This window comes from Eschscholzia californica, unplaced genomic scaffold (assembly GCF_041429995.1).
Source record: "Eschscholzia californica isolate CP2 unplaced genomic scaffold, dmEscCali1.0.p SCAF_1, whole genome shotgun sequence".
Classification (NCBI taxonomy): Eukaryota; Viridiplantae; Streptophyta; class Magnoliopsida; order Ranunculales; family Papaveraceae; genus Eschscholzia; species Eschscholzia californica.
This window is the reverse complement of record NW_028238198.1, coordinates 28,926,365-29,070,174: the sequence shown is the minus strand read 5'-3', so window position 1 is coordinate 29,070,174 and position 143,810 is coordinate 28,926,365. Positions and strand designations below refer to the sequence as shown.

Sequence of the window (143,810 nt, the reverse complement as noted above, 5' to 3'; positions counted from 1 at the left end):
TATATTTTTTTCGACTTTCGTAGACATCTGTGAACATTTGTGGACATTTGGTAGACATTTATTATTTTAATATTATTATTATTGTTTAATCACATGAAATAATATATTTATACTAACATTTCAAATATATATTTTTCGACTTTCGTAAACATCTGTGAATATTGGTGGACATTTGGTAGACATTTATTATTTTAATATTATTATTGTTGTTTGATCACATGATGGACTTCAAATGTCTCTTGTTTTTTGAAAGACATTTGGCTTCCAAATTTGTCCCAAATCCTTCACAAAATTCATCAAACTATGAAGTCCACCAAAGTTTGGGACATTTTGGAAGACAATCGAATGCCTCGGACTTTCATAGACTCTCAAATGTCTGGATTTGAATGCCTAAGACTTTCGTGGACTCTCAAATGTCTGGATTTGAATGTCTCGGACTTTCGTGGATTCTCAAATGTCTGGATTTGAATGCCTCGGACTTTCGCGGACTCTCAAATGTCCGCGAAAGTCCCAATCCAACACCCCCCAGGGTTGTTTCACCATGTAATGCAACGAGAGAGAGAGAGAGAGAGTTGAATGGGGTGGGAGGGAGAGAATAACGAGGGAAAATGACTGCTTCTTCTTGACCTGCCAGGGCATTATCACGCTGCCCAATAAAAGAGGCCCATTAATCCACACAAGCCCCCTCTTTCTTTTATTTTTTTTCTTTTCTAGTGTTGGTTTTAAATTTGGCCCCAAATTTGCAACCTAACTAGAAATATAACCTTTATATTTGTACAGTTCCAAAAAGCCCCATGACCTACTTTTTGCCAGTTGAGTTAAAAAAATTATTTTACTTTCTTACCCTTATCTCCATGTCCTATATTTCTTCAACCCGGTCACTGGCGAACGACTTGATACTTGGTATGCTGACTATCATAGAATATCTTCGTCGTCTTTTTTGTTCATCTTTATTCTTCATCTCACCTTCCATCATCATTGGCTTCCACTACCATCATCACAACAACATCATTCTCTCTCTCTTCCAGACCAAGAGGTTCTTGTATCCCTTCGTTGGATGAGAGAGATAGATAGAGAGAGAGAGAGAGAGAGAGAGAGAGAGAGATGAAGGAGATTAGAAGTATGGTGGAGGTGATGGTGGAAAGAGAAGAATTAATGAGTCGACTTGGAAAGAGAAAAAATTGGGAGTAAATAAACAAAAAGTTAAGTAAAAAATGAAAGAGAAATTTGAGAAGTTGAAATTTACGAAGGAAAACGGATGTCATCTAAAAATGTTTAACAAATGTGAATGCTAATTTTTCTAGTTGGTCACTTATTTGGGCCAAACTGAAATTAATCCTTAAGTTAGAATTAATCCTTAAATTAGAATTAATCCTTCTTTTTAATCCTTATACAACTAGCACAGATTCCTAGACAAACTCACTATCAAGCTTCACTCTCTCTCTCTCTAGGATATCACAGAGTAGAGTGAGTTACAGGAAATTATAAATAAGTGCAGATTACATGGAGAAGACAACAATGCATGGACAAGGAACACAAACCACCAAAGTAAACAACAAGAACTGCCACTATGACACTATCTAGTCCTTAGATTTTGACTAATCTTAACCTATTCTTTTTATAATAAAAACCTCATTCCAATATATAAACTAACATTTTTATCATATGGTAAAAGGAATCAATGAAATAACTAACTTCAAAATTGTACTTTGCCATTAAAGAAAGTGGTTTTATAGGTGCCCCAATTTATTGTTTTTGGCCCCTCTTTACAGGAAGTAAGCTTCACAAATCATAAGCCCCTTCTGTATAAATGTGACTTCCAAAGTGATTATTTAGGGCGCCTTTGGAATTGTCCAAGTTAGTATCTTACTTAGAACATCTTCAATACAACACTCAACTTGAAAATTCAAGTTGACATTTAAGATTACTTGAGTTTGTAACAAAAAAAAATTTCAATGCAACACTCAACTTGAACCTCAATACGATCTGACAACATTAAAATTTTGATTCAAAACGATTGAAGAATCTTTGAATGTGTGATTTCAAATGAATGATCCAGTTAAGAATATATATGAATCAAGAAAGAGACGTAGAACAAAACTAAAAACGATGAAGATAATCAAATTCAAAGAACATAAGAAAGATCTAGTCGATAGTTATTAGACAAAGAGAGAAACTTTCGGCTGGTTAAGTTTTGTGGAATCGGGTTTTAAGTCTCTTTCATTCGTGTTCATCACATCTTCGTGATGTATCAATGTCTTGTAACGACTAACGTAGATCGTAGTCGATTTCTCGAAAAAAAAACTTCGAAGGGCAATCATATTTGGAGGTCAGTTTTGGTGGACCAAATGCTATCATAGAATTTTCAGCCAAAAAAAAAAAGGAAAAAAGAGACTATCATGGGCTAGTGGGCAGATGGTGGACTGCGTTAAGTATGAGGTTGGCCCATTATTTAATCAAGGTTATTTTCGTCAAATGACGAAAATGGTAGGTTGATTAGCAACGGATGATGTCACGTGATTGTGAAAGAAAAGTGGGCCCGTGCTTGTTATGGTTCGTATCTAACTTCGGATTGACTCATATTCCTGGTGACAAACAAATTTGTGGTCCCACCTTAAAACTCCGAGACTTTCGATGAAAGCCACGTGGGTGTAATCCGATGGAATGCCTCTCAATTGCCGTTGATTAATCGACCTTCCCCCATCGAGCACCGTGTAGTAACAAATGTATGCCGGTAGAAGCATAAAGAGTTATTTAGGGGTGCGGCTAAAAGCACCTTAAAGTTCTGTTAGCCCCCGGTGGATGGGATTTACTGAGGTCCATCTCTTTTGACCACAGACATCTGTTGGCATCTGCTGAAATTATTGTACACGGATCGGCTTGTTCGAAGACCTAAACAAAGTTTCGGACTGTCCTCTCTGAAACCATTCGAACTGTCCTCTCCGAAACTATTCGGACTCGTCTCGATTAGGGTTTTCAGGAGTATTTTTAATAGTGGTTTTGGATCAAGGTTTTATAACTCTCTAACGCCTCATCATAGATCAAAGTCGGTTTGAATCAAAGTTCTTTGCATAATAGTTTTACTCTCTTTCTCTCTCTCTCTCTCTCTAAAACAAAGTTCTTTATCCCTCTAACTCTTCTTTGTTGACTGATGATGATAGATTTAGAACCAAGATTTTATCCATGATAAAATGTTGATTATGATTCGAAGAAGGAAAAGAGATAAAGAAGAAAGAGAAAAAGGTGAAGAACAAGAAGAAAAAGTGAGAAACAAAAAAAAAATCTGGGCAGGTGCCTCCCTAGTAGGCACCCAATCCGTACCGAGTGCCTATAGATGTCAGGGGCTAACAACAATTTTAGCGGGTGTTATTAGCCGCTTCCTTATTTTAGGAGCGGGTAAAGGCGCCCATTAATTCCTCTCTAGGTACTCTGTTTTTTTTTTTTTGACATTTGAAACACTCTTTGAATTTTTCTCTCCTATTTTGATTTCGATTTGTTTCAAAATCATCGTCTAAACTCCTAAATTTTTTTGTGTCTTAAGTATAGTTCGTTAATTAAAGAAAGAGACTGAAGAGAGGCTACAAAATATTTCATTTTTTTATTTAATGACGATTCTGAAAATCTTATTTTTCTTCTATTTATGATTTTGTCTTTTGATCGCGTGTTTGAAAAGTTTTTAAAGTGGGTAAATCATTGAAAAATGTTTATGATCAATTTTAGGTTGATTTCAAGTGATTTTTAGAATGATTAAAAAGTAGAAATCAATTTCAAATCTGAAAATTCAAGTGATCTCGGTCTCGAACTAGTCCGACACTCTCGAACTGGTCAGTCCGAGAGCCTAAAGTAGACTTCAGACTAACCATTTCGAGACCTCTCAGACTAGTTCGGGTACAAGAATATGCTTACTTTCTCAGACTCATCAGTTCACAAAAAAAGCGTCTATAGATGTCGTAGGCCAAATGAAATTGACTAGAGACAATCCCTTTTCCGGGGTGCAAAAGAACAAATATAGCGGGCGATTTTAGTTGTTCCCTTTTTTAGGGCCTTTAGTAACTCCAAATTATTTTCTTACAATAAAGGTGTTTGTCAATTAAGAGAGGTAGTGGATTGAGATTCTGGCGGACATTTCAAAGTTTACGTATGACTAAGGCATTCCACACAAATGTTTCAAAGCTCACAAGTATTTCGGTGAATTTAGATTTTCATAGACATTTTGGTAGATTAGAACATATGAAATAACATATTTTTATTGATATTTTGAAAATAGCGTGGTACTTCAAATATATGTTCATATCAAAAAAGTACGTGATGCTCGGATTGACCAACTCGTCTTGTTTGTGGCAATTGAATTCAGTCGGCTTAAATTACGTCATTACTATAACAATAATATGTATTATTGTATAGTTATATAACAACACATTATTAAAATTATAGTAATATACTTTTGTATGATATAATATACAACAATAGTATCATGTTGGTTATTGATTTATTTTATTACATACATTACATCCATGATAGTCCATGAAGTCCCTTTTTTTTTGTTGAAATCGTCCATGAAGTCTATACAATGACAATGAACGGAGTCCACATGTCCCTCAAAGTCTATGCACAACGTCATTGAAATGTCAATAAGAATCTATGGCCTCTGTCAATAAAAATATACAAGAACATGAAATCTATGAATGCCTGTAGATGTCCCAGTTGACTAGGCGTCTAGGCTGTCGTTAAGAAGTACGTATACCATTCTCTGCATTCTTACTTATAGTTATGAAGCTCCTATGGGTTCATCCAATTTTTTTTTGTTGAACAGATAAATTTATTAAGCAAGAAAAGTACTATTACAATACATAGGAATTAAAAAACAAGGTACATTTAGCCATTCCTTAGATCTATTTTTCTTTCTCGCCCATTTTGCCAGTTTGTCTGCTTGCACATTGAGCGTTCTTTTGACGTGGCTGAATTTAACACTCTCTAGTCTCTTCCTTGTTTCTCTGATTTTTTGTATGTGAATCTTCGATTGCGGTTGGATTTTATGTTTTGGGTTGTTCAGATGCTAGTTCATCCAGTTTTCTTACATGTCAAAGCTATCTATTACCATCTCAAGACTGAACCAAGCTTATCTAGCCACATTTAGCTGTAACTACGTGTGCAATTTGACCTAGAATCCTTCTGAAAATTTTGTTCAGAGGGTTGATTCATTTGGGGTGCTACTCTCTAAAAATGTCTTTATTAATGTAGATTTCTGAATAAAGCTGAAAACAATTAAATTACCCATATCTTATTACTGTGCACATAAGATCTAATTTGATATTAACACCACCTGGTTTTCACTTTCAGTTTCAGCTTCTTTTAGGTCAGATTTTCAGGGACACGTTTGTAATTTACAGAAAATATAGGGATTAATCACGAGGATATTTCAAGTATCTATGTTGTATAAATAGGACACCATATAAGGGTAAGAAAAGAGCCAATAAGAGGTTCAACCCTTGGAGCATCTCCGATACAACACTCAAGAAAATTTACGAAGATCTTAGGTATTAAGTGTGAAAAATTGATATCTAAATCGTCTCTTTCTTGTTTAGCCATTTACAAACACTTCATTAAAAACATTCTCTAATGCAACATTATAAACTCTAAAACTTTTAGTATTTTGACCATATAACTAATCAATTTGCTTAATGACATTCCGAGTGTTAAAATCTGAGCGTCTCATATGAGATGCTCTAAATTCAGAGTGTCATTTTAAGGTGTGTAAAATAACTACAGCCACCTCAGTTTAGAGATATAAATTATATTTTGCATTTGAGATAATTCTCAGACAAAAACTTCAAAATATCTCATGTGATACTCTAAATTTACATTTCCAATGTTGCATTGGAGATGCTTTTAATTTTTACTTACAAATAAAACCCCCATGAATCACATACAAATACAAGAAATCCATAGAAAAGTCCAACCCAACCAAAATATAAAGTTCAAATCCTTTATAATCATACTGAGTTATTAGTTTCCTCAATAGATAAAATTTTTGTTTTATGAGTTATTGTGTTAGACTGATAATATTATATTCATTATAAAAAAGAATGTCTTATAAGAAACTTTAATCAAATTTCTCTTCTCTCTAAATATGGATGTCATGTGATGAATTTTTTTTTTTTTTTGATAAAATCGACTACGATCTACATTAGTCATTACAAGGCATTGATACATCATTAAGATGTGATAAGCACGGTAACCGTCTAAGTTAAACCAAAATCCGCCAACAAAGAGCCTAAAACCCGACAACAAAGAGCCTAAAACCTGATAAACATCTATTTTATTTAATGTTTAAATACATGAGATACATCTTGGTGATAAATTACTTCACCGAGACTCGATCTCAAGACTTCATGGACTTAAGAGGGATGTCCTATCACTACACCAATGACCAGAGACGTCATGTGATGAATCTTGTAGTCATAAGAAGAAAAATAAATATGGATGAGTTTTTTATTTTTGCAACCCCCACTCATTCATGTTTGCAAGCATTATATTACCATTATTACAATTTTAAGACGAAACAGAAAAAACACAACACACCAACGACAAAAACACATCATTTCTCTCACACACACTCTCTCTCTCTCTCTAACTTGTTAAGTAGGATACTTGTCTCTTTCTTTCTCTTCCCCTCCTCCTTTGGTCAGAGCCTTTTTACAATATTTGACTCCTCTTTTCTTTCGCTGGTCTCTCACTCACTCTCTCATTGAACTCACCAATCTTCTTCCCCTCTCTCTCTCTTTTCCTCCCTCTCTCTCTTTCTAATCTATATGACATTGGTTGAAGAAAAGAAAAATGGGTTGTAGATGAAGAAGATCTCCATGGACAACAACAACAACAACAACTTCATCTGTTACTGAGTTCACCACTTTTTTTTGTTTGACAACTTTGACTCCTGCTACATCTCGTGTTTCTCTCCCATCCACCCCACCCACCCCTGTTTCTCCTTTTGGGGAAGCAACCAACACAAGAAGAAGAGATTATTACAACCCCATTCCCCTTCCACCAACTCTCTCTCTAAACCTTGGAAAAGAAATGGAATCAACCCTTTTCTTCTTGTGGAAGAAGATGAGATAATAAACCCCCTGAAAACAATGTCTCTGTTTCTACTTCCAAACCTCTAAATGAAACAAATGCTATCTATCTCTGTTTTGGCAGAACTCTTGCATTCACTTAACCAGGAGATGAGAATCTGAGATGGGTAGTAGTATCCATGAAACTACTACTTCCCCACTTTCTCTCTCTCTCTAAAACCCTCTGTCAAAAATAGCAAAACCTCCATTCTAGAAAAAACCCATCTTGCTTTTATCAATAAAAGACATGGCTTTCTCTGTTAACTCCTTGTGGCATTTTCCATTTTTACTCCAAAATCTCTAAAACCCATTTTGCAGATAATAATAGAGAGAGAGAGAGAGAGAGAGAGATGGGTGGTTGTGTTGCTTCTAAGTTTGAAGAAGATGGAGAAGTTGTTTCTCTCTGTAAAGAAAGGAAACGCCTCTTAAAATCAGCTGTTCAGAAAAGATATCTTCTTGCTGATGCTCACATCAAATATTTTCACTCTCTCTATGCTGTTGCTGCTGCTTTAAGATTATTTGTTGCTAGACATTCTTCTCCTTCTCCTCCATTTCTTATCACTTTCCCATCTCACTATTCTGATTCTCTTCTTCCCACAGAAAATATAATCTCAAATCCCATGTTTCTTCAACAAAAACCTTCTGAAATTACTCAAGAAACTATTGAATGTCAACCCTCAGATTCTTCTCTTTCTTCAGATTCTTCTGAACAAGGAGATGATGATCATGGTGTTTGTAGAGAAGAAGTTGGAGCAGAACAAGTATGTGGGTATTTTTATACAGGAATGAATCAACCCATGCACTCACCAAATAGAGATTTTGGGTGGGATTTTTTTAATCCTTTTGAAACAGTTGTTAGACCAGAAGTTATTAGTGGGTTTGGTAGAAACACTGATGAAGATTTAAGGGCAGTGAGAGAAGAAGAAGGGATTCCAGAGTTGGAAGAAGAAGAAAGAGTAGAGAGAAAGGGTTTAATGGCTGTAGAAGAAGAAGATGATGATGATAATGATGAAGATGAAGAAGATGAAGAAAATGGGGTTGAAGTTGTCAAAATAGTAGATGATACTAATATGAACAGAGGAGGAGGAGGAGAACAGAAAGGATTAACAGTAATAGATACACCTGTAAGAGGAAGAGAGCTGTTAGAAGCATTGAAAGATGTTGAAGATCATTTTATTAGGGCTTATGATTCTGGTAAAGATGTTTCCAAAATGCTAGAAGTTAACAGAGTTCATCTACAATCTGGTTTAGAGGAAATAAAAGGTTACTCCTTTTTTCTTCTTCTTTTCTCTTTCAAACTGATTACTTTATCTTTTTCTTTCTTTCAAAGTGTAGTCTTTTATCTGTTCTCTTTTACTTCAGTTTCTAATTCATTACTTGTAATTGTTTTAATGGTAGTTCTAAGTAGAACCTTTTTAAATCCTTTAGGGTTTCTAAAGTTTAGAGGGTTGATTCATCAAAGATAAGGTTTTTCTTTTCTTTTCTTCTCTCTACTTTTGTCTGCTTCATTCTTTATTCTTGTCTTGTTAACATACAAAATAAACATCTTAAATCTTGGATAAAATTGGCCTTTATTAGGTTTTCATCTACTTTACTTATCTATGTGGGTTCAATTAGTTCATATGCATAAGGTTTTCATCTACTTTACTTATCTACCTGTCTACCCTTGATTTGGGTTTTCTTGTTTTTCTCTCTCATCACTCACTTAAGTTTGAATTGCAGAAAACTCATCAAAACTCATTCAAGCTATTACATGGCATAAATCTACTTCATCTCAGTCTTCATCCACTAAGAGTTTCCTTGCATCCAGCTCCAAAAGTTCGTCGACATGGACGGAGTTCAAGAATGAACTCTTTGATGACTATGGAGGGATGGACGCGGGTAGCCATTCGCAGACATTAGGAAGGTTATATGCATGGGAAAAGAAGCTCTATGAAGAAGTCAAGGTAAATATGGATTCTATTCTAAACACTTTAGTTGAGTTGAGTTATATGGATTTAGTTGTGAAATTCTATGATGGTAAGTAATATTTCTTCATACCTGGGGGCAAGTACGTTGAAACAAAAATTAGGTTCCAAGTCCTTGAAACATAATTCCAAACTTCATCAGTACGATTTTTTGTGTCGAATACTTGTATCTGCAAAAACAGCTCAACCAGAAAAACATGGAAGAAATACATTCACGATTATCGTTTCCTTAATATTCTTCTCTTCTACTTAGGGCGGAGATGCCACACGGAAGCTCTACGAGAGGAAATGCTCTCAACTAAGTAACAAAGATGTCAGAGGTGTTGACATACGCTCCACGGACAAAACCAGGTCTCAAGTTAGAGATTTATATACTAGGATCTTGGTTGCTATACGAAGTGCTGAATCAATCTCACAAAGAATCGACAAACTGAGAGACGAAGAATTGCAACCGCAACTCAGTGAGCTTTTACAAGGGTAAGCAACTAAATAAGCAAATAGTATTGAAAGGATTGGGTGCTTCAACTATTTTATCTCACTTCGACTTTTTCTTGCTTTTGCAGCCTAATGGCAACCTGGAAAGTTATGTCAGAATCTCATGAAACCCAGAATAAGATTATGTTTGAGGTGAAGTCTTTTACCTGCACAAGTTTTGGAAAGTTCTGTAATGACTCTCATCGACTAGCTGTGCTTCAATTAGAGGCTGAACTCCAAAACTGGCGAGCATGCTTTACCGGGTATGTTGCTGCTCAGAGAGCTTATATTCAAGCTCTTAATGGATGGTTATCCAAATTTGTTGTACCCGAAGTTGAATTCTACTCCAAAGGCAGATCATCTATGCCACCATATCGAATCGATGGGCCTCCATCACTTGTGATTTCTCGTGATTGGTTAAGCTTCCTCGAGAAATTACCTGATAAGTCAGTTACATATGCAATGAAGAGCTTTGGTAAGGATATCAGGGCTTTGTGGGTCCAACAAGGAGAAGAGCAGCAACAGAAGAGAAAGGTGGATGGACTTGCTAAAGAACTTGATAAGAGGATAACTACGTTTCAAAGAACAGAGCACAGAATTCTAGAGTCTAAGCTATCAGAACAAAAACTTGAGCTAGATGTGGAAAATCGAGTTGATTATTTGACGGAAAGGAAAGATCTTTTGGATATGTTCAGAACAAGGTTGGATTCGGAGAAGGAAAAGCATCACAATCTAATGCAAGAGACACAAAGGGTCACTCTAAATGGGTTTCAGACAGGGTTAACTTCAATATTTCAGTCACTTACAGAATTCTCAAAAGCTTCTCTGAAAATGTATGATGAACTAGTTCAATACTCGGAGAAGTCAAAGGTAGGGGATGAGAAAGGTGGTGATCCATCTTATATAGAGAATGCTCATGTTGAAGTAAATGGTGGATGAACAGGTATACTGAAAATGGGTTATGGATCTCGTCGGTCGTGAGGATTGAAGGTGAATTTGTAAATTAACTAGTGTCGAAGCAGCTCGCTGAGACACAGTTTATCGTAGCAGGCTCTTCAAGCCTTCTTCGATTGATTTGTTTCTTTTTAATGTCTTATAGGGTTTGTGGTTGCCCACAATTTTGCTGATAGGAGGACCTATTAACAATCCTGATTTCTAGTATCATTCTAGTCAAAATCTTTATTGTCTAGAATGATTTTTGAGTGGGCAATCCTTGTTGTAAGTATTGGTTTAGTGTTGAACAGAAACTGATGTATTAGGGTAGTCTCAGGCCTTTTACTGTGGCTCCCAACTACTTGACCCTTGAATTAAATCTAGCTTTTCTCATTGAGCTTCCCCAAACAAACTCAAGAAGGATTTGACCTTACTGTGTACCACCAAAAGCAGTAAAGAAGCTCACATCTTGAAAATACAGGTAAGGTTTGAATTTATGGAGTATTAAGACTGCAGCTGATTTGTGTGTCCTTTCTATTCTTTAACTCATGTGAGGAATGGCTGGTTTCATGGGTGTGGCACTTAGGGTTTTTTCGATGAAAAAGCAAACCGAAATCTGCTAGGAATCTGGCATGAACGGCCGGATTTTACCCAAACCATCAAGAGAGAAAACTTAGGTGAAATTCAAGTCGGATTTCGGTCAACTTTTTAGGGTAGAGAAACATTTTCTTTTGTTGATCTTAAAACCTTGATTTGTAGGACACTTTCATAATTCATCTGTACGGAGTTTAACTGAAAATGTAACCACCTTCCCCATGTTCTACGGGTTTGGTTGAGAACAATTATTACATGATGGACAACAAGTATATAGTTGTTACCATGATGATAAAAAATTGTTGAACTACCAAAAAAGGCCAAACCGATTCTATTGTTATAATGACTGTACCGAATGAATTACTTGCAAGGAAAAATTGGGCATGACTAGTTTGATGGGGGAAAACTACTCATGTTTGTCTTCCTCTCCAATTGAACTATGCACACTCAAGAATGTTAAGCAACTCAAGGAAAAAACAGGAAAAACATTGGTAACTACAATCTCCATACTGCAGTAAGTGCTCTCTCATAAGAGAACATGTTCGCTATAAGTATTAAACTTAACAATGTTATAGAAGTTGTGTTTGAAGCAAAATGTTTAGATTATCAACATTTCTTACATTTGATGATTATAATGCCACGGAAAAAGCACCATGGCGGGTGATACAAAAGAATATACCGACGGCAATAATTACAGATTCAGAATGACGATATTGGTTTTATCGTTTTCATAATTCTAACTTAAATAAAGAGAAACTATAAACTGGGAGAAGACTATGACTTCACTTACAACTACAGCGGGAGAGCGTATGCCTATAAATGGTATTATGTCTACCTGCAACCAGTTTTCAATTGTTGATCCAACTACTGCGCCCACGACAAGGCCACCAATGGTTATCAGAGTTGCCTTTCCTGCACAAAAAATAGCCAATGACTACCAAGGTAATTTTTTCTGATCCGAGATTAAAAATATATAAACAAGAATCTAACTCAGGATCAAATCAAAAGATGTGTATTCTGTAGAGAATACTAATGTTAAGATGGTATATAGGATGAACCTCTTTATTGCTCAGGATTAGTCAGGAAAGGAGATTTGTTTTCTTAATTGAGTAAAAATTAACATAAAGGAGTTAGAAAAGAAGAGAGTAATAATATGGTTTCTACCAATCAGTCACGATAAAAAAAAGAGAGAAAGAAGTAATGAAATAATTAATTCAGATAAGCAGCTGCCAAGGTTCGCAAGTATTTAACAGGATAAAAACGACTTCTAAGAAAGAAACTCAAAAGACTTATTCCTCCTCGTCGATCGAGACAAAAAGTTAATCAACCATGTTATAATTTGACAGGGTAGTGCCGTTCCCTTCTTTTCACAAAAGAGAAGCTATTGATACAACGTAGTAGTCAAGGTCCCTCCTTCATATTTCCAACATTAGTTGCAACATGCCATTGTTACAAGTGTACTGATGTTATGAGATCCTACTGTTATCATATAGCAACCAACCTAGCATACTTCATAGAAGCAGATTAGAGACTCAAATAGCTTCAAGACAGAATTATGTATATAACCAACGAATGACTAACTGATTTATAAAACACCTATTTTCTCATATCCTTCTATTAACATGCATGGATAAACAAACATTGAAGAATAACTAACTTACCAAGTTTAGTGTTTTTCTTCGTCAAGAAATATAATGACGCCCCAAAGCTACCAGCCAAAATTAGTCCAGGGACGTCAGCTGCAGACGTCCCAGCTGAAGATGTTGAGAGTCCATTGACATATAATAAGGCCATCAAGGCTCCATATGTCCCTGCTTGAGCACCCAAATTGCTTATAGACGGTGTTCCGACCGAAACAGGTGAGTTCTTCATCCTAATCTGCAACCACTGAGGCATTGAACCCATCCCTAACATAGCTTTTACGGGTTTTGTATCAGCATAACGAATGCTGCTATTTACAACTTTGCCTGCTCGGCGCTGTGTTAAGCTCTGCATAAGCAACAAATCGTATGCAGCATCAACCTGAAATTCAACCAACGTTAAATTCACGGGGTCGAATGGAAATTAAGTAGCTAAACTACTGAATGATGACCTACTAAAAGGACACAGCACTAGGCACTAGTCGAAACACACTAATGGACCCTTCACTAACCTACTATATTGCAAAGATGAGAGGTCCCGCACTAAAACGGTAAAACCAGAGAACAAGAATGAATCCAACCCAAACCCATAAAACAAATCCAAAAACTGGATATTTAGTAATTTTAGTTGTATAGTGAATTGGAACTTAAATTGATAGGAGTAGTATATATATAGGAACTAACCAACAAAGATGACAATTTTCAAACCTTTCAAGATATAATATACAAACCACAAATACCCTTTGTCAAGGAAAGCAGCTAACAGAAGAATCAAAAAAGCAAACCTAGTTTTAGAGTTACATCTACAACTAACAAATACCCATATTACAAGAACCAGAATCAAGCAAACCCATTAAACACATACTAAACACTTCATATCAAACCATATACTTCCTAAGAAATCCACAAAGAAACCCTAATTAAAGAGTTATGCAGATACCCACACTAACAAACAGAGATATCAGTAGAGAATTCATCAGAATCAACCAATTTAAGCACAAACCAGTAACCAATTACAGTATGAATTCATTCCAATCCAGACAAATTAAGTGAAATAGAAGGGTTTATCAACCTGGGCAATAGTTTCTTGATCATCTTTACAAGTAGCAAGGATTGAATTCTTAGCACGAAGGATTTCATCAAATGAAGCTCCTTCTGAAACACCCAAAAGTTTCAAAGCGTTCTCAATAGACATCTCAATCGGCGCTGGTTCATCTGCTCTCGACCCAGAAAAAACCAGTGTATGGGTTCTCGCCAACGTGACTCGGTGATGGAAATTTAAACCCAACCATCGATTTTTCTTCTTCGTCGCCTTCTCTTGAAGGGATATTGTAGTCCGGCGAGGTAATGGTTGGGAACAGATGGGTTTGGTAGGTTTCCGGTAGATGGTAGTGGCGCGGTTTGCTCCGGCTCCGACGGATAGAGTGGTGGTACTTGTAGTAGCCATTTGGTTTGTTTATGCTCTCTCTACCAATAAAACAAGTCCAAATGATCTTGGGGTTAACTTATTGAAAGTTTATAAACGGGACCTAGTGATGCTTGAACTCAAACATACCTATGAATTTGATGATGCAGAAAAGTGGGGAGGTCCGTTTGATATCCAAAAACTGCTCAGCAACAGTCGGACAAGTGGGTTATGTTGGGGTAAACCAGAAAAGTTTGGATAGAGCCGGATCTAAGTGTTGGCTAGGTAAGCATCCTGTAGTAAGAGGAGTCGTTATGAACCCTGTAGACCACCCCCATGGGGGTGGTGAAGGGAGGGCCCCAATTGGTGAAAAAACCCACAACCCCTTAGGAGTATCCTGCGCTTGGAAGAAGTAGAAAAAGGAATAAATATAGTGATAGTTTGATTCTTCGTTGCCGTAATAAACAGGAGAGAAAATCGAGAATATGTTTCTTCGTCTTTACAAAAGAAAAAAAGATAGGAGTAATTCGCTATGACACGTTCACTAAAAAAATCCTTTAGTTAGATGTCGGTATCTCTTAAAAAAATTTGATGAAATTCAGATAGGATAGAGTTTAGACGATAATATCGCCTAAAAAATTTTGATGAAATTCACGTTGGACAGAACCTGCACAAACACAGAAGACACACTGTCGCTCAAGTCAATGAGGTGTTTTTGTAGTTTTAAAAAAGAATTCAAGTTTTGAGTTTAGAATGTGACCGTCGATCCCTCGTTAAGAAAACGTGATAGGTTATATAAGTTTGGATGAGTTGCAACAATGTACCACTGAGATGGTGCGACGATAAAACACTAATCTTGATAATCATGTGTTGATGGTCGTATGGAGGATAATATCTGATGAGTTCGTATCTTCTGACACTAACAAATCCTCTGACACCCAACGATTCGTGTATGAAAAGTGGATCGTTGGCTCTATATGTATGTCCTTCCACGTCATGGGTTAATCTTGCCTCGGGTCCACATCCCACTAGTGTCGATGTCGTATGGGGCTTAAGGTTCCGAACTGATTTTTGTAGACCTCCCTTCAGTATTGAGGCCCAAAACAAAACTTTCACGGAATCGCTTGGTTTATTTCTCTTTGCTCGAGTCTAAACCAGCGCATGGTTCAAGGTGCCCCAGAGCCAGCCTCCCATGTCAGGATTCAAGTGACGTAGTCCCGCTGAATCCACATCCCTATGGTTTTAACCGGAGTTGTCTCTCCGATATTCTAGTCAATCTGTTGACTTCTTAACTTGATCAAAGCTTACTAGTATTTGGCTCAACATCTAACAAACATTTAGACCATTTTGTTTTGAATTTTTTGATGAAAGGCCCAATTTTTGGGCCCAAATACAAAAAAAACCCAACAGGGATTATTAACCCACCCAAAACTCAAAAATCAACTAATATCTCAAATCAAACCCAAATACACATCCCTAGGCTCAATCCGGACCAAAGTCGTATCTCTAAGACCTAATATTTTCTTCTAATCCCTCTTTTGCCCTCCTATATATATCCAACAACTCTCTCCCTCTATAAGAAATCATATCTTTCTCTCTCCATAATTTATTTTCACTTTCTCTCTCTACCTAAACCGAAACACAAGTCTAAACCCTCTTTTCTCTCTCGAACCTCACCGACCATATTCAAACTTTCCACCTTCATCTCTCTACAGTCATCATCTTCTTCAATCATCATCTTCAATCATCATCTTTGTTTATCGCCATATTCAATCTTTTTCACCTTTCTCTCTCTAAATAAATCGAGACACAAACCCTTTTCACGTTTGAGCGACCTTCATCATCTTCTTCGTTTGAGCAACCTTCATCATCTTTTATCTTCAATCATCTTCTTCTTTAATGGAGGTTAAAAAAAACTTCAAATCTAGTTTTAGGGTGTTTTCATGGTGTTTTTATGGTGTTTTCATAGTTTTGTAGAGAGTTAAATATATAGATTTGTAGATCTACTTATTTGAAGCTTCATTGGTGAGCTTGTTCTTGGTTTTAGGGTATTTTCATGGTGTTTCATTGTTGTTCGGTACAGATTTGTTAATATTAGCAACCACTTCTCGTTTTGTAAGCAACACTTTACAGTTTGTCTAAACATTTTACGGGATGTGTTAACACTATTCCGTACAGTTATGTTAACAGTAGCAACTGGTTCTCGTTTTGTTAAAAACACTTTACAATTTGTGTTAACATTTTAAAGGATGTGTGAACATTTTGAAAAATGTTCACCACAATTTTGTATTAAAGATGTTCAGATCAGTCTAACGTTTTCTAAGCATTTTAAGCAGTGCCCAAACATTTGTTAAATTGCAAAGCAGAATTCAATTTAAAATACCTACACTTCTCCGCTGATGAGAGAACTTTCGATTTTGAAACGGACATACTCCGTCGTTGTGTAACATTCCAAATTTGCCTTAACATTTGTTAAATTGTCTGGCCACTACCCAAACAAACTAAACATTCCGTATAATGTTGTGACGTTCATCTAGATGTTGTAACAACACTCTTGGATGCCATTCGACAGAAGATTATGAACAAGATGACAAAGCACAGAGACGCCGCTATTGGATGGAATACATTTATGTGCCCCTCCATTAATGATGTTCAGGATGGGAAATTCAAAGTTGCCGAGACGTGAGTTACGTCGAGGCAGGCCCACTTATTTTTGAAGTTTATTCCAGTCCACGTCATTCCGTCAATCTTGGTACTCTTACATGCTATTGCTGGCGTTTGCAAGTAGACATTCTGAAAAATGTTGAATGAATGGATTGTGCCTTCAAATATTTTCTTAAACAAAAATGATATTTATTTCTCTTAATCATATAATGTTATCAACATTCCTCAAAATGTCTATATATCTTTGGTTGTGTCTTCACATTTTATCTATTTCTTTACACATTCCGAAAAATGTTGAAAGAATGGATACTTATGTGGTTAACTATTCTTTTGTAGATTTCTTTTTCATCCAAAACAAAGGCAAAATTGTAGATTACATTCATAATAATGTTAGAACATTATCGATTGTGGCTTCATATATTTTCTTAGACAAAAATGATATTTATACAGAGTTTGAATCATATTTGGTTAGCAACATGGCCAGCATTTTGTCGACATTCTCTAAAATGTCTATACATCTTTGATTGTGTCTTCACATTTTGTTTACTTCCTCAGACAAACTATTTATTGTCTATGCATCTCATATATTTCGAAGAACAAAAATAATATATTAAACAAATGTACTCCATATTCTTTCAACATCAAGATCCCACAACAAACAAAAACAGTACAATACCACACAAAATAATTTATAATCATTTTTTGTTTGTCCTCTAAGCAAAATTGAAGTCGCTGCGGGTTTACGAATGTGAACATAACACAATTTTTCAAAAACAACTTCACTATTGCTTAGAACTTCTTTCTCAAAGCACAAAGTATCAACCACACTTTCAATTGAGATTTAATCTCCACAATCTTGTGTTTTCCTTCAATATTGATGACACTGCCCGATGCTTCAAAAACACAGTAATACATATGTTAGTATTTCTATATATTACTTGCAAACACTGTAAGACTTATGCAAACAATCTGTAAAATGCCATACCACCACCACCACTAATGTACAAATATATTCTGAAATGGATGAAGATTAGGTAACTTGCATGCTACATTATTCATAATGCTTGAGGAACAATTTCTGCAATTCTTAAACATTCTTAAAAATGTTTCAACATTATTAATAACGCTTTAACATTATTTGAATTGTTTGAGAAACAATTGTTGTCATTACCTTGCGCCCCTAAACATTATTTACAATGCTAGAACACTGTCAAAATGCGAGATCATTTTGCAAATTGTGTACCAAAAAAAAACTTATGTCACTGGTTTCCATAACTATACACAGAACCCTAGGAATAATGTATACAACATTTCCCAAAATGTCGGGACAATACCAACAATGCGAAAACATTATACTTAATGCTAGACCACAATCAATAATGAGAGGATATTTCAAAAATTTGATGCCACTGTTTTCCCCAAATTTTAACTTTTTTCACAGAAACTTATGTCATTTCGTATGCATTCCTAAACATTATGCAAAATGTTTAGGAATGCATCTTACCTTGGTCTGTGATTCAATCACCTTTAATATTTTTTTGTCTTTTTTACTAGGCCCTGCAATTGTTGTCTTTTCACTGGCCCTCTTTCTAGAGCTAGCTCTTTGTACAACCTATTGTCTTGCTGCTGCTGCTTCTCCTTTTTAATGTTTTGCACAAAATGATATGTTTGTAAGAGACCCCAAAATGTTGATAACAAAACCAAAATGTTTCTACACAACCCAAAATGTCAAAAACATATCAATTTTTACTCATTAATAACCACAAAATCCATCAACACCCCATTAACTGTTAAAACATAAACCAAATTGTCTGCCACATTGACCAATAACATCACTGTAATAATCAAGTAAAACTCCCAAAAATCATAAACAAAGTACTAAATGTCTCAACATAACCCCAATTTCTGGAACACAACCCAAAATGTTAAAACAAACCATTCATTTCATCAACATTTCAGAGAACAAAAACTGGACTACAAATGCTTCCAAATTGTCCCTTACTACCTTGTGAACTGCTTTCAAATTACATTTGTAATTTAAAGAATTTTTCTTCTTTTGCTCCCTTGGCTCTGTACGTTGAGCCTCCACCATCTGCTCTTTCGATTTGGATGTCGCAGATCAATGCTTCAAACACACAGTAATAGATATGTTAGATCATTCAGCAAAATGTTCCAACACGACTACAAATGCTACAACACTGTAAGCTGATGCCAATGGTTTTCAGAACTTTTCACAAAACCCTAGGAATAAGGGTAGGAATAAGTGAAGCAACATTTTACAGAATGACAACACACTAGCAATTATGCCAAAACATTATACGAAATGCGAGCCCACAAACAATACTGAGAGGACAAACATATCATTTTCTTGCCTTTTTTTCTAGGCCCAGCGGTTGTTGGCTCTTCACTATCTTTTATATATTTTCTGCACAACCCAAAATGTTACATCATATCAAGTTTCAGGGGTAAAAACCACCAAATGCATCAACTCCCAACCAAATTTTTTATAAAAAAACAAAATGTCTCCAATATTTACCAAGAACAGAACCCAAAATGTCTCAACATAACCCTAATTTCTTTAACAAAACCCAAAATTCTAAAACAAACCATTCATTTCATCAACAAAGACAAATAACCAAAAATCGAAAACAAAGTACTAAATGTCACCACAGAAACTTAATTTTCTGATCACAACCCAAAATGTAACAACAAACCCATAATTTCATCAACAAACCTAACCTAAAAACTTGAGGAAGAACCATAAACCCCAAAATTACCTTCTGTGAAGATGCATGATTCCGAAATCAAAAACAAAATTCATAAATGTTTTATCACAAACCAAAATGTTTTCAACAATCACGAAGAACAACAACTTAAGAGCAAGTTAAACCCCCAAAAATCAGAATCAAAGTAGTAAAGGTGTGAAACGAAACCCAAATTTTTTGAAAACAACCCAAAATGTCAAAACAAACTCATAATTTCACCACCAAAAACCCTAAACTTGACCAAGATCAGAGATAGGAAGAAGATTTTGAGGAAGAACATAGTCGTACCTGTGTGTTAAACGCTGCTGAACAGAAATTAGGGTTTGATGATGCTCGAAGAAGAGAGAAAAAAAGCCGATTTGTTGAAAGAGAGCGAAATAGAGAGAGAGATGAAAAGATCAAGTTGCTTTTGAAGGTTTAATAGAGAGAGAATGTAGCCGGAAACGCTTCGGTTGAGAGAGTAAATGGCCGGAAATCGTTTCGTTTGAGCGAGATAGAGAGAGAGAGAGTAGCCGGAAACGCTTCGGTTGAGAGAGTAAATAGCCGGAAATCGTTTCATTTGAGCGAGAGAGAGAGAGAGAGAGAGAGAGAGAGAGTGAGTAGCCGGAAATGCTTCGGTTGAGATAGTAAATGGTCAGAAATCGTTTCGTTTGAGCGAGATAGAGAGAGAGAGAGAAAGAGTAGCCGGAAATCTTTCCGTTGAGAGAGTAAATGGCCGGAAATCTTTCCGTTTGAGCGAGAGAGAGATAGAAAGAGAAAGAAAGAGATAGAGAAAGAGAAACGTTTAGATGGAAGAGAGAAAATGAGGGTTTTAGTGTCTCATCAATTGTAGAGAGAGAGAGAGAGAGAGAGAGAGAGAGAGAGAGAGAGAGAGAGAGAGTATTTTGAGGGAGAAGAGTCTAATCAACTCAGACTAGAGAGAGAAAGAGAGAGGCATGTGTTGGCTGACACAAGTACATTTGGGTGGGAAATGGGTGAGGGACATAAGAGGTAAGTATTTCTTTTGGGAGGATAGGAAGGTAACATCACTTTTTGGGTTTTTTTTGAGATATTATTCTCTATTGGGTTAGATTTGGTATTTGGGCTCCTTTTTTGGGCCTTAGATTTATCCTTCTCTTTTGTTTTCATCTTGTGGAGGAACTATGCATGATCAGTGTCCCCGGCATAGACAATTTTTGTAAGCACTATATGCGTCATAAAATTTTGGAGAAAGAATATTAACTATTTCATAAAGTATTTTGGTCTATATAGGGTGTTGTTACTTTAAGAAGTCCTCTGACCATTTGTTCATGAATCTAAATGTAATGTAAAATAAACCTAGACGCTTTAAATAATGATAAAAGTTTATTTGGGTGAAAAGTAAGAAGGAACATTTCTTAACGAAAACTCACAATTCATTAAAACCTAGAAAAGTCACCCGTTTTCAACAACCCCCAAAAATCAACCAAATCTGTGTCCTCTCTACACAGATGAAAAAAAAGTGTTTTTCTATCAAAACTATCAACCAAAAACTTGGGCCTTAGTCTTTGCAGATGTGGTGTATCCAATGTAACTTTGTTGTACAGCAGTATAGGAGACCTAGTCTATCTCTTGTTGTATCTTGCAGGTGACCTAACAATGTTATATCGCCGCCGTTTTTCTTCTTGCATACTGGCCCATGGGGACTCCAAAGTTTGTTCTCGCTTGCTACTTTGTAGGACCCAACTCAACTCCTCATACTCTTGTGGCAAAGTTTTTTTTAGTGTCTAAGCCAAGACAGTTTTGCAGACTGATTTGTAGAAATATCAAAGACTTCAAGTCACATCCTGCAATGCAACACTTAAAACGTAAAATATCAAACTAAAAGAAAACATGAAAAGAGGGTATACATATGTATATATTTGACTATTTACCTAAATCGTCAGCCAAGCTGATATGCAGACAGTGAGCAGCAATCAGTTGCCTATTATTTTGGGTCAAGCTGAAGCCAAACCAATCAATGGCAGTTTACCTTAATCGTCAGCGAAGCTGAGCCGATCAAATAGTCAACCGACTCGTTTAGACTCGACATGATTTGGCTCGACCGAATTCGATACCCAAACTCAATCAACCAAGAAAGTTGATTATGTTTTTTACCCTTTTACTTTCAATTTTGACTTAAAAGATTAAAAAGTTATAAGTTCAAATTTAAAGTCAATTATGAAAACATTATATATATATATATATATATATATATATATATATAGATAGATATGAATCAGTTCATTCTTCTTCATGTATCGTTCAAAATCTTTAGTATCAACAATTCCTCTAAGGCCGATCTAATAGCTACATGGACTAGGGATAATCAAGGAGAGCGGTTATGGAGGTTTATTCCATTCCCCCCTCTCACATCGATACTGTAATTTACCCTTATTGGCGGCTTGTTAATGAATTCTTTTCAACAAAAAGAAAAAGCTACTTCTTTAAGGTTTACCTAAAATGCATCTGAAATGAAAAAACAAGAGGTCTTACTCAACACGCACGCTGTCCAAAGTTTCTCTTGTTTTAAGTATATCCGGGCGATAGCGTTTTGCAAGCACCTCGACTTGTTCTGGAAATGAAAGAAGTCCATTGGAGCCAATGTGATTCACCATTTGTCTCCAACGCTGCCGACAAACAGCTCCAGATCTGAGAAAAGAAAAACGTTAATGATCAGAATTAACATAAAAGAGAAGATATGGTCGAAGTAGAATGACTTTTTTTTAATGACTCGTCAAGTTAAGTAGTTTGTGCGAAGTAATAAGCTAGTGATTCGAGTTTATTTTTGCTTCCCATTTCAGCCTATCAAAACCATATTAATAAAAAAAATCAAAACTATGGATAGATCCTGGTGGAATGACTCCGGCATTGATACACAAGCTAAGTAGATCTCCACCCAACGCCAGTGAAAAGATAATGGTCAATAAGCTCAATCATAAATAGATAAACTGGCGATTAGGATACAACACAAACAGTGAAGATCCGTGCTTGGGTATCAGCCTATACAAGCAAAGCCTACAAATAAAGTGGTCCGAGCAAAAAGCCAGCATTTTCCAACAACAGATGGCTCATGGGGAGAATTCAGTTTTACAAATATGAAGGAGAATAAGAACATCAATAAAAGAAATTTAACAACAAAGAGAAAAGATTAGTATAAAAGTGATACAATAAGGCATCAGCTTCATTAAGGTACCTATTCTCGAGAAGGTAATCCCAGTCCACATCTTCCACACAGCAAGCATCCAACATATGAAGTCTGAGGTAGTATTTGATATAATTAGTGTTCAACATTTAGATGAAGGTACAGTTGAAACTCTATCCACTTGAATCGGTAAAAACAAAATGGTTCTACGTAGTACGTACACAACTATTAGGAACCGAGGATTAGAGAAAACTGGGTTCCTACATACAGGTCTCCATTATAATGGGGATTTGTGGTACTTTGAAGAATGGGGCAACTACCTAGAGAAATGGAAAGATAGAACTCACTTTCTGAGTTTATTGTGAACTTTTATACGCGAGGTGGTCCAAATTGCAGAGGTTCAGAAGTGTGAAAAATGGAGTTCGGAAGTTCGAAGTTTTTCCTCATAAACTCAAGTACATCGAGTAACTAATAACGTGGCAAAGGACGATCTGTAACATTGTTGGATGATCTACCAATTCCTTATAAGTCACAAGTTTTTGACGTGATCAAACTGAAACCTTGTAAATGTGGATTACGGCGATTTTACATGAAATTCGTGGAAGCAAGTAAATTTTTTTTTTTTCTCGTTGACATCAATTTATACTTGACGTCAGTTACCTTGTTTATTTCTTTTTTTATCTTGTCCGGTCCAGGGAGGAAAGAGAAACACAGTTATATAATGAAGAAAAATATTCACATCCAATATAAGGTGCAATCAGAAATAATAGAAATCAAGAATCCATGTATTGATACATGTTAATTAGTTTGCAAGGAAAAGATTCATACTCATTAACCAACTTATAATCATCTGTTTCACTCCATTCCCCAGTTTGTATCATTGGTGATGCTAATTGGCTATACCTGAAAATGGACATGCATCAATGGTCAGAATAAATAAAGTTCACAAATCAGAACCAGTAACTGAGGTATAACAGTATTTCCAAGTTCTAACATTTTTGACAAAGTTGAATTAATGAACACAAGGTGAAGGTCAAACGAATTATAAAATGTACCATTTGCGGCAGCATTCATGGTACGATCGAGTGCCCAACTTTTCACTAATTGCTGTCCAACTGATGTTATCTCGCAACTGCTCATGAAAATTTGGGGAAAACACTTACAAAAACAGATCTAGTCAAGTTTTAAATTGATCACTGAAAATCACGAAATCAACTTCATACAGTCTGATTTATTGGTATATTGCTTTGGTTTGAAATTGAAACAAAGGCCCTACCTTAATAAGCCTTGAATATTAGCAAAATGTGACAATCACAAAGGGCTCTTCATTCAGCCAAAATAGTTGTTCCTTACTATGGAAAAATAACTGTCACTTACAAACTTTGACTTGCAAACATTGGGATTCTGAGACCACTCTAAAAATGTCCAAAAGGAGGAAACTCTCTTCTGTTTTCTTAGAAAGGGAGCCACTTCTACTTCTAGTTACCAAATGATATCCCTAACACTAAGGATATCTAGAACTCTACACCAAGCAAAAACATGTTCAACAGAATGCACTGACCTTGCGAGCGTTGCGAGAGTTGCGAGAGTAGGATTTCTTCACCTCAAAGCCCTTCATTTGCAAATCCATGTTTACCAGATCAAATAAAGTCTGCAACTCCTCCTGGGACCAAGCCCCTATTTCACATAAGGAAAAATTAATTCAGTGGTAAATAAAATTTATAGTTAGAATTAAAAGGATGCTTATTATCTATTTCACTTAGCAAACTTAAGCGATGATGTATGTATATTTGATATCAGCCCGTGACACCTAGGAGTAGGAGCAAAGGTTACGTCTTTCTAATAATTGGATACCCTCAAGAAGAAGAAGAGGTTTTGCTCGGCGATGAGAGACTTTTGTTATTTAAAAATTGTTGCAGATCTCCATTAATGGAGTTCGCAAAGTTGTTGTCTTTGAGGAGAGGAAGAGAGAAAGCAAATAGAAAGAGAGTGGGAAGATAAATGAAGGGGATAGAAACCATTAAAAGAGGGTGATTTTGAAAACTAAAATTGTCCTCGACGTTTCTTGGATGGAACCCCAAGAAATTGGATCTAAACTTGAAGTTACGAAAAGCATTGGGCCAAAAGGTTGGTAACAGAGTAGGTGGCCAAAAAGAAATTAACCAATTATTGAAATCTGACTTCTAGTACTATTGATTAATATGAAACATACCCGTTTTGGTACACTGCATTCGATTCCATGCACACTTCACGTGATCCGAATATCTGCCCATGATATTCGCCAGCTCTGTCCACTTGGGTCCACGTTCTTTGACGAATCTTCATAAGTTAACAAAATAGCATTGGTTGGAAAAGTCATAAAAGGGAAAATCCATTTATATACTACATCTAGGACACTAATTTTCCTGTTAGCATCTAAGTGTAGACGAAAAGTCCAAAACAAACAGATGTTAATAAATAAAGCAACAGAATTGCGGTGAAAAAATATTTAACATACTTCTTGATTAGCTCTTTATCTTCGTCAGTGAACCCACGTACTTTTCCCCTTTGAAGCAATATTTTTCCTCGCCTATATACAGATGTAAATGGTCTCCATGGTAAAGCAGCCGCTGCATAAGGTAACGTCTTCAGAAACATGATTATGTAGAAGCCCACATAACAAAAATATGCACATAAATGGTGGCATAGCTCCTATGCTTTAACATGAACTCATTGGTTTAAATAAAAAGAGAAACATCTTGACTCAATTACTATGTTCCTGGCTACTGTAAAGGTTCTCATAACTGCAAGAATCATTCAGTAGCAATAAAGGTAGAAGTGAAAGAAAAAACAAAAGCACATAAAGTGAACTGGAAATGCGACGGTATAACAAGGGGGTTGCCTCCTTTGGAGGCGAACTCCCCTTGTTTTCACAGGTGGCGCCTTTGGACGCTTAGGCGAGCGCCTATAGGCGCCTAGGGCAGGCGTGGGTCGGCCCAAGGCAAATAGGGGGTGTCTAAGTAAGTTTTAAATTTTTTAGGCTTCTAGCCCAACTTCTCAAGCCCAAATCGATATCTTTTGAAATTGGTTTCTCCACCTACTACTCCACTGCCCTAATCGACTCCATCTTCCATTATTGCCCGAGCTCTCTTCTTCTCCAACTGTCATCTTCTTCTTCTTCATTGTTGACCGAGCTCTCTAGGTAACTCGTTTTTCATCTTCTCCTTCTTGTCCTTTCTATTTCTTCTTCTTCTTCTTTACTTTTTTTTGTTCTTCTTCTTTACTTTCTTTTTGTTCTTCATCTTCACTCGATTTTTCAGCAAGTACCTATCTTCTTCTTGAGTATCTTCTTCACTGATTTTCAGGTTAGAATACTTCTTCTTTAATTTCTTCTCTAGGTAACTCATTTTTACTGTTCTTTGATCTTGTTCTTCTTCTTCACTTTATCCTTCTTCTTAACTTCATTAAGTCTAAACTGCAGCTGCTGCTGTTTTGTGTGAGGCGCGCCTAATATGTACAGACTACATAAACCATTTACTACAATTCAAGCAAACACTGAATAAACCATGTCAAGGCTTATGATTGTCGAGAGCTCCTTTTGTGACTGTCAAAGAACATTGATTAGTGACATTGGTCTTTGCTTTCCTTTTCAAACACCGCCATATTTCCTGTTGTCTTGGCTAAAAGACAAGTCAGTATTTCTAAGGCTTGGGCTCCCAAGTTTTCAAAAAAAAAAGGCTTGGGCTCCCAATGCAAACTATGTGCAAACCTTACATTCAACATCCAAACTTGTGCAAACGGCAAACCTTACTATATGCAAACGTGTGCAAACTTAAAACACTTGAAAGCCTAAACTAGATCAAGGGATCCTTTTTTGACAAATGAAATTTGACCTATAGAGTTCAGGCCATTTTTCCCTAAAACCAATGCAGACGATAATCTACAATTAATTATGCGAATGACTATAAAGAAGAAAACAGGCGATATCAAGGGCTAGCAAGGTTCTACGAAGGCACATTATTTGAATAACGTGTTTATTTGATATATACAGCAGGAAAGAGAATCCAGTATCCTCTTTCTCCAATACTACAAAGGAGGGCATTGAATGGAATATTCCACTTCAGAATAAACCTCAATGACTGAAATTCCTATAGTCGCACAGCTGCTCTCATTGCTGCGTAACCTAACAATCAATGGGAATGAGTATTGCAGAGTTTGGCGGAATGGGGAGAACACTTTCACGGCAAGAACTTGTTGCAAAATTTTGAGTGGCAAAGTAGGAGATACTTATCAAACAAATCTACAAATCAACTTAAAAGAAACCTCATTCGACCAGAGTTAGCTTCACAATCTGGGCTGCCTGCTTTTTTTTTTGAAAATTTGATTGAATATAAAGAAAGAAAGAGAACACGAGAATTTACAAAGAGGGGAGCACGACTAGTACATCTTACCTAATGATGCTCCCCCAATTCGACACAAGATCAAAATAAGAGTACAATCTCGCCCAACCTAAGTGTCTACTCCAAGCAAATAACACACCTAACACATCCTCCTCTCCACTTTAAAGCTCGCTCTTGAGTCTCTAAAGATTTCATCATTTCTGGCCTTCCAAATCGACCAGCATATAGCCACAGGGACTAGGCCCCATAACTCTCTCTTCGACTTCTTAACTAGGACAGCTCCCCATTGCTCAAGAGCTTGCGAAATGGAGGTTGGGGCACACCAAGCTAAGTTAACCGTCCCAAGGAAGAAACACCATAATTTCGAAGCTTCCTCACAATGGATGAACAAACGGCTGATAGTCTCTTCGGCTAGGCAGCATCTACCGCATCTATTGGGCATAAGCATCCCTCTCTTTTGGAGATTGTCTACCGTTGGAGAGAAAGGTCAAGAACCCTACTGATTTTTTCTCCCCTTTCCTACTCTTCAATATACAACACCCACTAATAATCTCAACCTATTAGTCAACGATTCCAATCCATAACCTTTGATCTCTTTCAGCCTTAACCCTAGTTCAGATTTCAACCAAATCCATCTAATCTACCACCCAAATCCCACATCCAATAACATCTTCTCATCTAACCTACCTTCATAACTTCACATATGACTAATCAACACCTAGCATCTATCAGAAATAAGTAACCACAAGTAAACCTTAATCTTCAAATCCAAAATCACTCACAATCAACTAACAAACCAGCAAAATCACAACCTCTTTCTACTGGATCTGACTTTCAGGAAATCTATGAATAGGTCAGAGTAAGCTCGAATCAAAGTCAGTAATCCGTTCTACACAAAAGCCCCATATAAATTGCAAACGGGTGAGGAGAAAGCAGACGCACATCACTACCCTAAATTCATCATCATCACGTCAGCATATTCACGGTAGTATTCTGTTTCTTCTTTACTTTTGAAAATCTAATCTTTGGACTTGGCCTAACTTCTCATCCTTAATTAGAGTTTATTGAATGGTTTTAGGCATCTTTTTGTTGATTATTGTGATCTTTCGATCTGTCTGCACTAGAACTTCCACATGCATGTCTATCTTTCCGCATCTCTTGATTTTTAGACATGTATCTTTAGAGGTCCAGCTTAGAGCTCATCAAATGGTGGTTTTTTTCTTCCCTCTCCGGTTAACCGATGACCAAACCCTAGGTTCAAACATCTCTTCTATCTTAAATGAACATAACTTTAACCTTGGATATTCTTCTACCATCTTACATTACAACACCCAGAAAGTTTTTAACGGAGATTAAATAATGTTTATTTGGATCCATCGATTAACCTTGTGGCTCATGAGTTCATATCGAGTGTCTTATAAGAGATTTAACATTAGTATAAACCTACCTTTCGACCCCAGAGGACACAACGATTCACATAGTTATGTCCACCTTTGTAGCCTACCTTTTAGTTCTCATTCCTCGGCTCAACCTCTGTTGATTACTTTTGTGTTTGATTTTCGAATAGATTTAACTCCTTATCCAAGTTCCTTAACATTTTCACTTCCACCCATGTTCGCAATTCATTTGCGATCATTTGTCGGATTAGTTGGGTATTTATACTCGGGCTATGACGGCGATCCCATTTACCAGGTGTCTGATCATATTCTACTTTGTGGAACTCGAGCGGATATGGTCTCTGTTTATGGAGAATACTGGCAGGATAACTCGGAATCATCATTTGATTCCATCTTACATACATCCTCGTTTCATACTGGAACTTTAAGGGTTTGTTTAATCCATCTTCAATGTTACAGGAAGTTAGATACTAGTTTCATCTTTCAATCGACCGGAAGGACTCTCAAGACCAAATTTCAGATCATTCTCTTGAAGAGTTGTCAGGCTTGTAAGCTACAGAATGAAGAATGCTCCACTAATCGAAGTTATACTAAGCAATTCCTCAATTCTGTAATTTTGTTGTTTTACTTTGTTTACTGTTGTTTTTCTACTTTGGATATTGTAATAGACTCTTAAGTTTAATGTACTTTATTTCAACAAAAAGAAAAGTTTTCTCATCTCCTATTCCTATAAATATGTCATTGAATTTTATTTAATTTCATAAAAATATTTAATAAAAAATCATATTTCACTTTTCCATTAAAGTAGAAAAGTAAAGAGTACATATTTCTTTAAGCATGGCAGTTACCACTTGAATAGTAGTATATGTACAAATATATAATACATAGCAAGACAACATACATGAATTCCGAAAGCTTGGCAGTGAAAAGAGAAAAATAAATAAAGTAGCTCACCTATTTCCCTCCAACAGTTTCTGGTTTCTGGATGTTTCCTACATTCCCGAATCATCGTCATCCCATTCTCACCCAAACCACGCTCCTAGAGACACAATCAATTTCATTCGGAATTAAGAAAAAAAGTTTAGCTCACACAGCGTATAATCGTTCAAAAGAATAAGCTAACAAAATGTGCAAATGCATCAACAACAAGGCAGCCAGGCACCAGGCATGTGATTTATTTAAACCAAATAATTCAGATACTAACTTAAAATTTAAATGGCATACTCCAGGACTTATGTAGATCTATCGGGTGTACCATTATTTGCTAATGTATTAGGGAATATTCTTAAGATAAAAATATTCCAGAATGACATAAAATACACAACTCTAAATAATATTATTAACAATAACTAGGAGAGAGGTAATTAGTTACGCGCAAAAGTTTAACCTTCCTCAAACATCGGTTCTCTATGGACTCTGCTTGTAAATTTTGAAAATAAACGATATCTCCGAGAGTACATAGGGAGCTGATCTCCACAACTATTTCGATGGTAAGACTATGTACAAGGAGCTCCATATACCCATAAAATCCTAGCAGTAAACAGTGCATCCAAAGTAGTCAGAAAATCTCTATCTCGAACCAAATGTGTGCATCTCTTCCTTTTAAGTGTAATAATTATGTTTTTTCGTGTTGATATTTGCACTTCAATTTGACTTATTATGTGCCACTAAATCCCACGAAGGATTCATATTCATTAAGATCTGTAAGTCAATATGAACATCATTATGCCCAACTCGAAGTATACATTTTACAAACTTTTGAAGTACAATTATCAGTTTTCACTTCAGATATATTTAGCCCCCTCCAAGAAATACTTATAGTGACCGAGCTTTAAGAATTAGCCGCTACATTGGGATAAAACTTTTCGATTCCCGTTACGGAATCTAAACCTGCCATGCTTCTACTTGTTCAATTAACTTTGTTCACCAAAACTATTTTACAATATTTTTTTCAAGGTTACCTACTTACCTCTATATACTTCAAAACAGCATCTTTGATGATTTTATCTTCTTTCTGTGTGAACCTCTCACCAATCACCAAATTATTCTCCTCATTTTCCTCCGTCGCATCTCTGACATCATATGGAGGGAAGACCTCCACATTACCTGAAAATGTTACTCTCTTAGATGATTGCTTGGGTTCAGAATCTTTGATATGGTCAGTCATACTTTCCGTGATTCCAGTTTTGGGTTCTTCGAAACCAAAATCTTCCACCAACTTCTTCTTTTTCTTTTTGTGTCTTACTTCCATCTCCACGTCCTCTTCTTTATCCCTTTTCTTCTTACTAGAACTGAAATGACCATCATTGTCTTGAACCTCCTTAGGATCTACTGACTCCTTAATAGTACTTTTTCTACTCTCACCTTCGTTACCAATCTTCTTTTTCTTCCTTTTACTCCTCCCGCATTTCCCATAATCGATATTTTCTTCACTGTCTACATGAAAGTTACCCATTTGTGTACTGAAGTCTTGATTGACTACATCAGTACCTTTTTTTTGTTTGTCGCTTTTTCCCAACTTATTATCATCTATATCATCTCTCTCACGATGCTTTGATTTCTTAGAGACCTTATCCTCCTCCATTTCTTTATCTTTCAACTTCCGCTTTTTCTTTTCTTCTTTCTTCTTTCGCTTGTCACTTTCTTCCTGCTCCTTAGTATTAGATAAACATTCTATTTCACAATATTCTGACCCCTTGGATTTCTCATCCTTTTCCTCTTCTGCATGCTTGAACTTTCTCTCTTTCTTTTCCTTTTTTCTCTTTCGTTGTTCATGCCCGCTAACAACAGATATACCTTCTTTAAGTCCTTCATTGTTCCCATCCTCTTTCAGACTTCTCCTATTTGTATTGTCCTTTTCTATCATTTTCTTAATTTTCTTCCTACTTGTTTTTAACATTACCCCATTGTCCTCCCTTTCTGTAGTTATAGTTTTTTCACTATGAGCACTCTTCGGTCCCAAGCCATTCTCAGTTTTCTTGTTTCTTTTGTCTTTCTTCTCTCCCCTTTCTAATGCAACATCTTCTTCCTTAGCTCCAAAACCCGTCATTGTTAGCAAAACCTGTAAAGCTGCAAAAAAGATGAAAAGAAAAGAAGGCTAAGAAATGACAGCTGTTCTTAAACAAAAAAAAGACGATATAATTGAAAGTTTTGGTTTACTTCCCCTGTCCACATAAATAATTTCCATTATGTCTCCCAACTTTCTTAACGTTTAATTGAGCCTACCAGCACAAACTTAGATCAATTCCCAGCTATATGGGGCACATGACCAAATGGCATATTTCAAATCTCATACCCATTAAGATCTTCCTCCAAAAGAACTAAATCATCCTAAGCTTTGTAGATCGTTGAGAATTCATCACAAATAAGAGTAAAGGATCAAACAGTTACAAATTTTATAACGAAGCGACTTTTTGAGGATAGTCTCCAAGGAGAGAGGAATTGAAATATGTCATTATAGCGTTTTTGCCTTTTGCATGTGATATTGACATAGCTCACAAGAAGCAAAATGGCACAGAAATGAAAATGTACATTCAATTATATGTTATCTCTATAGAAGCAAATCCAAATTCTCCTAGACCCTAACAAAAACAAAACAAAATACCATATTAATAAAGTTATTTTGATTTACCAAGGTCATCCATAAGTCAACACAAATTTCATGAGAAGACATGCTTTATAGGCATAATTAGGATAGTCAGACAACTGATAAAACTGTCAAGTAAATGAAATATATCGCTTGATTTCTACCATTACATCAAGCGAAGACCGAATAACTAATGAGAAGTGTTGCTTGTTTGGAGAAGTAACTTTCATTCTTTTCATTTCTTGCTTAGATTCTAGGAGAAATCAATTCTCCCCGCATGGTTTAATTTTCTTCTATTTACCATTCATTACGGTTTGACTCCCCACTCTTGGACTACATCTTCATTTTTTTCAAATACTATTTTATTGAGCTTCACATCCTCATTTTGAACACAAATTAATTAGTTTTACATTCTAATTTTTCAATTAGGGTTTCAGTATTTCTAAGAAGAAAAACCAGCGCCAACACTTTGGCCTCTAAGTTAGTAACTCTGTTCATGTTCTTTTTTACAACTCTCAACTATATTAAATGCTCTTGACCTATTCAAACATAAATTATCTGTCTTTGGTGTAAACCAAACTAGAACAATTAGAACAACCATGAATCAACTAAAACTACCCTGAATCAACTGGAAATACAGAATTAGTTGGCAATACTCTCAAGCCTATATAATCAAAGTTCATCGTTAGCCCTAACAAAAACTGATGTAATTGCCTCAAAAACTATATTTTCAGAATCCCAACATAGAAAATACTAGTTGATTCACGCAGAGCATTTATCAAACAGTTGAAGTACAAAATTAAGATGTTATCAGTTGGAGCCCTAAATTTAAAATTCAGAAATCAAGAGAAGATTAATGTGCGACTTTCGAAGATTTTGATCTCAACATATAATGAGTAGTGACTAGTAGTACCAATCTTTCATTTGAGAAAGAGAGAGAAAGAGTTAAACAGAAAGAGCTCATAAATACCTCTGTTATCAACAATGGAGTTCTCCGTTTGAGAGAAAGCGGACAAGCTCGGATAGATGGAGAGAGACGAGAGCTCGGGTTTTTTTTTTCACGAAACTAGGGTTTTACTGGATCTCCTGGGTGGAATTGTGGTGTCCTAGACAACAAAAATGATGCTATGCCCGGTTGAATCCCGGCCCCAATCCCGGCCGGGTGAGTTGGCAGTCCAACCGGGCATAGCAACGTGACGAGGGTTGTGTTTTTGGGCATTTGAGTTGTTATTTCATTTTGGATCCCCCGAATTTAGCTTCTTTGCAAATCAGTCCTTTTAGTCAAAACAGGGTCAAATCTCTTCTTCTATCATTATCTTCCTTCTTTCAGTCTTAGGGCAAATTTCAACCGGTTAAGAGAGCGAAACTTTTTGGGAGAAAAACATCTAGGGTTCTTCATCATTCTTCCTTCTTTCATTAACAAAGGCAAGCTTCATCTTAGGTTCGATTTCAAGCTAACTCTTCGCTAACTCTCTTTACAAATTTCTAATTCTATATCTCTCTCTTGTTATACATTCTATAAGTAGTGTTCATGAGACAAGTTAGCAATTCAAAATCTTCTCATGAACACATAAGAATCTAGGGACTCATGTTTGTTACAAAATCAATATGGAAATATGAACATTAGGTAATTATTAACATGAAATAATTACATACCTTTCTCCATTGTAGAGATTAGAAATAACTTTTAACTTGAACCAATATAAGCTCCTTTCTTGTATAAGATTAACTCCTTAATTCTCTACTTACTAGAAGATGAACTTGTATACTCTTTTCTCTTCTATTCTTCAAGCACTAGTGATGGAGATACTAGCTTGAGTTAATGAGCAAGAGCATAGCTTTCCATCTTATTCTCCATCTCTATTTATACAAGTCTCTAATCCATCATAGAGTTTGTACGAGTTACTACATGGGTGTCATGTGTCCCCTTATGTGTCAAGCAACAAGTCCATTAGGTGTCATGATACAAGACAAGTGTCCCTTATGTGTCAAGCCACAAGACCATTAGGTGTCAAGACACAAGACAAGTGTCCCTTATGTGTCAAACAACTAGACCATTAAGTGTCAAGACACAAGACAAGACAACACACCTCATTAGTCTATACACCTCATGCTTATAGATGGGCCTTGTTGTCAACACATATTTAGTGTCCATAGATTCAATACATGAATGAGTTTTATGAGCCCAACAAACCTTTAGACCAACAAGTCTATACATGGTCTTATTGTATGGGACATACTAATGGGCCTTGTTCATAAAAATTGGCGAATGGGCCTTGCATGAACATAGCCCATGTTTACATTCTCCCACTTGGACCGTACAATTGAAAACAAAATTTTAGGTTTTCAAAGATCATTTAAAACTTTTAGTAAATGTATTGGTTAAGGCTGAGGCTCAAAAAACATATATGCGCGCATTTTAAAAATAACTCCATTCATATCTAGTGAACACAATCTTATTAACAGGTAGGCTACTAATGCGAGTCATAACGGTTACATGTCTTAAAGCGACATATTTCCTTCCATATACCACGACATTAGCAACTTCCTGACATTACCATTCATTGGAGATTAGATAGAAAACCAAGTACATAAGTGGTTTTGTTTCAATTCAGCTATGTCTGATTAAAACTATTCCTGTCTAATCAAGACTATTCTTGTCACTTTCACTCATTTCGATTATGCACATATGAGTAAACAAGAATTTGGAAACATAACATTCATGAGATCTCAATTAGTATTTGTAGAAACTTACATACATATCAATCCACTACGATACAAGGATTACTAAGACCCATCGTTGCAACATGTTCCTTAAAGGTCTTAGATACCAAACCCTTAGTTAGTGGATCAGCTACCATACACATGGTACTAATATGTTCTACAATTACTGTATGTTTCCGAACCTCCTCTTTTACAATAAGATATTTGAGCTCAAGGTGTTTGCTTCCTCGTGAGTTCGAATACTTATCATTTTTAGAGAAGTATACTGCGGCAGTATTATCACAATAAATTCTCAGCGGCTTGGCAATAGAGTCGACAAGTCCAAGTCCTGAGATAAAATTCCGCAGCCATAAAGCATGAATTGTGGCTTCATAACATGCCACAAACTCAGCCTCCATTGTGCAAGATGCATAAATACTTTGCTTAATGCTTCTCCATGATATCGTTCCTCCAGCTAATAGGAACACATATCCAGAAGTGGATTTTCTACTATCAGTACATCCAGCAAAGTCGGAGTCTGAGTAACCTATTACTTCCAGATTATATTTTCTTCTGAAAGTAAGCTTATAGTCTTTCGTTCCTTGTAAGTACCGCATCACCTTCTTTGCTGCTTTCCAGTGAGTCATCCCTGGGTTACTTTGGTAACGACCAAGCATTCCTACTGCGAAGCTAATGTCTGGACGGGTACAAACTTGCGCATACATAAGACTTCCTACTGCAGAAGCATAAGGAATACTTTCCATTCCTTTTCTTTCCAAGTCATTCTTAGGACATTGCATGAGACTTAACTTATCTCCTTTCTGTATTGGTGTATCAGTCGGTGCACAATCCTTCATGCCAAATTTCTCTAAAACTTTTTCGATATAGCTCTTCTGAGACAAACCAAGTAGACCTTGTTTTCGATCTCGAAAAATTTCGATCCCGATCACAAATTTTGCCTCATTCATATCTTTCATTTCAAAGTTCTTAGAGAGAAATTTCTTGGTTTCATACAGTAGACCAAGATCATTAGTGGCTAGGAGTATGTCATCCACATATAAAATCAAAAATATGAACTTACTCCCACTGACCTTCTGATATATACATTGATCAACAATGTTTTCTTTAAATCCGAAGGTCACAATGGTATCATTAAACTTAAGGAACCATTGTCTGGAGGCTTGCTTAAGTCCATATATTGACTTATTCAATTTACACACCATATGTTCCATACTCATTTCTGAGTAACCTTCTGGTTGCTCCATGTAGACCTCTTCCTCTAAACTCCCATTTAGAAAAGCTGTTTTCACATCCATTTGGTGAAGCTCTAGATCATAATGAGCCACTAAAGCCATAATGATTCTAAATGAGTCTTTTCTTGATACAGGCGAAAATGTATCATGATAATCAATGCCTTCTTTCTGAGTGAAACCTTTTGCAACAAGTCTGGCTTTATATCGTTCAACTTTGCCTTTAGAGTCGAGTTTGGTCTTGAAGACCCACTTACACCCGATTTTCTTACGCCGTTCGGGCAATTGAACCAGATCCCAGACTTTGTTCTGTTTCATAGATTCCAACCCTTCATTCATTGCATCAATCTATTTAGAAGAATTATTGCTATTTACTGCTTGTGAAAATGAAACTGGATCTTCCTTACTTGTCCCAATGTCATATTCAGATTCCTGAAGATATACTAAATAATCAGAAGAGATCGCAGACTTCTTTATTCTCTGAGATCTGCGTAACTCTACTGGATCATGAGATTGTGGGTCCATCAATTGTTGTTCACTATCAACAGTTGGATAGTTTTCATGAGGAACAACAATATTTTCAATAGGTAAGGGTATGGGAACAGTTACCCTTACTTCTTTAATAACCACATTTCGTGGTTCAGTACTCCCACTATTCTCATGATTCTCAAGGAATCTTGCATTGCCAGTTTCAAGAATTCTAGTGGTATGGTTAGGACAATAAAATCTATACCCTTTGGATTTATCAGGGTATCCAATAAAGAACCCACTGATAGTTCTTGAGTCCAATTTCTTTTCTTGTGGGTTATAGATTCTAGCTTCTGCTGCGCAACCCCAAACACGAAAGTGCCTTAAACTGGGTTTCCTACCAGTCCATAACTCAAAAGGAGTTTTAGGAACTGACTTACTAGGAACTCGGTTTAAGACATATGCAGCAGTTTTAAGAGCTTCACCCCATAACATAATGGGTAAAGTAGAGTTGCTCATCATGCTCCTAACCATATCCATTAGAGTTCTATTACGCCTTTCGGCAACACCGTTTTGCTGAGGCGTTCCTGGCATTGTATACTGTGCACAAATGCCAAGTTTTTCTAGGAGTTTAGCAAACGGACCAGGATGTTGTCCCGATTCGTCATACCTTCCATAATATTCGCCACCTCTGTGTGACCTGATGATTTTCACCTTTTTATCTAATTGTCTTTCAACCTCAGTGATAAAAATCTCAACAACCGCTACTGCCTGAGATTTATCATGTAACAAATAGATATGCCCATAACGTGAAAAATCATCTATAAATGTGATGAAATATTTCTCTCCACCAAAACATGAAATGGAGAGAGGTCCACAAATATCAGTATGGATGATCTCAAGAAGTTCTCTGCTCCTTGTGGCTCCTTTCTTGGTGTGTGTTGTTGTCTTTCCTTTTATACAATCGACACACATCCCGAAATCGGTGAAGTCTAGGTTTGACAAAATCCCATCCTTCACTAATCTCATCATTCTTTCTTTGGAGACATGCCCCAATCTTTTATGCCACAAGTTGCTAGAGTTCTCATTCATTTTATGCTCAATTCCAAAACTTACATTAGGATGCAGGCTTAAAATAGATTCAGCAAACTGATTATCAAGACTGATTTTATAAAGTTTATCATATAAAACACCAGAACCTATAACACATTTATTTTTATACAAGTCAAAACGTTGATTACCTAAAGACAGTTTATAACCCAAAAGATCTAGTTGAAACATAGAAACTAGATTACGAGATACGGTTGGAACAAAAAGAGTATTATACAAATCCAAAAAACAACTAGTATCAAGTTTTAAACGATAGGTTCCAACAGATAAAACTTCAGAGGAAATCTGGTTTGCCATAAAAATGAAACGTTCAGTCTGACTTGGGTTTCGACTTGAAACAAAGCCCTGCATCGTTTTAGAAACATAAACATTAGCGCCCGTGTCGAGCCACCAAGTATTAGAAGGAATTTCAACAAGATTTGATTCGAAACATACAAGAGCTAACTGCTCACCTTTCTTTTCGAACCAAGCCTTACGCTTTGGACAATCTGCCTGAAAGTGTCCAATCTTTCTACAAAAATGGCATCTGAATTCCTTCTTCTTAATATGAACCTGGGGAGCTAAAGCAGGTTCATGGTTCTTTGGTGCGACAACTTTCTTACCTTTCTTGGGCTTCCAATTCTTTCTTTTCACTTCTTGAGTAACAAGATTAGTAGAGAAACTTTCTTGTTGTCTTAACCTTGTCTCCTCTTGAACTAACATACTAGATAGTTCATTCACATTCCATTGTTCCTTAAGTGAATTGTAATTCATCTAGAATAGTCCATACTGAGGAGGCAAGGAATTCATAATAAAACGAACAAGAAAAGGCTCCTCAACATTCATACCAAGTCCATTAAGTCTCGCCGCAATGTTAGTCATTTCAATTAAGTGCTCTTGCATACCTCTCACGCCGTCATACTTTATGGTAGTGAGTTGAGCCATTAGCGTGCTAGCTAGAGACTTATCGGCTGCACGAAATCTCTCCTCAACTGCATTAATGAAGTCTTTAGCATTATCAGTTTGAGGAAGGGATGACTTTATATTGCTTGCAATAGTCATTCGCATAAACATCATGCTTAGTCTGTTTGATTTTTCCCAAGCGTCAAACAAATTTTTCTCATCAGTGCTACTTGATACATTTAGAGTAGCAGGTCTATCAGACATAAGGGCTCGATCCATATCAAGAACACCTAAAGTGAACTTGACATGTTCGCTCCATTCTGAAAAATTTGACCCAGTAAGCAAGGGAATAGACGCAGCTTGCGAATGTAGGGATATCGACGCAGATACTGCAAACATTTAGACAATATACTATAAGCAAGTTGACTATATCAAAATTTATCCTTTCGGTCTAAATTAAGATATATACCATACCATTCATCATTTAAATATCATACATAAATGAGTCCATTAGTGTATCGTCTAACCACAAAAGGGTTCATCACCTTTGGGCAATAGAACCAAGTTGATTAGATGGTACAAAGCATTAACAATAATATTCAATCAACTTGTAATTCTTCTTTGGAAAAATTACACGTTATCGAAGTAGTTTAATGCAAATTACTCGACATAAGTTTGAACGTTAATTAACCTTCTTAGATATGTAAGATTAGTTCAAAAGTCACTTTGGCAACCTTTTCACTAATTATACATATCATGGTTAAACTTTTATTCTTATGTCAAATTTTCATTTAAAACTTTTATAAAAGACAATTTTCATATATTTCAATTATTTGACTATAACAAAACTTTAATTAGCCAACATAATGAACTTTAATATTGTCTTCTTACAAGTTCTAAAATTAACCTTTGGCTCGTTTTATCGAAAATTCGAAAGGCGATAAAAACACATAAAGAAGGTTTTTCTTAAATCAAAACCAAAATTCATTAGTGGTTTTAATAACTTTGAACCAACACAAAAGAGGCTTTTATGAAACTAAATGAGTTCTTTAATACAAAGGATTTTAAGTTTCAAAAATCAACTCATATAGCTTCTTAAAATTTATTTCCAATATGGCAACTAAACATAGATTTAAAATCCGATAATTTGTCAAAACGATTTTGAACCAACATGAAGTCCACACCCATAGCTCTGATACCACATGTTATACATTCTATAAGTAGTGTTCATGAGACAAGTTAGCAATTCAAAATCTTCTCATGAACACACAAGAATCTAGGGACTCATGTTTGTCACAAAATCAATATGGAAATATGAACATTAGGTAATTATTAACATGAAATAATTACATACCTTTCTCCATTGTAGAGGTTAGAAATAACTTTTAACTTGAACCAATATAAGCTCCTTTCTTGTATAAGATTAACTCCTTAATTCTCTACTTACTAGAAGATGAACTTGTATACTCTTTTCTCTTCTATTCTTCAAGCACTAGTGATGGAGATACTAGCTTGAGTTAATGAGCAAGAGCATAGCTTTCCATCTTATTCTCCACCTCTATTTATACAAGTCTCTAATCCATCATAGAGTTTGTACAAGTTACTACATGGGTGTCATGTGTCCCCTTATGTGTCAAGCAACAAGTCCATTAGGTGTCATTAGGTGTCATGATACAAGACAAGTGTCCCTTATGTGTCAAGCCACAAGACCATTAGGTGTCAAGACACAAGACAAGTGTCCCTTATGTGTCAAACAACTAGACCATTAAGTGTCAAGACACAAGACAAGACAACACACCTCATTAGTCTATACACCTCATGCTTATAGATGGGCCTTTTTGTCAACACATATTTAGTGTCCATAGATTCAATACATGAATGAGTTTTATGAGCCCAACAAACCTTTAGCCCAACAAGTCTATACATGGTCATATTGTATGGGACATACTAATGGGCCTTGTTCATGAAAATTGGCGAATGGGCCTTGCATGAACATAGCCCATGTTTACATCTCTCTCTCTGCAAACCCAAGCTTCATCTTAGGTTCGATTTCAAGCTTGGTGTTGGCATCCCGCCACTTCCTAACAACATCTTGGTTTGAAGGTACTTTGTTGTTATCTTTTCAACTTTAGTTTTTGAGAACTTTTTGTGGTTTTGCCCTAAATTGATTTTATTTGTATATGAAATTTTGGAGAAATTTTTATGATTTTGCCCTAATATGATTCAAAAGCTAGGTTTCTTCGTTCCAAACATCAACGAAAAGGGTTTTTAGGGTTTTGAAGCTCGATTTTTAGGGGTTTTTAAGCTCGGTTTTTGGGAAGGTTTAGCCGGAAGTCGTCACCAACTAGGGCTTCATTGTATACAGGTGAGTAAAGTTCAAAGATTAGACATCTTTCTATCTCTTGTACCTTTTTCTCTTCGATTTGTTCTTCTTAAGTTTGCTTTGTAACTGATTTTCTTAGTTATAGATATTATTTTGGCCTAATTTTTAATGTGATAGTTGTTGATTTGATGAATGTTTTGTTATTGAATTTGCCCTAGTTTTGGGGGTTATTTGCTCTTGTTGTTCTACTCTTTACCCTTGTTTGTGATATCATATATAGATCTAAGACTTCTGTTAAGAAGCTTTGAAGTCCTAGCTAGAAGATGAGAATTATCAGTTACATTTTTCTTGGTTATTACTGCATAATCTAAGATAAGAATTTGAATCTTGTATTTCTAATTTCAGGCACAAACATAATATTGTGTGTTCTAATTTGTTGTACTAATTTGTTGTGTTGTTACTAATTTGGGTCTACTGTGTTGTTAGAGCACAACTTAGTTGGCGTCTACTATGTTGTTACTAATTTGCTGGTAAGGGGATAAAATTATGGGATTCTTATTAACTTGTTTTTTTTATGTAGCAGCAAAATCCAACCGAAGGGAGTCTTGTTGCTGCAGGATATAGAGGTTGGACTTTTCCATATCGATGTTGTAATGTAGTGATGTGAAGAAGAGACTCATGTGAAGGAGGACTATGTAGATGTTCACCATCTGTCGTGGTTTTGGCAAAAATACACTCGTTGTCGCGCACAATGTGATTCCCATAAGACCCTGCAAAACCCAAGATAGTGTTTTCGTCCCAGTTGAACGAAAGCAGGAATTGATGCCTCAAATGACGTGTCATCATTATTCCATATGGAAGTTGTAATTGTTAGGAGAGATTAATGTAGTGTTCCGGTAATGTATATTTTCAATCTCCGGCAGCTTAACTTTAGAATATCTGTTTTATATTGTATTGTATTGTTAAAATTTGTACTGTAATGATATGGATGAATTTGTAACTTTCTTGTATCATTTTTTATGTATTGTTTTGTTTAGGTAGCTATTTAAAGACAAGGAATTAACACGCATCATTGAGAGATTGGTGTTTTTGAAGTTGAATTTGTTTCCTAATGTTTTCTTATTGTAACCAACTCTCAATTTGAAAATGCCATTGGGTTCTAGCTATGCTTTAAAAAGCGGCGCCTAGCCGCCTTCATGCTATGCGGCATGGAGCCGCTCGACTAGGACTTCGAGTCCTAGTCGATTTCACCAGACGAGTTAGCCGGCGCCTGAAAGCCGACTAAGGCCGACTCGGCTAGTCGGCTAGGCGCCGACTAACTCAGTCATGGCCAGCAGATGAATTTTTTTTTTTAACCCAAGTTCTCAACAAAAAAAAGACAGTTAAAGCCCGAGGGATAAATGAAGAGTTTTCTAGGGTTATATACTTGAACTTACATGGTATCTTCTTGTTCTTCTTCAATTTTCATGGTATCTTCTTTCATTTTGATGGTATCTTCTTGTTCTTCTTCTTTACATGAGTCCTTTCAGTTCGTTTTTTGAGAAGAGAGAGAGGGTAAAATACTGCATTTTACTTTCTCTCTCTAGAACTCTCTTTTTAGTTGTAACCCTTTTTACTTTCTTTCTCTAGAACTCTCTCTTTAATTGCAGCCTAGGAAATTTATTTGGGTAGATAGGGGGTCAGCTAATTTTCTTGGAAAGATAAAGTCTTTCAAGGCTACCACTCTCTAGAACTCTCTCTTTAATTGCAGCCTAGGAAATTTGTTGGGGTAGATAGGGGGTCAGCTAATTTTCTTGGAAAGATAAAGTCTTTCTAGGCTACCATTATTATATGTAAACCTAAAATAAATAAGAATAATTTGAAAATCTGAATCCTCACATCATTATTCATATAATTGTCTAAATAAATAATTTAGACCCTTAAGAACAGTTTAAGACATTTTTCTTTTATCAACTAAAAGTGTTTTAGACCCTTAACAAGTATCTATTATATATATATATATATATATATATATATTAAGTTAACCGATTAAATCCGACTGGTCCCGTTGTAGTCCCGACTAGTAGCTAGGCCCGGGTCTGCCGACTAGTCCCGATTTCCGATTTTTCGAGCTTAGGGTTCTAGTTTGAGCAATGGTTTGTTCTTGTCAGTTGATTTGATTATGGAGGTAGTTAATGTTGTAAGATTGTTCTCTTATTGTAAACCAACTCTCAATAACATTGCATTTGGTTTCAACAGGAACTATAATATGTTTTAACATGAACTATCTCATAACAAACACGTGTTACTTGACTGTTTGATTCCATTTCCTTTTCAAATCCATACCTTCTTAGTAATGGTTTAGTTTATGACAGAGTTAGAAAACTGACCCAAACACCTTCAACCAATTATCAATTTCTTCATCAAAATCAACAAATATTACAACTTCAGCAATAGAAGTTGAGATATGATACTTCTCTTTTAGTTTGGACTGCGTAATCACAAAAGAGGTATATCACATTCCTGGTGAAACTTGACTGCGCAACTACAGAAGACACATTAATATTCTAACCCTAAGTTTTGCCATAAATTTAAAATTGTGGAAAGAGAAATCTACTTGAAGATGAACATATTTGAAAGAGGATGCAAATCGAAGAAGGAATAGTAGTGATATACATATTAACTATTAGTTAACAAACCCAAATTATATTCCTAACTAGTGATATTTAAGGTTTAAGACAAACATAAATCAATTTATGGCAAAGTCATATATGTTAGTTTAAAACATCCTGTAATAGATCCGTCGAATGAGCATAATAGCCGAATTTGAGTCTAACAGTAACACTAAACCTCAGTTGACATTTGTGAATCTGCCTTGTTTAGTAGAGAGAGAGAGACATAGAGATTTAGCAAAAAGAAATAGGTAAGAGAGATGTATTTGATAGAAGAAGAGATTTGAAACTTACCTAGTCTGGTGAAAGAGGGAAGAATGAAGAACCCTAGCTTTTTGCTCCAAAATTTGTAAAGAGAAAGACAAAATTACAAATTTGTATAGAGATTTAGCAAAGAAAAATAGGTAGGTAAGAGAGATGTATTTGAAAGAGGGAAGAAGAGATTTGGAATTTACCTAGTTTGATGAAAGAGGGAAGAATGAAACCCTAGCTTTTTGCTTGCTCCCAAATTCCTCGGTTGGACTGCAAAATCGATTTTTGCCCTAGAAAATAACCTGGTCGAGTAATAAAAGCCGGGTTGACTAAAAGGACCTATTTTGAATAGGCATGAATTGGAGGGATCAAAGACGAAACAGCAAATTCTCCCAGCTTTTTGCTTTTTCCAACTCATGATGCATGCCCGGTTGGACTGCCAAGTCACCCCGTCGGGATTGAGGCCGGGATTCAACTGGGCATAACATCATTTTTGTTTGACAAAATTGTTACTTATAAGGAAAAAAGTCAAAAAGTTAGTTTGTTAATCCAATTTACTTTTGATAATTTTATTCTTCTTTTACTCACAAAGATACTTGATTTTAATGAATTTATTTGTGATTTTCACGATTATTCTTGTATACGAAGTGGCGGTGATATTAGTGATAGTGGTGGTGGCGGTACCTTGAAGGTATGGTTATGGGGTTTGGTGGTGATTGAGGTATGATGGTGGTCGTAGAGGAATGATGATGGCAGTGGCGGTGGCGGTGAGAGAGCTATGGTGATGGTTGGTGGAGGTATGATGATGGTGGTGGAAGTACGGTGGTGGTGGGCGTATGGTGGTGGTGGTGGTTGAGATATGGTGGTGATGGTGGTGGGCGTATGGTAGTAGTGGTGGATAAGGTATGTGAGTGGTAGTGACGGGAGTATGGTGGTGGATAAGATATGTAGGTGGTAATGATGGAGATTTGGTGGTGGTGGTGGTATAGTGGTGGTGATGGTGGATAAAATATGTGGGTGGTGGTGAAGGTACAGTGGTGGTGGTGAAGGTACGAAGGTGGTTGTAGTTGAGGTGTGGTGTGGTGGAGGTGTGGTAGTGGTGTTAGTGATGGAGGTATGGTGGTGGTGGTGGTGCAGGTGGAGTTGCGAAGGTGGTGGTTAAGGTGTGGAGGTGGTTGAGGTATGGTGGCGGGGGAGGTGCAATTGTTGTTGAGGTGGTGGTGGAGGTACAATGGAATGGTAGAAGTTTAGTTGTGGTGGTGGAGTGGATGTAGACGAAGAAAAAAATTTCGTCAAGTAAAATTTATGTATGTGTTGTACATAAGTTACTTTACTTTGAAGTCAAAAGCTAAACATTTTAACTTCAAAAGAAAGTCAAATTTTAACTTCAGTGAAGTCAGAAGTTTTCATGTTACTAAACTAACTTTTTTACTTTTCTACTTAAATAAGCAAAAAAGTTACTTATTTTAGTGTTGCGAAACGACACCGAAATCATGATTTTGGATTGCCACATAAACAAACTAAGGTTACTGCTTTTTTTTTTTTTCTTTTAAGAGTCAGGTATAAAATCTGACTGAAGTCTGAGTTTTAAAATGTGTTGTTTCTCGATGGTCATGTGAAGGGGTAATTTAGTCGGCCGAATGGTCGATAGTGTTGACATAAACTCTAAACTCCTGGAGGTCTAGGTTCGATTTCCAAAAGAGGTGAAATTCATAGTTTAATAAACGGATTATTAAAGGTATAAATAAAGTAGTTTATTTGTGTTATTGTCTTTATCACATCTCATTGATGTATCCATGTCATCGTAATGACTATCAGTGTTTAAGAAGGATGATCATGTACAACCCGAGTTGACGTCCTACATGACTGCCTCACGAAAGACGAGGGTAAAGTGATAATTTTGCCCATTGTCTTATTAGCCAATAGTACATGCGATCATGTGGGCGGAACAAAAATCATTTCCTAATATTACTCACGAGCAATGCGTGTCTGAAACATGAACTACATAAAACCAAGGAATTAAATTTGATTTAAGTGGAAATTTCGCTAGTATAGGAATGAAATATTTTGGTCAATGTGAAAATCTTATAAATCTACAAAAATGACAGGAACTTAATGAAAATGTATACTACAAGATTAATAAACCTTAATGAATCATAAGAAGACGTTGCCAACCAATGTTATCAATTATATCCTCGCGTGACATCTTAAAGAGTGAAACAGAAAATATTAAGCGAGGGGAGTAATTCAGGGTGCCTCCAGAATCTCACCCGTTTCGCGAAGAAAATTGAATCAGTGCTCAAGGTCAGCATGCTTCTTTAAACGGCACACCAATTATAAAAATGTCATAAGGGTAGAAAGCAAATGCTTGGCAAAAATTAGGGCCAATTACACACTACAGGGAGTCAAATCGAACTGTCAGATACTTACGTAACCAAATCGAACTGTCTGATACTTATGAGCCAAATCAGCCTGCCACAAATGTAGGGCCAAAACGAAATTAACTTTTTCTTTGAGTGGGATCGTAGTCTAATTTCTATACAAACAAACTAAATAATTGCGCACAGTATATAGAGTTACGTGCTGTGCATTTTTGGGTTTATTTTTTCTAGTCCACCAGATCTCTCTCTCTCTCTATCTCTTCTTTTTCGCTCTCCACATCGATCTCCATCACTCCGGAACGATCAAAGTAAGTAAACCCTTTTCCTTCTACTACAAAGATCTTATCTTTTTACATCTTTTTCGTTCCTTCAACTTCGATTTTTGGTGTTTGAATTGCATTTTTGGTTGGTTTACTAGGAAGACCTAATAGATCAACTCTTTTGTTTTCTTTGTTGGATCGATTAGTTGAATTGCATTGTGTTTTTTCATTTAGGTCTTTCCTCCCGTTACTTCTGTAGGAAATCTACTAATGAAAAGATCTCTGTTGAGAGTTCTTAGAAAATTCATTTAGATACCCAAATTGATTTTTCTCTTAAAAAAATCGAAATTTGATTAATTTCTCTACCCTTTGATGCCATTGACTTTTGATTGCAAGAAAAGTTTCGTCTTTGCATTCTTCAGATTAGTGGGTTTTAGCTTAACTTCTCAAAATCATGTTCTATCTCCTCTGATTAAGCTATTATGCCTAAGTCAACGGGTTCAATTGATTAAGAAGCTTGAACTACTTGATTTCTCATGTAATTTAATTGACAAGTTAGTCTCATTGTGAATAGTTTGTAAGAGTGTTTTATCTATATTAACATTTCCCTATGCCATCAGATTGAATATGGGTGGCTTACAAAATGATTTGGAGGAGGGATCTCTGGAGATTGGAATGGGTAAGTTGTCGTTGTCCTTGTTATCGAACTATTAAGTCGTTTTATCTTGAAGATGAAGGGCAGACATTGTTTTGTTGTAGATCTAGTTGTTTACATTTGTATTTTGGTTCCTCCTTTTCGGTGTTGCATTGTTTGTTCCTTTCTAGTTTACGGACATGTGTTCATTAAGAGCAAGTCCAATCCCAGCCTGTCTTAGGCCGAAAAAACCACTTTTTCACCTAAAATTATTGGCCTCAGCTCAGCCTCTAAAATTCAGCTCCAGCCCCAGCCTCTCTTGAGGCCGAAAATTTGTTCATGTGGGAAACGCGTGTGTGCACTTTTAGTTGGTGTGCGAAAAACGTGTGTGATTTTATGTATATATAAAATACGTGTTTGAACTATTTTTCGAAAAAAAATATATTCGGGGACCGACATTTGGTGGGATGTATTTTAATTACTAATATTTATGTTTTTCTAGAATTTAAAAAAAAAAATTAAAACTAATTAGAATTACAAAAAATGTATTTTGATTTTTAAGTTATTTATAATTTTTTAATTATTTTTAATTGTTTAAAAAAAAAAAAAAAAAAACAAACAGATCTGGCCGTTGGATAAACCAACGGCCAGATCTGTCCCCCAAGTGACCGTTGGGGCCCCAACGGTCACTTGGGGCCTCCATTCAGTCGCCCCTAATGTTAGGGGCGACTGAATGAGGAGCCCCAGCCTCCGCTCCAAGCGGCTGGGCTTGGAGCGGGGGGCTGAGGCCATAAATTTGAATTTATGGCCTCAGCCCGGCTGGGGTTGGACATGCTCTAAGATTTGAACTGATTTTCTATAATGAACTGTTAATCAATCTTTTTCTATGTGAATTGCAGAGTATAGAACTGTTTCTGGAGTTGCAGGACCACTTGTTATCTTAGAGAAAGTTAAGGTGGGATTTGTTGCTTTCTCCTTCTGCTTATGTTCTTTGTTATTCTGTTCACTATAAATTATTGTTAAGTGTTTAGTGTCAGTGTTTGCACTGTCTTAATTTTACCTATATATCATTTCAGGGTCCCAAATATCAAGAGATTGTCAATATCCGATTAGGAGATGGAACAACTCGACGTGGTCAAGTTCTAGAAGTTGATGGAGAGAAAGCCGTGGTTCAGGTTGTCAATCTTTCTCAGATTCATCATTGCTAACTTATGTTTAAGGGTTTTGAAGTGTTCTATGCATCATATGTTGGAGTCCCTTTACATGGTCATGTTTCATGGTCGTGCATCTTATACCATATAGGTCTAAATAGACTTTCTTTTTATTATCCAGGTTTTCGAAGGGACATCAGGAATTGACAACAAATACACAACCGTTCAATTCACAGGAGAGGTATAGGATCTCTCTTTCTCTCTCCCTCTGCAAGAGAATCTTTAAGTAATTCTTTCGCTATGCACAGGCTTTCTCATCCTGCTCAAATTTGACTTTCAGGTTCTAAAAACTCCTGTCTCATTAGACATGCTTGGACGAATTTTCAACGGGTCAGGGAAACCGATTGACAATGGCCCTCCTATTCTGCCCGAGGCTTACTTGGATATATCTGGTGAGCTATTTGAAGTCACTGTTTTGCACTTCAGCCTGAGCTTCCTCACGAAATCTTAAAATGGGTGTATTCTGTTTATGACTTGATCTTATGTTCTTCTTTGTCTTGCTCAGGAAGTTCTATCAATCCCAGTGAGAGAACGTATCCTGAAGAAATGATTCAGACAGGGATTTCAACAATTGATGTCATGAACTCCATTGCTCGAGGACAGAAGATCCCTCTTTTCTCCGCCGCAGGTCTTCCTCATAATGAAATTGCTGCTCAAATCTGTCGTCAGGCTGGACTTGTGAAGCGATTGGAGAAGACTGAAAATCTCTTGGAGGTACACGCACTGAAACTCTTTTTAGAAACCACAGTTAGTTGTTGGTGTACTGATATGAGTGACCAAGCTAATTATTGGATGCAGGAAAACTGTAAGTCATAATAGTCTATAACTGATATAGGTTTAGGGTTTACTACAAGAATTTAATATCACCTGGTACTCAGAGTATCCTTCTTCTGTTAGTGATGTTGAAGATTAAACAAGGGCGTACACTTTTCTCTTTGCACAGTTGTTCTTTTTGCAAAGCAATACCAAGGAGTTAACTTCACAATTGATGTTGTGAAACTCAATAGTACATGCTGTTCAAAGACATCCACTAGGCTGTTATTTTTGGTACTATATGCTACTTCATATCATGTCAAATCTGAAAATATCACAAATTTGCAGGATGGAGAAGAGGACAATTTTGCCATCGTCTTTGCAGCTATGGGTGTGAACATGGAAACAGCCCAATTTTTCAAGCGTGATTTTGAGGAAAACGGATCAATGGAGAGAGTGACCCTGTTCCTTAACCTGGTAAATTTGTTTAATGAAGTAATTGCATTATCATGGTACTGCAATCTTCTGAATGTTGTTCTACTATGTAATGTGAATCCTACTCTTATTATAGTGTATCTGTTTTTCTGATAATGTTTTGCTCTTGTACAGGCCAATGATCCCACTATTGAACGCATCATCACTCCTCGAATTGCTCTCACTACTGCAGAATATCTGGCTTATGAATGTGGCAAGCATGTTTTAGTTATTCTAACAGATATGAGTTCCTATGCAGATGCACTTCGTGAGGTAATTTGTCCATCGTCATGTTACCATTCAGGATGTACCGTTCAGATACTTTCTAATCAAACTCACTGTTCCTGACTACTTTTTTCTACAATGTATCCTTCACATGAACGAAGAAACACTTGCGTAATATAATTGGATGATCATATAATTTCTGAAGACAAATGCTAATTTCTGCGACAGGTATCTGCTGCTCGAGAGGAAGTACCAGGTAGACGTGGATATCCTGGGTATATGTATACAGATCTGGCAACAATTTACGAACGTGCTGGACGTATTGAAGGACGAAAGGGCTCAATCACACAAATTCCTATCTTAACTATGCCTAATGATGGTACTTTAGCAATTATACAATCTGCAAATTTAACTTGTTTAGGATGGACACTGTTTATATCTAATCTTTCTTGCATTTAATTAGATATCACTCATCCCACTCCCGATCTTACTGGTTACATTACTGAGGGACAGATTTACATTGATAGGCAGCTTCACAATCGACAGGTAAATTTATTGCATGATTGCATCCAACATCTCCTTCATTTGCTATTGAGTTCTTAGTGATATTTAAGTGTAATTCGAAAAGGAGCTTCCCTTCGGTCTCTACCTTAGTTCTTAAGAACCAACAATGCAATTCTTGTATATTTATATAGATTCAAACTGGAAATAAGGATGAAAATTACTAGTCAGAACCATGCACTGTCATCATATGGGAAAAAAGTGTGGTTAAGTTGTTTTTCAAAAAATTTAATGGCGGGATGTTTTAGCTCGAAGTACAATTTGGCTGACATCTCAACTTTCATTTTCATGGGATATATGAACAGTCTAAATATACGATCAACATCTTTGACTCTTTTTAGATTTTAAATGTGATCTATTCCTCTGGTGAGAGTTGTGGTCGAAAATCCAAATCTCCATATCTCATCAGTGTTTACCTTTTAGGTTTCCATTTGCAACCAGTTACTACTTTACTGTGCTCTTTAGTTGTTGGTCATAGAACTGACATAGTGTCCGATTTTATTCAACAGATATACCCACCAATCAATGTCCTCCCATCACTCTCAAGGTTGATGAAGGTAAGATTGTTACATAATATAGAACACCCGCTTTGCTTGAGTTCTTGATACTTGTTTGGATCTCCTCTTCACTGATAAATAAATTACAAATGGTTTATTGAATTTCTGCTGTTGGTATTGGTCACAGAGTGCTATTGGAGAGGGAATGACTCGCCGAGACCATTCTGATGTCTCCAATCAGGTTAGCAGTTAGTGCTGATATATTGTAAGTCCATTCCGCCACTCGCTTTAGGATCAAGTTTTCACGCATCCTCTTGATCTTATTTCTTCAGCTATACGCAAATTATGCTATTGGAAAGGACGTGCAAGCAATGAAAGCAGTGGTTGGAGAAGAAGCACTTTCATCTGAAGACTTGGTATTCTTTTACTTTTACCTTACTCCATCTTACCATCTCCCAACTAAAGTTTGATTTTGACCAGCTAGCCGCTTTCTGATTAACGATGACATTAACAGTCTATGATGGCAGAGTTGCGCATTTAAGACCTAGCTTGGGCTATACCGAGCCCAATGATGCTCACGCTTAGGACTTCATAGGTTGCCTCACAATAAAAATCGGTTCCTGTCCCAAATTGAACATATTTGACACAAACGTAAACACGCTTACACACACACATCTACATAAACATTCACATCATAGCTTCTATTTCATTGTTATATCAAACACTGTCTGATGCTATATCTCTCTCGGAAAAAAAACAGCTATATCTCGAGTTCCTAGACAAATTTGAGAGGAAGTTTGTGGCACAAGGAGCTTACGATACCCGAAACATATTCCAGTCTCTTGATTTGGCGTGGACATTACTCCGAATCTTCCCCCGTGAGCTTCTTCACCGTATCCCAGCAAAGACCTTAGATGCATTCTACAGTCGGGAAGCCTCTAATTGATCAAGTGAAGAAAATCTATTCCTGTGATCTTATTGTAGCTTAAATTAAACTGCATGGTGCATCTTCTTCTGTTATTTCATGCCATATTGTTATCCTGAGTGAATAAATGGGTGGGTTCTGTCTCCTCCCCCCTACCCACACTTTATCAGAGCAATATTTAGGTGTTTAAACATCACTATTCTTTCATTAAGAAGTCTTCGGACAAAAACTTTTTGTAATGGATACCTAATTTATTTATGTAATGACCAGAGTGCATTTTCTGCTTGTCATTTACTCTCTCATGTACTCATTGAAGACAATTGCCTTTAGATTCAGTAAATACTTGTGTAAGAAAAATGGTAGGGAACAAGAAAGACCAGACGGACTCTGGGCATAAATCATATATGTATTGTTGTGATTCTAATGATTCTGACCTATAAAACTCGACAGATTTCTGTCCAAAAGTCTGCCTAGTTTTTGTTATTCCCTAGCATTACTCAGTGCAAAGAAACTTCACTTTAGAACTTGGAAGATGTACGACTCCCCACCAGACTTTAATATCCAAGAAAAAACTTCACTTTTAGTACTTCCGGCCTAACTTTTTTTTGATGAAAGAAACTTCCGGCCTAACTTGTATTTACAAATTTCAGTCTAGATATACTTATTTTAATTGCATACCTGTCACCGATGTCAAATACTTCGTTAGGGTTTTCGTATAGATTCAGAAACCTAAATATCAATCAATATGACCCACCAAAGTTTTTTGAAATTATTCATCTGCATTCTACATGTTTTAGTCTTTTCAACTACATTTCTTTGACAGGAACTCAAGACCAAACCTAGCTAGATAATTCAACATCAACTTCTCTTCCTTTCTAAGAAAGCATTTTCATCTGAAAATAGATGAGCTTCTTCCCTAGTCCTATTTTTATTTTCTTGTCATTATAACTTCAATTTAGTAAGTCCATCTTTTGTTTGTCATAAAGGATCTAGTTGTAGCCCTCCTCGAGAGTAGTTTTATCCAGATATAAATGCAGATATATCACTTAAAATGTTAATATGATAGACCCTAAGTACTATCTCGGTCGATTCCTGGTCGGGCAAGTTTCAGAAAGAAAAAGTAAATCACTTTCTCTCTCTAAATCTTGTCCGGGTACATACTCCAGCTGGGATTCCGTCTGAATAGTGGTCTAGCAAAGAGACATTTTTCTACGGGAAATGAACAAAGAAAGAAGATGAATAAAAGGAAACTCAAAATCTTTTATACATAATAAAAAAAAAAGAGATTACAACTATTACACAAGGTATAACTAAAAACTACTAAAAACATAGTGATTTGGGGTAGAAAAATGAAACACCTCAAGAAAGATAACTCTCATCTTGCAAATTACAGTATGGAAAGAACTAAAGATCCCTTCTACAAAGTGGGCAAGAACCTTGCTTCAAAAGCCATTTATCGATACAAGGAAGATGAAACAAGTGATGACATTGTGGCAAGCTTCGAACCGTCTCTCCATGCTGAAAGTCCTGAAAAAAGAACAAGAAAACAAACGAATATGAAGTATAAGTTCCTTCGTATTTAATCTCATTGATGTAGAATTTAAGTTCATTGTGGAATGAGGTTGGTATTACCTGAAGACACACAGAACAACAGATCTTCTCCCCAGAAGCGTCAACATTGTTCTTGTTTGTTATTTTGATCTTTGGGATCTTCTCAACTAAATCTTCTGACAACCCTTTCAATCCACCAATCTCGAAAATATCGAAAGCTTCTTCAAAACTTGTTTCAATGGCACCCATTTGACTCTGTACCACAGTAAGCATTGCCGGACCTACTCGCTCTCTAACAAGTCTTCCACTTAGAAGACTAGCAATGACATCAATCTGTATTGGGTAACCCACAATTGGTTTCAGATATCAAGATTGAATTCGATAAAATTATGCTAAAGTACTAAGCTACAACTTATATACCAAGTAAAGGAGACATCCTAATCCTGTGTCATCAGATTGCCAGAGTAAACGAGATGATTCAAAAACTTCAAGCGAGAAAATAGCTCCTGTAATTGATCCAATTGCAGCTCCACGAAAAAACCCACTTTCGGTTTCTTGGCCTATCAAAGCTCCTGTCATGGCTCCTAAAACAGAACCAACTGCAAACAAACCATTAACACATTAAAAATGAACAAAATGGTGCTTTCATTAACTCCATGGTCAATCCTAACTTCAAATTTCTCTAAAAAGACAGTTTTTTTCTTCTAAGTACTTCAAAATCCAAGGGAAAAAATAGATACCCATATAAGCAATTCTATTCAAGAACATGCCAAATGTACATAAAAAGATAATAGCGATCCCCAATTGCTTAATTTATGTAAGTCCCACATTAGAAAAATTTTCACCTAACTCATTGCCATTCAAAGGTATTGTGGATAGAATAGAAAATAGTTATCGAACCTAGATTTTCAGACAAGAATGGACAAAATCAATAAGAAGAAAGTGAATTTAGGAAAAGAGAAACTAACCCAATGTGAAAAATAAGGTAAATAATGCAGATATGACATTTCCAAGAATAGTTAATATGGCAGAACAACAAATTTCCTTCATTCTTTCAACCCATATCCCAAAAGAAGAAGATAATGAAGGTAAATAAGTAAAAGAAGAAGAAGAAGAAGAAGAAGATAAGTTAGAAGTAGAAGGAGGAGATGGGTAGGTGTAAAATTCCATATTGAATCCAAAAGAATGACAAATGATTTGATGAAAAGTTAGATTTTATAGATAGAAGGAAAGGATGAAGAAAGAGAGTGATACTTATTAGGATGCTTAGTAGCTAAGAGATGTCTAAGTAATTGTATTTATAGAGCACTCTCATTTTCTTTCTCTAGAATCTGCAAGCTGATGGAGCTTTATTAATTTGTAACTTCCAATTGTGGGGTTAATTTTCTTTTGGAAAGACACATGAAAACGATGGTTATCTCTTAACCTTCTTATTTTTCATGGGCCATCTTCTTCTACTTGGTAGATAAGTCATAAGTTTGAAAGGGTGGATTTATTTAGATCATCCCCTTGTAACTTGATTTTGGTTTCATGGTCTTTAAAGGACTTTTGATGTTATTTATACGCCAGTGCGAGCTTATATTTATTTTGGTGTATAAATCTCATGTTATATAACATAAATAATTGAGAAAACAGGTCGACACCTGTGGTGAAGGACCATGATGAGCCATCCATCATAGAGAGAAAAATGGACGACGTCGTCCTAATAGTATGCCTCACCATTTCAACCTACATTTTGTTTTATTTTAAGCGTGTTATATATTGATATAATGCATGTGTTGAAAAATCACTCAAATTACAATGAAACTATAAGCAGATGGAATATATACAGGGAGATGCGTTCAGTTACCGAACAGTTAGCGGTCACTTTCTAAATCGTACAAATATAACATACATAATGAAATAAGAGATGATATCAGAAAATTCTCAAACCTCAAATATTGTGTTTGATAAAGTAATATTTAGTATATTAATTTTAAAATTAATGGTCTACCTCCTAACTTAAGTAACATTAACTGAAGATTGGTGGTTCAATTACATATTAAAAAAAAAGTTATTAGATTTGGTGTAATTTTAAATAGGAAAATAGTACTATAATATTACCTAACATATGATTGAGTAGGGTTAGTAGTGTAGTCTCTGGATATCTCTATTTCGTTCTTCTTCTAATCGAGAGTAGGGTAGAAAAAAATCTCACAATATTACTATATAAATGTTTAATACATAAGCAGAGTTTGTTTAAATAATAATTTTTTAATATTTTTGCATTGAAATTGTATGTCAGGTAGGGACAATGTTTTAAGAAACAATAATAATAAGTCCAACTTTTGGGCCATCATCTTTATTTTCAATGTCAATATCGTATAATAGTTTATATCAAATTGTTTCGTGAGGGCTAAAATACCTGCCAAACTATTTATCCATCCTCTTCCATCGTGTTCTCTTACTTGATCTCATACTATAATCAATTGATCAACAATAGGAGGAAGTTAATGAGACAAAAAAACATATATTTTCTATTCAACAATTCTCCATGGGTTTCAGTTGTGGGAAGAAAGGAATTTTCTTGAGTACAAAATTTAAAAGAATATTGTAGATTTTATACAATGTTCTGGAACAACAAAACATCTTCTTCTCTCTCATCTCTGACCACCAACTCCGACAACCGTCTCCGACCATCACTACTATATTTCTTTGCAAAGAGAGACAAATGAGAGAAATGGTGGTGTTAGTGGTTGGAAGAAGAGAGAAACATGTATGAGAAAAATATCAAAGTTGTTGGACAAATACAGTTTGTTGGCGACCCTTACCTCCAACTGGAATGGATTGGGGGAAACAAAATATAATCAATTTTTTTTTCTTCCCAAAATCTTCTACAAATTTTTTTATCCTGAAAAAAATGTTGTTGCTTAGGAATTTTTGGCGCCTTTGTTATAGGCGACACTTCTCAAATTTTCACCGATGATGCCAGAAAGGGATGACTGTAGCAGAATCTAGATGCATCCAAAACCTCGTACCTTGGGTGCTTGTAGAATTTGGCTTGTCCCAACAATCACGGGTCAGGTAAACATGATCCATAAGTAGAAATGTAAATGGAGAAGGCCCAATAAAAAAGATCAAGTACACAACAATGGCAAAAAAACAAAAAAACAAATGATGCAGGCGCATCCCAAACGGCCCCACAAGGCCACACGAACATGTCCTAGTCGGCCAAAGATTAGCAGTTTAATAAGAGTCATAATTTAAGTATGATTCATAATGAATCTAGGTTTAGGAAGTTTCATTATTTTTAGTGTTTCTATTATTTAGGAAAGTCCAGTTTGTGTCTATCTAGGAAAGTCTAGCAATTTATAAAAGGGAGTTCAGTCTTTGTTTATGGAATATTGAAGAGAAAACCAAATCAAAGTTTATAGTTTATTAAGTTTATTCAGTTATTTTACCGTTCTTCGTTTACTTTATTTATCGTTTTTATATTTCCGCTGCGTCTACATCATGTGGTATTCAGAGCCACCAAAGTTTTTGGATAATGATTCTGGAAATTTTTTTCCAGACCTGTTAAATCCGTATCGATCGTATTCTATTCGTCAAGATGATTATATTCAATCAGATTATACTCATCAAGGGATAACGAATCGATGTTCATGTGCATCATGTGTGTATGAGAATAAAAATTCGTACGATTATCATTGGAATCCGGGAGAAACCGTACGAGAAAACTCATCGCAACCTCCATCCTCTTATTATCCGACAAACACCGAACCACCACCTCCGTACTCTTATACACCACCACCGTACTCTTATACTCCACCTCTGTACTTTAATCATTCACCACCATCGAATTCACCACCGTATTCATCATCACCGTCACCACCCCCACCATTGTCTTATACAACTTCACATCCATATTACTCTTATACACCACCTCCGTCCTCGTATACACCACTACCGTAGTCACCAACATATTCACCATCACCTCCATCTTCTTATACACCACCTCCGTACTCTTATTTACCATCACCTCCATCTTCTTATACACCACCACCATATTAACAACCTCTTATACCATCTTCGACACCGTTGATGGAACAACGACGACAACAACAACAACCACCTGTTTGGAACCAACACCAACCACCAACACAATCATCTTCTCTCCCCTATTCACCACCACCGCCACCACAAACGACGTCTGCCGAAACGGTTCAATCACTACTACCCGATTTAGCTAAGATTCAAGATATGTGTGACGACCTCAAAACATTAATACGTCAACCATATTCCTCGTCGATTTTATCTTTCAATCATGAAGAAGAAAAAGAAGAATACAAAGAAGTGGAAGAAGTTGATCATGAAGAAGTTGAAGAGGGAGATTGTGAAAATGATGATTCCAACTACAAAGAAATAATAGAAGAAGATGATACCAATAAAGGCGTTCACTTTGAACATAACAAAATTCTTTGGAATTTGGTGGAAGAAAAAGTTATCAGTGGCTCAGTTACTTTTCGAGATTCAAGCGACAACGTAATCAAGTCCAAAATATTACCCTTAGTCAACGTTTCTTTGCCCTTAGGAAATTCTTATGCTAAGGCATACTTGGGTAAATCCCAGAAAGATGCTCCAAAGTATTGGCTTAATTTTTTTGCCGGTTCCACCATGTATACTTCCAAGGGAAGTGAATATGACACCATAGAAGTTGGGAAAGGAAATTTGAGGCTAATTTATAACTACCATGAAGAAAAACGTACTCACTATATTCATAACAGAAGGTCGGTCACAACACCCTTGAATCAATCGTACAGTTTCTATTCTGGATCATCGTCTAAAGAAGGCATTCCTTTGCTCAGTGAAGACTATGATTTTTTTCTCGCCGAAGAAATTCTTTACTTTGTTTGGGATCCAGGAGCCTTCACAGTTTCACAAACTCGAACTTCGGCTTCTTGCGTTTCTCCTTTTGGAAATATCTTTCAAGGTTCAGATTTGTGGATTACGTTAATGGGTAATCCATCAAATAGAGGTTATCTTCAGCAACCATCTTTTGTTATGATACAAGATCTACAACCACTTATTGTTCCTGGTGAGAAGATAAAAACTTTTGGGCTTAATTATGATGGGTTTAGTTTTTGTGTTGCTAGTATGTATCAATTATATCTTATAGATAGAAGAAAGCCAATGACTCTGGTATTGGGGAGGATTCATGGTATTGATAAACCAAATTCTATTGAAGTGTTCAAATTGATGGGACTGATCATTCACGTCTCTAATGTGTTCGATAAGGAATTTCTTAGAAATATTCATGCGATAGGTAATTTTGCTACAATACCTTCAAGAAAAAGCAGAGCTTATGTCAAACATATAAATTTTGGAACTATGTGGGCTCGGAATGTAACTAAATTTCCACGTGATTATCGAGTTCGGGTTTATAAAATTCACGAAGATGAACGTGGGAAGGTAGTTTTTGAGTATCATATCAACGCTACATGTTTCCAGATCGATATCTTAATCGCACTTGGTTATGCTTCTACGAGTTTCTTCTACGGGTTTGAAGATAGTCGACACCTTGTTCAGTTATTTCAGGTGGTTATGAAACGAAACAAGGTGGTTTTCATATTGGAACTGAAGACGACATTCATTGTTGTTTTCCCAATAAAGAAGGTCGTATTTGTGATTTCTTTCCTGAAACTCAAAGATGACGGTCGATGTCGCAATTTGTTGGATATTTCTTCACTATTGTTGATTTTGCGAATCTTGGCGCGTCAAAGGGTCCGGATTCTAGTGGGTTCACTAGTCCATCATTGTCTTCTACGGATTTCCAAGAAATTTCGTGAAAAGTGGGCATTACGGATCGGTATGGCAAAACTCATCGTATGCGGGTGCATCAAATTGTTTTCTTCATCGAAAAGGTTCAGGACGAACCTTCTGGGGAAAGGGGAGCTGATGCAGGCGCATCCCAAACGACCCCACAAGGCCACACGAACATGTCCTAGTCGGCCAAAGATTAGCAGTTTAATAAGAGTCCTAATTTAAGTATGATTCATAATGAATCTAGGTTTAGGAAGTTTCATTATTTTTAGTGTTTCTATTATTTAGGAAAGTCCAATTTGTGTCTATCTAGGAAAGTCTAGCAATCTATAAAAGGGAGTCCAGTCTTTGTTTATGGAATATTGAAGAGAAAACCAAATCAAAGTTTATAGTTTATTAAGTTTATTCAGTTATTTTACCGTTCTTCGTTTACTTTATTTATCGTTTTTATATTTCCGTTGCGTCTACATCATGTGGTATTCAGAGCCACCAAAGTTTTTGGATAATGATTTTGGAAATTTTTTTCCAGACATGTTAAATCCGTATCGATCGTATTCTATTCGTCAAGATGATTATATTCAATCAGATTATACTCATCAAGGGATAACGAATCGATGTTCATGTGCATCATGTGTGTTTGAGAATAAGAATTCGTACGATTATCATTGGAATCCGGGAGAAACCGTACGAGAAAACTCATCGCAACCTCCATCCTCTTATTATCCGACAAACACCGAACCACCACCACCACCACCTCCGTACTCTTATACACCACCACCACCACCACCTCCGTACTCTTATACACCACCACCGTACTCTTATACTCCACCTCTGTACTCTAATCATTCACCACCATCGAATTCACCACCGTATTCATCATCACCGTCACCACTCCCACCATTGTCTTATACAACTTCACATCCATAATACTCTTATACACCACCTCCGTCCTCGTATACACCACTACCGTACTCACCACCATATTCACCATCACCTCCATCTTCTTATACACCACCTCCGTACTCTTATTTACCATCACCTCCATCTTCTTATACACCACCACCATATTCACAACCTCTTATACCATCTTCGACACCGTTGATGGAACAACGACGACAGCAACAACAACCAACTGTTTGAAACCCCTTCGCCGGAGTTTCTAGAGAGAGAGAGAGAATTTTTTTTTTCATGGAGAGAGTGAGGTGGAGAGAGTGAGCTGAGGTGGAGAGAGAGAGAGAGAGAGCTGAGGTGGAGAAGTATTTTGCTTTCCCTCTAAATAAAATTGTCAAACAAAATCGACCAATTTTTGACCAAGTCTTCACACCCCGGAAACTATTTAGGTTTCCCCAAAGCGCTGGCCTTTTAAAATTAATGGTCTACCTCCTAACTTAAGTAGTGAATTAAACATTAACTAAAGATTGGTGGTTCAATTACTTCAATTACATATTAACAAAAAAAGTTATTAGATTTTGTATCATTTTAAATAGGAAAAGTATAATATTATCTAACATATGATAGAGTAGGGTTGGTAGTCTCTGGATATTTCTATTTTGTTCTTGGAAATGAGAGTAGGGTAGAAAGAATATCTCATATATAAATGTTTAATACGTAAGTGTAGATCTCTCTATTTTCTTCTTCTTGACTATTGGTTTTAATAATAATTTTTTATATACTCTTGTACTGAAATTGTATGTTAGGTAGGGACAATGTTTAAGAAACAATCATAATGAGTCGAACTTTTGGGCCATCATCTTTAATTTCAATGTCAATGTCGTATAATAGTTTATATCAACTTGTTTTGTGATTGTGAGGGATAAAATACCTACCAAATTATTAGTATTATCCATCCTCTTCGATGGTATTCTCTTGCTTGATCTCGTAGTATAATCAATTGATCAGCAATACGAGGAAGTTAGTGAGACAAGAAAAAAACGTATCTTTTCTATTCAACAATTTTCACTGAGTTTCAGTTGTGGGAAAAAGAAATTTTCCAGAGTACTTCATAATATATTCTGAAACAACAGTATATCTTCTTCTCCCTCATCTCCGACTACCAATTCCGACCACTATCGACCATCGCTACCATTTCTTTGCAAAGAGAGAAAGAGAGAGACAGATGAGAGAAATGTTGGTGTTAGTGGTTGGAAAAAGAGAGAAAAATTTATGAGAAAAATATCTAAGTTGTTGGACAAAAACAGTTTGTTGGCGACCCTTATCGCCAATTGGAATGGCTTGGGGGAAACAAAATAGAACCAAAAGACATTTCCCAAAATTTTCTACAAATTTTTTTTATCCCAAAGAATTTTATTGCTCAGGAACTTTTGGCCCCTTCGTCATAGTCGACCCTTCTCAAATTTTCACCGATGATGTTAGAAAGGGATGCCTATAGTAGACGCCTCCAAAACCTCGTACCGTGGGTGCTTGTAGAATTTGGCTTGTCACAACAATTATGGATCGGGTAAATATAATCCATAAGTAGAAATGTAAATGGAGAAGGCCCAATAGAAAAGAACTGAGTACACAGACACTTACACTATACAATTATATTTAGAATAACAATAACAACATCGTACAGTAGTATCTATATAATAAAACAGAAGGAATTTATGCTGATTGGGACAAACATCATTTTTTAATAAAAGATATTGCCTAAAAGCCCTTCCTAAAATTTAAAACATAGTCCTTCTTTTGATTTTAAAATTTTAGGGAAATCAATATTTGGTCTAGATTAAGTTAAATTTATTTTCCCACCCAATTAATTTCTTTCCCTAGTACATCATATAGACGTAAGTATGTAACTGCTTTTAAGGCAATGGCAAAAAAACATAAAACCATTATAAGTTCCCTTCCAATTATGGATTTGTTGTCTCCTACTTTACTGTCGGTCGAATCAGGGGATGATGATGATGAAACATCCCCACATGTTCCTTCAATATTAGATGAAACTTTTGATGATTCTTGTGGAGAAGAAGACACGACTTCAACCAAGACAACTGCCAACTGGTACAATATAAACAAGATGAAGATATTTTACTTACTATGTTTTGTTTTTTGAAAAAAAAAAAAATGTTTTGTTTTTTGAAAATCACATTTGATGCGGTTGTTGGAAATGGTCAGAAATATAAAGTATTTTGGCAAAAAATAGCGGCAGAATGTAATGAGCATGCAAGCAACAACGTTCACACAAGAGTTGTAAATCTCGTTTTAGTAAGATAAACTCTGAGTGTCAAAACTTTGTCTCCACTTTGAGGTTAGTAAATAAAGTTCCAGAAAGCGAGGAAACCGAATATAACCGGGTAATTATTCAAAATTTTAAACTCTTTATTTATATCTTTTGACTTCATAGTATAAACTTAAAATAAATTTTGTTTATTTCAGTTATAAAGAGCACTTGAAATGTATAAAAAAATCACAAAGGAAAAGGCTTTAGATTCTAACATGTTTATAAAATTTTGATGACACACAACAAGTGGACGTCAGGTATGCCAAGAGAGTCGACATCTGACAAAAGAGATTCTAGTAACAATCCATCGGAGGAAAGACTAATTGGTCAAATGCAACAGTTGGAGAAAATTCCACACATCCTACTGCTAAAAACAAAGAAGTCAGTAGTTCTTCAAAAGCTCTGATGGAGGGATATTGGAAAAAGAGAGACGAAGAAGCACAACAGAGAACAACAACAACGGAAGAAGCTCAACGAGTTCAACAAGAAGTTCTACGGGTTCAACAAAAAGCTGTACGAGTTCAATAATAAAATGTACGAGCAGAGAGAGAATACACGAACCAAAAAATGCAATTTGCTAGAGATCAATATGGGGCGAACTTACTGATGTTTGATACTAGGACTTTCGACGAAGATGGTGCACGAATGCTTAAGGCAACACGAGAAGCTTATTTACCCGGTCTTCCACGAGAAACAAGAAACCCCTTCTAGCTATCTTTAGTAATCATTGTTGTTTAGTCATATTTTAGTGGATTTAATTTTTTAAATCAATTATTAGTTGTAATCAATGTTATTTAATCAAATTTATCAAGTAAATTGGGAAAATTTTAAAAAACCAAATTTTAGGCCTCAAGAGATGATGGGGTTGGAGTTGAATTCTTGAGGCTAAGCTGAGACTGAAAATTTTGGGTGAAAAAGTGGGTTTTTGGGCCTAAGACAGGTTGAGGTTGGAGGTGCTCTCGTAATCTTCTTTGTTCAATCCTAAATTTCTATGGAGAATATCGTTTTTCACTTCTCCACAATCATATTCTACAACAACTAGTACCAATAATCAACTAAAGTTTTCTATTTCAAGAAGAAAAAAAGTTGGGCTAAATCCTTTTCTATCAACCATCCTTACCCCAACACTCCAGACTTCATTAAGATTGAGGAATGTGAGAGTACTATGAAGATGGTGTAATTCAGGTGTAACTAAATAGATAAATAATTACAAGAGAGTGCTCATAGAATTCCATAACAGAAACCAAAAGTTGTTAGAAAGTTAGTTTTTTCTGTTTTGTTGAAAAGTTAGAGAGTTAGTTAGAGTTAGTTTTTTCAGTTTTGTTGAAAAGTTAGAGAGTTAGTTTTACTTCTTTCTCTCTCTACAATAACTATAAATACTGTAGTAGGAGTAGTTGATTAGTAAATAAGATTTTGAGCTTTTATCAAGAAACCATTTAGCCAGGAGGATAGAATTCCAAGAATCAGGTTCTTCATCTAAACTTACCCATTTCTCTTTTCAGTTTTGATTTCTTGAAAATTAAAATCATGGAAGCAGTAGGTCCGTCTGAAATTTCAACAGAAAAAAAGATAGTAGGTTGGTCTGAACTTCTACCTGAACTAATAAATGAGGTAGCTAAAAGAATTACCATCTATGCTGATTACATTAGATTTAGTGCTGTTTGTAAGAAATGGATGAAATCTTTATCATCAACCCCCCCTAGTCATCTTCCTCCCCAATTTCCATGGGTACTGTTTTGTTCATCAGAAATACGATCAAATCAAATTGATTTCTTCAATCTTTTAGAAAACAAAGTTCAACATTTGAATCTGCAGGAGGTTAGGAGTAATGATTGTCATGGGTCTTCATTAGGTTGGCTTATTTTACTAGAAGGAAGATCATCAAACATCATCATGTTAATGAATCCCCTTACTAAGGTTCAGTTTAAACTTCCACCTTTTACATTTGATGAATCAATGACATTGGATATATCAATGAAGAAAGTTGTTTTATCTTCAAATCCCATATCACAGGATTTTGTATCTGTAGTCTTTAGTTCAACAGGGGAATTGGGTTTTTATAAGAAAGGAGATGAATCATGGACATTTATCGGAGAAGCTCAATCTTATTCCGAAGATGTTATATATTATAATAACTCATTCTATATTGTAAATGGAGCAGGATCTCTAGCAATTTGTGATGTTATTAATGGTGTTCTTACATTAGTTTCTACAATCACACCACCACCACCGGAATCACTGGACCTCAGTGATGACTTCATTTTTTATCTGGTGAACTCATTCGGGGAACTATTGCTGGTTTTGAAGTTTTACTTAGATGATCCTGAGGTTCAAAATCGAACTTATAAACCAACTTTCAATGTTTACAGACTCGATCCGAGCGAGCAAAAATGGGAGCCAGTTTCAAGCTTAGACGATCGAATGTTGTTTGTGGGTGGTGGTTATTCATCGTCGTGTCTGTTAGCTACTGATTTTTCTGGTTGTGAAGGTAACCGCATTTATTTTATAGATCACCTAACCAGTAGGAATGGAAACAAAGATCACTATATGGGAGTATATGATTTAGCAAACGGTAGTATCAAATGGACACCAATGTTTAGCAGCATGTCATGGTCAGATCCTGTTCCTATTTGGTTTACCCCTAATCCATGTTAAGTTGGGATCCTGGAAGAATATTTGACACAAGTATTTGAAGTTGGGTTGTTCTCTTTAGTTATGCTATTAGATATCGACGAAACGCGTGATCTGTTGGTTAAGAAAATTGTTATCTTGTTAACCCTATTTCTTTTTGTGGTAATGTTCTACTTGTTAAAGTTTTTCTTTTTCTTTTTATGATGGGGATAGTCTTGGTTTAATGATGATAGAATGTAAATTTACCTTGAACTGGTTAAACCCCTGTTTTGAAATGTTCTAGGTTAAGAATCAAATAAAATGAATTTGAAGTATTATTGTCTCTTCATCTTGATAGACATGCATGAATGAGTAGGCATCACTTTCATGTCAAGATTTTCACACCATACTAGACCATCTTTCACCTTCGAAAACATGATGATTTCGCATTATTTCTGCATAAAAGAAGCATATCAAACAACGCCTTGACATTTAAATACCGTAAATACATTTAAGTTTAAACTAGAACTTACGTAGAGTTCTCCCCATTCTTCTTGTCATCCTCCCAACAAAAAAGGCAAACCCATAGAAACTTATTTTCCGCATTTATTAGATATTTTTATAATATACTAGGGTATAGCGTGTGCCTCCCGACATGGCGAATTTTATATAATATTATGTCATAATTTTGTCTTACTCGTATAAAGCTTAAATAAGATATTTAGAATTAGAGAGATACTGAAACGATTAAGAGAGACAATAAAAAGTTTATAAGGTGATTGAACGAAATTGATTTGTGTAGAGATAAAATAAAAAAAATTTATTGAGGTAAGTGGGCAAATTCAAAAATAAAATAAAAATACAAGATATGAAACCTAGATTAAGGGATATACGTAGAATTGTATCTGCACTACCTCTAACCTTTTCAACTCCGTTCTTTCCGATTTTCCTAACAATGCACTAATAACAACACCATGTTCCTGAAATTCACTATTCTACTGACCAATTTTCCTAGCATTTGATCATTTGTTGAAATGTCTCTCCACTTCCTCTAACTTTTTGAGTTCGGGTGGATCGAGTTTTTCCAAGAGAACACAGGGTCTTTAGCGCATTTTTAACCTTCCCTAAACCGTAAACACAAGCATGCCTTTCACCGAACTTGCTTAATGGAGAAAATTTGCAGAATTATGAATACTTAGATAAATTTATATATCAAAATATAGCAAAATTAACCATGTAAGTTCAATTAATAATTTCGCTTTTTAATTTTTCATTCAATTCACTATTTCAATTTGCATTTGTATTATTTGAATGTATACGAGTTATAATTAATAGAAAGAACAACATATATCAAGAGGTCTTCTTTAAATTTTTCTTAGAATTTTACGATATTAATTGCGGATTGTTGTAATTTATTTCCGTAATCTAAGTGCAAAAAAAGGGGTTTCACTAATATCCAATTAAAAAAGGGTGTCGCTAATTGGACATTAGTGGTGAGAGGGTATCGTCAATTCCCCCTAAAGATTTGAACTTCAATGCGAGGATTAAACAATTGAAATATTTCAGTTGAAAAATCCGAAATATTTCGTTTTTTGAGATTAGGTGCACGAAATGGAGCTTACAACTATTAATTTCGTGCAAGATTTCAACCGAAACTTTAAGAAATATCGAAACAGATAAGAGAAAGTGAAAGGTTAAAGCAAAACCTCTTTGATTCATCATGTTCTTCTTGATTTCTTCATCATGTCTAAGTTTCTTCTTCATATCTTATTAGTCTCTAAGATCTCAAATTTTAATAGCCATTTTGGGGGAGAAGATTAGAAGAAGAAGGGTAGGGTTTCTGGTTTAATAGGTGAAGAAGAAGAAGATAAGTGCGGCTGAAGTAGAAAGAGATTAGGGTTTCAGGTTTTTTAAACTGTAAGTCTAAGGTGTCATTACCACCACTGTACCTTCACCACCACCACCACCGTACCTCTACCACCACCACCACGACCGTACCTTCACCACCACCACCATACCTTCACCACTACCACCCACATATCTTATCCACCATCACCACCACTATATCACCACGGTACCTCTACCACCACTGATGGGCCTAAAAAGTTTCCTAAAAAGGTCACCACCCGCAAGTATACGGGCGTCAAGTGATAATTCCGGTAAGCCCGGGTCGATCCGCAGGGACTAAGTGAAACCCGCTCTAGAACTTGAAAGTAACACGGTTTTGTTTGGAAATAGGTTTTAAAGATTAAAATACCTGAACAAAAGGAAAATAAATACAAATGATACAAGAAACTCAAATGGGGGAGAGACCTAGGATTTTAGAATCCACTCTATAAAATCACTTTTTGGAACAAATACTTAAAATGATTAATTCTCTTTTCCTTAACTCAGAATTTCGGATAATGAACTAACCTAATTCCGGGAGTCGTTTTCGTTAAAACCAATAAATTATAACAATGTAATTGTGTTTATTTTGAAAAACAAACCTCTAAACTATTATCTATCAAGTGATAAGTATACACCATCAAAGGATTTAACCTAAGCATAATGTATCAAACCTAAAAGTACAGATAATGAATCGAAAAGCTATTTAACAAACTAAAACAAATTAAACTATGAAGCATAATCAAGAGTAATCAATCAAAATTATATCTCTAAAAGATCAAAAATGAGTTTCATCGTAAAATCCTAGATTGAGAGTCTTAGCTAATCATGATTAAAGAGATTAACAATAATAAATATGAAGTATAAGAGAAAAAAGGAAAAAAGAATTTAACTTTTCTTGTTGATTTTCCCTGTTGCAGCCAAACGCGCCCCTAAGGAAAATATTTTCCTTTTGTTTTTACTGGTTTACAGACAAACAGACCCTTAGGGAAATCTATTTTCTCGTCTTCTTGGAAGTATTTTCTCTGTGGGAAAATTGTTTTCCACTCAGTTTTCTCGTCTTCCCCACTTGAATTTGATAAGCCATAATCTTTGCCTAAATCAAATGTTTCTTTACTTAAGTTATTCTAGATATATTTTCAATTATCTTGTAATCCATGTATATCTTCCATTATCTTGAAATCCATGTATATCCTATAATGGCTATAAATATAACCCATTGCCTATGTTAAAGGTAAGGGAGAATTCTCAAATCTTCATGGTATCTGAGCTTAGGGTCTTCTAAGGAAAAAAAATAAAATTTTTTTTTCTTCTCTTCTATCTTCTTCTCTATTCAAAATGGCTGTTTCTAATCCACCAACAGGTGCTTCCTCCATTGTCACCCACTCATTCTCTCCATCTTTGACTAACCTTGTTCCTCTTGTAGCTATTAAGCTAGATCACACTAACTTCCTTACCTGGAAAAAGCAAATAATCCCTATTATGCGATCTCAAGATCTTTACCATCACATTGACTCGACTGTTCAACCACCAACACCCTTCATTGTTGATTCTGAAACCTCCATTGAAACACCAAATCCAGCCTTTCATCAATGGCAAAAGGTCGACCAGACCATCATAAGTTGGATCAATACCACTCTCTCGTCCTCAGTTCTCTCACAAACTCCAGAATTTCAGACTTCTCGTGAGTTTTATCGATACCTGGAATCTACCTTTTCAGCCCAAAATACGGCTAGAAAATCACAGTTGCTTCTACATCTCCAAACCATCCGTAAAGGCTCACTCTCAATGCCAGATTATGTTGGAAAGATCAAAGAAATTTTTGATGCAATAGCTGTTTCGCATCATCCGATTCCTGATCTTGAACTCGTTCTTCATACTCTTCGTGGTTTAGATTCCGACTACAATGGATTCGTAACAGCCATTGAAACTCGGGAAACTTTACCAAGTTTTAATCAACTTCTACCTCTTCTCTTTAACCAGGATATGCGTATTCAGGAACAAAAATCTGGATCTGATTCCTCTATTATGTCCACAGCCCTTGTAGCAAAAAATCAGGTAATCCAATCTGATGGGTCATGAAAATGTCCCATCTAAGTCGTTTAATTTAGCCAAGTTAGTCGGTTTCGAGTCTTTATTATAATAAAATGGTTGGTTTTCTTGATTAGGTGTCTTTTGCAGAATTAGGTGTGAAAAACGAGGAAAAGATGCATGAAGGGTATTTTGGTCATTTGGAGTCAAGGACATTCTAGTAATTTGTCCAAGGTCAGAGCGTGGTTGAAAAGTAGAGGTCGAGATGAGCTCGTAGGAGAAAACGGAAGTCAATTCGGAGTCCGGATGAGTGAAAAATGCAAGGTCAAAGTCAGGTCAACATTTGGTGCATATTTGGTCAATACTCGGGACAGTGTCGGGCACAAATTTGGCGCGCGGTACACCAACAGACACGTGGCGAAGGAAGGAGGCCGGTGTATCTAATTACCGTGTTAGCGCTGAGCACCGAAATTGACCCTTAGAGCATGATTCCGTGTTTCGGACGCAACTTAGTTCGGTAGTCCTGCTCCAACGTTTTAATCTTAACCGTTTGTTTTCGCGTTTTCGAGATCCGATGGCTGCTGAGCTCCCAACCTTTATTGATTATTCCGTGTCGCCCAAAGCAGCCGACTTCCGTGCTCCCAACCACGTGTCCCTTCCCAAACCATCCAGATCCGCGTTGTCCTTCCATCCGACGGCTTCTGTACGTCCCGTAAGTTAACCCTATGAATCCGGCTGCACTGTATCATCCGAATTAAGACCCAACCGGACAGAAGACGCGTGGCTCCCTGTTTTTCACTTTTAATCCCTCCTGAAATTACTTTTATGCCCCTCCTTTTTGTCTCACTTTATGTTCAACCAATAAGAAATCATTTCTTGAGTACAAAACAACTCTAAGTTCCTATATATTTTAACCCTCTTTCTCCAATTTTCTCCCAATTAACTCCTAAAACCCTAGCCATCAACCCACCTATAGATAAATCTCTACCTCTTTCATTTCCTTCTAGACTTGCAAACCCTCCCAATCCCTCTTCTCTATTCCCATACCTCCTCTTACATCTCCTCTTACCTATTTCTTTCTCTAACCTATTTTCTCTACCAAATCCATCTTTTCCATTCTTTTTTCATCTTTCTCTACTACTACTACTACTACTTCTTCTCTACCACTATTATTCTTCCATTAATAGTCTTCTCCTTCTTCCTTCCATATTCTTCTATCATCTTTACCCCCTTTCATCTTTTCTTTCCAACTTCTTTCTACATCTAATTTCTTCCTTTTCTTTCTTTTTCTTATTTGGGTGGCAATAAAATAGCTATTACTTGGCATTCTTGGAGTAAAATTCTTGAGCACAAATGGAGCAAATCTTAGACAAATTGGAAATACATGGGGATATGGAATTTGATTGGTGATTTCTTTCCATTAATTTCTTAGTATTTTCATTTATTTTACAATGTCAATGAATGTTACTCTAGATTCCATGTATAGTTAACTTAGCAATCTAAGGTTGTGAATGAAACCCATTTTGGATCTTTATAATACTTGTTCTTGATTAATTAAATCCTTTGATGTGCTTTAATGTCTATTGATTGTTTATCTATATGGATTGGATTTTCTTTCCATTACTCATGCCTCATAATTAGATATTTCATACTTTCGTTAAGTTGTTAGATGGAGTATGGTTTTTAGATGATGAATAATAGTTAAGCAATCCGAATCTCTATAAGGAAGACAATTAGAATTAGTAATCATAAAATTGTTTTATCTAGAACATCATCCGGACTCCAAATAGTTCATTATATTGGATCCCGAGTAAATACAAAAGAGATATAAGTAATTAGTGCTTGTTTTATAAAGTGAAAATTGCGGGGGATTTTATAACCTTAGATATCCTCTTACCTCTCTCTTAGATAGTTTAGTTGGTTTTATTTGTTTTCTTACTTCTTCCAAATCAATCATCAAACTTATGAAGTGGGGTGTGTGTTAGTCTAAGTTAACTATTGACATTTTGATTATTGGGCTAAACTCGCCGTCAATATTCGAAGTTACCTACCTATTCCTTGGGACGATTTCCCGTTTACAAATTATACTATAACTTGACCCCGTATACTTGCGGGAATAGACCTATTTTAGGCCTATCACAATCAAAACCACAACAAAGAGAGTTCTCAAATCAGAATCGTGGAGGTCGTGGTGGTCGTTCTTCTTACAGGGGACGCAATCGTGGTGGACGCATTGGTTTTCTTAATCAACAACATGGACAAAGTTCCTCGATTTTAGGTGTTTCTCCACCTCAACGACCCTCTTGTCAGATTTGTGGTCGTATAGGCCATACGGCTCTTCAATGTTATCATCGTATGAATCTCAACTATCAACCTCAGGATGTCCCTCAATCATTTGCTGCCTACCAACAACAAGTAGTCCCTTTTAATCCAAGTTATTATGCCGATTTAGGTGCGTCTAATCATATGACGAATGACGAAACGACGATGGTAAATCGCAACTCTTTCCAAGGATCCGATCCCATTTCCATAGGAAATGGTACACTTTTACCCATTAAAAATATTGGGAATGTTGTTCTTGGCTCATCTTCTTATTCTATTACTTTAAATAATGTTTATCATGTACCGTCAATCACGAAGAACTTATTATCAGTATCTCAGTTAACTAAAGATTTTGATTACTGGGTAATTTTTAACCGTGACCACTTTTTTGTTCAGGATCGACGAACGGGGAAGTTAGTTCTTCAAGGCATCAATAAAGATGGGCTTTATCAATGTTTGGGGTCGGCTCTTCAAGCAAACAGTAGTAATAATAGGTCTTTTTCTGCTTGTTATCTAGGTTCAAAAAAAAAATAAGTGGGATATTTGGCATATGCGTTTGGGTCATCCCCATTATCGTCTTATGTCTAAGGTTGTTTCTGAGTTTAGTAATTCTAATTCAATAATTCCGAAATCTAGTTTATGTGAAAGTTGTGTTCTTGCTAAGCATCATAGCTTGCCTTTCAAGTTATCTACTTCTCGTTATTATTCTCTTCTTTCTAAAGTTCATTCCGATCTTTGGGGCCCCTCACCAATAATTTCTTCTTTTGGTTTCAAATATTTCTTAATATTGGTTGATGATTTTTCCAAGTTTCCTTGGCTTTATTTTTTGAAAAACAAAACTCAAGTCTTTGATTGTTTGAAAAATTTTAAGCTCCTAATGGAAAATCAATTTAATAGTACTATTAAAATTTTTCAAAGTGATGGCGGTGGCGAGTACAGTTCCTCCGCCTCACAAAATTTCTTCAAGGAAAATGGAATTCTACATCAAATTTCTTGTCCTCACACCCCACAACAGAATGGGATGGCGGAAAGAAAAGTTAGGCACGTTGAGACGGGCCTTGCCTTATTACATCAAAGTCACTTACCAAAGCATTTTTGGCCTGAGGCCTTTAGTACGGCTACATATTTGATAAACCGGTTACCAACTCCTACTTTAAAAAATGAGTCTCCCTACTCTGTCTTATACAAAAGGATTCCAAATTATGAGTTTTTTCGAGTGTTTGGTTGTCGTTGTTTTCCTTTATTAACGCCGTATCGAAAACACAAACTTGATTATAAGAGTTTTCCATGTGTTTTTATTGGGTATTGTGAATCGTATAAAGGTTATAAGTGCCTAAATCCTATTACCAACAAATTTTTTATTTCAAGACATGTTTTATTTGACGAATATTACTTTTCCTTTGCTATTCCAGGTCTACAAAATCAAAAGAAAGAAATTTTGGTTGAAGAAGCCCCCAAATGGGTGTTCTTAGAGCTACTAGCTTCCTCCCCATCTACTTTAACTCCTCAAGATATTCCCAATGTTCCAATTAGCAATCAACCTGTCTCAAATCCGAATACTTCACCGCCGATTAATAATGATTCTTTGCACCATTTTTCTGATGTGGATAACACTATAAGGGTTACCTCTCCTTCGTCTTTTCCTACTAACTCATCCATGGAACCCTTGGACGATGCAACTACTGTGGCAGATCCTACCCAAGTTATTGATTCTGCCCCATCTTCATTGAACCATGCAACTAGTGACTCAGCTCGCTCGGTTCCTGTGCAACATAGAATGGTTACACGGTCAAAATCAGGTATCTCTAAACCTAAGCAAATTATTTCTTTAGCTGCATCTCGACATCCTGTCTCTAAGGCATTTTTAGCCTCTGTTGATACCTTACCCTAAGAGCCGACGAGTTTCACTGTTTCCTCGAAAGATCGCAACTGGCAACTTGCAATGGCAGATGAGTTTAATGCTTTGCTGAAAAATCAAACTTGGATATTGGTTCCTCGTGATCCGAAGATGAATTTAGTAGGGTGTAAATGGGTTTATAAAGTGAAATCCAAAAGCGACGGATCCATTGATCGATATAAAGCGAGGTTAGTCGCCAAAGGGTATTCTCAGCAACATGGTCTAGATTATGACGAAACTTTTTCTCCAGTTGTTAAACCAGTAACTATCCGATTAGTTTTGAGTGTTGCAGTTACTTCAGGTTGGAGAATCAAGCAATTGGACGTTAAAAATGCCTTTTTGCACGGATTTCTTGATAAGGATGTCTATATGCATCAACCCCCTGGATTTGTGGATTCAGCTTTTCCAGACCATGTTTGCAAGCTAAATAAAGCCTTGTATGGATTAAAACAGGCACCACGAGATTGGTTCAATCGTTTTACTACATATATAACTGAATTGGGCTTTGTCGCATCTCGTACTGATAGTTCTCTGTTTATCTATCAAACTTCAAACTCCATAACTATTTTACTCTTGTATGTGGATGATATATTAATCACAGGTTCAGGTTCAGATGATATTGTAATCTCTCAGATTGTCTCTTCATTACACTGTCAATTCTCTATGACAGATTTGGGAGATTTGCATTATTTCCTAGGCATGGAAATATCACGTTCTCCCGAGGGACTCTTAATAACACAGAACAGGTATACTACTGATATTTTAAGAAGAATTGATCTTCTTGACTCTAAACCTGTTTCTACTCCAAGTCCTTGTGGAAAGAAAATGTCTTCTTTAGATGGTGAGAAGTTTGAAAATACTACCCTCTATCGTTCATTAGTTGGCGCCTTGCAATATCTTTCTCTTACAAGACCTGATATCACTTATTCAGTTAACCAAGTGTGTCAACATATGCATTCACCGACGGTTATTCACTTTGGTGTGGTCAAGCGTATTTTACGGTACCTAAAAGGCACACTTGGTCATGGTATTTTCTTTTCCACTTCCTAAGAATCACATGCTAAAGGATTTAATGCACAACTTACCGCCTTCACAGATGCAGATTGGGCTGGTGATCCAGACACTCGTCGATTCGTTTCAGGAAATTGTATGTTTCTTGGTAATCATCCAATTTCATGGACTTCTAAGAAGCAGCCAACGGTAGCACGATCTAGTACCGAGGTTGAGTACCGAGCCTTGGCTATAACGCTTGTTGAATTAGCTTGGATTCAACATTTACTTTGTGATTTGGGTATTTCAATGACAAAGGCACCACAATTACATTGTGACAACATTAGTGCCACTTACATGGCACACAATCCAATTCTCCATTCAAGAACAAAGCATATGGAGTTGGATTACCACTTTGTTCGGGAAAGAGTCCAAAGAAAAGCACTGCAAGTCAGTTATGTACCCACTCATCAACAACTTGCCGATATATTTACCAAGGGTCTTGTCAAAGGACGTCATGAGCTTCTTTGTAACAAGCTTTCACTTCGCAATGCCAACAGTTCATCTTGAGGGGGGATGATAAACCATAATCTTTGCCTAAATCAAATGTTTCTTTACTTAAGTTATTCTAGATATATTTTCAATTATCTTGTAATCCATGTATATCTTCCATTATCTTGTAATCCATGTATATCCTATAATGGCTATAAATATAACCCATTGCCTATGTTAAAGGTAAGGGAGAATTCTCAAATCTTCAGAATTCACTCTCTTACTTTCTGTAATCTCTCTTTTTCTCTAATATAATCCTTTCTTTCTCTCTTTATATCCAATATAACTGAAAAGAATGAAACTATATTAATGAAATCAATCAAAAACAAGTTTTATAACATAAACTTCTCTCTGTTTCTCTCTTTGCCTCTCTGCTTCCTTCTTCCTTACTCTGTATACAATCTCTTTATCTCTCTGTAATCTCTCTCTCTCTCTCTCACACAAAGAAGGAGAATACAAAAAAATAGAAAAATAAAACAATAATTCTGGAAACAATGGTTCTCTGTGTGATGATAATGGTGTCGATTGTCTTTTTTTCTCCTTAACCATTTTTTCTCCCAGCCGAGTATGCATCATCCCTAAAGAGAAGATAATCCCATTAGTTCTTGCTCCCTGTTTCTTATAGCCGGGCAGAAGAGACTGAAAAATAGTTGACCTCCCTCTGTTTCCTTCTTTGATTCGGCTAATCATGGCATCCTCTGTCTTTCTCTAATCACTGTAAATATCCCCCATTCTCTAAGAAATATCCAGATCCAATATCTTTTTCTATCTTCAACTCTTTTAATCCCTCTATCTCTCTGGTTAATTCTTTATCTCTCTGATTTGAAGAAATCCCATACTCTCTTTAACAATTAAATCCTATCACAGCTCAGCAATATGATTTGTCTCTCTAAATATCTTTTGAATCCCAGCTACACGATCTCTTTCCATCTCTGGTTTCAAACGAGAAGAGAGAAAGAAATATATTCTCTCTCTCTAGAAATTATATTAAAGGAACTTCCCATAATCAAGCTCTAATGGCCTCCTTAAAGAATTCTTCTCAATATTAACCGAATCTTATCCTCTTTCCTTCTGTAAAAATTCTCTATCAATCTCTCCATCTCTTTCCCTTTCAATCTTCAAATTTCTGTTAGTTTTCTTAAAAAGAAAAGTTTCTTTTAAAAAAGGAATGCATGATGGGTTAAGAGAGGAGAAAAGATATAACCAATCAGTTAATAAAGGTTTCCAAAATAAAATGAGGGGATAAGAGAAAATTTGACCGTGTAGATTTGGTTGTTATACACACGTGATACCCGGCTGAGTTTTGCTACAAGAAGGTCCATCAAAAGAAATGAAGAAGCCACTCATTTGCTTGCTGATCCACGTGCTCTCACTCACATCCGTCAGATCACGTGAGACTATGCTGGTACAATGCTTCACGTCACATGGAATAATGCGCTTCAGAAATTCCCGACGTACAACTATGAGCGGCCGAAAAGAGCCCTCACCCAATCCGATGCATGCCACGTGTTGTCGGAAGAACTACGTTGCACCCAGGTCAATTGATTTTGACCCAAACTTCGACTTGCTTTATTTTTCTCGTCCGGACTCCGATTTGACTCCCGTTTCTGCCTACTGATTCGTCTTGAACTCTACTTTTCAACCGAGTACTAAAATTTCTAGAACACCCCCATATCCAAATAACCAAAATGCCCTAAAGTGTGTCTTTCTCCCGATTTTATCCGTTTTCCGCTCTCAACACCTTAGAACACACCTTGACAACAGAAACACACAATTCATCAGAGTAACTGCTCGAACTGGACTAACTAGCCCGAGTTAAGAGATCCAGATAGGACATTTTCATGTCTCATCAACCACCACCACCATACCTCCATCATTACTACCTAAATATCTTATCCACCACCTCTACCATCACCACCATACCTCTGTCACTACCACTCACATACTTTATCCACCACCACCACCATACCTCCGCCACTATCATACCTCTACCACTACCATACTTCCACCACCACCACCATATCTCAACCACCACACCACTGAAGAAGTTGAAGGAGATGTCCTTCGACCAAGATGGCAATGCGAGCAATATGTCGGCTAGGATAATTGATGAAGAAGATCATCAAGTCCGATTGATTTAAGGGTCATAGTGTTTAGCTAGAAACCAACTACGATCGTCGAATTACGAAGTAATTCGCGGCTAGCTTCGATCGGATCCTACATCGGGTTACACATAAGAATGGGCATTTAATCGGATGATATGACTAGTGGGAGTGTGATATAACATTGGGAATGTCCCATAAACATATCTCACAGTCCTAAATAGAATTTGGACAAAAGATAGCAAAAAGGCCCGGAATAAGGGTTTTGGGCCTGGACCGGTTCAGGTACTTCCGGGATTCGGATTGGGCTGAATTTTGGAGGGTGAGTTGCTGACATAGCCAGTAGTATGAAAGTAAAATTTCGTGGTGTTTGGGCACCTTCTACTTAGGTAATTGAGAAAATATCATTAATTGCTATTTTCGACTATTTCCCTAAATCTTATTCTAAAGGGTGTTTTAGGAAACCTTTGAGGAGGTGTATTCTCATTAGGGTTCTATATAAACACTCTTAGGGCAGAGAATAAGGTGTGGAATTTCTCTCTAAGCTTTCTTACTCTACCACATCAAGTAGAGAGGAGAAAGTGAGCTAATTCCCAATCTATCTTCTAGTCAAGCAAGAAGAAGGTCTTCTTATTATCAAACCACCATTGGAGTGCTAGCGAGCTTTCAAGGAGGGAGATTAAATACACCGTTCGGTGTCCCAAGTAGAGGAGCTACGTTTGAAGCTCTTGGTCTTCTTTAATCTATTCAACTAGCTTGAGGGAAATAGCGATTAAGGTAATCTACTATCTTCCTATTAGTTAATTACTAGTTTTGCATGATGATCTTGGGGATACTAGTGTTAGACATTAGATGTCGTTATCCGCTATAAATACTAGTATAAGGGTATAAATCCCTACAACCACACCACCACCGTACTTCCACCATCATCACCACCGTACTTCAACCACCACCACCATACATCCACTACCACCGTAATTCCACCACCATCACCGTCATCATACCTCCACCACCACTGCCACCATCATACCTCTACCACCACCATCATCATACCTCAAGCACCACCAAACCCCATAACTATACTTTCAAGGCACTGCTCCCTACTAATATCACCATCACTTCGTATACAAGAATAATCGTGGAAATCATAAATAAATTCAATTAAAATAAAGTACCTCTACGAGTAAAAGAAAAATAAAAAGTAAATTGGATTACCAAACTAACTTTTTGACTTTTTTACTTATAAGTAACATTTTTGTCAAATAACACTTTGGGAGGGCGCCTTTAGTACTTGATTTTTATATTACTTCAAAAGTAATTTCTTACTTAGGTGTCGTTTGGCAACCAAAAGTATAAGTACTTTTGCTTGTAGTAGAAGTTCTTTTGCTTTAAAAAAGTAAAAAAGTTTCGAAAATATGTTTGGCAAAAATGTTACTTGTAAGTAAAAAAATCAAAAAGTTAGTTTGGTAACACAATTTACTTTTGATAATTTTATTTTTCTTTCTCATAGAGGTACTTGATTTTAATTGAATTCATTTATAATTTTCACGATTACTCTTGAATACGAAGTGATGGTGATATTGGTGGTAGAGGCGGTGGCGGTGCCACGAAGGTATGGTTATGGGGTTTGGTGGTGTTTGAGGTTTGATGGTGGTGATGGTAAAGGTATGATGGTGGCAATGGTGGCGATTGTGGTGGAGGTATGGAGATGGTGGAGGTGGAAGTGGAGGTATGATGATGGTGGTAGTGGTGATGGTTGAGATACGGTTGTGGTGGTGGTGGTGGATAAGGTATGTGAGTGATAGTGACGTAGGTATGGTGATAGTGGTATGGTGGTGGAAGTACGGTGATGGTGATGGTTGAGATATGGTGGTGGTGCTAGTCGATATGGTATGTGAGTGGTGATGACAGAAGTATGATGGGGGTGGATAAGATTTGTAGGTGGTAATGATGGAGGTATGGTGGTGTGGTGGTGAAGGTATGGTGATGGTGGTGGTGAAGGTGGTGAAAGGTATGGTGATGGCGGTAGTTGGGGTGGTGGTGAATGTACTGTGGTGGTGGTGGAGGTACGAGGTGGTTGTTGTCAAAGTGTGATGATGGTGTATGGTGGTGGTGGTGGTACACAAGTGGTGGTTAAGGTGTGGTGGTGGTAGTTGACGTATGGTGGTGGGGGAGGTGCAATGCTTGTTATGGTGGTGGTAAGGGTACAATGGTATGGTACAAGTTAAGTTGTGTTGGTGGAGTGAAGATAGATAAAGAAAAATATTTTATCAAGTAAAATTCATGCATGTCTCAAAAAAAAGTTACTTTACTTTGAAGACAAAAGCTAAAAATATTAACTTTAAAAGAAAGTCAAATTTTAACTTTAAGTGAAGTCGGTAATTTCTGTGTTACCAAACTAACTTTTTTACTTTTCTACTTAAATAAGCACAAAAGTAACGTATTTTAGTGTTGCCAAACGACACCTTAATCCCTAAACAAGTTCTTAAGTGAAAATAGTCCCTCAAACGAACAGAATGATTAGAAAATAATCTAATTTGCCCCCTAAACTAATCATTTTATTACAGATTAACCCCCAACCTAGCTGTTTTAGGATTATAAGAGGTAAATAATTCAATTCAACTTGCTAACATAATTTTTTTATTGCATAATAGGCCTCAAACATACTAATCTTTCATACTAACTTAATTTTACACTTCCGAAAATTTATAAAATTTCCACATAGACCGAAACGCTACCACTTTTGGACCGACCAAAATTTCCACCGAAACCAAAATTTTATTCCTTGCTTCAATGATCAAATGAGAAATTCTAGAGAGAGAGATAGAGAGCTTTAAATTTCTAATTAATTAATATGGAAAAAGTAAATAAAAATATAAAAAAATTAAATTTGTTTTTAGTCGTCTGTGAACTAAGAAACATAGAAAAAAGAAAAAAAAATCGGACATAAGGTAAAAAAAATTGAATTACATTTTAATCTATCAGTTTATAAATGTTATGCATTCGAAGATTTAAAATAATCAATTATAAATAAAATGAAAATGGAATGAAATTGCCTTCTAGCTTGGTTGCGAGAGCTTGTAACTCATATGGAGACATTAAAATGGTTGTATTGTGAATCCGTTACATTTGGACCTCTTGGATCCTAAAAGGGAGGAAACAACAGCGAGTTGTAAAAATAACATGGACTGCTTTAAAGGGGAACCCACCTTTGGAGCATGTGCCCCCGTAAAAAAAGCCTTTTGGTGGGTCCGGCCCTGAGGAGATATAAAGAGACGAAAGTAGTTTTATGTTTTTAATTTGTTTTTGTGAACGAGTTCAATTTTGGCCCCGAGGGTAGTTCCGGAAAAAAATTGATTAGTTCCATAACGAAATTTGTTTAAAGAAAAAAGTCGATAAACCATTATATTCAAATAACAGGAATCACCGAATATCCCACTTTCACTTCTCTTGCTTCATATCCAGCTGATGGCGCCACATTAGACATGGATCGAGGGATAAAGATGGAGAGAGAAATACGGTTGCGGACTGATGGGCCTTGAAAGTTTCCTAAATAGGTCTACACCCGCAAGTGCACGGGTGTCAAGTTGTAATTTCCCGGTAAGTCGGGGTCGATCCGCAGAGACTAGTCAAATCTATTCTGAAACTTAGAATTAGTACGATTTTTGGTTTTGATTTTGGTTGTGGTTTTAAAATAAAATAAATAAAATATTAAAACGATTAAAAGGTGAAACTCAAATGGGTAGATGACCTAAGGGAGAGAGACGAAGGTTTCTGAATTTACCACATAAAATTACTTTTAAGAACAAATACTTCGACATATTAAAGCACTCTTTTTTTCATAACTCGGAATTCAAGATAATGAACTACCCGAATTCCGGAAAATGTTTTCGTTAAAACCCCGATTAAAATTTTGAATGTGGTTTCATTCTAACCCTAGATTGATGGGTTAGTTAATCTTAATATGAGATTAAAATAAATACGAAGAATAAGAGAGAAAATGGAAAAAGAATTAAACTTTTCTTAGCTGGAAATGATTTCCTTCTGATTTTTCCTTCTATCCGCCAAACGCGCCTTAAGGGAAAACAATTTTCTCATCTTCTCAGAAATATTTTCCCTGTGAGAAAATTATTTTCCACTCTCTTTTCTCGTCTTCTCAAACTCTTTTTCTCTCTCTAACTTCCTGTTTCTTCCTCATTCTACTGTATTTTCTCTCTCTTCCCACTCTCTATGTTTCTCTTTCTCACTAACAGGAGTAGTAAAGCAAGAAAAAGATAAATAACAAAGAAATTCGGATTTCTTCTTTTCTTTTCTGTAATTTCTCTCTCTGTAATCTCTACAATCTCTCTCTCTCTCTGTAATCTCTATCTTTCTTTCTGTAATCTCTCTCTCTCTCTCACAAACAGAAAAAATACAAAAAAATAGAAAAAGAAAACATCAAAAACAAGTGATGATGATGATTTTGGCTGAGCTTTCTCTCTCTAATCTTGTTGTCCTATTGAGCTCGAGAGGATCCTCCAAGCCGAGATGTCTTTGATAACCAGCCGACCTCTGTTTATGTACCGCTCTCTCCATGATTCAATGAAGATAAGAGCAGATTTCCTCCAACTATTCCTTCCCTGATTTCGAAAATCTCTGTTAAGAAAGAAATCTCTTTTTTTTGTATAATATATTTCCTTCTCTCTAAATAGAAAAATCACTAATCCAATCTCTCACCTTCCATTTTTATTCTAATTTCTCTCATCATTTTCTCTGTTTTCTAAGAGAAAGTAATATCTCTTTCAATAATATCACAGCTGAATCATCTCTTCCTTCAATTTCAAATCGATATGTACAGCTAACATACTTCTGAAAATCTTTCTCTCTCTAATCTTCAAATTCTCTGTCAATCTTGTTATTCCATTTCCAGCCGAGAGGTTTCTCTCTCTAGAAAAATAGCAACCTTCTCTAAGATCTCCTTTCTCTCTAAATCATATCTCTTTCCAAATCTCTTCTATGGTTTCTTTTTTTATTTGAAGTATAATATCTTTCTCCATCTTCTTTCCATAATAGTAGATAACAAATCTCCTCACTGAATATCCCTCTTTCCTTCTCACGGTCTCTTTCAATATCTCTAATCTTCTTTACTTCCATTTTCGTTCTCTCTCGACTGTATTTTCTGTTTTAGTAGAAGAAGGTCAAAGAAAGAGGAAGAATAACATTTCCCACAAAACTTGGGAATAAATGACCAACCGGGTAAAGCCATAACAGATGACCGTGTGAGCTGTCAAGAGGGACTGTTTTGTTGTGTCACGGACCAGCGAAACAAGATGAAACAAGCTCAAAAGATGACGCCACGTGTTGAGCTATTGAAACCGGCTACTGGATCCTCGCGGGAGCATCGAAGTATCTTGCTTCTAGCGCATTGTAGAGCAATTTCTTTAAAGTCCCGTGTTGCCTGGCTGGATCCCCGAAAATAGTCTGTGCGCCCACCATAATGACCAAAGACAGCCCGAAAATATCTAGACGCACCACGTTCTACCATTACCTTTGCGCCACAGGTCGTCTAATAACTGTTGGTCAATGCCTTTGACTCCAACTTTGACTACCTATAAGTTTCTCATCCGAACTCCGATTGGACCTTTGTTTTCACCCACAGACTCGTCTTGAACTCTACTTTTCACCTGATCATCAATGTTGGTCGAAATACCAAAATCAACCAATGACCATAATGCCCCTCATGTGTGTCTTTCTCCCGATCTTAACTATTTTTTTCACCAAACTCCGTAAAAGGCACCTGAGAAAGAAAATCAAACAAATTATCAGAGTAACCGCTCGAACTGGACTAACTAACCCGAATTAAGAGATTCAGATGGGACATTTTCATGTCTCATCACGGACCAAGAAAGGGTATGCGCTAACGCCTATACTATATCAGTAAGAGGGTTTCCTGTTAATACGACGTAAGGATCCTTACTTAAAAAATGTATAAATGGGCATTTGTTGCTTGTTGGATCAACAAATGGATCTTGCCTCAAGGCTGGAATTGATTACATGATGTACAAATCTTCATCCATCGTCTCCAAAGCAAGTGATGCAGAAAGGGTTTTGAGGAATAGGAAATGAATCGAGGAAATCCCTAGTTTCGTTTAACTGGCAAGATAAGTCCGTGGCAGAAGTAACACATTCAAGCGACTATTCCTCTGACGATTTGTAAAAACTGGAACGAGGGGAACCTCCATTCAATGCTCTTAATCTCGTTCATAGCCCCTAGTCGACGAAGCAACATTTAACTTCCCACCCAATCGGAAAGAACGAAGGGCTTCCTTGAAAGAAGTATGAGTGGAACGGAAAGCATGGGACATTAAAGTCTTTAGAGTGCTTGTTTACCTTAGTGCCCGAGGGGTTGTTTGCCTAATGAATGACTTCACCAGTTTCTTTTGAGGTAGGTGCGAGCTGGAAAGGATAATTGTAAAAATGATGTCAACTCTCCAGTGAAAGTGACGATAGAAGAAGGGACACAAAAGCTTTGGCAAAAAAAGTGATTATATTTTTTTTAGAATTACTGTCATTTTATTAATGATAAATTAAAAGACCTTACATAGCTTTGATTACATCTTGTGGATACAAAAGTAAATAACATCGTGATGATTTGAGAGAACACTTATACTGTCATAGTTACAGATACTTGGACCTTTAAAAGTCATAACAAAACTCTAATAGGCTATACCAGAATCTTAAAGGCCATTACAAGACCCAATAAAGATCTGTACTCTGTTTATACCATATAATCACAGATTTTTTACGTACGAGTAACGAAGACCATACTTATGATTCGATTCCATGTCCTCTTGGATTTCAAAGTACAACACATCTAAGATAACAATTAGAGGAGATTTGGAGATCTGATGACTGTGTGGATTGAGGTTGTTGATCGAATACAATATATTTTCTTGATGTCAGTATTTCCTTTGAGTCATCTTGATGACCAATTTGAAGACAAGAAGCTAATACCGTGTTACACCATCTCGTCGTCACACACTAACGACTTGTAGTATATTTTTCTCCTTGATGAAACTGGAAGCAGTTTTGCCAAAGGAAAATAAAATTGATAAAACTGATCTATAGTTAGCATGCTCTGAATTTGTAAAAACAAAGACTAAATCGTATATCGGTTGAATCGTGGACTTTAGATCGATAGTTAGATGCCTATTCGTTATATTTGCCATAACTCTTTAATGAATGAATTGTCCATCTTCATCAATGGACAAAGCATGATTCACACAATTGATGAAGAACTACCAAACAACCCGTCCCAAAATATTGCTTGATGTCGATAAACTTATCGGATTGCACACATAGGAGATGAAGAAAGCCTTAAGAACCTCCAACAATCAGGCAAAATAGAAGAAGAAAATAATAGATCTAGCAAGATCGAAAAAACCATCACCTTTACGAACTTCCTCGTCCCTATATTCTTCCACCCTTTTAGACCCCACTTTCATAATTGAAGAAATAAAAACCACGATAGGTAACATTCCCTTAGGAAAGAGATTCTGGCTAAAGAGATCATTTCTTTACGATAAATGTAGATTGTCTTATTGTATTATATTTTCTTGCAAGCTTCATGCAATTTCATTACTAACCGGAATCAAATGTTGAACATGTCATTTTATCTAACGCATTATTCCCGGGTATTAAGTGACCAAATTGGATTGGAATAAAAGTCACCAAGCAATATAATATCTCTAAGATATCGTGGTTAGCACTTGGCAATAAATTAATCCACATTTTCATGGAACACAGCTTATACTTATCGATCGTGAAAAACCATGGGCTATACAAATATGTATAGTTCTTAATGAAGTTGACTAAAATACCCCCGTACATCAATAATATATAACACAAAAACTAATTTTATACCATTGTAAATATGACAAACTATGAGACCTAGTGATGTCATTTACCATCTTTCATTTTCCTTGTAAGGAAATTCTTGACGAAATCGTTTCTCTCTGAACAAAAACGGTCGTCGCTTCAAAACTTGAACAGAAGAACGAAAATAAACTCTCTCTCTCTCTCTCTCTAAAAAGTTCAGATCTAAAGTCGTCTTCCTCAGAGAATTAGGGTTTTCTTTGTTTGATCAGAGGAGTATTTGTTTGAGTTAATTGAGATGGCATTAATGGCGAAAGGCGGGAGACATTCTCGGTCAATGAATAGAAGATCTTCAACATTCACACTAGTTTTAGCTATGCTTCTAATGCTTTCTTTCGTTCTATTAGTGCTTTTAGCTCTTGGAATCCTTTCACTTCCATCTAATAATGTTGAAAATTCTAAAGCTAATGATCTTAGTTCCTTAGCTCGTAAGGTGATCGAGAAAAGGTAAGAAAGAATAATTGAATTATTTTTTGCCTAATTTTTTGGTTAGGGATTTATTGGAGTTTAGTTATGTGGTTAAATTTTCTTTGTAGACCTGATGGATTGGGGGAAAGAGGAGATCAATGGATGGAAGTCATTTCGTGGGAACCAAGAGCTTTTGTTTATCATAATTTCTTGGTAAGTTATTGATTTTTTTTGCCAAATTGATAATTCTAACTGGTAGTTATTGATCTAGTAGAACCTAAAATCACCTTGATTTAAGTGGGGGTGCTTCCTTTTGTAGATAGATGTGGTGTGAATTCCATAAATATGTAAACTTTTTCTTATTATTTTATTTTTGTTATGAATTGATAACAAAATTTACAGAATTTGTTATAGGATGCAAATTTTACTGGTCGATAAAAATCAAATCTTCACCTTAACTTGAAAATGTGTGGGTGGGTGAGAAGATTTCGATGCATACATGACTTGAACCTTATTTTCGTGGAGATATAGCAAAAGGAAGATATATGAGATTGATAAGCTCAAGTATGAGTGCACATTATGTATTTTAGTTGGTGCTTCTTAGAATTTAATCTCATTTTGCTATCTCTTACTTGTAGAATATATTTTTTATTGAACTGTTTCGAAAGCATCTTACCGTCTCTGGAATCGGATCCAAGCTAGGAATTTAGCTGGAACCGTATTTTGTGTTTTTGAGGGCCCACATGTAGTCTAAATCAGGAGCTATGCGAATTGTTAGATTCGTCACGTCGAGCTATTGAATTTAGACCTAAAATTTGTCCAAAACCGGTTCCTAATGAATGAGTTATTAGTATTTCAAGTTGGTAGAAGTGGTTCAACTAAACTAAGTGTGAACTAGATAGTCCCACATTGAAAAGTAAAGAGAGAAATTCTTTCCTTATAATAATTTACCCATGTATCTTAATCTTAGGGTAGTAATTCAAGGAATAATATAGTGCTTTACGTGGTTTGCACCATGCCCAGTGGGCGTTTTGGGCGCATTTTGCGCTTTAGTGGCACACTTTGTACTTCGCCTCGTCGCGATGAGCGCTTGGAGAATTTTTTTTTTTTCAAATCTGATATCTAATTCGACGGTGGATAGACGGGAAGCGGATCAGGATCATCCGACGGTCAGATGACCTGAGGTGGTTAGGATCTAGGCGGATAATCCTGTTGGAGATCCAGCGGTCCCGGTCTCGGGGCCTACTTACACTTGACAATTGGGAACATACAGAGTAGCATCTGTTCACTCCTAGTTATATCAGTCGGAATTTTGCAAACAACATACATCAACAACAACATTTTTAGAGCAAAGCACTAGAGTTCCAAGCATTAATTTTTCAGTTCGTTAGAAGTTCATATTACTTATTAAAAAATTGACAGACTTTCAAAAACAAGAAGTACCATCTAACCTTCGAAAGGTAACACCATTTTTCTGGGAGACAAACACCGGATCTGTTGGTACAAGTAACAAGGTGTGAATTTTCTGAAGGACAAAGATTACTCGACTCGTCGAAACTCTCTCTTATCTCTTCTTTTGAGAATATCTTTCCTTTTGTTTTATTAACTTATGTTGATAAAATGGATTTAAAAGTCCGTACTTCTGTTGTTAAACCGGATTTAGAAATCCGTATCGAAACATAAACAGATTTAAAAGTCTGCATTTAAATAGAAATAAACTTTTCTTACGAAAACGGGCTTAAAAGTCTGAATTCATACAGTAACTTATTCGGCTACCTCTGAATCTTCAGAAAGAACTTTTTATCACCAAGTTTTTTGTTTTAATATACTAGCGAAACAACAACTGTTACATAGTTTAGGGATCAACGATTCAATGATAAATAGGGTCGTAAGTTGTAACAATTTGACTTTGGGTGTTCTTGAACAGTCTGAGGAGGAATGCCATTACCTAATTAATCTTGCCAAACCTCATATGGAAAAGTCAACCGTGGTTGATAGCGATACCGGTAAAAGCAGAGACAGCAGGTTAGCTTTCCCATATCGCTCTGAGCCAAACTAGATTAATTTGGAAGGTGGTTTCTTATTTGCCCCTTCATACTTTATTATTTAAAGACGTAATCAACATGCACTTACTATTTGCAGGGTGCGCACGAGCTCTGGAACGTTCCTCAAGAGAGGACAAGATAAGATCGTTAGAAGCATTGAGAAAAGGATTGCGGATCTTACCTTCATACCTGTTGGTATGTGGTTCACTTTCGTACTTATGTTTTTAAATATGGTAGCTTTTACGGTTTTGAAATTACAAGAACTACTTACATCACTTGGAGATTGCCATGTGTACCTATGTATGAATGCAAGGAATAATGTATGTGATGATTATGTCTACGTGTCGTAGTGAAAACCATAATCAAGAACTGTGAAAGAATTTTGGATTTCTGCTATTTTCTAAATAATTGCCAGTTAAACTAGTATGATACTCTTTTTAAAAGAACCCAGTTAAACGATATGAACTCTTGAATATTCTTCGCATGCCAGCAACGTATGGTTTCTCCATATTGGAAACAAGAAAGATTAATGTCATAGACCATTACCATCTGACATTTGCTGGAAACTTTTCTGTCAAATCTCTTGTTTTTGCATGTTAAGCATGTATGACGTATCCATCCTCTGAAGCTGTTATTTAGTTGGTCTGCTATAGAAATTTTACCACTTATTTCAAATCTGTGTAGCGATGTCTTTTGTATTTTAACCCACAATGCAAATTGGTTATGTCTAAATCAAACTTGAAAATATACAGAGCATGGAGAAGGACTTCAGGTTCTCCACTACGAAGTCGGACAGAAATATGAACCTCATTACGATTACTTTCTCGATCAATTTAACACTCAAAATGGGGGACAGCGCATAGCTACTGTTCTTATGTATCTGTAAGAGTCATACCTTTCCCATCTATATCTTAGATGGCATTCTCTTGTTAGGACTTAGTAGGCGTGTTTGTTAGAAAAATTCTGATTTCATTATTTTCTTACTTAGCTCTGATGTAGAAGAAGGAGGTGAAACTGTATTTCCAGCCGCAAAAGGAAACATCAGCTCTGTATCATGGTGGAATGAGTTATCTAAATGTGGAAAAGAAGGTCTCTCTGTTAAACCTAATATGGGTGATGCATTGCTGTTCTGGAGCATGAAACCCGATGCCTCTCTAGATCCATCAAGTCTGCATGGTATGTTCCCTTCTTTTGTGTTTTTCATAAACCCTTAAGTTGTCTTTTCACTACAAGCAACAAATTTAAAACCCTCTTTAATGGAGATATACACATATTACCACCCAACTAAACTAATGTGGGTTTCACAACCTTTTGTCACACACTCACACTTCTAAGTTAACTGGCCCATACACTCATGGAAATTAAGTTTCTTACAACGTAAACTAGTTTATGTCTTAAAACTCATTAGTTTCCACGGAAATGGAAGTAATCAAAGACAACCCTAGATTATATTCTCATCTCTCGATTGTATTTCAGGTGGTTGCCCAGTGATCAAGGGAAACAAGTGGTCATCTACAAAGTGGATTCGTGTCGATGAATACAAGGCTTAATTTACTCTTTAAGGTACTAGTCTGTTTCAGTAAGGAGGGCCATTAGTAGGAAAAACATACCAGTTTATGATATTCATCTTGACTTAATATTCTGCAGTTTGTGTGATGAATTCTGATCAAAGGTTCGACTCGAAGACTAGATCTGTAACCTGACATAGCAGGTGCCTGTTTCCGTTCAGTTTATAACTTTATATAGTCGATAGGGTATGTCATAACCGTGGACACCGAGCAAATTAACCCAACTATCGTTACAAGACAATTTCGGATAATTTATTTGAACAAGTAAAGGTGGGTTACTTACATATAACCAATCATTTGTACTTCAATACCCTTATTACCAATTCTTTTTCTTTTTCTATAGTGACAGTTTTGAGATTTTATGTTGTAATTTTCTCCTTATTCTGATATAAATGATGGATGTGTTATTTATTCGAAGTTTAATTTTCTAATTCTGGTTCTGAAGGAACAGTCATATAATAAACATTTCCTCGTGTTTTTTTTCTTCTATATAAATGGAGGCACTGAGAACTTGATTTGGAAACCATTGAAGTTGCTTCAGGATAGCGACAACATTTCTGAGAGGCAGACAGATACCTCTGAGTATACTTACTCAGCAGAACTTTTATAAGCTTGAAATTGTCTATGTTTGCATAAATTCATGAGTTCTGTGTTTACTCTTCAAGAGGATTTTCACCCCTTCAAGACAGATTTCATAGAAAAGTCGCTTAGATTCAAAATTCCATTTCTAGCTATGCTTATGCAAGCAGGAAAAATACTTCAGAATGCACTTTGGGTTACATTTTTATGCTTCTGAAATGATGCTTTTGCCTGACAGAAGTGTTTCCGAAAGTGAGGTGAAGTGTGACAAAAATGTAGCTAACTGAATCCCTCCCCACTACGGGAAGTTATCCAAACCCTTATCCTGATTCCTGGGTGCACGAAAATGTCACACTAGTCAAAGCGTCACAAATATGGATTAAGGCGCTTAAGCGTAAAATGGCACAAAAGCACAGCTGAGAAATATGTTGCGAAGTCCCTGAAAATGACGCGAAGGCATTGCTGTGAAATATGGAAAAAGCATAGCTTAAAATGACACAAAAGCATCGTAAGAAGAGCTTCCAAAAGGTCATAAAAAATGTCGATAGAAGTGTTGCAACTAATGTCACAAAATCGAAAAGGTTGTGTGGAAGTGTTTCCACAAAGTTTACGGAGACTCATGTGACAACTTATATGTGGAGATCTTCTAAAGTATAAATATAATATTATTATAAAAGAAAAATAGGATTAGTTTCATTTTGGCTCCTAAAAATGACCAACTCACCAAAATGACTCCTAAAAGATAACAAACTTCTAATGTGATCCTATTTTACATTTTTCCGTCAACCGACTTTAACAATTGATTTATTCTTGACCTTTTTACCTTCTTTGACATTAACAAATTATGTCTTCTTATGGACGATCGATGAGAGGTGGCTGACCGACGACCCTTTTTCGACCGGTGAGAAAAAAAAAAAATTTATTATTTAAATTGGTAAAGAGGCAAAACGAGATAATAGACCACATTGCAAGCTAATCATCTTTGTAGACCCCCAATTTGACGATCTTGTTAATCTTTAGGGGGTCAAAGTGGAATTAAATATAGACCGTTAGATGATGGGATTATAGATGAATAAAAATAGCTCGCCGTGAGCCGCCGCTAGAAAAGACAGCGAACTGTGTTAATAATTTTGAAGCCCTCTTCTCTTCCTCCATTATTTGTGTGAACTTTATATAAAGAGAGAAAGACCCAATTTCACAAATCTTCTTCTCTTTCTCTCTCTAAAAACCCTCTCTCTCAATTTTTTCAACTCAGATTCCTTTTCATCTCTCTCTGCAAAATCACTGATAACTTTAGCGGTGCTGGTACTTGGTGGAAGATATGGCGGTATCATCGGCTATTTGGCAACCTCAGGAAGAAGGACTCAGAGAGATCTGTGCCCTACTTGAACAACATATCTCTCCTACTTCTGATAAGTCTTTGATTTGGCAACAACTTCAACACTGTAGTCAGTTTCCTGATTTCAATAACTATCTCGCTTTCATCCTTGCTCGCGCTGAGGTAATTTCTTCATTACCCATCGTGCTTGCTACTAAAGAAAGAAAAGTAGGGTTTTTTTTGTTGTTGTGTTTGCTGTTTGATTGTTTTTGACTTGTCTATCTTCATTCCTATTGATGATCGAACTACTACTGATTGATTTTAGTTAATGAATTGTGGATTAAGATTTGGGTATTTCTTAGTTGCCGCATTTATGTTGTATATGATTACTTTTAGTTAATGAATTGATGATCGAACTACTACAGATTGCTTTTACTTGGGTTGTTGTTACTTTGGAGTATTGTCCTTTTCAGAATTTTGCAACTTATTCAGTTTACTTCTTAGTTGCCACATTTATGTTGTATATGATTACTAATACAGTGCAACTTGAAGAATAAGTTTTTTTTTTTATTTGAGATAGTTATAAACTTGTAAGATTTCATGTAGTAAGTGAAATTGCTATATTTATATACTCTAAATTTTTACATTTACGATGGTTGAGTTCTTGAACTGAATGGAGTACCGGAGGAACAACATTGAATGAAAATAATTATTTCGGGAAACATTGCTTTATCATTCTTACATTTGAATGGTTATTTGGTTCTGGTATCATTGTAAGAACGTTGCCCTTTACATTTTGAACAGGGCACACCAGTAGAAATACGACAAGCAGCTGGTTTGCTTCTGAAAAATAATCTCAGAACTGCTTTCAAATCCATGACTCCACAATATCAGCAATATATAAAGTCGGAGTTGCTGCCTTGCCTAGGAGCAGCAGATAGGCACATCAGGTCCACTGTTGGAACAATTATAAGTGTTATCGTGCAACTAGGAGGAGTACCTTCATGGCCCGAGCTGTTACAAGGCCTTATACAATGCTTGGACAGTAATGAGTTAAATCACATGGAAGGTGCAATGGATGCTTTGTCTAAGGTTTGTGCACTTTGTCAAGATCATTGGGTTGCCTATTGTTCTTATTATTTGATCATGTGACTTGCATGTGCACCTTAGTTCTTACAATACCCGTTTCGTTGTATTATAACAATTTATAAACACTATTACAAGAGTGGGTAATACATGTTAATCAGGATCCGAGAAATTGTTAGATGATAATACAAATTGATGAGATAAGTTACATACTTACTATTGGGTTGAGGCTATTTTCCCTTTTACAAAATAAACAAACTTCATGCGATCACCAAATTCGTATGATCCTCACATCTGACATAAATCTTACTGATAAAAAAGGCCTAATTATCTTATTCTGCATTTCACATCAAATTACTAAATAGTAAATACCAGTTAGTTTCACCCCGGGAAGAAAGCAGGCATATCTGGGCCAATCTTACACAAGTGGAAATTTGGAATGTAATATGAGGTTGTACAATGACTGGTATGTGATATTAAACGAAATAGGTAGTGTGACACTGATCCGTGGTAGTTTTGTTTTTTCATGATCAATGGAAAATTGGTATATTATTGAAACCATAGGCATGCAAGTTTGAATTAATGGAAATGCCAAAATTTTAAATATCGTTGTAAGCACACATATTGATATGTGTTCAAGTTTGTGGTCATCCGACTCAAAACCAATTGGCAATGAGTGGAGAAGACCTATACATTATATTCTTAGTTGCTAGTGACCCCCTTCTCCCATGTGGGACTATTCTCACACGCCCCCTCACGTGTGGTCTGGTTAGCCTAACACGTGTTTTTTTTTGTTTCGAGTGACATGGAGCACGTGTGGCTTTTAAGCCTATCACGTGTTGGCCTAGCTCTGATACCATGTTAAGTTTGTGGTCATCCAACTCAAAACCAATTGGCAATGAGTGGAGAGGACCTAGACATTATATTCTTAGTTGATGACCCCCTTCTCCCATGTGGGACTATTCTCACAATATGGTTTCTAGGGAAATCTGAAACCCTTGTTATCCATGATACGGTCGATAAGAGATCCTGTATTTTTTTATTATGCAAACATTTGGTTTGAGAATATGATAGTTTTCTCCACATTTTTGTACTAAACTTTAATTTTCTTCCGTAGCTAAGCCGCTAAGGTTGTGGTTTAGTCGGAAAGGAAGTATTCTGTAAAATTTCATCCATTCCATGACTAACGGAAGGTGGATAGCTTATTTCCACTCTTGAGATACCCTTTTTGACATAAAGGTGGATTAGTTTTTTTTTCCCGAGGTTGTTTTTCACTCCTTATCTTGTCATTGTTTGTGTGTTTTGAGACAATATTCCTTGGCACTGTTAATAATGTTGGTAATATGAAATCATGGCGTTAAGTAACTGTTACAGTTGCAGTGTTGACTGAGGGCTTAGTAATATGGAAGTAATCTGTAAAATTTCATCCTGCTCACCTCTTTTTTTTTTGTGACAAGATGTATTGAAATCATCCTTTATTTTAGAACTTAGAAGTACTTCTGTTTATTCCTAACAAGCTCCAAGGTGTCCCTGCATGTCTACATAGGTTTGTGAAGACATCCCTCAAGAGCTTGATTTAGACGTCCCTGGATTAGCTGAACGCCCTATCAATTTATTTCTTCCCAGGTTACTCAAGGTGAGTAAAGCATTTTACTTTATTCATTTGCCGGAGTTTGTTTTGTTCTCATTAATTTGCAGGTTGGACTATCAATGTCTTCCAAAATCATGTTAACTTTCATTAGTTTCTCGTATCAGTTCTTCCAGTCAACGCACACTTCACTCAGAAAGCTATCCTTGGGTTCTGTTAATCAGTTCATTCTGTTAATGCCAGCAGTAAGTATCTGGTTATTCTCTTGCTCAGTTGGACTTGAACTGCTACTGTTACTGGAAGTTACAAGGTTCATATGATTTTCTTTTCTTTCAGGCTTTAGTTATGTTTATGGATCAGTTCCTCCAGGGTTTGTTTGTTCTTGCTCAGGACCCTGCTTCAGAGGTTCGAAAATTGGTAAGTTGAATCAGTTGTGTTTTTCTTTCTCCTATTACGTTGGTTATCTACCTGCGCCAACTGCATGGAACTCTCATCCTGAAACCGTACATAATCTCTTATTGTATCTTATTTTTGAAACGTTTCTTATTGTATCTTATTGGGCATGTAAATGGACGTTCCTATTTTTTAACAAGAACAAGAATGATATAATGATCTTTAAATGTTAGCGGTAGGGAGTATGAGGGAATATGATGAACCTGGAAGAGTTTTTGCACCCCACAGGCCTTTTGTGCTGCATTTTCAAGTTTCAACATACTGTTCAAAAGCTTGTCAATCAAAATGTTCCCGGTGTAATTTTTCTTTTAATAATTCCTGGTGTAATTTTTTCTTTTAGTATGATCTATTTAATTCTGCCATTTGTGATGAACAGGTCTGTTCAGCATTTGTTCAACTGATTGAAGTTCGTCCATCTGTCTTGGAGGTGTTCATCTCTCTTTTATTTCAGTTTAACTATCTTACATCATTTCTCTATGCGTTATGCTTAGTTATCCCTTGAGTTTTGGTCTACTACCACATGGACAACTATATTTTAGTTTTGATGACATAACTTCTCCAGTAGTGGAGTGATTTGACATACTGAGAAAGTGACATATTAACTAAGATATGAATTAACTGCTTTCTTAAGCTGTTAATCTTGGAGACTAGTCGACCAACTAGAGACAAGCTCTGGGGTATTGAAAAACTTGAGTCATATACTCATATATCATAATTGCCATTCATTTATTTTTATGTATTAGTGCCTGTTTGTTTGTTATCTGTTAGTTTTCTGAAGTGTTCTTTAAAACTTGTACTGCAGCCACATATGAGAAATATAATTGAATACATGTTGCAAGCAAACAAGGATGCTGACGATGAAGTTTCTCTTGAAGCTTGTGAATTCTGGTATGATCCACTATCCTATTTTTTATTTGCTTTGTAACTGCAATTCTATCTTGCCTGAGCAAGGAATAAAGATGGATGTGTAATTATTCTTCCAAGTCTTTACTCTGGTCTGGTGCTTGAGGGTGGTTTTGCGGTGATGTAATTTCGTAGTAGTTTGGATTTTTTCGAATTGCTACGAACTGCCATCCTGGTGGATACCGTTGTCCTGGTCTCAGTATATCTTTTATCATATAATCGGGATTATGATAAAGTTAAAAAGATATTATCCCTCAGTTATTATTTCATTGAGCGAAGTGTTAATATGATCTGATGAGAAATGCACAATTGTCCATCATCACGGAGTAATGAAAAATTATGCTCTGCATATTCTCACTGTATCTTGCACTTGGCAGAGGCTGTCAAAACAAACATGTTTCGTACAGGTTGAGTGCTTAGGTCCTGTGTGTAATCTCATGTTTGTGATGTTCTTTCTTATTGACAGGTCAGTATACTGTGAAGCTCAGTTACCCCCTGAAAACTTAACTGAGTTCCTGCCACGTCTAATGCCGGTATAGATACCCGTGCAGCAAACTATTATATTTCGTTATTCAGATCCATATTATTTTTTTACCAGATTCGTTTCTTACATATTTTCCACACTTTCTGTAGGTATTGCTGTCAAACATGGTTTATGCCGAAGATGACGAGTCACTTGTTGATGCAGAGGTAAGTACATTTCAGTTATTCTCATGTCCTATGATTCTTCGTAGGAGACAGTTGTTGCACATGACAAGAGCATCTCACATTTTAGTAGATACTTGCAGGAGGACGAGTCTTGCCCAGATAGAGATCAGGTTCGAATTTGTATTTCGCAGTTCCTGGGTGACTTCTATTTAAATCTCATCAATTCAAATTTAAGTTGTGGGAAATTCAATATTGAAAAACTTTGAGCTGCAGGATCTGAAACCACGTTTCCATGCATCACGATTTCATGGTGCAGAAAATGCAGAAGATGATGTAAGTTCTTCAATCATTATTTTGCTTATCTGTCTATCTCTGCATTTTTGTCATTGCTTGCACTGGTGTAAGTTAAAATGTGGTTTGTTTAACCATTGAATGTTTGCATATTTGAAACATGCGTAGGTAATTTGGTTACAGTGCTTTATTGTGTTAATCTGTGTGGGACTCTTTTGGCTGATTTATTTTCCACATTATAGGACGATGACATAGTCAATGTTTGGAATCTGAGGAAATGCAGTGCTGCTGCTCTAGATGTCCTCTCCAATGTTTTTGGTGATGACATACTTCCAACACTGATGCCATTGCTTCAGGTATTTGTTATCTGTCCTCGTAAAGCAGCAAAAGTTTTGTCTGTGAAGACTGATAATAGTTAGCAACTTTTGGTTTTTGTGAACACACTACACTAATAAAGTAATTCTAAATTTTGAATTTATAGTTGTCCTGATCTAGTGTTGCACATTAATTACTGCTATATACTTTAGTTTTACTTTCTCTGGATTTTTTTGCTAGATTTCCATTATATCGGTGGAAATTTCGAAATTTTCAACAATTTCGGTAGAAATTTCCATCATGTCGGTGGAAACTAGGCAGGAAATAGTTGTAAGTGTGATTTCGTGCACCTAATCTAAATTTAGGAAACGTTTCGCGAAATTTCGGTGAAATTTCGGGAAACTTATTTCTTGCTATACACTTCTATTTACATTTTAACAATTTCAAATCTATAACTTTAATTTTCTCATGGATCAAGATATGTATGCACACTTGCATTTGCCCTGTATACTCAAATCAAGATGCACACCTAGATACCGTGGTAAGGCATGGATGTTGATTACTGTATTCATACCATAGAATGTGTATTTAAGTGTTACACTAAGCTACAATTTAGTCTGGCATAGAACTGAAAATATTTTGAAGCTGTCCTTTCTGATTTCCTAATTCTTTTTTTCTATCAATTGCTATTTTGCAGGCTAAGCTAGCCAATGTTGAGGATGATGCCTGGAGGGAAAGGGAAGCTGGTGTTTTAGCATTTGGCGCCATAGCTGAGGGTTGCATCAGTGGGCTCTACCCTCATCTGCCAGAGGTAATCTTATGGTTCTTTATGATGTTTATTGAATTAGGAGTTCGATAATTTCTCTGAATACTAGGAAAGGAGTTCATGAATTTGTTGTCACATAATATCGTTTTGTGTTTTTAGCTTTACTCTAGTATTTTCTGGTAGTGTCATGCATGTTCCAAGGCATGATCTGCTTTTGTGCAACCATGAAGTGCCCTAACGGTTGTAATAATTTGTCACTTCTTTGTATGCTATATTTGAGCTCTAAACCTTGACGGTGTTATGCTGTATTTGTATGACATTGCCTTATCTTTTTTTTTTGTATGCCAGATCTGTGAGTTTGGATGATCATGCTCATATTCTAGTTCTATTCTCGTGCAGATTGTGTCATTTTTAATCCCTCTTTTAGATGACAAATATCCACTTATACGAAGCATCACTTGTTGGACTGTTTCTCGTTATAGCAAGTTCATTGTTGAGGTATAGTCAACTTGTTTTCTTACCAGCTAGTTTATGCGCATTAGAGTTGTACTATTATGGGATCCAATTTTAAATTTACCTTCAATGATAATAAGATGGTGCAAATTCTGATGTTATATGAATACACTTTCTTCCCTTATTCAGGGAATTAGCCATCAAAAGGGTCATGAACTATTTGACAGAGTTCTTATGAGCATCTTACAAAGGGTATTAGACACCAATAAGCGGGTCCAGGAAGCTGCTTGTTCTGCCTTTGCTACACTTGAAGAGGTTTTTGACTGTTAATATTAATAAGAGTTAGCTTTATGCTTGTCAGTATAGTATACCTCAGTAAAATATTATTAAACATCAGGAAGCTGCAGAGGAGTTGGTTCCACGTCTTGAAGTTATTTTGCAGCACCTCTTGTGTGCTTTCGGAAGATATCAGGTTGTTACTCCTTTATTGAACTATTGAGTCTTGCTATAGTGATAGACTGTCATAGTGATTCTTTGATCAAATTATACTTTCAAGAGTGTAAGCTGGCGCTTACACTCCTTTTTATTCGCTGCATCTTCAGAAACGAAATCTTCGGATTGTGTATGATGCGATTGGTACTCTAGCTGATGCTGTCGGGGAAGAGCTAAATCAGGTACTTTTTGTGTGCGATTTTCTTTAGTTTTTATTTATGCTTGTTTGTTCTTATCTTTATGATGAATAGTTCTTAAACAGAAGCATTACTGAGAACATTATACCTACTCTGACTTAATGATCTACAGCCCAGATATCTTGAGATTCTGATGCCTCCATTAATCGCAAAGTGGCAGCAGCTCTCGAATTCTGATAAAGATCTTTTTCCATTACTTGAGTGCTTCACATCTATAGCACAGGTATGCTACCTGGTATTATCCCCTTACTGCAGCTAACTAATTAATCTTATTCAACTCTCCCAATTTGCCTATATGCAAACATTCCTAACATACCCTCGTCGATTTCAATGAGATAGTAAACCTGAAGTAATTAATATAAGTAGATTTCTTAATCTTAACATCCAGGCATGTAGTTGAAAACGAAAGCGGTAAGATTAACTACTTGATATTGTCAGCTATTGCTTTACGATAGAACTCCTCGTACAAAAACTTCTACTGTAGAGCATACTTGCGAAGGGGAAGAAGCCAAATTGAATGGAAGTTTGATGCACACATCAATATCACTGTATTAGGACTATTACTATATTACTTCTCTTTCAAATATTCTGCAGACATCCCATATTCCTTTTTTCTTGATAGGCTCTAATAATGTTGTTGGCATGTTGAATATGTTACCAAAATAGAAATGACAATCCCATGTTTTACATGTTCAGGCTCTAGGTCCTGGATTTTCGCAATTTGCTGAACCTGTATTTCAGAGGTGCATTAACCTCATCCAGACTCAACTGTTGGCAAAGGTTTGTCTATCTTTTGATGTGTTTTTTTAATAAATCAAATAGTTTCTATTTTACTGATGAATTGCCTCCACTTCTTCGTTATTGTTTTGTTTCTGATAGTATATAATATAATTAACCCAAGGTTATACTAAAGAAAGATTAGTCTCTATCTTACAGTACTATGCTTATCATTTGTGTCACATGTTAACTGCCTTTTCTCTTTTGCTTCGTACAATTTTAATATATGTAAAAGAGAATTGTTTTGTAACTCATATATGCAAGTGAATATGTTTACCCAGTAAATCACTACTTTCCTTCTAGAATAGTTCTTTCCTAAAACATTTTCAATTAATACTTTCTTTATAGTAAAGTGTTCAATTAACCCATGGTTATAAGTTATAAGAAATTCTACCCTTGCATTAGGCATATCAATTTTTTTTTATCTTGACAAATGGTTCTAGATTAACTCATTTTATTAATGAGGTGCTTAATGTGCTTCTATCCATGTGTAATTGGTGACTAATTTTATTGGGACAATTGCAATAGCTTAGATTTTTCAGTCAACCAACTGAATTCAAGAATGTTGATTTATATTCCTTGGGCAGTCTAGATTTATTCTCTGTTTTAAGCAGTGAGATCCGTGGTTGTGTTACTTTAGTAATGATGCCTTCTCACAAATGCTAAAGTATAATAGTTTCCTTTTAAGTCCTTGAGAAACTGCACAACCCTTTTTATCCGGAGGTTTCATTCACGTACTTTTTAACCTAATTATCCCATTTAGATGTTATGCAAGGAATGTATAAAGGCTTTGGATTTGACTATATGAGAATCATGAGGAATCCATATTAGATACTCTAATTCTCTTTTTGGCTTATGTGGCATGCCCAATTTTGGCTTTGCCTTTCCTTATACATTTTCTGCCCATAAAAAAGACAAAAATCTTGATAGTGGCTGTTGCCAAGTCAGACTATGCCAGTTTGTACAACATTCTGTCCCTGACACTACAATCCCTTGGCGCAATGTATTTCCTCCAAATTATAGCACTTTCTTGCAGCAGAGGCCTCCATACACAATATGCAGAATTCTTTTGGAAGAACTTGACACATTGTTTTACGCTGAGCTGTGTGACAGAATCCAGATCCCCTTTATGCTTCTTACTCAGCTCAGCTATTATGTTGTTCGCAAGTCATCTTTCAAAATGTTCAGATGGTTCGACTACTTCTCATACTCATTAGATATGATGATTTTTCTCTGTTGTAGGTTAATCCTGCGTCAGCTGGAGTTCAATATGAGAAAGAATTTGTTGTCTGCTCTTTGGACCTGCTCTCAGGGCTTGCAGAGGGTCTTGGTAGTGGGATAGAGAGTTTGGTACTTTTTTGCTCTAGAATATCTAATGCTTAACTTTATTTGTCTCTTTCCTTCTGTTAAGTTTGTGGTCATCCAACTCAAAACCAATTGGCAATGAGTGGAGAGGGCCTAGACATTATATTCTTGGTTGCTAGATAGTCTTTCACCCAAGTTGGATTATTCTCACACGCCCCCTGACGTGTCACGTCTTTTGAGCCTAACACGTGTTTTTTTCTTTTCGGGTGACGTGGAGCACGTGTGGCTTTTAAACCTATCATGTGTTGGCCTAGCTCTGACCATGTTAAGTTTGTGGTCGTCCAACTCAAAAGCAATTGGCAATGAGTGGAGAGGGTCTAGACAATTATAGTCTTGGTTGCTAGATAGCCTTTCTTCCATGTGGGACTATTCTCACACTTTCTATACAGTTCGGTGTTCGGGGATGGTAAATTCTCATATTTGTTTAATATAGTCAACTCTTCTTAGGTGTTTGAATGCTTGTAGGTTTGTTATTCACCCAAGTTCAATGTACAGAAATAAGACGAGAATAATGTCATAGAGATAACTGTAATACCTATTGGCTCAGCAATTTATTATGAGGGGTCAAATGATGCACTGACACAAGGACTCTTTCTTAATGCGGGTTGTTATAGTTGTGGTATTGTATGCACATCAACCATGCAATGATATAGGGTTAAATGGGTATTGAGTAAGCAAGTCAACGACGGTCCATTTCTTGGGTTGAATATTAAATGGACAGATTGCCAAGCTCTCCCTGATTGATCTAGGAAGTTTCATGGACCAGGTTCTCTTTTATCTGTTGTTGCAACAAAGAAATAGAACACATTTAATGGCTCATGTAGTTGTAAAGCTTGTTTCTAGGATATTGAATAGAAATTTTGTAGCATCCTGCATTGGTGGGGTGATGTAACAGCTTCATGAACTTGTATGGTTGGTTGAATACATTCTCCTTCGCTTTTTCTTCCATCACATCTACTGCCCAATAGGTGAGAATTGCCCATTGAGAAATATGCTAATTAAATCTTATATGCTTAATATGCTGTAAAAAAAATCTTATCTTTGCTATTCCCTTCTGATAAAATTTGAAGTTGAAGTCTTATCTACAAACATGTTCATGTAGCTTGTATAACTGCAAAACTTCTAATTGCATCATTGCAACTTAAAATCTTATGTAGGTTGGGCAAAGCAATTTGAGGGACCTACTTGTGCAATGTTGCCGAGATGATTCTCTAGATGTTCGACAAAGTGCTCTTGCACTTTTAGGAGACCTTGCAAGAGTGAGCTGCTAACATTGTTTTATTGAAGGTTTCAATTACTTCATTTTTAGGTATTTATGTTGGATTGTAATGCCATCTGATTTATGACCCAGGTCTGTCCAGCACATTTGCATCCCTCTCTGTCAGATTTCCTAGACGTTGCAGTTAAACAACTGGTGAAAATTGGACCTCTTTTGACGACTTAAGACCTTATCATAGCAATCTGAAGTCTGTGTATTTATTTCCAGTTTGTTCCTCACTGTGCAGAACACGCCTGAGCTAAAAGAAACAGTGTCAGTGGCAAATAATGCATGTTGGGCTATTGGAGAGTTAGCAGTCAAGGTGAGTTTATCTTTTAAACCATTGGACTGTACTCTTTTGCTTAAATGCTGCACAGCCTAACATGCTAACAAAGGTTTATCATATGTAATAGAAAAAAATATACCGTCAGAGGCTTAGAGTCGTCTTCCATGCAAATGATTACTGGACTTGCCAAAACTTCTGCAGATCTTGGTTGATAGGCATAGCTTATATGCAAAGAATTACATTTCGAAATACTTGGGTCGTAATGACCGAAATATTTCCATTTCATGCCTACCGAAATTTCCAAAAGGAAATTTAACTAAGTTTCTCTTAACAATGCCTTGTCAAGGAAAGAAATATCTTGGTCTGAGTGACTAAAAAATTTCCATTTCCATGTCTACCAAAATTTCCACCTAAACCGAAATTTCATTCTTTGCTTATATGGTGCAGCACCAAGCCTAAGCATCTTCGAAAAAAAATTATAATGCTCCGATTCAAACTTAGTTTGAATAGTAAGAATCATGTTTGAGATAAACCATCAAGAATCTACAATTCCCTCTAAGGAGCTAATAGTGATTGCGGAAATTGTAGATTTTATAATTTGCTAAACATTCACATGATACAATATCCCGACAAGAATGCGTTATTTCTTGCGAAGTTATTAGGGTATAGAACATAATAGAACAGAGAAGTACAAGACTTGGGCTACTGTTTTTTTTTTTTTTCATATTTTGAATTAATATTGAACAAAAGAAAGGGACAGGATATAGAAAGCTCCCAACGGAACACTGTACAAGTAGTAGCCATGAGTTCTTCTTCCTCATTATGCTTCCATCTTCTTGAATCCTTTTGGTCAGAGAGAGTAGTAGTAGAGATTTAATTTAGTAGGGTCCCACCTCTTGAATCTCCAAGTGGTTTAAGTTTCTTCTCAAGTTAATATTCCAAGATAAAGTGACCGGATCAAAGTGATTTTCTACTGACGCCATCCTGATTATTGGCAAGGGAAAAGATCTTGGTGAAGAGGCAATCCAGTTTTATTACCTTTACCAACCTTGAGCAGGGTTATCCTCTTGAAATTATGCCAACGGTTGTAAATGCCCCTCCAAACAGCAGTCCCATATGGACCTTTTCATTACTAACTAATCAAGCCAAAGGATTCTTCACCATATTTGTCCTTAAATCACCAGAGGCTTTCTTTTTCCTGTCCGAATCTTCATAGCTATTTGGATAGAAGGGCTTCAATCATAGTTTTAACTTCTTTGATGCCAAGGCCTCCCACCAGCGAAGGTCTGGACGCAACCCCGTGCATTCTTTTCGCATCTTCCTTCTCGTCCCACATGCAATGTTTGATCTTCTTTTTCCACCATGTGGCATGTTGGTGATACTTATAGGCATAGAGAAGAGAGAAGGGAAATAGATTGGGATTGCTGCCCAGACTGCTGTAATAAGAGTGATCTTACCTCAACAAGATAGAAGACCGGCTTTCCAGGCTGACAATTTCTTGGAGATCTTCTGTAAGACTGGGTCGCAGAAGTGTTTAAATCTATAGACTTGTCCCAGAGGGAGTCCAAGATAAGAGACATGGCGAGAAGCTTTGATGCACCCAAAAGCAGAGACTAGGTTGTCCAGATTGCTCACTGTACCCTATGTTAAACAAAAAAAGTTTTCCTGCCTCAAAGGCAGTTCGCTCCGAAAAAGCGAAGCGTCTCTCTGAGGCTTTGAAGCCTTTGAAGTTCAAACAAGCTCAAGTCTTCTCTTTTAATACGAACATAGAGTATTTCAGCTACAAGAAGGAAAAGAAGAGAGATAGGGTCGCCTTGTCTGATGCCTCTTGAGCTTTGAAAGACTTGGGCTACTTAGGTGTAGTGAGGAGACTTCCTTGGAACTGGAGTACATTAAGTCTGAACGCTGAAGACCATTTGGAACAACACAACATGTGGTTGTATGGCTAGTGGGCTGGAGATGCAAGTTAATGGGAGTGCTATATTTATGAAGTTAGTCTATGCAAAAGTGATGCTTCTATTAGCGAAAGAAGAAAACTTGTTCATATTTACTATTTAATGTGATAAAAGCTGTTTTCAGTATTTTTTATTGCACTCAGAATTAAACTGCCTCGTATCACCAGTTCTAGACTGTTGACATTTGCAAATCACAGGTTCGCCAAGAAGTTTCTCCAGTTGTGATGACAGTTATCTCGTGCCTTGTTCCAATCCTTCAAAATGCACAGGTTAGTGTCTGGTTGTTACTCTATTCCATTTTCATACGATCTGAGTTTGCTTCTTAGGGTTTCTGCCCAAAACCCAGGAAAGTGTACAACCCTCGATCTACAGAACACAGGTAGAACGGGATAATTATTTTCTTTTCTTTTTGTAAAAGTTATTTAATTTATAGACTTGAAGGCAAATAATAAATGTAAGTCAAGTACAGAATACCTCCCCAAACATTATGGGCTAGGGTTGGCTTCTAAATAGTAACTTTTATTCTCATCAAAGAGAGCCTTCAAGTTGGCCAAAAATTATCGGTGAAATGGAAATTTGCAGCCTCCAAGTTCCTTAAACTGGGGCGCCCATAGGAATGTCGAAGTCCTCATCTCTATAGTAGTTTATTTGGTCACTTTTTTCGGTTTTTCATTTTTCATTCCTGTATCTTAATTGGATTTTTGATTTTTTTTTTTAAATCATTCAATTATATGATGAACAGGGCCTCAACAAGTCACTCGTAGAGAACAGTGCAATCACCCTTGGGAGGCTTGCATGGGTTTGTCCAGAGCTTGTGTCACCTCATATGGAGCATTTCATGCAATCATGGTGTACTGCCTTATCTATGTAAGATACACAGCCTTTTCCGTCGCTGCTTGGACTTTTGTTGTTGAAATTAAAATTGGAGTTAAAAGAGGCATGATCATATCACTAGAAATTAGTGCATGTTACTTAGTATCAATACAATGAGATAAAAATTATTGAAAACTAGAGGTCAAAATGTTTAATCGTTTCTAGGGAGTCTGGTTTCGACTTTCGAGCAATGTTGTTCATAAGCACTTGAGTTTATGCAGGATACGTGATGATATTGAGAAAGAGGATGCTTTCCGCGGTCTGTGCGCAATGGTATGCTTCTAGTTTTCTTTATATAGTGTCGATCTAGCTCAATAACTTCATCTTATTACGTTTAAAAATTTTACAGGTTAGAGCAAATCCTTCAGGGGCATTGAGTTCTCTTGTGTACATGTTCAAAGCCGTTGCTAGTTGGCGTGTAAGAATGCATGACTTTAAACGTTTAACTATATTAAAGTTATTGTTCTTCATTAACGTCAAAAAATTCTTCCAGGAAATAAGAAGCAAGGATCTACACGATGAAGTTTCCCAAGTGTTGAATGGATATAAACAGGTTACTTTCATCTTCTCGACTTCCCCTTTCTCCAAAAAACTCCAAACTCTCTACTTATATCTACATGTTATATTTGTCCATATTCGAGTGCTTAGTATTACTTTTTTTTTAGAATTTTTATGGGTATACAGTATACTTGTAATTTATGGGCTGAATTTGCAGTTTAAATTGGTAAATAAATACATAATCTTTAACTTACATGAATGTTTTGCAGATGCTCGGGAATGGACCATGGGAGCAGTTCGTATCTAGTTTGGAACCCCAAGTAAAGGAAAAGTTGTCAAAATATCAAGTATAAGTATTTCGATGAATGTTGTTTGTGGTGTTCGACTTCAACATCTCCAGTCTATGTAAAACTTTGATACTTGGTATTGTTCACAGTTGATTGATTGATTGATTGGTCGGATTTTTAGAAGCAAAAGAAATTAAATTATCATACGAGTCCTATATCAGGATCCAAATTTGTGACCTCAGCCATTCCAGAACTACAAAACAAAGCTTTTTCCGAAGGGGAAGTAGAGCCGGGCTGAATACAGATCCATTGGTGCAGCTTTTCGAGCACGTCTGAGACAGTTTTGACCTCTTTCGTGTTTTGTAGTCATAAAGAATCAAGTATTACTTTACCTTAAGATTTTCTCTTATAATTTTGAGGTCATAGTTTTTCATTGTTTGCGGATTTAACTTGGTTGATATCATCTGTTGATTTTGGGTCGAGTTTCTTGGAGAAAATATTTATTTTGGGTTGTCTTTGCTGTTTCTTGTGAAGCTCTTTTGTCCTCGTGGATCTAGGTTTTGAATATACTCTTACAGTTATCAGATTCATTATTGTGATGGGACATGTACTTGATTTCAAGTTTTTTATGCAACTCAATAAATCAGATTCTTGTGGATCATTGCACGATTATAATCTGTCTTTTTTGAATATTTGTTTCTCTGATACTCGTCTGAGTTGATAATTTAGGCGGATTTGGATCCATTTGAGTGTGACATAGCATTAGACTGAATAAGTTTATCAACTGAACTAACTTGGAATGATCTTGGACCAAAATGAATCAGACTTGGTCTACTCAGATCAGTGGAATGAGATTCAAACATTAAGAAAAGCCACAAGTGCACCCAAAAATTGTCAAAAATTCTACCCAGTTTCGATAAGAATTTTTCATATGAATGAGAGAAAATTTATGAACTTTTGTCGCTGAGGGATCTGTGTCTTAGCTGAAGCCATTTCTAGTCTTTCCCAGTTCAATTTCCTCTTGAGTTCTTCCTGCCTGGTTATGGACATTTTGGTTTCCATTTCTTGGATGCATTTGAAGTAACGATTACGATCTATTTCTTCCAGCATTGCTTTTACACTATCGGTTAGTTGTCGAATACTCTTGCTCCAATGTGACTTGAGATTCATCTCTATTCTTTCCACCACCTCGCGAAAAACATCTGTTGTTTCCATTGTCGCCATTTTCACAAAATGCTCGTTGTTCCATACATAAAGTGCTCGCTCCGCAACCTAAGCAAAAAAAAAAGTACTAAAAAGTTTAACATATGTGGAAATTCAGGAAGTTAGGCAGGCTGGGTTGAGTTAGTAAATGAGAAGAGGAATAAGGTTTATCCAGTTGTTCATAATTTGGTTGTATAAATAGACTTTTTCAGGTAAGGGCGATCTTTTAACAAGAATAACAAAAATATGAACTGAATATTTGAAATGTACCTGTGAATTTGAGCTGTTTAAACACTTGGCAATCTGCAAGCATAAAGGTTTGGCAAACTTCTTGGACTCCTCAAGATCAACAACCTCAACCAATCCTTCTAGTTCCCCAATAAGTAAAACCTCCTTATGACAATTGGTCACAGGCCAATACTTTAGAATTCCTCTAACAATAGTCCCACATAGCTCAGGCTCCTTCTGAACAAACAGAGAAACACAAAAGGCCAATTCCTTGTGATAAATATGCACCCCATCAGGCTTATGGAGAGGAATCAAAACTCTCATCAAGAACAACTTGTGTTCTTCCTTGAGAGGAATAGTAAATCCATTAATAATGGTTCCCCATATCTCGAGCAATTCCCCGATACCCGGGTGAGTTTCTATCTCATAGATGAAATTCAAGAACACATTGATCATTGATTTTCTCATAAATGATCTATAAAATGTGAATTTTGAGTATATTCGATGATACACATTCTTCAAGCTCTCGCGTTCTCTTCTATCTTCAGATTGAAAGAGTAATAGTATGTTAAGAAGAAATGAGTGATCGATATAATGACGAAGAGTTTTTGGGTCTGAATTAATGACTAATAGAGTAAGAATGTTGTATATAATTTGAAGATGTGGCCATGAAGGTGTAAGGATTGTAATGGGTTCTTCTTCTTCAAGTGAATTCCATATCATAATGGAAGTATTTGAAGATGGTGGGAGAGGACGAATTAAGTTAGCGGAAATCATCGAAATAAGAGATGATATAACTTGATCTTCAAAAGGTTTTTCAGAGGTTTTTAGAAGAGATTGAATTTGAATGAGTTTTAGTCTTTTGTAGTCTTGTTGAGTTGGTGATTCTGTTGGAATTGTGAAGGTAAAAACCAAAGTAGTACAATAGGTAATGTTAGAGAGAATTTCCATTGTTTCTAAAGAAGATGAATTGGTATTCTTCTTATGATTGACATTGTTGTTTGATGAATCTAGATCAAAAAGGTATTGAAGGGTTGTTGATCTTTTCTTTCTTGAAGCTTTTGGTGGAGTTGTTTCAACTCCCATCTCTTCTCTCTCTTTCTCTCTCCCCCTCTCCTCTCTCTGCAATACTTGTTTTTATTCCTTTTTAGATAATGTATTTGAGTAAGTATTATGATTGAATTGAAGAGAGATAAACATAGTTTTTAGAGAGAAAAAAAGAGAGGGGAAGTGTTGGAATTTTGATGCCGTGGACGGTCAGATTTCGCCCTATGTTTCTCTCTTTCGATAGTTTGGGCGAAATCTAACTGTCCACCTCGCTCCCTATTATTGGTAGAGTTAACCAGAAAGACAGCAATGTTAAAAAAAAAGGAAGAAGTTAGTTGTACATCAAATTGGATAATTGGAAACCTAAGGAATCAATAAATGTAAGAGATTAACACTTGTTTGCTCTGATGGTGTTTATTTTGATTTATTTAACTATTTAAGTTAGAAAAACAGCTAAGATTTCATTCATTTTAAATTTAAAGATTCTTAATTATTTCTTCTTTGATATTCTTGTTCTCTAATATGAGGTTATCAATATCAATATCATGTGCTCCTTACCTTTTTTCAAGGGAATGTCATATTCTTGATTTGGGCATTCATTTCAATATGGGTGGAACTACAACCAAGTTTTAAAATCCCCCTTACATTGAAAAATGATTTAATGAACTCCAAATCAAATTACAAAATTTGAATTTAAACTTGTAGTAATAGTTCGTAACACAATTGAATGTGGGATCACTTTGTTGCAAAGAATGAAATTTCGATTTCGGTGGGTCCAAAAGTGGAAACGTTTCGGTCAGTGTGAAAATCTTACAAATCTACAGAAATGATAGAAATATGATGCAATTAATCTATAACAAGATTATTAAACCATAATGAAACATATAAATGATGTGTCTAACGGAATAACATTATCTATTAGTTTGAGGGAGTACTAACAATTACACCGTTTTTTCCGAGGTAAATTGAATAACTTTTTAGATATAACACCCAAAGATAACATTCTTATTGATAATATTAATGGCCAGCGCTTTGGGGAAAGCTAAATAGTTTCCGGGGTGTGAAATTTTAAAGGGAATATGTAAAATTTTAGAAAATTTCCGGGGAAATAAATTTTAAGGGGAGATAAAAAAACACTCCACCTCACCTCACTCTCTCTCCACCTCACCTCATTCTATCTCCACCTCACCTCTTTGTCTTCTCCGATTAGGTCGCCAGCCGGAAAATTTTCTGGCCAGCGACCATGAAAAAAAAAAAAAATTTCACTTTCTCTCTCTCTCTCTAGAAACTCCGGCGAAGGGCCCCTTCGCCGGAGTTTCTAGAGAGAGAGAGAGAGTGAAATTTTTTTTTTCATGGTCCTCGGTCGGAAAATTTTCCGGCCGGCGACCTAATTGGAGAAGATAAAGAGGTGAGGTGGAGAGAGAGAGAGCTGAGGTGGAGAAGCTATGTTGCTTTCCCCCTAAATAAAATTGTCAAACAAAATTGACCAATTTTTGACCAAGTCTTCACACCCCGGAAACTATTTAGCTTTCCCCAAAGCGCTTGCCATATTAATAGACTAATAGTTCCGATTTCTTTCTTCACAACCACCTTCCTGAGCAAGTCAATCATACTCACATCTGCCTTATCCCCAAAACCAAAACCCCTCAGACTACTTCTGACTATCGACTCATTAGTCTTATGAATACCACCTATAAAATCATCACCAAGATCTTGGCCAATCGTCTCAAACTTGTTCTTCCTAATATTATTTCGCCGTTTCAAGCAGCTTATGTTCCAGGGAAGCAGATCACAGACAACATCATTATCAGACAAGAGGTGGTTCACTCTTTCAAACTCATAAAAGGTTTGAAAAGCTTCTTTGCTCTCAAACTTGATATGTCTAAAGCGTTCGATCGTGTTGAATGGAACTTTTTAAATACTATTATGCGTAGGATGGGCTTTGCTACTAAGTGGATTAGTCTCATTCACACTTGTATTTCGACTTCGACCATGGAAGTTCTTATTAATGGGCGTCCGGGCCCCACTTTTAATGTCAGTAGAGGGATTAGGCAAGGGGATCCTCTCTCTCCTTTCTTGTTTACTCTTGCCATGGAAGGCCTGAGTCGTCTTCTTGAAACCAATAGGATTGCTACGCCTTTTCAAGGTTTTCCTATCCCCAGAACCAGTATTAAACTCAAGCACCTTCTCTTCGCTTATGATTGTATCATTTTTGGTCAGAATTCTCTGGTTAATATCTCCTCGCTGCAGCACATTCTTGATATCTTCTGTATGGCGTCAGGGCAGATGATTAATTTCAATAAATCCACGATTTTCTTTTCGAAAAACACTCATCCGAAATTCAAGCGTATGATTATTCGTAACTTTAAAGTGCATCAATCCTCTAACCTGGACAAGTATCTCGGCACTCATCTTTTCATTGGCGCTAATAAAAGGAAAGTTTTTTCCCCTCTCATTGCTCAAATCCAGAATAAACTCTCTAAATGGCAAGCCTCTCTCCTCTCTCCAGCTGGCCGCTCTGTTGTTATCAACACAATAGCAGCGGCTGTTCCCCGATATCAAATGCAATGCTCTGCCATCCCTAAAGGTATAAGCAATCGCATGGAAGTTCTTCAAAGAGCTTTCTGGCGGGGAAAATCCCGTTCCATTCATACGATCAATTAGTCGGCTATCTGTCTTCCAAAAAAACTTGGAGGACTTGGCTTTCGCTTCCCGATTCTTGATAATCAAGCCTTTTTGAGTAAGCTGGTCTGGCGTCTCCTCAATGATCCGGGTACCCCTTGGGCTGAGATTCTCAAAGCTAAATATTTCACTAAGGATCATAAACCTAAACAAGCTAAGAATCACTACTCGTGGCTTTGGAAATCCATATCCAAACAGGTTGATAAAGTGTCCAAATTAACCTTTTGGGATATTAACAAAGGCATGAATATTAGCATTTGGCATGATTACTGGATCCCTAATCACCCTCCTCCCATAAGCAATACTACTAATAGCACCCTCACTGTGGTTTCCCATCTTATTAGTAATAATACGTGGAATACGAATATATTAACTCAATGCTTTAACAGTGATATATGCAATTCTATCTTGAGTATTAATTTACAGGCACAGATGGATGATATAGCCAGATGGTCACTTACAAAATCAGGTAAATTCACTATTAAATCCATGTACTATTATTTACGCACTGAACACTATCCTTATGAACAAAAGGAATGGTCTTTCATTTGGTATTTGCCTATTCAACCTAAAATCAAACTATTCCTCTGGAAATGTTGTACTAACAGCCTACCGGTAAGAGATAAAATTGGTAAGTATGTTGGTCATATATATAACTGTGAATTTTGTCAGGAACACGAAACGATAATTCATATTCTTTTACATTGTGACTTGGCGACTGTGATTTGGTTTCATTTTAATATCATTTAAAAAAATATCACTAATCTTCTTGACTGAATTACTTCCTGGAAAGATATCGACGAACAAATAAGTGGACTTTTTGCGAATATCCTTTGGCAGATATGGAAAGCAAGATGTGATAAATGCTTTTCCAATACTAAGATTTTACCATTGATGATCATTGATCAAATCAAGTGTACTACGACTATGCCAAACCTTCACAGCATAACACGACGGACTGACAGGACTATCTTATGGTCACTTCAGAAACCTCCTTATATTAAGATTAATGTGGATGCCTCTTTTATGAATGAGCAGGAATTAGCAGGGGTTGGCTGTATTATGTATGATGACCAAGCAAACTTTCTTGCGGCTACGGCGTGCAATTTACGCGGACAAAACGCAGAAGAATGCGAATGTTGGGCTATCATCAAAGCTCTCCAGTGGTCTATGAAAAAGAAAATTTCTTATCTTCATATTGAAAGTGATAACAGTAATATAGTTCAGCTTCTAAACAAAGAGCAATCAGATATCTCTTGGCAGACAAGCAAACTCATAGAGAAAGTGCATCAGCTAGAAGCAAATTTCGCCCAAGTTATCTACACTCACATTCACAGAGACGGAAACTATAAAGCAGATCACTTAGCCAAATGGAGTCGTATGCACGTGGGAACCTGGCTGTGGCTTTCTTTATCAAATCTTCCAGAATCTTTGTACCAATGTTTTAGTTAGGTCCTCTTGGTTTGTTTTGTTTCGCTTGTACTTCAACAAAAAAAAAAATTAGGTAGTTAAGCTAGGTCGTAAATCATTCATTTGGATTTTAAAAACATTAAAAGCAACATAAAAAACCAAGAGATATATTTGAGAAATGAAGTTGAAAATAATGAAGGAACAAATATGTTTCTAGTATTAGTTTCTCCGATTTTGAAATTTCCAACAATTTATGTGGAAATTTGAAATTTCCAACAATTTATGTGGAAATTTCGAAACTTCCAACAATTACGGTGGAATTTCGATCATGTCGGTGGAAATTATGCAGGAAATAGTTGCAAGTGTTATTTCGTGCCGCTAATCTAAATTTAGAAAACGTTTCGCGAAATTTCGATGAAATTTTGGGAAATTTCGATGAAATTTTGGGAAATTTCAGGGCTCTGTTGTATCTCAAACAAATCTATGGAGACTTGTTTCTGCTATAGGCACCATAGGTCACACAATCAAAGACTTAAGAGTGGTCATATTCAAATTGGGAGTTCTAGATCCAAATTAGAGTGTTTACAAAATTTCCATTGATGGGCTCCATTGGGTCTAGTAGGAATTCAGATAGGCACAAAATTTCTACATTTTTATACTTTTTGTTTACATTGAGTACATCGTAGAATACATCAAATGGCTTGGGTACATCATAAGTTCGTGGGTGACTCGCAAAGGACTCTGAAAGGTAAAAAGTATGTACAGATAGACAACAACTTATTATTTTGTTTTCCTTTTTCTCTTTTTCTTTCTACTTGAGAGTACTTCAAGAATCTGTCTAAACGTACATAGCAACAAAAAAGAGGACAAATATAGTCTACCAATAATCTCTGCAGGAACATTGGCCATCTCTAAAATGGTGATACAAAGTTGGATCCCCAACTATAATTTCTCTCTCTGTGAACTCTGATATCTTCTTAATGGCACTATGACAATCCTCACATAATCTTACACTCTTCCTAATAAGTATGGGAGATCCTATTGTTGTAGATATCAAACCATAACAAATTGCCAATCTTACACTATGGGTAATGGGTAAATTCAATCTTTTCTTCATCAATTCTAATGGCTTGAACTTTGAGATATAAGTCAAGTTCATGGTTTCCCCTATCTGTTCCAAAATGATACTCAAAACATCATAAATCATGTTCGATTCAACATGGGATTGATCTCCATTAGTGAATCTGCAAAGTTTATTATTTAGCTCGATCGAACTGTACCCAATTGTCTTCTCTAATCCTTTTATTTTCATAAGAGATCTCATTCTCTCTACATCTTTCCATCTTCCTGCTTGAGCATACATGTTAGAGAGAAGAATGTAGCATCCAGTGTTATCATGTTCTAAAGAGAAAATCTCTTCAGCGATCTCCTCTGCTAATTCTATATCTCTATTGTTTCGACAAGCTGCAAGTAGAGCTCCCCATATCCTTGGTGTAGGAATTAATGGCATTTCGTTTATGAAGTTTCGAGCTTTGTCAAGATTTCCTGCTCGGCCAAGAAGATCAACCATACATCCATAATGTTCGATTCCAGGATCAATACTGTAATCGTTTTTCATGGAGTTGAAATATTTCCATCCTTCATCAACCAAACCAGATTTGCTACAAGCTGATAAAACAGAAACAAACGTACTATAATTTGGTTTTATGCATTCTTCCTGCATCTTGGAGAACAATTCAATGGCAATTTTACCATACCCATGAATCCCATACGCCATGATGATTGTGTTCCACGAAATGAGATCCTTCGGAAATAGTCTATCGAAAACCTTTCGAGCTGTTTGGAGATCCCCACACTTAGCATACATGTCAATTATTGAATTTGATACGAAGGTATTTAAGTTATAACCTAGTTTAATTATGAAAGAATGAATTTGCTTCCCCTCTCTTAAAGAAGATAATTCAGCATAAGCTGGTAACATAATTGAAACCGTGAAGGCGTCTAATCTTAGAGAGCCTTTCTTATGCAGGTCGAAAAATAAGCGAATAGCTTCCTTCTTCCATTCGTTGTGCACGTAAGCTGCCAACATCGTATTCCATGATATTAAGTTTTTTTTGCTTATAAATCTAAATACCCACTCTGCTAAATTTGGTTTTCCACACTTTCCATACATATCAACCAAAGAGGTCTCCAAAATCAAATGTGGAAGAAACCCCATTCTAATGGAAAAGCCATGGATAGATTTCCCGAGCAAGAGATTTCTTGAGTGTGCACAACAAGGAAGCAAATTCACCATTGTAATTGCATCAGGGTTCAAGTTTTCACTCTCTCTCAACTTCTTCAAGCAAGCAATGGCCTTGAAAGAATCTCCATTCAGAGCATACCCACTTATCATTGCATTGTAAACTACGATATTTCGACATGAAATCTTATCAAACAATAACTCAGCCGAATCGACATTACCACATTTGGAATACATGTTGATGAGTGAAGTTTGGATCATGATATCCGATTCAAACTCATTTCTAATCACATAGCAATGAATTTCCTTCCCTTGTTGAAGATAATTTCCATTTAAAGATCCAAGAAGAGCATTAATGATCCCGAACCGATCAGGTTTCAATCCAACTGCCTGCATTTCACGAAAACACGAGAATGATTTCAACTCCTCCCCATTTGAAACATACCCACCAATCATAGAATTCCAAGAAACTAAATCTCTCACAGTCGTTTCTTCAAACACTTTTTCTGCAAACTCAATACACCCAATTTTCGAATACATTGTTATTAAAGAATTACAAATAAACAAATCTGAATCCAACCCATTCTTAATCAACTTACCATGAACCTTTGAACCTTCAATTAACTCCTTTAATCCAACACAAGACTTAATCACAAATGTGTAAGTATAATTATCAGGTTTAACACCTTTAAATTGCATTTGATGATAAAAATCAATGGCTTCTTTAAACAACCCATTATTTATATAACCTTTGATTATAACATTCCAATAATAAGTATGTGGGTTCTTTATAGATTCAAAGAGAGAAAGAGCTTCATTCATTAACCCAGAATCAACATAAGAATGTAAAGTTTTAGAGAGAGAAATATCATTTTGTTTGGTAATAGTAACAGATTTTAAAATCGTTTCTTTGGATTTGGGAAATCGATTATGAAGTGGTAGAAGAAGATTCTTGTTTCTAATTGGGTTGGTTCTTTCTCTGTTTGTTGATGATGAAGGGTTCTTATGACTATTGGGTAAAGAGGATAAGGTTTGAAAAAGAGAAACTGCTGCCATTATCTTCAAGAATTCATGGAAACTTGAATCCTACTCACTTTCTCTCTCTAACCTATCTCTCTTAATGGCGGATTCATTCTCATTATCAGACCTCCAATTTTGAAATCTCTTTTGGGGTTCGGTAGATTTTGAATAAGCTAGTTGATCAGTTAACTTCTGCTCCAACTTGCGGCAGAGCGCATTTTAGCTAACGCTATTTCGCGCCAAGGGTATTTCAGCACCTCGCCACCTGCTATTGCTCTTGGCGCATTTTAGCACCAGCTATAGTATTCATCACACATTTTTGACATTAACCATGCGCATCTTAGCACATACTATATTGCACCCCACGCATTTTAAAATATTTTTTTTTGATGAAAGATAATAGCATTAAAAACTAAAAGTATAAATAGAGTTTATAGTAGTTTAGGAACAAAAGAAGGTAAAACATTCCAAAGTTCTTTTTTCCTATATTTTCTGCCCCATTTTGCAAGCGCATCTGCCTGGATGTTGCCTTCCCTCGGAGTGAAAGTAAATATAATCGCTGCGAATTTGTCCTTGAGGGCGACCACTTGTTTCACTATCATCTGTGTTTGCCATTGAAGTCCCGTACTCTGATCATTGATGCACTGAATGACTGCTAGGTTATCGCTTTCTATATGAACATGGTTGAATCCCAACGGTTGTGCCAATAGCACGCTATTATAAATAGTAAATCCTTCACATTCTTCAGCGTTTTGACCTCGGACTACGTCAGCAACCGCTAGAATAAATTTTGCCTCTGCATCATGAATAGCCAGCGCTTTGGGGAAAGCAAAATAGTTTCCGGGGTGTAAGGACTTGGTCAAAGATTGGTCAACTTTGTTTGATAATTTTATTTTGTAAGTTGTTAGAGGGAAATAAAAACCTCCACCTCACTTCCCTCCACCTCACCTCACTCTCTTTGCCACCTCACCTTCTCGCCACCTCGTTGTCTTCTCCGACAAAATTCGCCGGCCGGAAATTTTTCCGGCCGGCAACCTTCAAACTTAAAAAAAAACTCTCTCCTCTCTCACTTAAAAATTCTTTTTTTTCAAGGTCCCGGGCGGACCTTGAACAGATCCGTTCAAGGTCTGGTCGGGACCTTGAACAGAGCCGTTCAAGGTCCCGGCCAGACCTTGAACAGACTTCCTCTTTTTCTCTAGATCTAGAGAGAGAGAGAGGAGAAAAAAAAGTTTTAGAGAGAGAGAGAGGGGAGAGAACAAAAAGTTTTTTTTTTTTTTTTAAGTTTAAAAGTCGCCGGCCGGAAAAAATTTCCGGCCGGCGACCTTGTCGGGGGAGAGAGAGAGAGGTTAGGTGGAAAATTTCCCCGGAAAATTTTCAAAATTTTACATATTCCTTAAAATTTCACACTCCGGAAACTATTTAGCTTTCCCCAAAGCGCTGGCCTTTAATATTAATGAAATTTCTGGGATTTTCAAAACAACCGTGATACACATCCCGAAACGTCACCCCGCAGGGTTTCGGCTGGGTTTCGTGCCGGGATGGGGATCATTTTCCTTTTCAAAAATGGTCCTTAGAAGTATTTTAATTACAAACTGGGGCTTCCTTAAAAAAAAAGGGTAAAACCTTTCCTAAATCAATTGTTATTACATCTTTTGATACAAAATTAAAATTTTCAGTAAGTTCTTTTTAATTGACAAAATATACAACTTATGTAAAAATTTCTTGTGACATAGTAGATCGAACATAAGATTTAATCAAATTCAACTTAAAAAAATTTCTTTTTTGCAGATGCGACGGTAACATGTATAGTAACAAAAATTTGTAAGCAAAAAGTCTTCCATATCTTCCAAAATTTTGATAGTTCAATAAGTTATTGGTTAATTCCGTTTTGGCCCTCATATTGTGACCAACTCGCCGTTTTGGCCCCCAATTGTGTCTGGCAGTTCGTTTTGGTCCCAGATGGCCAAATTTTTTACCAAATTATCCTCGAGGGCCAAAACGAAATTATTTATGAAAAAAAGGAAAAAGACAAAAAATCCACATCACCTATTTCTTTCTCCTCCACTTCACCTTATCTCTCCTCCATCACACCACCTCCTCTCCACCTCACCTTTCTTCTCCGGCTAATGGTCGCCGGCCGGAATAAAAATTCCGGCCGGTCACCTTCAACATAATTTTTTTCCTCTCTTCATCTCCTTCTTTCCCTCTCTTCTTCTTCTTTCTCTTCTTCTTCTTCTTTCTTTACCTCTCTCTCTCTCTCTCTCACCCCTCTCTCTAATCTCTCTTTAACCCCCCCTTTCTCTCTTATATAACTCCGGCGAAGGGGAGGAGCCCCTTCGCCGGAGAACCAAACCTTGAAGGTCTGGTTTCAAAGTGAAACCAGACCTTCAAGATCTGGTTTGAAACCAGATCGGAATCTGGTTCCAACCAACCAGAACGCGGGATCTGGTTAGTTGAAACCAGACCTTGAAGGTCTGGTTCTCCGGCGAAGGGGCTCCTCCCCTTCGCCGGAGTTATATATATATATATATATATGTATATATATAGAGGGATTAAAGAAAGATTAGAGAGAGGGGTTAGAGAGAGAGAAAGGTAAAGAAAGAAGAATAAGAAGAGTGAGAAAGAAGGAGATGAAGAGAGAGAATTTTTTTTATGTTGAAGGTGACCGGCCGGAATTTTTATTCCGGCCGGCGACCATTTGTCGGAGAAGAAAGGTGAGGTGGAGAGCAGGTGGTGTGATGGAGGAGAGATAAGGTGAAGTAGAAGAGAAAGAAATAGGTGATGTGGATTTTTTGTCTTTTTCCTTGTTTCATAAATAATTCCGTTTTGGCTCCCGAGGATAATTTAGTAAAACAATTGGCCCTTTGGGGCCAAAACGAACTGCCGAACACAATTGGAGGCCAAAACGGTGAGTTGGTCACAATATGGGTGCCAAAACGGAATTAACCCATAAGTTATTTATCTCTCCCGGTACAAGACGTTTCAACACTTTCAGTTTTTAGAAAAAGTCAAACCAGTCTATATCATATAACCTGTAATGTTTTATAAAAGTTTCAAAAAGACACGTGAATCTCTTAACTCACTATCAGAGTTTAACTTATTTCGAAATTGAATGTACGTGCAACGACCTATCATATTATCATCATTGATAACAAAATGAGCATAATATGCACGATAACCGTCTACCATATTTAACCAAAAAAATCCAAAATTAATAGTCTCTCATAATTTGACCGATAATGTCTGAAGGTCCGATATTTAAAATGACTCTTCTTTAGTTTTTTTTTAACTTATATATTGCCAAATTAGAGAGCGAAAAAAAGTAAATTAGATCTTATTACATGATAAATTGATTAATGATAATCTATAAATAAAATTCATGACGTACTATATATTTACATATATGACATATCAAATTAAGATGTGGTTATTAATTCTATGATCATGAGTTAGGTGTTTAGTTCGTTGATCACATATTTACATGGACGATGACGTTGATAAGTTCAAAGTTTTACTATCGTTTACCAGTAATAGTGAAACATTCACATAAGCTAATCAAATAATCCACGAATAGGAACTTTTACACGGATTAGGATTTTGGGGTTTTATGAGTTCAGTATTATATTGTTATTAATAATAAAAATAATTACAATATGCACAAGGATGAAAAAGATTAAACAGAGATGAAAAAAAATGTAAAACACTTCGAGTGGTAGTGGTCCAATTTGGTTGGGGAGCTTTTAACAAAAAAAAAAAAAAAATTTGGTTGGGGAGGAGAAGAAGGTGAGGAATGGTGTTAAGATAGAGAAAAAATTGAATTTTATTGATGTTTGTCTTTTAGTTGTTGTGATCCGCCCTCCAAGAATAAGTTTTTTTTTTTTTTTTTTTTTTTTTTTCTTTTTTGTTGAAACCAAGAATAAGTGTTTGAAAAAAGGGAAGATATGTGGCCCATTCTTTTAATGGTGTCATTGAGTAGTCCTTAAAATCTATTGTAAAAAATTTGGTTCATCATCTTTTTTATTTTTTTTACTTTTTTATGTTTTTTTTTTTTGTTGAAACCGATACATTAGATTAAATTAATATTCCATTACAATAATGCTTAGATAAAAAATAAGGAACATGCTTCCACTTCATCTCACGATTCTTCCGCCTAGCCCACTTGACGAGAAGGTCAGCCTGGGAGTTTTGAGCTCTCTTCGTATGATGGAATATAATGTTGTCGAGCTTTGTAATCATCTTTAGAATTTTATGGATATGGATCCTGGATTGCCATTTTATAGCTTGATGATGATCTTGGATATGCTTTATGATGTTATGGTTGTCGCTTTCAATGATGACATTTTGATATTCTCGATCTATCGCCCATTTGATACCGTTGAGGATGGCGATTGCTTCACTTTCTTCACTATTTCTGGCCCTGGAAACACATGCTGCCGCTTCAATGAATTTAGCTTCTGAGTCATGAACTACTAGTCTCGTTCCGATAGAGGTGCTGATAGAAGTGTAAGAGACATCTACATTAATCTTCAGATACGATTCATTCGGGGGCTTCCACTTTTCAACATTAATCTTATTTGTAATGGAGATCTTTAGCTGTTTTTCTGGGTAACTAATAATAGTATTAATGATATCTTTAGTGTCGGCCTTGACATTCTTGAAGCAGCTGTCACATCTAGCTTTCCAAATGATCCACAGAATAGTAGCGAATTGAGTTTTGTTTTTATTATGACATCTATGATGATCGTTAATCCACGTGAAAATCCATTCCTTGATAGATTTAACGTTTTCAGCTATGATATTAAAGTGAAACCAAATATTTTTTGCTATAGGGCAGTATAGAAGTGCATGCTTTAAGGTTTCAGTGCAGGGGCATAAGTGGCAGTTCAAATTGTTTCCTATATATTTACCTATTCGGTCTTTGATCGGTAAAGCGTTGTGACAAATTTTCCATAAAAATAGCTGAATTCGAGGGAGGACCAGGAGTTCCCAAATGAAATTCCAGTTTAACTGTTCGAGGTTAGGGGTCAGATTTGCCCTTCTCAGATGATTGTATAAAGATTTTACCGTGAAATTTCCGGACTCAGTCAAAGTCCATATAATTTCGTCTTTTCCTTCGCTACAAATAGGAATTACTTTAATTAAATTTCTCGTGGGTTCATCGAAATTTTCTGCGAGTAGATTTTCATTCCACTCATGGTTTGTGATAAGCTGTGAGACAGTCGTGAGATTAGAGTTATAGTGGTTTGGGATGGGACTCGCTATAGAGGGGATCCAATTATCCTGCCAAATCTTTATATTTTCTCCGGTGTGAACTTCCCATATGCTAAGATTATTAATAAGGAGAAAAGTTTTGCATATGTTCTTCCAGATCCATGAGTGGTGTTGTTTGACTGCTCCTGAATTATCTGTGTTAGGGGTAATATTTAGCTTTTAATACTTTCACCCAAGCTGCATTTGGATTAGTCTTAATTCTCCAAGCTTGTTTACTTAACATAGCAATATTATCTATGTCCGGCAGATGAATACCCAGGCCTCCCAAGTCTTTTGGGAGACAGATAGATTTCCATGCTTTAGTGCATATACCTTTTGACTTACCCCACCAGAATGACTTTTGCAAAGTCGAGATGCGCTTGCTTATGCCCTTCGAGATGGCAAAGCACTGCATCTGGTATCGGGGCACTGCCGATGCGATTGCTGAGATGACCACCGTGCGACCTGCTTGGGAGAGGAACGCATTGTTCCACTTAGACAGTTTATGATTAATTTTTTCTACTAAATCATTGAACACTCTAGTTTTTTGAGGACCTATGAACAGTTGTGCTCCCAGGTATTTCTCCGAGGTAGACGCATATTTTACTTTAAGAGATTTCATAATCATTCGTTTGAATTTCGGTGAGAGTTTTTTGAATAGAAAATAATAGATTTCGAGTAATTTATCATTTGTCCGGAGGCTGACCCGAAAGTATTGAGTATATTTTTAAGATTCACAACATTTTCTAGAGAGTTTCGGTCAAAAATAATACAGTCATCTGCGAACAGAAGATGGTTGATTTCACAATTGTTGTTGTTGCTCGGGAAGCCATTGAATTTTCCATTCCCATCTTCCGCGTTAATGAGTCGGCCCAAACCTTCCATAGCAATAGTAAACAAGAAAGGGGAGAGAGGATCTCCCTGTCTAATTCCTCTGGAGGGGATGAACGTCTTGCTGGGTCGCCCGTTGATGAGAACAGCCATGGAAGAAGTCGAAATGCAGTTGTGAATCATATTAGTCCATTGATCCGAGTAACCTAATTTCCTCATAATGCTGATTATGAAGGGCCACTCAATTCTGTCGAAAGCTTTTGACATGTCAAGTTTGAGACCAAAGTATCCTTTTGCCCCTTTCATTTTTTTGTAAGAATGGATAATCTCTTGGCCTATAATGATGTTATCGGTGATTTGTCTCCCCGGGACATACGCCGCCTGAAACGGGGACACAATGTTATCCAGAGTATATTTGAAACGGTCCGCTAAAATTTTCGTAATAATTTTGTACGTGGTATTAAGAAGGCTTATAGGTCGGAAGTCCGCCGGAGAATTCAGAATGGGAGTTTTGGGGATAAGACAGATGTGGGTATGGTTAGTTCCGGCCGGGAGGACCGCCGACTCAAAAAAATTTCAAACCAACATGTAAATGTCACTCCGCACTATATCCCAGTTAGCTTGGAAGAAAAAGTGAGGAAGCCATCCGGGCCGGGAGAAGCTTCCTTTTTCATCCATTTAATGGCTAAATCAATTTCCTTGTGTTCCGGTTGCCTAGTGAGATGATGATTTTGATGGGGGTGATAGTAGGTTGGAAGAGCTGGAGAATCTTCTGGTTATTTTCCGGAAAGGTGGAAGTACTGATGTTGAGAAGATGGGATACAAAGATGTTTTGAATGTCCTTGATGTTTTCTTGCCATTCGTCGTTATTATCTTTGATAGCAAGTATACGATTTCTTCTATTTCTTTGAATTGCCTGGGAGTGGAAATATTTTGTATTTTTGTCACCCAAGGTGATAAAATTATTTCTGGATTTTTCTTTCCAAATACTTTCTTGATGTTTATATAATTCTTCTAACTTCATATTGAGGTTGATATATTCCTCCCGATTCTTGCACTTCTGAATGGATGAAATGATGTTACTAATCTTGTTTTCAATATTCCCGAATACCGTGGTGTTCCAATTCGTAAGGTGTCTACTCAAGTTTTTAAGGTTGGTTTGGATATTATTATCCATATGGTCCTTTTCTTCATTAGCCCATTTATCAGCAATGAACTCATGACATTTTGGGTGCGACATCCATGTACGCAGAAATTTAAATGGTTTCGCTTGAGAATGTTTCGATTCCTGGTTAGACAGGAGAATCGGAAGATGGTTAGATCCTACCGAGTCCAGATGAGTAATCCCAGAGGAGTTGAAAAGTTTAAACCAGGGGTGATTAGCCAGAGCTCTGTCCAACCGTTCTTGAATAAAATTATCTCCAAATTGTTTGTTATTCCATGTAAACGGGTTTCCTTTGAAACCCATGTCCATAAGTTCTAGCTTGTTGATGATGTTGGCGATCTTAGGGATGATATAATTAGTAGCGTGATTACCTCCCTTTTTCTCCTTGTGGTCCAGAATGACATTAAGGTCCCCTATCACCACCCAAGGATAATCCGGCCCCGGGTTAAGGTCTCTAAGTTTCTTCCATGGTTTAAGTTTATTGTTATGATAAGGATTACCATAGAAACCAGTAATGATGAGTTGGTTATTATTGAAGTCATCCTTCATATCCATATGTATAATGTGATTGTCCGAGTAAGTAATGATAGGATTTAAATGGTGCTTCCAGAACATCACAAGTCCTCCTGCTTTATTATTAGGTTCGACGAAGTGATTGGCGTAAAGTTTGCCAATTCTAATATGTTTGTTAATCTGAGTAGAATGGTTTTTCGTCTCGGACAGAAAGATGATATCATGATTGTATTTGTTGATGAGATGTAAGAGATGCTTCTTGGTGTTGAAAGCATTTATACCCCTGACGTTCCAACTTAATATAGTGGGACAATCTATTGAAGGAGCTGCTTTAGACATAATTGTTGGCTTTATGTCTATTCTCAAACCAGTCTAGCCGAGAAACTATCCACCTGTACTAAAAACAACCCAAACCAGAGACAACAGAGTAATATACGAAGGAGAAAGAAGAAAGATAGGACTGTCCCAAAAGAACTAAAACTAAAAGAGAGTAAACAGAACTGAACCAAAACACTAACACTCAAACCTTATTAGCTAAGACCACCCCAAGTAAAGGAAAGAGACTGAGAGCAAAATAAAGGACTAAACAAAACTAACCAAAACAGAATAAAACAAACTAAGATCACTGTTCCATTCACTAAGCAAACTAAATACAGTGCAAGCCCAACAAAAAACTAAAAGCTATTCTCTAATCTATACGAGAAGATGGCAAAGCAACATTTATCATAACCCATACAAACAGACTAAGTACACCAAAAGAGACTATTGACCCACATAAACACAAAAAGGAACTAAAACACAGAGTACAACTGAATTAATCAATTAGACTAGGATGTTCATCAGTACCATCATCACGAGCATTGGAGGAGTGACCAGGGGATTCAAGAAAAGAATCCGAGAGCTTGTGTCTCCTGCGTTCTTCTTGGCTATCAATCGATTCAGGTGGGGGGAAATACTAGCTAGGTGGAATAGCATTAGCTTGATCATAAGCCACTAGGGCTCTCCCATAAGATGAAATTCCACGAAGATTTCCCCCTAGAACTGCAGCCCAGACTCTGATCTTTCATTTTTTTGATACCATGATGACTAAACTCCCCTTCCTCAATTTTGACTTCCATCAGAACCTTAGACTCTTTACGTTTACCCTTATGCTTATGAGCATCCAAGTGAGAAGAAGGCTCTATCTGTTGTTCCTGAGAAGGAACAACTGATATGGCCCAGTTACTAGGGTTAATCGGAACCGACTCATTAACATCCATGGGTGTCACTGAAGTTCTTTTACTAGGTCTGATGCAAGGTGAGGCCGGATGCTCTGTGATACGACAAACGTGACATATTGCCTTAGGAAACCTCAAATAACTGAAATTGATAGGCTTACCTCCATCAGTGAAAATTGAGTGAAGGGTAGCCAAGAGAGGTGTGCGGACATCATACATAAACTGGATTCTGATCAGAGAATTTGGAACCATGCTGAAGTTCTTCGGCTGAATTTGCATGATATAACCCATGCAAGAGAAGATCACCTCTAGATCTTGCTTGTTCTGAATAGCCGACGGCAGGCCAGCAAAGCTGCACGACATAGGCTCACACATTAACTCATGAACTTCATCTCCTAAAGGGAAGTCCACCTCCTGCATCACCACTAACCATCCTCTAATGATCCACGACCTTCCTTGATTAATCTCATTCATCACTATCTGACTCCTCGGTTTAACAACAAAGTGATTGGGACCAGATAATGTTTTGTTAATAGCACACTCTCTAAAGAACTGTGACTGAGCAGATAAATGCTTCCTTATGAGGCCAATACCAAAGTCATAAGGACAGCACAGTCTAGCAATGAAACCAACTGAGATTTCTTGAAGATCCTTGCTCACAGAAGGCTTAGGGTACGAAATAGTGAGCTTACCATATTCTAAAATGTTCATCTGGACAGACATCTGATGGGTAAGTTTATCAATACTTAGATCTCGAGAGTGAGTCGACATTAACCAGATAAGGAATAAGATGAGGATATGAGATGAGTTTTGAGGATATAAAAAGAGAATGAAGAAGTGCAGACTATTAAGGATGCAACGATTATGTGGGTAGTTGTCGTTTATCATCATTACTTCAAGAGAGAGAGAATAAACGGAGGTAACTTCGTCAGAAGGTGAAAAGATAATCAGATCTAGGGAAACCGCGCTTAATCCATGCAAACATCCACTTGTAAACCAACCAGAGGGAAACCAATCGAGTAACACCCAGGGGTAGGAAAACGAGAACACCTCACGCACGCTCAACTCCGGTTAATGAACATCCTAATCTAACTTAATTATTTTTGACACATGTATACAATCCACAAGATAATCTAGAAGAAATTTAAAGGGCGGAGTTAGAAAGACTTACTTGGTAGTTGGGTTGATCCGGGAATCGATGCTTCTCTTGAAAGTTGTGGCTTAGATTCTAGCGAAAACTCTTCGTCTTCTGGCCTGATAGATCGTCAAACTTTATAGAGCTATCTCGATTAAAGAAGGGGTATATATAATGGAATAAAAGGCTTTGGATCTAATGATTATTGGTGGTTGAGATAAGGATTATCCTGTTGCATGTGAGTGAGGGAGTTTCTAAGATCAAGATCTTGATTCTCTATGGTAATGGTTTAGGGTTTAGTTCAGGGAGAAAGGAGAGGGAAGTCGATTTTCGTCGCTGACGTCACTCGACTCATTCTCTCTCCTAAAAAACCCTTGGTGGCCCTTTTACTTTTTTATGTTGAAAGTCAACATTTTTTCTCTTGAAAAATAAAATTTGGGGCCCGAAGTAAGGCTTTGTCTGCTTTGAGCCTAGGGTCGGTCATACCGCCAACCCACTTACTTTAGTTTCAGCAGGAATTTTGGCCCCGTTAGCATAGTTGATGTAAGAGGCAAAGCTGGTATGCGAAGCAGGGCTCAAAGGCAAGACTCTGTGTTATGTCGGTTATTAATATTAGCGGTACCCATGTAACTTCGGATCCAGAAAGAGAGAGTCGGCGAGGCGGTGTCTTAGTGAGATCTAGGTTTTAGTAGCTATATAAACTAAAACCCTATAGATGTATGTTAAGTAATTCTCACGAATCTCTTGCGTACGTAACTTGTTTGCTTATCATAGTTGGAAATCATTGCGCTGTTGTCGTCCTAGAGTAGGTATCACCAACCGAACCGCTTAATATCTTGTGTTCTGTTTGATTGTTCTTTATTTGCTATTGTTTTTTCTTCTTGGTTTACTTGATCTTATCGTAGCTCGACTCATGATTTAGTTTGGCATATGGATGTTACCTTGGTTTAAGCCAACTATGACCACATGATTATATCAAGGGTTATTGGCATACCTTCCGTAAATTCAAAGTCTCGGTTATTAGTCGGCCTCCGCAAAGAAGATCCACCATGCATCCATAGTGTTCAATCCATAGTAAAAATCATAGATCGAAAACATTTACGTTCGTCGACCAAACCCAAATGACTGTATGCAGATAAATCGCTTAAGAAGACTAATTCATCAGGCTTCAAACCTTCTCTTTGCATTTGACAAAAAAAAAAAAAAAAAACAAAAAAAAAAAGTAACCCATGCCCATGAATTGCTAGTCCTTGAATCAAAGTAGTCCAAGAAACTACTGTCTATTCCTTCATTAGACCAAATATCTGACAAGCATTTCTGATGTTACCACATTTTGCATGCATATCAATAAGAGCATTTTCAATACATATACTTCCTTTATTAAATCCTTTCTTGTTTACATAGTTATCAATCCATTCTGCTAGTTCATGGCTTCCCATCTTGGAACAAATAGAAACGACACCCAAGATTGTAATGTCATCTGGTTTTATATTTTCTGAATCCATTTTCGGAAACAAAGTCAATGCTTCATTCACGTAGCTGTTACCACTATAAGCATTTATCATTGTAGTCCATGAAACAACATTTCTCAAAGGTATTCTTTCAAAAACTTGACGAGCATAAACAAACATTGACGTTTCGAATACACTCTATTAATGAATTACCAATGAATATGTCTAAACCAACAAGATGCTTGAGTACATAGCTATGAACTTGTTTTCCTTCTCTTAAGGCTCCTGAACTAGAACAAGCTGAGAGAAGACTAACTGATGTAGTGAGAGACTAAAAACTGTTGTTTGATGTTAAAAGATAGGGTTATTTCCCTAATGGCCCCCAACTTTGTGACCAGCTTCCCGCCTAGCCCCCTACTTTACGAGAAATACCCATATGGCCCCCTTTCGTTATAACACCGTTACTCTCTCTCTCTTCACTTTCTTTTCTCTCTCCTCCAACATGTTTTCTCTCTCTGCCACCTCGTTAAAACAAGCCACATCATCGTCTTCACCGACAGGGTCGCCGGCCGGCCAAATTCCGGCCGGCGAGCTTCAAATTTTTTATTTTTTTCTCTCTCTAAAAAATTGTTTCTTTTTTAGATTCTCTCCTCTAAAAAATTTAGAGAGAGAGAGAGGAGAGAATCTAAAAAAATTTTAAAAAAAATTTAGAGAGGGGTTTCCCTTCGCCGGAGTTTAGAGAGAGAGAGAAACAAAAAAAAAAAGTTTCAAGGTCGCCGGGCCGGCCGGAAATTGGCCGGCCGGCGACCCTGTCGGTGAAGACGATGATGTGGCTAGTTTTAACGAGGTGGCAGAGAGAGAAAACCTGCTGGAGGAGAGAAAAAAGAAAGTGAAGAGAGAGAGAGTAACGGTGTTATAACGGAAGGGGGCCATATGGGTATTTCTCGTAAAGTAGGGGGCCAGGCGGGAAGCTGGTCACAAAGTTGGGGGCCATTAGGGAAATAACCCTAAAAGATATAACCACAAAAACCACAAGCAATATATAAGACCCAATACTATCAATCAATAAATCTCATCAAACTTAGATTCAGAATATGAGCTCAAATCTCTTTTCAATAACAAAGTTAAATATCCAAAAATAACTACTAACCTTTCAAATGCACAAAACATTCACCATTAACTCAAGAGACTAGCTTCATTAGTTTCTCTCACTAGACTTGCACACCCACTTCCAAAGAAGCCACCAAGAACACTTAAAAGAAAAAAACTTCCTGAAGTATCTTCTATTGAGTCACTCTTGTCTATCTAACCCTTTCCTTTCCATTTGGACAGAAACTCAAAACAGGCCCAAGCCCAATATAACATAAAATTTGGTTTATGCCCACTTTCTAACGTCCCCCCTTAAACCAAATTTCCGTAACTTCTCATACCTAACATCCACTTCAATCTTTCAAAGACATCATGCTTCAAGAGCTTCGTAATATATCTGCTATTTGATCTTGAGACTTGCAATATATCACTTCAATGTCGCCTTCTTTAACGTGTTCACAAATAAAATGGTAGCGTGTATCAATGTGCTTGCTTCTTTCATGACAAATGAGATTCTTAGATAAAGCAATAACCGATTTGTTATCAAGGAACACTGCAGTTGGACCAACTTGAAGGCATTGAAGATGCTTCAACATATATCTTAACCAAATTGCATGACAAACCATAGAGCTAGCGGCTACATATTCCGGTTCACAAGTAGATAAAGTCACAATAGGTTGTTTCTTGGAAGACCAAGTAAATGCCGTGTAACCCATAAAAAATACAAACCTCAATGTGCTCTTTCTTTCATCTAAGTCTCTACCCCAATCACTATCGGAATAACCAATAAGCTTAAAATCTTGTTCACAAGAGAAAAATAAACCATCATTGAGCGTACCTCTAACATATCGAAGGAGCCTCTTTGCAACATTAAGATGAGATTCATCCGGTGTCTCCATGTACCCACCCACTAGCCCAACTCCATAGAGAATATTCGGTCTTGTACATGTAAGATAACGTAGGCGCTCAATCAAACTTTTGAAATATGTAGGATCGACATCACTTCTTCTTGTGCATTTTCTCAATTCCACTCCACTTTCAAAAGGGTTGTTTACCGGATTACATGACTTTATTATAAACCTTTTAAGACTTCCTTAAAATATCCACTTTCAGAAATAAATGTTATTTTCCATTTGCTTCACTTCAATACCAAGGAAATGACCCATCAACCCAATATTGGTCATATCAAATTTTTAACCATGCTCTTCTTGAACTCATCAAATAGTCTTGAATCATTGTCAGTGAATATCAAATCACCAACATAGAGACAAACAAATAACATACCTCCATCTTCTTTCACTTTCATATATAAGTGTGCTCATGAGTACACTTTTCAAACCCATTTTCTTGAAAATACTTATCAATTCTTGCATTCCATGCACATGGAGCTTGCTTTAACCCATAAAGGGCCTTCTTTAACTTATAAACTTTATCTTCTTTGCCCTTTCTAACATATCCCAAAAGTTGTTCGACATACATCTCTTCCTCTAGGATACCATTGAAGAATGCCGACTTGACATCAAGTTGATAAATCTTCCATGAATATTGAGTCGCTATAGAGATTAACAATCTAATTGTTTCAATACGAGCAACAGGAACAAATACCTCACTATAATCAATGTCGGCTCTTTGCTTGTAACCTTTAGCTACAAGTCTTGCTTTGTATCTTTGGACTTCTTCACTTGCATTCTTCTTTGTCTTATACACCCACTTCACACTAATAGGTTTGTATCCCTTTGGCAAGTTTGTCAACTCCCAAGTATCATTCTTTTCAATTGAATTAATTTCTTCATTCATTGCATCTTCCCATTTTTCTTCTTTAATAGCTTCTTCATAACTAATAGGATCACAATCCATGAGAAAACAACACAAGTTCAATTCTTCTTCATTATCCACAACTTCATATATCTCTCTCAAATTTCTTGTTTTCATAGGTCTTTCATTAGAACTTTCCCCCAATGATGATGATGATGATGGAGATGAAGATGATGGTGAGGATGAAGGTGTTTGTGGGTGAAATTCTCTTGATGGTGTATGTTCTTCTTCTTCCCCCTTCAACTTGAGTAATTTCTTTTTCTTTCCATTCCCATGCCATCTCTTCTTCAAATACAACATCTCTACTGAGGAGAACTTTATTAGCAATTAGGTTGAATAACTTGTAGCATTTTGTTTGCTCATTATAGCCAAGAAAAATGCATTTCTCACTTTTATCATCAAGTTTTGTTCTTCTTGCTTCCGGTATCTTTGCATAAGCAATACACCCAAATACTTTTAAATAAGCTACACTTGGCTTGTAATAGCCCGACGCCTCTTCCTGTGTCTTCATATATACAATTTTTGTGGGACATATATTCAACAAATATACGGCACATGCCACAATTTTTCCCCAATAATTTCTAGGTAACATTTTTTCTTTTAACATGCTTATTGTCATGTTTAATATGGTGCGAGTTTTCCTCTCGGATACTCCATTTAGTTGTGGTGTATATGATGAAGTAAGTTCATGAATAATCTCATGGCTTTTACAAAATATATCATAATCTCTTGAAGTGTATTCTCCGTTTCTATGGGATCTTAATTTCTTGATCACATAACTACTTTGTTTTTCAACCATATTCTTGAATTCCTTAAATGTTTCAAATACTTCAAATTTATTTTTCATGAATTATACCCGTGTTTTTCTACTATAATCATCAACAAAAGTAAGAAAATAGTTATTACCTCCATTTATCACCGGCTTCAATGGACCACAAACATCGGTGTGCACAAGCTCCAAGGGATTACAAGCTCTCCACCTTCCTTCTTTTGAAAAACTTGTTCGATGATGTTTACTAAAGATACATCCTTCACACACTTTATGTGGGTGATCAATATATGGTAAATTCCTTACCATATTCTTGTTTGCCAAAGTTTTCATCCCATCAAAGTTTAAATGCCCAAGTCTCAAGTGCCACAACCAAGATTTATCTTTCACAATAGAGTTTAAACATTTTACATCGCCATGTTGAATGTTCAAAGGGAATAATCTATTTTTCGCCATCTTTACTATGGCAATGAGAGTTCCACTTCTATCTCTTAAAGTGAGATGAAATTCTTTCAATCTAATATCATATCCCTTCTCTAAAAGTTGCCCCAAACTCAAAATATTCTTTTAAATTTCGGGAACATAATAAACATCGGAAATGTAGCTATGTTTGCCATTTTTTTTAGTTGAACGAGGATATTACCTTTTCCTAGCACCAGAATCTTTGAGGAGTCACCAAACTTTATATTTCCTTTTACATTTTCATTTACTTCAACAAATAATTCTCTTTTCCCACATATATGATAACTCGCACTGGTATTGAAATACCAAGTATTTGCTTGTGATTCATCAAACCCATCACAAGAAACAATGTAGGATCAACATTAATTTCTACATCATTCTCAACAAGATTTGATTCTTCTTTAACTTCATTTTTATACCAACATTCGTTACTCTAATGTCTAGGTTTGTGACAATTATAGCATTCAATATCCCTTTGTATATGTTGTTTCTCTTCTAAAGTGAGTTTTGCTTGAAACACTTGATCAATCGAATAATTGGAATAACTTGCAACGTTTCTATTCACCCTTTGTTCATGGATTTGTAATGTTCCTATCAATTCATCTACTGTAATAGATTCCGAGTCTTTTGATTCTTCAACAACATTAACCACACTATCAAATTTAGGTGTCAAAGACCGTAAAATCTTCTCCATCACCCTCACATGATCACATTTTTCACCACACCTTTTCATTTCGTTAACATTAGATAATACTCTTGAAACATAATCGGAGACAAGTTCTCCTTCATTCATACTCAACCTTTCAAATTCACCATGCAGAATTTGAAAACGAGCCTTCACTAATTTATCAACTCCTCTAAAAGAATTGTTGAGAATATTTCAAGCCTCTTTCGGTGATTTTGCTTCGGACACTTTTTCAAATGTAGGACTATCAATCACTTGATATATGAGAAACAAAGCTTTTTTTATCATTCTTTCTTAAATCTTTAAAAACATTTTTTTTGTAAATCATTCATACTATCCTCTTCTTCTAAACTTGATTCTACATAACCATTTTGAACAACATCCCACAAATCTTGAGATCCCAATAATACACTCATTTGAATAGACCAATGTCCATAGTTTTCTTTTGTTAATCTAGGTATTTGAGATTGTACCATGTTTGCCATATTTCTTAGAAGATCCCCAAAATTTTCAAACCATAGATTCTCAAGATGTTTAAATGATAAAGTATTATGGCTCCGATACCATGTTGTTTGATGTTAAAAAGATATAACCACAAAAACCACAAGCAATATATAAGACCCAATACTATCAATCAATAAATCTCATCAAACTTAGATTCACAGTATGAGCTCAAATCTCTTTTCAATAACAAAGTTAAATATCCAAAAATAACTACTAACCTTTCAAATGCACAAAACATTCACCATTAACTCAAGAGACTAGCTTCATTAGCTTCATTAGTTTCTCTCACTGAACTTTCAAAGAAGCCACCAAGAACACTTAAAGATATAAAAAGGAGAAATTTTAGGGTTACAACTTAAAGATATAAGAGGAGTACCATCAATAGTTTCTCAGCTTCTTTGTAGATCCGAGTTATTGGCAGAGGGGGAGAGAGGTTTTGTTTCCTGTGTTATAGATCTGTCTCCATGTGTATGTGGGAGTTATAGGGTTCACTTTAATAGAACTCTTTAGTATTGTGTTGCTTCAACCCTTAATGCTCCGATTTAGCTTGTAACAAAAATCTTTAACATAGAGAAGCCCCAGTAGTTTAAACAAGATCTCTTACAGAAATCTTTAATATAAAGTAACCCTCAGTAGTTTAAACAATGATAAGAATTAATGATCTACCTGATGATAACGAGATGGAAGAGAGAAGATGAAGATTAACATGTCCACAACGTCGTTCTGGTTTGGGAGCAGATCACTAGTTGAAACTTCTTCAGTAGGAGGGTTTTGTGAAACCTAATAATACCTTTTGGGGAAAGACAGATTTTGAGTGCGCGCCCTTTTAATTTTGGGAGGTAATTTACCGTGCAACCGAAATTTTTGGCTTAAAATTTTGTGACCATCTTTTCAGCCATTAGCTACGGACTGGGCATAGCAAATGCCCACTATTAGCTATGCCTAATGCACCATAGCAAAAATGTGATTTCCGCATTTCAGAGAAATTTGTGCGTGTCACGAAGTAGACACGAGAGGTGTAGCAACTGTGTGCGACTTATGTAGCTATTGGTATGTATTTGCTACGACTACAGAATATCCATAGCAGATGTTGACCAACAGCTACAATTAATGTAGTCCGTAGCAAAAGGTGTGTAGCTAAAGCCCTTCTGTTTCGTAGTGATTCATGAATACACAGAGAAATATTTTCTCTTTCTCTCTCTCTTTCTCTCTCTCTCTCTCGGTTTCTAGCTCTCTCTCCCCCTCCTTCGATTATAATCCCACTCATAATCAAGAAGTGATTTACCTCTTCACATACACCATATCGAAATAAGAACAACTATGAAATACGAGTTATAGATGGCTAATGGCTCAGATGTAAGGACTCTTTTCTAGAACAAAATATTATTAATAAGTTCGAAAGACAAATAATAATAAATTAAAATTAAACTGTCGACACATGTAGACAGAAAAAACAATCGAACAAATTACAAGATAATTATTATGGTAGAATTGCACCAAATTAGACTAACAAAATATGTAAATAAAGTTCACCACTTCTATGAATCTGAAAATCCGGATGTAAATTGTTGAATTGATCAGCAGTGATAAAATTCTCGATCTTCTGACGTCTCGCCACCTACAAAGATTTTGGTTCAAGCGGAACGGCGAAAAAAAAAGTTAGCTTCCCATGATTTCTTTTTTAATTGGGAACCTCCATAAAAGCTTCCATGATCAATTAGCTAGGAACCCATCATCAGTCTTGCAAATGAAGAAAAAAATTGTTATTAACAGAATAATTAGGAACACTCTAAAATGTTGCAAATGAGTCTTCTTTTTGTTTTGGGATTTTGTTCATAGATCTTCAGGAATACTTTGCAAAGCTGGTCTCCAAGTTCTGCAATTTCCCTTGACAGGTTGAGCTCTCTTCAATTGCCTCTTTTTCAATACAAGTAATCTTTGATCTAATTGAATAGATGATCTCTGATTAGTGTTATTGTTTTCTTTCCCATTTCCCATCATTTGAAGCATATTTTTCAAGTCTTGTTTCTTTACAAGGATTTTAACCCGAACGACACCGTCTTCTTTAGTATGAGAAACAACACCTCCATGTTTTTGAGCAATGGATTCTAATAAATTGCATTTCATTGACACCTTTTGGTTTCGACATATCGAAAGCCTTGAATCTCTCTTGGGTGATGACATTCCTCTGTTTTCTTCAACAAACTTCAATTCCATTTCTATTTGTTAGTTCGAAAATATCTAGTACCTAATCTTCTTGATGAGTAAGTAATTAAGCTTCTAAGTTAATAAGAAGATTGATGAGAACTCTTTAGGCTTCTTGAATATATATATATATATATATACATGTAAGGATAGAGAGAGATGGAATGAAATAGATTCATGGGCCACATGCATAACTGTCATGAACAAATAAACAAATGAGTTTGGTTAGCTAGGAAACAATAAAAAAAGATATCAACCTAAGGCTTGATTGTGAAGCTTAACTAACTTTATTGGTACCAACCTAAGGCTTTAGCATGATCATCAAGTTATTAAAGGTTTGACTTTGCTAGAAATACTCGTAAACTTTTAGGATTAGTTATCCACAATATTTTATGATTGTCTTAAATTGTGATATTTTTCTCAAGTTTCAGTCCAAGAAACTAATAAGGTAAGAGTACCAAGAGAAGAAGGTAAGGCAGAGGAAGAAGAATCTTACTCCATAGAGGAAACTAATCCCTCCTAGATTTAGGTGTTTTATTTTAAGCTTTTTCCCCTTTAGCGTTCATCTCTTCAATATTTTTCTATTCTTGTAACCTCGTCAGTAGGGGTGTGATTTTGGTCCAGAAACCCGGAACACGCCCACGACCTTCCGAGTCCGAAGGGTCCGTGACCGTTCGATGTCTGAATCGATCTATACCCACTCGATCGAAAGAACTTAAGCGGACGGACGCGTGCATAAGTCCATATCGGGTATCCGACCGAATCCACCCGCTTATATAGTCCGCCCGACCGAACCCGTCCATACCCGTCCGTTTTATCTTACCTGTTACACCCGCCCGCCTATATGATTGATTTTAAGCCTTTAGATTTGTAGGGTTAGCTACAACCGTTAGATTTCAATAGTAAAAATATATAACCCTAGAAATCACTTTTCTTAATCTTGTCTTTGTCTCTCTACTTCTCTAGTCTCTATCTCCTCCAAAATCTCAATATCTCATCAGTAAGACAATAACCCAAGAATCCACAATATACCGATTGTAATCCATGAGAAGAAGAATATAACCGATCGTAATCCATGAGGAATCTCAATGATTATCTTTTAATTTTATACTCATTTACTTTTTAGAATTGTAAAGTAGGAGTTTAGAAAGGTTTATTTAGTTACTAAACAGTTTTAATTTTGGATACAAATTTCTTTGTTTATTCATTAGTGACCGGTGCCCCACCGACCGATACCCAGTTTGTCCGACTATCAAAACAGTCACGGACAGACACTTTGTTAGAGAAAAATCCTAAATGTCTGTCCGTTTTGTCCGGATGTTCGAGTGGACACTTAGGACTTGTGCCCGTTCCGCCCGGACTGGTTAAGTTAGTGTCTGTTTTCCGCTCGTTCGGCCGATTCCCATCCTTACTCCTCAGTCACTGAAGATAAGAATATTTTTTAGGATGCAAAATTTTGAATAGAATTTTTTTGACTTTTTGCCCTTTTGTTTCTCCCAACCATATTGTCATTTCTTCTCCATACCGGTAAAGAACCCCGACAAACTGTCATTGCCAACGACTTTTATTTTTTTTTCAAATATTTCGCAGCTCTGCTCTTGTGACCACAACTCCGCCCGTCACCTCCGACCACTAATTCCATCATTGATTTCCTCGAGTGTTTTAGGGTTTCTGGCGAAACTCTCGTAAAGGATTTCGCCTAAAACCTTTTTCTTTCGTCTAGGACGAAGGAAAAACCAATGAAGGGAATTCTTCTCTTCCCTGAAACAGTGAGATTGAGATATATATATATATATATATATGTATAGAGAGAGAGAGAGAGAGCGAAAGAGAGAGATATTTAGTATAAAGAAATTCAGCAGAGAACAAGGAGAGAGTGAGAAAGAGAGAAAAAGGAGAGAAATGGTGGTCAGGAGTGGTGGCGGTCGGATTTGCTCATCAGAGATGAGACGAAAGAAGTGGTATTGTCCCTGAAAATTTTGCAAAATCCACAATTTCCAGTTAAAATTTGACAAAAGCTATAATTTTCCTTTAAATTTTGTACCTAGAGAATTTTCTTATTTCTCCAAAGGAGTGACCTATTATATATTAAGTTGGGGAGGAATCTTGGAACTCACTTCAGTTTCATAATCTATTTCATAACGAAATTTCATTAGCAAATGCTAAGTATTAGCTACAGTTCATCTATTTCATAAAAAAATATTGCATTAGTTTCGTGTAACAATCTATTAGTTCCGTAACTATTGAAGGACATTTGCTACAAAAGTGAAAAGTGGTACATACAACATGGTTTATGTTACATCCAATGAGCTTTATGCATCAAACTGGAAAATTACTGCGTCACCAAAATACACACACGTATGACTTTTTGGTCACTCCCGAGAGCTGATGTAGTCGACTCCACTGGTCTAGACATTTGTAGAGAAAAACGCTTGGACCACTGAAAGTTGTTGTCGAAGCTTATTTTGGGCCAAATAACATTTCTCAAAGAATATTGTCACTTTTTGGTTTCTCATGTTTGTAACGTTAGACTCCTCCCAGACTGTTTGGTTCCTTCTGAAATAAGCTCGTACCCCATTCTCAAAGAATATATGTTCAAATGCATAAACTGCTTAATGAAAGTCTTTGTGCCTCAGAACAGGCTACCTTCAGATACGTTTTTTTGGTCTTAGTGAAGAAGATTGTTCAAACAAAGAATGACGATCTCCTTGAGTCACCCTCTCAACTTTGGCTTCTCTCTCGAGAAGAAGCCCTTCCAAAGGGGAATCCCTCAGATTCATTTATTCTTTTCTTTGGAAAAATTCATTACAATCATTTGTTGGCCATGTTCTACTATAACGAATACAAAGTGTTATATAACCAATGTCTTATTGTTTCTTAAACACATATTATATAGTATTTCAAAATGAAGTCAACCGGAGGAATATCCAGAGCTCAAAATTAGGGTTTCATCTGCCAATGCATTAGCAAAAGGTAGGATAACAAGATTCTCCTTAATTAATGAACTTTTAAATTTAAGAAGCCTATGCTGAACAAGGAAATTAAATAAGTAATTTTGCCAAGACTAACATGCAATGCCAAATATTGCGCAAGAACAAAATGAAATACGCGTATATGAAAGTGAGTCATCTACCATTCTACCTTGATTGGAGAATATTATTGTTATAAGTCTTGATTATGATGGGCAAGAAAAGAAAATATTAAGTCTCATTAATAAAAATGTGGGTGGTATTCGATTGTAGAGAGACGTGGAGAAGAATAAAAGTTGACTAGCCCGTACCATCACTGATTAATTGCTTATATTTGGTTGGTATATTAAATAGAATGCAGTTGTAATTTTTTATATCTTTAGAAAACAATGAGATGCAATGGTTAGCTACGCATTATTTCTCAAATACAGATTTTATTGATGAGATTGGTCAACCGTTTATCAAAATCTTATCACGGAGAACAAAAATTAGCAATTAATTAAATAAAAGTCAAATGTTGAAATAGATATCACATTATGACTATGAAATACAATTGTGGTGGTGGTGGAGGCAGGAGATTCTGGTGGTGAAGATGTGGATCTTGTGTATATTAGAAATGCGAGTCTAGGAGGATCTGAGTTTAAGTTGTAAGAACATCTCCCATGCAAAATTCAAAACTTATCTTATTTACTTATGTGGCATAGTTATTTTTGTAAATAAATAATTAGTTATTTTAAAAAAATATAGAAAACTTGATTCCTATTGATTGAAAATCAAATATTGATGAGTTGGATAATTAGAGATATCTCAAGAGGACACTCTAGAAATAGAGTGTCCTCTTGAGATATCTCTATTTCACCATCGACACGTCATCTTAAATATCTAAATAGAGTGTTGCATTGGAGATGATTTTTAAGAAAAAATTCTAAAAATCATACGTAGTACTTAGAGTGTCTAAGATTGAGTGCTGCGTTGGAAATGCTCTAAGTAGGAGTAGTCTTGAGAGTAGTTGGTAGAAACAGTAGTGTATAAAAAAAATATCTTTAGATTATACTCAGCTATTCCAGTACTTCATAACTATGGGTCGAGGTACAACAGACCTTTAGTTTTTAAATATTATGGGATTACATGAAACATCATAGTTTATACATCAATGAATGAATTATGTTCATAACCACCGTAAAATTATTTTAAAAAGGCCATAGCTTTGAGGCATAAAGAAAAAAATTTCAGGGCATAAAGACTTTAGTCAACTAGATTTGACCTATGAGACATATTCATATTGAGTCTCAAAATTGATTTTTTTAAAATTTTCATCTTCTTCCCTCTCCTATTCTGATGTCATCTTCTTTCTCTTTCTTTCTCTCTCCTACTGATTCTCCCTCTAGCTCTTCTCGTAACTGTTTCTCTCTTTAAGTCTCTCTCATTGTTTATCCCTATCAGCGGAAAGCTATAGATCAACAAATACAAAAAATTAACACCCACCATTTGAATGCAAAAGTTTTCGGGTTATAACAAAGAGGAAGGAGGGAAAGAAAAGACAGAATCATTAAAATCCTAGCGTTGCAGTTGCCTGCCTATTACAGAGAGAGAGTTCGCTTCCCTTAGGGATGGAGTTATATCTTCTATTTGAATAAGCTTCTAGTTACTCTATATTTGGGGCACACCGTTCAACCCATCCTTATTTTGATAGGCAACTGTGCCTCTCTCTTAGTGTTTAACCCTATATCTCTTCTCCTAACTTTTGCATCTAATGGTGGGTGTTTATTTTTGTATTTGACCAAAGTATTTAACTGTCTATTTTAAGAGAATTTAAACTGAGAAACAATTAGGAGAAGAGACAGGGAGAGAATCAGCAGAAGAGAGAAAGATAGAGAAAGAGGATGAGGATGAGAGAAGCTGAAGAAGGAATTAGGGGTTCAACTAAAAAAAAACAAATTTGGCACTCAATGTAAATATGCCCCATTAGTCAAATCTAGTTCACCAAAGACATTATGCCCCAGAAATTTCTTTTATGCTCCATAGCCGTTGACCTTTAAAAATCGTATAAACTAACTTATTGGCCTTTCTAGTCGAGTTTAGGGGGTAAATTTTAAAAGACAATTTTGGCACTCAATATAAATGTCTCGTAAGTCAAATCTAGTTGACCAAAGACCTTATGTTCCACAAATTTTTCTTTATGCTCCAAATTCGTGGCCTTTAAAAATCATAAAAACTACTTTATTGGCCTTTCTAGACTAATCTCATCTAATTCTGCTCCTAATCTTATGATGGATTTATTCCCTCCACCAAGTAGGGGTGAACATCGGTTGGATAACCGACTTTTAGTCAATCCAAAGTCCAAACCGAAGGGTTCGGTTATTTCAAATCTCACTCGGAACCAATCCTTTCATGGTTTGGTTTGGTTCGGTTACCGATCCGAATTGTGCATAAACGGTTTGGTTCGGTGGATAACTGATCCACCTATGACATATTACCATAAACAAAATTTGGCATTTCGACTTATAAATCTGGTACAATTATACTTTAGACATGCTGAAAATTAATATTGAGTCACAAATGATTAAGTCTACATGTGCGTAATTAATCAGACATAGGTTTTCAACATTCAAAGAAGATTCAAAAGACGATAAAAGATAGGTTTTCTAACTGTTGTTTTTTATTTTCTTATTTTCTTCAATATGGGAATATTTTGATGGAATTAACTTAACTATTGAATCCCAGTCATCCATCATTCCCATCATATATATTTATATATACAATATAGAAAAATAATAATAAATAGTTTGGTTCGATTTTGTGGTTATCCGTCAACCAAATCCATAAACCGATTCAAACCACTCGGTTCTGACCTTTTTAACATCTGAACCGATCCAGACCATCATCGGATCCGTCACCAAACCGTTCAAATCCATTTGGACCAGATTGGATTGGTCGGTTTAGTTATTAAATGTACACCCCTACCACCAAATTTTAATCGTACGCGACATTCCAATTTTCGGTGTGAATGCACTACTGCGGGAGCAATCAACACAATAGACCTTCATTGAGAAAATGATCCCGAGCAATTATATGCCCACAAGTGTCCATTTCTCAAATCCCCTTGGTATGAGAGACTATTCGCAGACACACACAAGTACACAGGGGGCTATTCAACAAAAAAAAAAAAAATACACAGGGGGCAGAACTATGTGGAGACCAGGCTGGGCAGTTGCCCGACCTGATCTCCACATATACGAATTAAGCTACAACAGTCAGCAAAACTTTGTGTTAGCTCTTGTGGTGCAGCTTTTACCCTTCCAACCCAAAGACCCGGGTTCAAGTCCTTGTGTCTGCTTTAGTTTTCTTTTTAATTGTCATTTTGCTTTCAAAGAGTAAGGGGACTTAATTAAGTGACCAATTCTAGAGAAAATCTGGTTTTTTACTTGGGTATACTCTTAACTATGTAATTTTTCTACCTAAGTGTCATTAAATAATTATAACACGAAGACCTTAGCTTAATGATTAATAAAATTAGCTTAATGATTAATAAAATTATATGATTTTTTTTGTTCTTTAAGATGTAGAATAATTGATAAAGATCTATTGATATTTTGGTACTCAATTGAGTTATCCAATAGGTCAAAAGATTACTTCTATTGTTTTATTTAGGTTATCAAGATAAACGTAAAAATCACGATATAAAAGAGTGTTCTTAAAAAAGTTGTCTAATGATGTATTTTGTGAGGTCGTACGTATTATACGTAAAAGTTTACTTCATAGAGATTTTAGGCTTGTCCTGTCTAGTATGAAATCCTGGTTCCGCCCCTCCAAATACACAACATTTATATACTAAATATCTCATACTGCTAGACAAGCCCATTTTTCAACAATTTGATATAGATATTTCAACACAAAAAAAAAAACAATTTGATACACAAGCATATAAAAAGGTAAAAGAACTAGAGAAAACTACTTTAAGGTTAAAATCTTTTAGCTAATGCCAAAAAAACCCACATGCAATTGATAGTATATCCTAAATTTTATTATAACATAACCTAAACTACCATAGTCAACTTCCACACACATTTTTGTTAAGGTTGATTTGCCCTTAACTAATTATTCATGCGAGAGGATAATTAGTTTTGATTTGCCTTAAAATTTTATTCTTTGTCAACGAATGTGTTCAGAAGTTCTTTTTCACAAACATAAGTTTCTTTTGAATAAGTTAGTTGATTTACTTACTGTTTATGATTTGATAACTTGACTTCAGATCGATCACTATGACAGAGCGCATTTTAGCCAACACACGCTCGAGCCATGTGTATTTTAGCACTTGCTTTTCTGCTCTTAACACTCAGTCACTCACCATCTTCCTTAGTGCACTTTAGCACGTTACTATTTTTCTCTTAGCACTCACCGTCTGTCCTTTGCGCACAATTTTGCCCTTGAGACATTTTTTTAGTCCTCACCTTTTTTTGGCCTGGCACATTTCAACAGGTACTATTTTGCGCATTTTACTCCCATTAGTTTGTGTTGCGCGCATTTTATTGCTCACTATGTTGCAAAAATGCTTGACTAGGGGGGTAGTGGAGCAAGACTTTCAAATCCAGACATTTGAGAGTCCACGAAAGTCTGAGGCATTCAAATCCAAACATTTGTGAGTCCACGAAAGTCTAAGGCATTCAAATCCAGACATTTGAGAGTCTATGAAAGTCCGAGGCATTCGATTGTAGACAAAATATGTCTCAGACTTTGGTGGACTTCATAGTTTGATGAATTTGTGAAGGATTTGGGACAAATTTGGAAGCCAAAATGTCTTTCAAAAAACAAGAGACATTTGAAGTCCATCATGTGATCAAAAAACAATAATAATATTAAAATAATAAATGTCTACCAAATGTCCATCAATGTCCACAAATATTCACAGATGTTTACGAAAGTCGAAAAATATATATTTGAAATGTTAAATATGTTATTTTATGTGATTAAACAATAATAATAATATTAAAATAATAAATGTCTACCAAATGTCCATCAATGTCCACAAATATTCACAGCTGTCTACGAAAGTCGAAAAATATATTTTTGAAATGTTAGTATAAACATATTATTTCATGTGATTAAACAATAATAATAATATTAAAATAGTAAATGTCTACCAAATGTCCATCAATGTCCACAATATTTACAGATGTCTACGAAAGTCGAAAAATATTTTTTGAAATGTTAGTATAAATATATTATTTTATGTAATTAAATAATAATAATAATATTAAAATAATAAATATCTACCAAATGTCCATCAATGTCCACAAATATTCACAGATGTTTACGAAAGTCGAAAAATATATTTTTGAAATGTTAGTATTAATATATTATTTTATGTAATTAAAAAATAATAATAATATTAAAATAATAAATATCTACCAAATGTCCATCAATGTCCACAAATATTCACAGATGTTTACGAAAGTCGAAAAATATATTTTTGAAATGTTAGTATTAATATATTATTTCATGTTATTAAATAATAATAATAATATTAAAATAATAAATATCTACCAAATGTCCATCAATGTCCACAAATATTCACAGATGTCTACAAAAGTCGAAAAATATATTTTTGATTAGCACAAATATAATATGCATTACACATTTTGTGGAGCAAGACTTTCGCGGACTCTTGAGAGTCCGCGAAAGTCTGAGGCATTCAAATCCAGACATTTGAGAGTCCACGAAAGTCTGAGGCATTCAAATCCAGACATTTGAGAGTCCACGAAAGTCTGAGGCATTCAAATCCAGACATTTGAGAGTCTATGAAAGTCCGAGGCATTCGATTGTAGACAAAATATGTCCCAGACTTTGGTGGACTTCATAGTTTGATAAATTTGTGAAGGATTTGGGACAAATTTGGAAGCCAAAATGTCTTTCAAAAAACAAGAGACATTTGAAGTCCATCATGTGATCAAAAAACAATAATAATATTAAAATAATAAATGTCTACCAAATGTCCATCAATGTCCACAAATATTCACAGATGTTTACGAAAGTCGAAAAATATATATTTGAAATGTTAAATATATTATTTTATGTGATTAAACAATAATAATAATATTAAAATAATAAATGTTTACCAAATGTCCATCAATGTCCACAAATATTCACAGCTGTCTACGAAAGTCGAAAAATATATTTTTGAAATGTTAGTATAAACATATTATTTCATGTGATTAAACAATAATAATAATATTAAAATAGTAAATGTCTACCAAATGTCCATCAATGTCCACAATATTTACAGATGTCTACGAAAGTCGAAAAATATATTTTTGAAATGTTAGTATAAATATATTATTTTATGTCATTAAATAATAATAATAATATTAAAATAATAAATATCTACCAAATGTCCATCAATGTCCACAAATATTCACAGATGTTTACGAAAGTCGAAAAATATATTTTTGAAATGTTAGTATTAATATATTATTTTATGTACTTAAAAAATAATAATAATATTAAAATAATAAATATCTACCAAATGTCCATCAATGTCCACAAATATTCACAGATGTTTACGAAAGTCGAAAAATATATTTTTGAAATGTTAGTATTAATATATTATTTCATGTGAATAAATAATAATAATAATATTAAAATAATAAATGTCTACCAAATGTCCATCAATGTCCACAAATATTCACAGATGTCTACAAAAGTCGAAAAATATATTTTTGATTAGCACAAATATAATATGCATTACACATTTTGTCAATGTACTCAAGATCTTAAAATGTCCCCAGGACATTTTGTCTATGGATCAAATGTCTTGAAATGTCTATAAAGACATTTTGTCTACAAACTCTCAATGTCTTGAAAATGTCTATGAACACATGTTGTCTATAATAACTCATCCGAAATGTCTTGAAATGTCTACGGAACATTTTGTCTATGAAAGTCTGTGAAAGTCCCGCTCCACTACCCCCCCTTAAGATATCGAAAGAGATACACACGAGTTATACGAGTTA

The 143,810-nt window shown here is 36.1% G+C and overlaps 11 protein-coding genes, 1 long non-coding RNA gene and 1 pseudogene across 15 annotated transcripts; 7 read left to right on the top strand and 6 right to left on the bottom strand.

Annotated features, from left to right (window-relative positions):
• Positions 1-6,554: 6,554 nt before the first annotated feature.
• Positions 6,555-10,882, top strand: LOC147565832 (protein ALTERED PHOSPHATE STARVATION RESPONSE 1-like). Its single transcript, XM_086652315.1, has 4 exons — positions 6,555-8,378; positions 8,838-9,061; positions 9,336-9,559; positions 9,646-10,882. Exons 1-4 carry the CDS (start codon positions 7,466-7,468, stop codon positions 10,493-10,495), a joined length of 2,211 nt encoding a protein of 736 aa, XP_086508441.1. The 5' UTR covers positions 6,555-7,465; the 3' UTR covers positions 10,496-10,882.
• Positions 10,883-11,666: 784 nt separating this feature from the next.
• Positions 11,667-14,295, bottom strand: LOC147565831 (protein CHAPERONE-LIKE PROTEIN OF POR1, chloroplastic-like). The gene is made up of 3 exons (XM_086652316.1): positions 13,796-14,295; positions 12,745-13,105; positions 11,667-11,995 (listed from the first exon to the last, which is right to left on the bottom strand). Exons 1-3 carry the CDS (start codon positions 14,168-14,170, stop codon positions 11,820-11,822), a joined length of 912 nt encoding a protein of 303 aa, XP_086508442.1. The 5' UTR covers positions 14,171-14,295; the 3' UTR covers positions 11,667-11,819.
• Positions 14,296-20,882: 6,587 nt separating this feature from the next.
• Positions 20,883-33,254, bottom strand: LOC147565830 (uncharacterized). Of its 2 annotated transcripts, none has more exons than XM_086652318.1 (11): positions 33,032-33,254; positions 30,445-31,544; positions 29,430-29,514; positions 25,197-25,308; positions 24,912-25,018; positions 24,261-24,376; positions 23,755-23,831; positions 23,528-23,602; positions 22,751-22,813; positions 22,051-22,206; positions 20,883-21,362 (listed from the first exon to the last, which is right to left on the bottom strand). In XM_086652318.1, exons 2-11 carry the CDS (start codon positions 31,522-31,524, stop codon positions 21,356-21,358), a joined length of 1,878 nt encoding a protein of 625 aa, XP_086508444.1. In that variant the 5' UTR covers positions 31,525-31,544; positions 33,032-33,254; the 3' UTR covers positions 20,883-21,355. The 2 variants fall into 2 exon arrangements, with proteins under 2 accessions (XP_086508444.1, XP_086508445.1); XM_086652319.1 differs by having other exon boundaries at positions 22,062-22,206.
• Positions 33,255-34,823: 1,569 nt separating this feature from the next.
• LOC147565829 (secreted RxLR effector protein 161 pseudogene) lies at positions 34,824-35,650 on the bottom strand (annotated as a pseudogene).
• A 4,834-nt stretch (positions 35,651-40,484) lies between these two features.
• On the top strand, positions 40,485-41,652 carry LOC147565828 (uncharacterized). 2 transcript variants are annotated; one of them, XR_015237372.1, is made up of 3 exons: positions 40,485-40,577; positions 40,709-40,839; positions 41,378-41,652. It is a non-coding gene; the product is annotated as an uncharacterized LOC147565828 (long non-coding RNA). The 2 variants fall into 2 exon arrangements; XR_015237373.1 differs by having other exon boundaries at positions 40,705-40,839.
• A 4,533-nt stretch (positions 41,653-46,185) lies between these two features.
• LOC147565827 (V-type proton ATPase subunit B2) lies at positions 46,186-51,911 on the top strand. The gene is made up of 15 exons (XM_086652314.1): positions 46,186-46,389; positions 46,962-47,020; positions 47,875-47,930; positions 48,052-48,150; positions 48,308-48,367; positions 48,467-48,578; positions 48,692-48,900; positions 49,288-49,416; positions 49,549-49,686; positions 49,867-50,017; positions 50,102-50,184; positions 50,709-50,756; positions 50,884-50,937; positions 51,029-51,112; positions 51,457-51,911. Exons 2-15 carry the CDS (start codon positions 46,969-46,971, stop codon positions 51,640-51,642), a joined length of 1,461 nt encoding a protein of 486 aa, XP_086508440.1. The 5' UTR covers positions 46,186-46,389; positions 46,962-46,968; the 3' UTR covers positions 51,643-51,911.
• A 950-nt stretch (positions 51,912-52,861) lies between these two features.
• Positions 52,862-54,581, bottom strand: LOC147565826 (NEP1-interacting protein 1-like). 2 transcript variants are annotated; one of them, XM_086652313.1, is made up of 4 exons: positions 54,141-54,581; positions 53,593-53,771; positions 53,254-53,505; positions 52,862-53,148 (listed from the first exon to the last, which is right to left on the bottom strand). In XM_086652313.1, the coding sequence occupies exons 1-4, from the start codon at positions 54,340-54,342 to the stop codon at positions 53,026-53,028; spliced, it is 756 nt and encodes a 251-aa protein (XP_086508439.1). In that variant the 5' UTR covers positions 54,343-54,581; the 3' UTR covers positions 52,862-53,025. The 2 variants fall into 2 exon arrangements, with proteins under 2 accessions (XP_086508439.1, XP_086508438.1); XM_086652312.1 differs by having other exon boundaries at positions 52,862-53,505; positions 54,141-54,498.
• A 9,140-nt stretch (positions 54,582-63,721) lies between these two features.
• Positions 63,722-64,849, top strand: LOC147565825 (F-box protein SKIP23-like). The gene has a single exon (XM_086652713.1). It carries the CDS (start codon positions 63,722-63,724, stop codon positions 64,847-64,849), a length of 1,128 nt encoding a protein of 375 aa, XP_086508839.1.
• A 19,644-nt stretch (positions 64,850-84,493) lies between these two features.
• Positions 84,494-88,951, top strand: LOC147565824 (putative prolyl 4-hydroxylase 10). Its single transcript, XM_086652311.1, has 8 exons — positions 84,494-84,946; positions 85,036-85,120; positions 86,835-86,932; positions 87,050-87,147; positions 87,705-87,834; positions 87,941-88,128; positions 88,429-88,515; positions 88,600-88,951. Exons 1-7 carry the CDS (start codon positions 84,738-84,740, stop codon positions 88,500-88,502), a joined length of 882 nt encoding a protein of 293 aa, XP_086508437.1. The 5' UTR covers positions 84,494-84,737; the 3' UTR covers positions 88,503-88,515; positions 88,600-88,951.
• Positions 88,952-90,032: 1,081 nt separating this feature from the next.
• On the top strand, positions 90,033-105,569 carry LOC147565823 (transportin-1-like). The gene is made up of 29 exons (XM_086652309.1): positions 90,033-90,600; positions 91,222-91,509; positions 93,050-93,139; positions 93,259-93,336; positions 93,428-93,508; positions 93,921-93,971; positions 94,347-94,432; positions 94,914-94,980; positions 95,081-95,137; positions 95,236-95,265; positions 95,369-95,428; positions 95,629-95,742; positions 96,399-96,512; positions 96,867-96,965; positions 97,110-97,235; positions 97,318-97,392; positions 97,523-97,594; positions 97,722-97,832; positions 98,306-98,389; positions 99,629-99,736; positions 100,909-101,010; positions 101,103-101,165; positions 101,257-101,331; positions 103,448-103,519; positions 103,993-104,117; positions 104,345-104,396; positions 104,473-104,541; positions 104,617-104,676; positions 104,891-105,569. Exons 1-29 carry the CDS (start codon positions 90,421-90,423, stop codon positions 104,972-104,974), a joined length of 2,673 nt encoding a protein of 890 aa, XP_086508435.1. The 5' UTR covers positions 90,033-90,420; the 3' UTR covers positions 104,975-105,569.
• Positions 105,570-105,790: 221 nt separating this feature from the next.
• LOC147565822 (serine/threonine protein phosphatase 2A 57 kDa regulatory subunit B' alpha isoform-like) lies at positions 105,791-107,454 on the bottom strand. The gene is made up of 2 exons (XM_086652310.1): positions 106,382-107,454; positions 105,791-106,180 (listed from the first exon to the last, which is right to left on the bottom strand). The coding sequence occupies exons 1-2, from the start codon at positions 107,423-107,425 to the stop codon at positions 105,836-105,838; spliced, it is 1,389 nt and encodes a 462-aa protein (XP_086508436.1). The 5' UTR covers positions 107,426-107,454; the 3' UTR covers positions 105,791-105,835.
• Positions 107,455-110,995: 3,541 nt separating this feature from the next.
• On the top strand, positions 110,996-111,520 carry LOC147565821 (uncharacterized). The gene has a single exon (XM_086652693.1). It carries the CDS (start codon positions 110,996-110,998, stop codon positions 111,518-111,520), a length of 525 nt encoding a protein of 174 aa, XP_086508819.1.
• Positions 111,521-112,111: 591 nt separating this feature from the next.
• LOC147565820 (Tetratricopeptide repeat (TPR)-like superfamily protein) lies at positions 112,112-115,023 on the bottom strand. The gene has a single exon (XM_086652308.1). It carries the CDS (start codon positions 114,774-114,776, stop codon positions 112,356-112,358), a length of 2,421 nt encoding a protein of 806 aa, XP_086508434.1. The 5' UTR covers positions 114,777-115,023; the 3' UTR covers positions 112,112-112,355.
• Positions 115,024-143,810: the final 28,787 nt, after the last annotated feature.

Coding starts and splice junctions, on each gene's coding strand:
- LOC147565832 (XM_086652315.1), top strand. CDS start 7,466: ATGGGTGGTTGTGTTGCTTCTAAGTTTGAAGAAGATGGAGAAGTTGTT. Junction 8,379..8,837: donor TGGTTTAGAGGAAATAAAAG/GTTACTCCTTTT, acceptor TTTGAATTGCAG/AAAACTCATCAAAACTCATT. Junction 9,062..9,335: donor AGCTCTATGAAGAAGTCAAG/GTAAATATGGAT, acceptor TCTTCTACTTAG/GGCGGAGATGCCACACGGAA.
- LOC147565831 (XM_086652316.1), bottom strand. CDS start 14,170: ATGGCTACTACAAGTACCACCACTCTATCCGTCGGAGCCGGAGCAAAC. Junction 13,106..13,795: donor ATCAAGAAACTATTGCCCAG/GTTGATAAACCC, acceptor GTTGAATTTCAG/GTTGATGCTGCATACGATTT. Junction 11,996..12,744: donor GAAGAAAAACACTAAACTTG/GTAAGTTAGTTA, acceptor TTTTTTGTGCAG/GAAAGGCAACTCTGATAACC.
- LOC147565830 (XM_086652318.1), bottom strand. CDS start 31,524: ATGACGGGTTTTGGAGCTAAGGAAGAAGATGTTGCATTAGAAAGGGGA. Junction 25,309..29,429: donor AAACTGTTGGAGGGAAATAG/GTGAGCTACTTT, acceptor TACCTTATGCAG/CGGCTGCTTTACCATGGAGA. Junction 25,019..25,196: donor GATAAAGAGCTAATCAAGAA/GTATGTTAAATA, acceptor TAACTTATGAAG/ATTCGTCAAAGAACGTGGAC.
- LOC147565827 (XM_086652314.1), top strand. CDS start 46,969: ATGGGTGGCTTACAAAATGATTTGGAGGAGGGATCTCTGGAGATTGGA. Junction 50,757..50,883: donor CACTCTCAAGGTTGATGAAG/GTAAGATTGTTA, acceptor TATTGGTCACAG/AGTGCTATTGGAGAGGGAAT. Junction 51,113..51,456: donor CACTTTCATCTGAAGACTTG/GTATTCTTTTAC, acceptor GAAAAAAAACAG/CTATATCTCGAGTTCCTAGA.
- LOC147565826 (XM_086652312.1), bottom strand. CDS start 54,342: ATGGAATTTTACACCTACCCATCTCCTCCTTCTACTTCTAACTTATCT. Junction 53,772..54,140: donor TACCTTATTTTTCACATTGG/GTTAGTTTCTCT, acceptor GTTTGTTTGCAG/TTGGTTCTGTTTTAGGAGCC. Junction 53,506..53,592: donor TAGGATGTCTCCTTTACTTG/GTATATAAGTTG, acceptor TACCCAATACAG/ATTGATGTCATTGCTAGTCT.
- LOC147565825 (XM_086652713.1), top strand. CDS start 63,722: ATGGAAGCAGTAGGTCCGTCTGAAATTTCAACAGAAAAAAAGATAGTA.
- LOC147565824 (XM_086652311.1), top strand. CDS start 84,738: ATGGCATTAATGGCGAAAGGCGGGAGACATTCTCGGTCAATGAATAGA. Junction 85,121..86,834: donor TTGTTTATCATAATTTCTTG/GTAAGTTATTGA, acceptor GTTCTTGAACAG/TCTGAGGAGGAATGCCATTA. Junction 88,129..88,428: donor AGATCCATCAAGTCTGCATG/GTATGTTCCCTT, acceptor ATTGTATTTCAG/GTGGTTGCCCAGTGATCAAG.
- LOC147565823 (XM_086652309.1), top strand. CDS start 90,421: ATGGCGGTATCATCGGCTATTTGGCAACCTCAGGAAGAAGGACTCAGA. Junction 95,429..95,628: donor CAGAAAATGCAGAAGATGAT/GTAAGTTCTTCA, acceptor TCCACATTATAG/GACGATGACATAGTCAATGT. Junction 97,833..98,305: donor GCTTCACATCTATAGCACAG/GTATGCTACCTG, acceptor TTACATGTTCAG/GCTCTAGGTCCTGGATTTTC.
- LOC147565822 (XM_086652310.1), bottom strand. CDS start 107,425: ATGGGAGTTGAAACAACTCCACCAAAAGCTTCAAGAAAGAAAAGATCA. Junction 106,181..106,381: donor TAAACAGCTCAAATTCACAG/GTACATTTCAAA, acceptor TTTTTTGCTTAG/GTTGCGGAGCGAGCACTTTA.
- LOC147565821 (XM_086652693.1), top strand. CDS start 110,996: ATGCCAAACCTTCACAGCATAACACGACGGACTGACAGGACTATCTTA.
- LOC147565820 (XM_086652308.1), bottom strand. CDS start 114,776: ATGGCAGCAGTTTCTCTTTTTCAAACCTTATCCTCTTTACCCAATAGT.